Here is a 121,896-nt window from a genome sequence, read left to right as displayed (position 1 = left end):
CTCGCTCCCAGGATTCACTTAGGAACTAGAAAAGGCCTGGGAGCCAGGTTGCATATCTATTTGTTAGTTTTGAGAGTTAAGTGATAAATCAAGACAATATTACGTAGCTAGTAGCGCAGATATTTTTTATATCTCATCTCCTGTTCCCTTAGCGTTGTATAGATATTGTGAAGAGAAAACAGATTTTGATCGGAATTTTTGTCAAACCCGGCACCTGTCCTTCAACAGGTGGCAAACCGTGATTTGTGATGATCGTAAGTTATTCCATCAGGCAGAAATAGAGAAAATAAAACACACGAATTACTTCCAATATTTCCATCAGTTGAAGCTTATTTTGCTCAATGATAATATTTTTACGGGTCATTTTAATTAGTTTCTCGGGAACCAGCAGGTTGCACTTTGAATAGGCCATGTGACACCTGAGCGAAGCGAGACAAAACATTTCGTCAGTCACTCAAAGAGTTTGTGACTACGGCGCGAAAATCACGATCACTGCACCAAAATTACTTCCACACGAATGATCTTACAAAAGCCACACCCAAGTCAACCGGATTTGCATGAAGATGATTTCGGCTGCTCATGCGATTCAACTTAAGCATCTTGTTGAGGAAAATTATGCAAGGAATTAATCGGGAATACCTCCTTGGGCGAATGTGCAGTCAAGGATTGGTTTTCCGATGCGAGGACTGCGGTTGTTGAGTCGATCTTTGGTTGACATTTATGTTGAAGTTGCCGTCGTGGTTAAAGTCAACTGTAAATAAGACTCGGGGTTTCCGCAGACGTGCGCTGCTGCTTGGCTTGATTGTCGTAGCTGGTAAGTGTAAATTCGATGCAATTTGCTGAAATGGCTGACAACCGTTGTTGCTAGAGAGTGTTGCCATTTTTAGCTAGGATAAACGAAGGTAGTAAAGTTTATGTTAGCTTGGTGTCTGTATTGTGCGATTGACGAACAGGTAAATCTTACGAAGTTTGGCTCTCTTAAAGTTCCTTAAGCACTTTTAAAATATAATCTGTTTTCTTAGTTACGTGTACTTGTCTTTTATTGGTTTTGGCGCGTATTTTAGGTGTATTTAATAACATAATTTAAAATGTATTCTACTGGTTTGAAACGTTAATAATTATCCTTTCACAAGAATGTGTATTTTAGTGCTACCCTCTTTAAATAAAGTTTTTACTTACTTACTTACTCACTAATGTGCCGTGAGATCACTAACGGCTCGTGCCAAACTCGCGGGCCAATACTTTTTAAATCCTGCATCCAGTTTGCAGTATTTGCCCGTCACTTTCAAACGGTCAACAAACATGGCGCAGAGTTATGACAAGTTAACCGCATAACATTAAGTAATTTGATTTAAAAACAACAACAAAGGATTTACACGTATTATCTCTAAGGCCGCAATGAAGTCCTTAGCAAGATGTTCTGGGAATGACTACGGCTTCCTTTTAGGATTTTAAAAGAAAGGAATATGTCTTCGAATTTGCATGCAGCAAACCTCTTTTTGGTACTATGCTGCAGCTCTGTCAAAGTGGCTGGAGACGAAAGCAAACGAAAACATGCAGTGACCTCAAAATAATAAGATTTTTTCGTTCGTTAATGCTCTTGCCTTTGCATTTTCCAAAAGCCTCAACTGAAAAAAAAAAAGGACGTTCTAGCAAAAGAGGAACTTATTTGAGAGGGGTCTTTAAAACGAGTAAAAACTTAATTAAGGTTTCAACCGATTATTTGTTTTAACCCAACTGGCGCAGTGATGCACTACAGTTGAAATAAAACTTCCATAAGAGTTTGAGAATTGCATTGAGTGTGTGAAAGAAAGCCACACTTAGAACTTTTAATCGTTCTAGTTTCATGTTGCGTTGGCGTGAGCCTAAAACTATTAATATTTGAACAGGAATCGTTTATTACGACTTGAATCAAGATCATGACAACGACGATATTCCTCTTGGAAAGCGCATGACGCGTCACGTGTTCACAGTAGAGGAGATTCTACAATTCCCGGGTGATTACCACACCAAAGGCGTGCTTTCGCTTCCTTATGGAGACATTGTGGAGCCTTTTGAGGCTTGGTACTCCAAAACGAAAAAGATGAGCAGGATTGATTACTATAATGGTAAGTTGAACTGTGCAATATTTTACAAGCGTTGGAGAAATTGTGTTTCGGCTGCAATGGACTTGGGGGCACATGGATAGTAGGGATGGTCGGAACGTTTATGTAACCCCTCCCCCACCTCCGTCACACACCTTTGTTGCACGAGTAACATTCAGACCCGGGCTGGCTTAAGTGGGTCAAGTTTTCTCTTTGCTTTCATTGGTACGGCGGATTTTCTCCCTCCATGCCTGAAAATGCTAGATTGCAGAATACCGGGCCACTCATTTGCATCTCATTGAATTTGAATGGTTCCTTTTGTTTCTGTATGCCTCGCTCTTAGAAGCTTTAGGAGATATATTAACAAGTGGCCCGGTATAGCAAAACCGCTCCGCTTTTTTTTTCTCTCCTCTATATAATCTCATGTTTAAATAGACCATATTCGTATTCCCGGTATTGAACTGGAACTAGCTTGCAGTCGAGGCTTATGCAGGGCAATATCATTAAAAAGAGATATATGTCATTTGCATTTGAAAAGATTCCCTGGATTAGCCTCAGTTGCAAGCTAGTTCCAGTCCAATACCGGGAATACAAATATGGCCAATTGTTTGCGTCAGGGATGGACAGGACATTTCAGCGTGAGGATCTTGGTAGGCACGGGTTTGCCTGCAAAATAGTTCCTGAATACTCTGAGGCGAAACAGAAAACATTCACGGGATGCATGCACAGAAGAGGAACAAAAAAATTCCCAATAAAAGCTCAAAGCATCATACCAGCACCGTCATATTTTAAGGTAAGAAACAAGGAGAGATTGACTTCTCTTGAACCTTTCCACTTTTTTCCACCATTCCACCAATTAATAGGGAAACATTTCGTGCTAAGAAGTACACATCAATCATTCAATGACACACTGTCCATCCAATAAAATAAGGCCCTCAAAGCAAAAAGGTGTGTCATGTACAAGTTTCGGCACGAAGACATCGTGAATTCAGTGCTACGTCAGACCACGCACCGGAGCACAGGAACGAAAAACGCGCGCAAAACAAATTATAATTCATTGGTTTTGTTTTTTATGCCGGCCCCAATTGGTTGAAAAACTGCACGTTTCCTCGGATCCGATGAATGATGTGAGCACACTACACAGATTAACGCTGAAAGTCGCGGCCCTGCCATTATGCCACTACCAGTCACTTAGCAACTTGTTCCACCAGAAACGGCATGCATAGTAATGTATAGTTACTTTTGTTTTGTCTCAGTACGCTGGCTATACAGAACTAAACGGTGAAGAGTGCGCCAAATGGGAACATTCGTTCACAATTTACGATAAAGTCAACACGTACACATTATACACAACTAAAACCCGACCGCCAAGACCTTTGCGATACGAAATGATGGGATATGATACGTTACTGTCATCTTACTATGATCACTACATCCTGGATTACCATGAATTTGAAGCTTGGAAATTCAGTTATAAAGTATTTGATATTCCAACAGGTATGTTGCCAGCCTGACTTCTAAGGCGCTCGGAAGTCGCTCGCTCTTTGAGGAGGGGGTGAAAGCCAGGGACCTCGGGCCAACCAAGAATTAGATTAGTATCTTTAGGTGGGTTTTAATCTCGTCCCAGGGCTTGCGCGTTTTCGGTCAGTAAAGGCCGAACGTCCGATGCCCTTCAGACAAAATCAAAAACCGGAAGCAGAACTTACTGGTTTCAGTTTAATTGCACGAGGCTTCTAGGTTTGAGTAATGGTTACTAAAAATGTGACCGGAACCTCCGCCGTAGGTCTCGAATAGCTCTTGCTTAACTTTCATCAATTGTATTTAATAACTATTCGCCGTAGGCGAAGTGAATATTGATGAATATTCACCAAGACGAAGTCGGGGTGAATATTCACCTATGTCCACTGAGCCTGAGGCGAATAATTGTTTTAGTATAATTTTCAGAGGCGAATATCAAAGACTACAAAATAACGGACTAAAACATAAAAACACAGACGCAATTGTTCGTGTGCATACACGTATGCAGCCGTGGTTTTAATAATAAGCTTACATGTACATCGATTGTGAATCAATTTACTCATCGAGTTCGGCAGTAAAACAAACGAGAGAAACACCACGCAAAATAAATTCATCCAGTACCTTTGTTTTATCGCTGTTCAGTTCATTCACAATTGACATCATCGTCTAAAAATGAGTAGCTTTAGTTTGAGTGCTTTAGTTTGAATGAGTAGTTTTAGTTTAGTTTGCTGGCGATCAACGTAACCACTGCGTTAACGATTCTTAAATGCCTTGAATACGAGTGCTTGAAAAGATTGTGGGTTCAAGGGTGAAAGCAGTCAATTTGAAAATACTCCATCCTCTCAAATATCCAGGACTTGGAGTGATGTCTTTCAAATAAATGAAAATTTCATGCGGCAACTGTCCGCTATGTTTACTTGCCGAGGTGGACAAAGGTTACGAGCTTAGTAAGCTCTAGTGAGGTGAATATGGCGTCATATAACGCCGGAGCTTTTCGACCAATCAGAATGTCCAATTCTTATGTTTACCTCTGGAAATTATATTAACACAATATAATCCAAGACGGGTGCGAACCAATTTCGAGCAGAAACTACAGGACTACAGAACTTTTCTTATTGCTTCGCATTCATGCTAGAGTACAATGCAAATGAAAATTGTTAACCGGGAAAAGAGCTATTGTAACGTGCAAATGATGTGCTTTGCAAGCATGCGTAATATTATGTTTATTACTCTGGAACGTCTAGGATGAAACATGCCAAAAATAGGAAAAATTTAAGATAAGATTAGTACTCTGCGAATAGCCTTTCGGGCATCTGCCTACTGCCTTGTAAACCCAAGAGTGAGTTATTCCCACATTTCTAAACCCGCGCATATCTAAACGAGAAATTTCTGTGTTACAGAAACATTACAGGGATTTAATGTCTATGTGCAAACATAATTCTTGACGTGGCTTTTTAATATTTTACTTAATATATTAAACACAAGAGTGTTTCATCGGGATATCCAAACACCGAGAAGAGGAGTCGAAAATATGATGCGCAGCGGAGTATTTTTGACGAAATTCGAGGTGTTTGAAACACTGTCTCGGGTGTTTGATATACATGTATCTTCTCAATCGAGGCAAAAACTTAAATGGTAAACGGAGAAGTAAAATCATCAAAATCTATTCTAATTAAGACCGGGTATCCAAACCTCCTTCACGGTTGTGATTTTCCTTGTTTTAACTTGATAAATTATTAATGAGTTTGGAAATAGTACTTCAGTTTCAGTATCATTTATCAGTTCGATAATATATTTTTTTCTGTTCTCTTCCTCGCTGCATTCCGTTTCTTAATTACTTATTTTACACAAGCTCTTGGTGAGTTTCGCAGTCCCCTGGAATAATTGTAACATTTTTTTTCTCTTTCAGATCTCCAATGTTTCGATTTTTCGCACGAGAAACTGGAGAAATCTCTTGGTGAAATAAATCCAATGGTAGAATTTATGCCTCACAGTACATCCGGGTCTCCATATACTTTGTCACACTCGTCAAATCACGTCACGACCACTCCGTCCCCGGCTGAGACCGATCCTCTGCAATATCTGCTGCAGTCCTTAAACAAAATGCCAGTAGTTAATGCTGGCATTGTTGATCCGTCACAGTCCGCAACGAGTGCTCAGCGGTCTCTCGAGAAAGAGAATGAGACTCGGCCGTCACCAGTCCCCAAGAGTACAGGCGGGATGAGAAATGGTGACCTGAACTCGAATTACCAGGTTGCTATGCGTCACTATGAAGACGTGGTTAACACTTTGTTTCAGTCGTTCAAGACGAAGTATAGAAAGAATTATATCTCAAAGAGAGAACACGAGACACGGAAAGACATCTACAGACACAATTTAAGGTTAGAGTTGCCATGTGGTCATTTGTTTGTCATATTTGACTCTCCAATCATCAAGCAATTTAAGCTAATTTATAACCAAGCAAGTTGCAGGAGGAGGGAATTGTATCACTGAGAAGAACGCCTGAGACAAAATAGGCCAAAAGTACTTTGTCTGTCTGCGTCAGCAATATTTTAAAATGTCTTTGAGGGGAGGGGACAGGTTAGGGATGGAATCGAAACAACACAGTCGAACAGAGACGCGTGATTCAGTCTTAATACGGTTACTGGCGATAAGGTATGACATCAACATTTTACATGTAACAGTTAACTAATAAACGGCAAAAACAGAAAACTGATAAAACTTAACAAGCTACAAAATGTTTCACTCTCGGACTAACAAATGACTCAGAACGTCAACTGGCAAATTCTGCGTGGATCCCATTATCCTGTATGAGAACCAGTGAACGAACAAACGTTTGATTGGCAGCTGTCATGTATACCACACCCCTACACACTCTAGTGAAGAGAGAGATGTGTGTAAACAATAGCCTCCAATTTTGCGAGAAAATATGCTCAAATATTCAGTTGTCTGCGGACATATTCTGCTCAGAGAAGTGAATAGTTCTCCGAGAGCGTAGCTTGGGGAAAACTGTGAGCAGTTTTGAAAATTGGGGAATATCACTTGGATGTTCCCGAGTTTTAGCTGGGGAATATTCGGTCACGTGATGCGTCTGGACCAATCGAGCGTGGGAGAAAATAATTAATGGACTATGCTAACTTAACAGATACATCAAGTCAAGAAATCGCCAACACCTGGGATACAGGTTGAAGACTAATCACATGGCAGACATGACGGAGGAAGAGATGGAACAGAAGAAGGGACTGTTAACAAATAACCAACCTGATGCATTAAATGGCGGGAAGAGATTTGAAATACCCAAGGGAACTAACATCAAGTCTTTACCAGATGCTGTTGACTGGGCAAAATCGGGTGAGATGGGGAAGTATTTACATTTAAAACATAGAGTAAAATAATGGTTTGTTTGTAGGTAAAGTCTACTTACGAGGCGAGGGGCCCATCAGGCCGGTGCATTACAAATTATTTATTTACCTTTCTCCAAACACGTAAAATAATGCACATTCTGCATCTATTGGTCACGCCATGACGTAAGAGATCGTCTCGTTCTGAAAATGACCTTTCGATTATACAGAAATTTTCGAAAATTTTTAACGGGAATTTTCGTTCCATATGACTTTCCTCCGAAAATTTCCTACTGAATGGTTCACTTTTCGGAAATTCAACAATTTCCGGATTTTCCGGAAACTTTCCCAGGAAATTTTCGTGCCACTTGTCTCCGTCTCAAAATTTTCGGAATATTTGGTTGAATGGAAAGCGCCCGACACCTTTAAAAATACCGGAAATTAATGGAATGACCGTCGAAAAGAAAAAAAGAACGCAAGTTTTTAGAATACTGATATGTGAGACTTGAAAAACAATTACAATTTCTCAAATAAAAATGAGATAATTTGCCTACTTCTTATCAATCTTCATTGACTTAAAATCTAGACTCAGACGTGGATTGAATTAATTGAATTGTGACTTTTAATCGATAATTTTGTTTTACAAAGTTGTTGGAATTTGTTTTCACCAGGTGCCGTGAATCCTGTCAAAAGTCAAGGAATCTGTGGTTCTTGTTACGCTTATTCCGTCACAGGTGCCATGGAAGGAGCTTATTTCATAAAGGTTTGTGAATTTGTCCTCAAATATAAATTTAAGCCCACAAAGATGGTCGTTAAGGGTTCCACCACGACATACTTGCGAAAATACAACATGCATACAGTCTTGTAAACAATTGTTTCACTTGTGAATGCTCGAGGAGCAAACCATGTCTGTTGCTTTGTTTTTAAATTTTAAGAAAATGTGTTTTAATGTGATTAAACCCTAAAATTCTAAACAGAGAAGACACAGTTGGACCTACGCATTTTGTTTTTGTTGCAAGAATGTCTAGTTTCGGACGTTCTTAGTTTTTTGCTTGCTATCTGAGCCTGAAACGATCTCAGCTAATTTTGCCAGAAATTTTCAATGATCTTGAATGAAAAAATACATATCGCCATATATTCGAAGATGTTCTCGGCTTTGAACCAGATAATAAGAAAAGCTCGTCGTTTATATATGTCGCTTAAGTATCTGGCTGTTTTGCTTCGTCCAATGACACAACTCTCAGCCTGGGGTGTGATTTCAGTATCTGGTTTAATCTTAACCTCAACCTACATATGAAAAACTTTAAAAGGTTCTCACAGTAACAACATATTACTTGGCTGATAATATTCCTACGTGTTTTATTTATAGACTGGAACTCTCCTGAACTTGTCAGAACAGCAACTTATTGACTGCTCGTGGGGGTTTGGTAACCGGGGCTGTAAAGGAGGATATCCTCATCGAGCCATGCAGTGGGTCATTAAACATGGCGGACTGGCCACTGAAGAGAGTTATGGAAGATATCTAGCTCAGGTAAAGAGAAAGAAAACTAAACCGAACTTTTCTCAAACGGTCTGGGACAGGTGCAAAAAAATATGTAAATGTAAATATGTAATTTGTTTACCCATGCACGGAGCACGAGCTTACAAGAACTCGTTCAGAAATGCCTGTGCCATTTCGTCATTTCGTGTTCATTTGGCGCTTAGCTTATTCGATGATTTTAACTGGCAACACTCGCGTAAATTTGTCTGGAATACCGATACACTGGGCACTGGTAGAGAAGGTATACTCCTTATAACATCAATCAGAAACCAGAGCTAAAGCATCGGTAGTTTTTAGGCGCTAGGGCCTGAGTGGCTAAACTCATGAACAATTCAGTTGTTATGTAAAAGTAAATTTCTAGATACCAATCGCGATGCCAATTTTGTGTTTCAGGAGGGATTCTGTCATTTTAAAAACACCACAACAGGAGCAAAGCTCGACTTTTTCATGAATATCACAAAAGGGGATACAAGCGAGCTGAAGCAAGCAATTGCTTTCTATGGTCCTGTCAGTATACTCATCAACACACAACCAAAATCATTTAAATTTTATGGATCGGGAATTTATTATGACCCAGCATGCAGTAAGTACATAAGTATTTAAATTCTCTCGATGAGACGTACCTGCAGGGAATCATGGCAGTTGTATTTATCATCATGGTCTGGATATTTGTTTTGATGAATTCAAGTAACGCGATTTCCTGCAGGCGCTAATCATAGAGGACGATAGATCAACCGCGTTCCCTCGTTAATTCTTCAGAAAGTTCTACAAGTATCGAGAAATAAAGAACGTGCCAGAGAAGCTTAATTATTAATTTTAGTATTTATTTATTATATATGCTTCGTGGGTTGCGTTGTGGGCTGCATTTAGTGATGGGCAAATTTACAGCTGTGACAGACGAATTGAACGAAACAAAATGTACACGAGCTGCATAATGAAAACACCTTTAGTTATGTAATTAATGGCAAAAGAACGGACCAAAGCTAACAGGACCAAATCACTTGAAGTCAACACCTGATAGTGATAACTACGGCATTACTTAATTTCTTTCATCCGTAGAAATGAACGCGCGCATGGCTAATGTTTCCGTAATTGATTTTTCTCATCCCCAGCTCATGCATTGGACCACGCGGCCTTAGCTGTTGGCTATGGAGTGGAAAACAGCGAGCCTTATTGGCTGATAAAGAACTCCTGGTCGAAAGCTTGGGGTGATCAGGGATACATCAAGATCGCTATGAAGAATGACAACTGTGGTGTTGTACAAAAGGCTGTTGTAGTGAAGATCAGAGATTGAATCAAAGTCATGTTAGTAGATGTTAGCAGGGATTTTTTACGTTTTTATAAGTTGGGTTATGAACAATTTTACCGACAACATAAAATTAAATGATGTACCCTACCACATTTCTATACTGGACCGATCTTTGCGCAGTCGCAGCAAAGTCGCACCTCAGCCCTAGTGAGTCAGAAAACAATCGTAACGCATTCGTAAAGTAGTCGTGCAACAATCGTGTCCCACTCGTGCCACAGTCGTTGCGCAATCGTAGTTTAATTAGTATGGTCGTGTCGTAGCCGTAAAGATTAATATTATAGTTGTTCCACAGGCAAACTATATTTAAGTTGTGGACGTAAATTAATTAAACGCTTCTTTGTAGACAACATGCAGCCCCTATTTCTTCTGCGTGGGTCGAGTGACGCGAGACAAATTTACACGCGAATAGAAAACTCGCTATTTTCCCTGCAGAAACTTCGTCACTATCGTAGTCCAACATACACTAACTAAACAATATCTTACAAAGTCACTTCCGAGTTCCAATTTCTATTATAGATCCCCGGGTAATATAAAGAACCGTGTTCTACACTGGCCACTTTTCCGGTAAATTATACCTCATTCTAGACCAAAAATGTCTGATTTCTATACCCCAGATCCCAGACTAAACTGCCTGAAAACTACACCCTTCACAGCGACAAATACCCCGATAGCTTATATAAGGGAGTACCCCCTCCCCGGGCCCCGGGGACTTCATGAGGGCCTTGATTTTTAATTCCTAGGGCTCAGTTCGAAGATTTTAGGCGTTAGGTCTTTAGTGCAGAGTGCACTATTGGGATGGTTATGGGAGCTGCCTGCCGCTAAGGAACTAAGGCGCTATGACGCTATGGCCCTATGGCGCTAAGGTGTAAACTTTAATGTTTGTTTAATTAATTAATTTCAATTAATTAATTTCAATTAATTAATTAGTCTAGAGGCAAGGAAGTAGTGGGGGTGGGGTGGCAAAGATACATGTGTACTCTACGTACAACACATTCCATCGCCGTCACTTAGTTTTGAATATCGCAAAGCTATATATTTGTTTCAGGTAACCCCTTGCTCTCCTTGTAGTACCATTCTCCTTAGAACAAAACTAATTTGCTCTAAACGCATGCGTAGATTAGTTAGCGTTCATGGCTTCTATATTAGGTGAAGGATACATTGCATACGGAATCACGCACAAATGTTGAGTAGCTTTCCTTATGGTAGAACTCAACATGTAAGACGCATGCGTTCTAGCATCGTTGGTGTTAGACACTATCTTTCCATGATTTATTTTATGCCATGTCATGTGACCAAGGACGGCAGTTGTTTTTCAGGTAGCGCTAATTGTCCCTTTTTATTGCAAAAGTGAAACATTACTGTGGCTGCGTAGCTTTTAGAATTACACAAAGGTCGGTTCAACAAATATCATCAGCTGTTTTCAATCTACAATAGTGTGCTTGTCAGGGTTCAAATGTATTGCTTCTCCTTAGCGGCTTGTTTATTTCTTGCCTTAATTATGTCTGTAAGAGAGACCAAAAAGTTCCCAAGTTAGTGGTTTTAATACTACCCAAATTGTAAATTTGTAACAAAAGAAACCAGGAAAATGCTCAAATATTGCTGCAGACTCCGTGGCACCTAATGAAAGTGCAAATTAATTTAGTCAGTCTCTGAGGAGACTCATTCATATCGGCCAAGTATTTTGCTTAGCGAAATATTCAAAGATCCCCCTATCGTACAATACAAAAGGGGCAGATCCTCAAAGATATACTAGTTCGAGCAAAACTCTCAAAGCGGCTATTACACGTGGATAGGAGTTGTGTAGGCCTGTCAACCCATTGTTATCACTGTTGATTTTTACCAGGCAGGCCCCGTCCTATCACGTGCGAGTACAAACTTAATCCAATCACAGCATGTGAGTCCAAGGTGTACATTAGCTACACTAAAAACAAAGGATAAACATACGAAATGCGTGCAAAATACTCTACGCAGCCCTCCAAAACTTGGAGATATGCCGTATAAATGCAACGCATAACTGTCTTACGTTTTATCCTTCAATTCAAATCACACATGCTGGAGAAAATAAGCGTTATAGCCATCATAGAAAACACAGTGTCAAGCTGTGTACAATAGGATCGAAGACTTTATGCCCACCATTCGCTAGTGGCAAAACTACCAATCACAATCAAGAATTCTCGATCCGCCGAACGAGTATATAATACCAAAAAAATATGCCAGGTGCGGAGTGTTACCGAGTATTGGTCTCTACCACTCCATTCTATCGGCAACTGATGAGATCCAGAAGGATCGAAACCGCGGTCTTGCCTGATCTACAAGGCTACGAGCCTCCTAACAAAAGAGGGACTATTAACAGTCTCCAGAAAACCTGACAACATCGCAAATAAAAGCAATGACAACCACAACGTGGAGCTGGATGAACAATCATAGGAAGAACTCCTAAATTCAGAGCTTTTGCCTGAACAAAACCACACAATATCATAAGCAACACGCTAAACGGTCCACAGACTTGCGCGTGAACACCTACTTTTGCAGTTCCAGAACGAACAAACTGGAAGGACAAAAAGCTCGATGAAAAATGATGCAAGAAGCATAAGAACGTCTCTCTAAGACAGACTCATAGCTTTCAACAAGGAAAGCTACAGCTATCTCTGGCGAAGCCGGACAAAGATAAATATGACACCCGTGATAACAAGCAGCATAACTTGCAACAGTAAATCAAACAGCCGGGCCCGGCGAAATAATACAAAATGCAAGTAACCAACATGCTCACGGAATATTTCAAACTTTGTCCCTCCAGAGCTAATATTTAGAGAGCTTAAAACATATCTTGCAATCAAATGAGCTAAAAAAATAGCACGTGGCCAAAAACAGAGGTGTCAAACTCAACAAATTACACGCGGATAGCAGCGGAAACCACGCAGACCTATGACCTCTAACGGCTCTACTCTGGTGAAATGTCCTCCTAAAAACAGGATTATTGCTTAGCGAAATATTCAAAGATCCCCCTATCGTACAATACAAAAGGGGCAGATCCTCAAAGATATACTAGTTCGAGCAAAACTCTCAAAGCGGCTATTACACGTGGATAGGAGTTGTGTAGGCCTGTCAACCCATTGTTATCACTCCAAAAAACACAGGACATCTTCCGTATGTTTTGGAGAAAACAAGGGTTTCATATTACATGCCTTTGCGAGGAAAACAAAAGCATCAACTTACAAAGTTGGCGTGAAGAGCTAAATTGTCACGTTTACTGCTTCAACGTATTATTGAATTTAAAATGAACGAAAATCAACGTAAACCACTAGTAGTAATTAATTTGTGCGTAATTTTTGGACCTTGAATGAAAATACAACCTCGAGACATACACACTGCAAAGGGGAAAAGCCCTAGCAGACTACCATGGTAGACACAAACCGGAAGTGAACCGAGCAGGGGTGAGTACTTATGGGACTACCGTGCCAGAGCTATCAATTGCGCTCTGCACTATCTGAGATTGTCTCACTAGTTGACTGTGTAAGTACTCGTTTTATACAGATCCGGGTGTGTACTAGACCCTGTGAAATCTCTATTTGATTCTTTCTTGTTAATCTGCAATCTCTTAAACCTAGGCACAGTTTTGGGGTTCTTTATCTATTGTTTCGTTTGGCCAATTACTTTGAAATTAAAGCTCTTCCTGCCGTTCTTGAAAACTTTCGTAGCTTCAGATTAACTTTTCCCGGTCTTCTTTCCGCGTCAACCAACTGCCACTGAGCCTCCGAAGATGAAACAAGGTTCAGGTTTGGAGCTGTTTGGAGGATATCTCTCGCAAAAGGGAACCTGGGCAGCGTGCATGATCACCGGTTTTGGTCAACTTTTAGGTCAACTCTGTATTGTGACCCGCACGTGAAGCGACGAGCGACAAATAAAAGTTCTCAGACTTACTCCCGCCGAGGATGACCGTTTCCTGACCGTTACATGATGGGGAAACCCACGGCTTGGTAGCCGTGTTTGAAATGACGTGCAGTATTTCTCGTCATAGAAAACATCATAAACATGGCCGAAGAAAGGTATGAAAATGATATATTTTGAGCTCATAAATTCCATTTACTGTACGTTTATGAACATGACTTTGCTCAAATCATATGCTTGTCTCTTGTTTTAGCGGCGGAGCGAGTTGGTGGGGGACGTGGGGCTCAGAATTCATCTCGAGTGTTCGCGAAAAGGTGAGCTGAAATGTCGCACAAATTTAAGCTTAAGCGTTTTATTTGGAGGACAGTTTGCGCATGTAAAGTTCTGTAAAGCCTATCCACGCTTGAAGGATTTATTTCCAATCTGTAAATATAAAAAGTGACTTGTAAAATGTCAGTTTCGTGAGCCTCATTACATATTTTCCAGTAGCACTGACTGGGTCAAAATAATTAAGCTTAAACGTGTCCAAAAGCTACATATCCTGTCAGATACGAGTTAATGAATAATAACTTGTTAGATACTAATCAGTTCAATTTACAATTATATGCTTCAGTGCGTGGTATTGCTGTATTTACATATTATTTTTAACTTGTTCCCTTTTGTATTAAGCTTGATACAGTCACCGTGGTACCTCGATTCAACGAAGGGCCAGAGAACTGGCAAAATATGTTCGCCAGTCATGTCGTTGTATCGAGGTTCTTTTCCATATATTTCACTGTTACTGTGGTGAAGAATATCGTTCGTTATACCGAAGACTTCGTTATGTAGAGGTTCGTTAAATCGAGGTTTCACACGTCATGTAAAGTGGAAAACATGTCAGCAAAAACATATTTCCTTCTCATTTTGTGACCAACAATTTTCTAAGAGCTGAATAAGATGATACAGCTCTATCACATATTTGAAAAACTTTTAATGTGATAAGCCTAGGACATATCCTGTTTCAAATAAATCAAGACTACAGCTTGCTTACACGTACATTTTGAACACGAACGGTTGTACAATTTAGATTGGGAAATGAATTAAAACCTTACAACAGGTATAGTCTCAATGATACATGACCTGCCCCTCATGAAAGTATAAAAGCTGCATGCAACAAATTTGTAGCGCAGTCTAAATCAGCACTAAGGCACATCTAAGAACCTTCTGTTTCAGTCCAGGGTGTAACAATTTTGTAAACTGCAGTTAACTTTGTATTTCCACACAATATTTATTCTCAGGGCTGCCAGGGTACAATTCAAAGATTGACACCTTTAATTTTCTTAATTTTACCAGTCTTCAGAGGCTATGTCCATGGTAAAACAAGATCTTGCTGAGTTTGTGAGTACCATTCAGCAAGACACGTCAACTGTGGTAGCTGATACTGCTACTGCTGTCAAGGAAAGCCTTAAGGTACATGTATAGTACAACACCTTTTAATTTTCTGTCTTGTCAACTAGTTAGTGCAAGAGCAATATGCAAAGCATGACGTGATTTGTTTCTTTATAAATTTGTCACATCCTCTTAGGCAGCTAAACAAAATGAAATGTTTAGTTGGATAATAAATCCCTTATTTGATGGTTTTGCTTCCAGGCATTTCAGTAACATCTTTTTTCTTGCATTTTTCCTCTTCCATACAATGCTTGGTGAGGAATGCCAAACATGCATGCATGCAAATTTTACTTGTATATGTGTAAAGCCATCAATATTTAACAATTAGATTATGAGCTTGAGATGTCTATTGTATGATACATGTAGTTGATGAGGGTGCAGCATGAGTCAACTATCATGCATAGAAATCGAGAGTGAATAATCTTATTGTTTTACATGTAGTATCAACCTACTAGTCATTCAAAACTGAAGCGGAAGCAAGCGTACTCTGCTATGCTACATGTACTCACTATCTACAACAGAAGAGAAAGTGAGTAGCATAGCCAATCAGAGAACTGTATTTGTGATAGAATACTATTAGATTTATACTAATTAACAATTAGATTATGAGCTCAAGATTTCTATGAAATAAGAAATTGAGAAATCATAGAAGTTGAGAGTGAATAATCTAATTGTTTTTGGTAGAATTCTAACTGAAATTTCCATCAAATGATGATTCCAATTATTTCTGGTCTCAGTATTAAATAAACTTCACGCTAAATAGGGAATTGGCACAGACTGAATTAATTGTCAATTTGACATTTGCAGCTGTGTACGCACACTTACCATTTTCTTTCAAAAATTTTGAGTTTTTTTAATTCAAGAAACTGTAAACACCCTCCTTTTAGTCTTCTCAGGAATTTTGTTTCTAAATTCATCTTTCAAAACTTTGGAGAAATGAGGAAACGTTGCAATTTTGTTGACCACACCAAGCCACTGCAAACTAATTGCTGATAGTGTGCAATGGCTCAGCCAATCAGATTACAGCATTTGCATTAGTATACTAGTAGAATTCTACTAATATCAGATATAATTTGTTTGTAAAACTACCGATAAAGCTTGGCGAGAAATATCATGCAAATTTATGTAAATATTATCTGAAAATGATTCTTTTGAAGAAAACTTCAGTTGACAGAGATCCCAGATTTCCATAACTCTTACATGTAGCTTAAGTGACTGATATTTGTGGTTAGGTTTGATATGCAATGTGTGGTTAGCGTTATTGGTCTTGCTTACCAGGTAGAGGAGGAGGAGGAACAGGAAGGGACCTCGGCATATTTTAAACAAGGTATAAGTATTATTCTGAAATCCTTTTCAACCACAGTTGTATAGCAAGCAGCTATTTAATATGTAAGCAGTTGCCCCAGGTGATTAGATTGCTTTATCTCCAGGAACTGTATGTGTCTAAGTTTTTATATATTGATATGCTGATAACTACTAGAACTGACAGATTAATAACACTGTCTTCTTCTTTTTCACCCTTAAGGTGTGTCCAAATTTCTTGGGACTCTGTCAACCAGCTTAAGAGAGAACATCTCCCATGTAGCCACTGCTGCTGCAGGTGTCACCTCTGATGGTCCTGAGCTGGTCTTTGACAGAATGCAGGTACTTGTTCATACCAGTATTCTCTATTTGTCATTGAATTTTTTATTATGAGCTTAAGTCAACTTCCTCCAAGGTGGGCATGCACAGGACTGCTGGTGTATTATCTAAGTGTCTAACTTAGTGCCAGGCAGAACAGGCAATTAACAAACAAGTAAAGTTGTAACATATCCCTTGCCCTATATCTTATTTCAGTGATTTAATGCTGCTTTCAAATTCTTTTGAAAGGCACGTCTTCATGAAATTCAGACAGACCCAGCCACATTTTGTTCAGAACCAGATGGTACGTATTACTATTTTTTTTAAATACCTTTTAATTAACACTTTTAATGTGTATAAAGGCTTGCGCTTGTACTGAAAAATCAATTCACTTAATAGTTAATATCACTCATAAGACAAACACACAATTGGCTCTACATATAAGTAATGTTCATCTTGTTGACACTACTTTTCTTTCTTGGAGCTCTGTTTATCTCTTACCTTAAAAATGTACCTCTTTTCCCAGATATGTCTTTTGATCAGAAAGAAGCCTCTAGAGGCAAATGTAAAACCATTAGTTTCATTGATCTGTAAATTAGTCATAAGGGTTTGCATTACTGGCTTAACATCGTAAACCGATTTAGAAACAGAGAATAAGACGCAATGGGTGATAGGAATAATCTTTTAAAACGTCAACTAAACAGTTAGATGTACTACAGAGAGAAAATTTGATGGATATGTTTAAATTTCTATTGATGAGTTTTCACTGAATTCAATTTTGCACTGCACTCTTGTTAGGTCATCTAGCTATGTATGAAGAATGGTGTAAAACTTTTGACCCTGAACAACACAAGGGAGAAATATCTGAGTTGCTGGTTAATGTACCAGAGATCAGGGCTCTCTATGCAAAACTGGTGGGTATATGTGCATTGTTTTTCTACAATGATACATTGTTGTGTGTTAGTGTTATTCTTTTGGAAAATTTGTCCTGCTTCCTATGCACTGGTGTTTGTATTGAGAGAGGTGCATTGAAGGCCAAGACAGACTCACTGTGTTATATTCATGGGCAAGTCACTTTGCTCTCACAGTACCTACCTTCCAAAGTTCCAAACTGTCACCAAGTTTAACCTGATATCCTGTGAAATGAAGTCACTGACCTGGTATGGCAGGATTTCTGGCCAAATGTGTGCATGGTAAATAGCTACAACCCTGGCCAAAACATCATGTGACAGTCATGAAAATTAAGAGAGAAAATGCACTTCATTAAATAAATTCTGAATCCACCTCTTAAAAAAGGTTGGCAATGTTGTTTCAGTAAACCATTCTTTTGTTCCCCCTTCCCCAAGCAATGTTGAGTCTGACAAAACTGACTTCAATGCCTGACATTGACATTGCATCAGGGGGGAGGGGGAGGGGGAAAATACATCATTTTTACAGGTTATTAACTTTATGTCCTAAGAGTTCTGGCCAGGGTTGCAACCCTGGTCAAAACATCGTGGGACAGACTCATCAAAATCTGCCTGGTATGCTGCCAAAGTGTATCAGAAAGGTACAATTATAATATTATTAGGTACATGTATAAATACTAGTGATAACTTGAGGTTGTGACATTGATGGGTTTACACTTTTTGTGCAATTCCAGAAAATATCCATACTCTTCCCACAGAAGGCATTGGAATTTTCTGGGGGTGGCGGGGGGGGGGGTGGGGGAAGGGGGGGTTAGGGGGTTCTGTAAGACCAAAAAAATTAAATTAAAGAAATGTAAACAGCTTAATTGGAATTTCCAGAGGGGTGGGGGTTCTTGGAAAAAATCCCTTGCATGGAGGAGGTATGGAAGATGTTTTCTGCAATTGCACATTGTGTATTGACTGGTATTGGTATTAACAATTTGCAATAATTACTTCAGCTGATTGATCTGTCATAATTAATTTTCTGCAGGTTCCTAGTGCTGTTACCCATGTTCTATTTTGGCAGAGATATTTCTACAAAGTACATCAACTTCAACAGGTATATATTCTCTAGTTAATTTCTAGTGCAACAGTCAATTCATGCATGTAAGAGACACCTGCCAGTGCATTTTACTTTTGTTTCACTTAATAACATCATTTGTCCAACAGGAAGAAAAGAAGAGAGCAGCACTTGTTGCAAGGGCAAACCAAGCCCAAGACGAGGATCTAGGATGGGGTGATGAAGGTTGGTGCACTCAGAAAGAATCTTTCCTTATTATTTGGGTAAATAGGTTTAATCCTTTCTGTTAATACATTTAGTTAAATTTTGTCTTGATTTAAAGCACTTCTTCTTTGATAACAAGTTTTACATGTATGTCATGTAGTTTTACTGCAACCATTATCACACCTCATTATTGAGGACAGTGCAGTGTAATATTTGTGCTTCCTGCTGGAAATGCATTGGTCCACCAGGCAGGGCTCGAAATTGCGACTCACTGGTTGCCAATGCGACCAAAAATTGAGCACTGGCGACTAAATTTTCAGAACTGGTCGCCAGCTGGCAACTCGCATTTTGTCTGATAACTAAAGAAAACCACGACACAACTTTTGTTTTTAAATAAATCTTTATATTAGGAAATCAATCGGATATGGTGGCTGGTATACAACTCACCCTTCCGTCCCCAGTAAAATAATGTCTGAATATTGCAAGATAATCGAAAAAATTGAATGTATTTTGACACGTTGATACTGCGTTCACGGTGCGCCATATTGTTTCAGCAGCTTCTTCCGAAACTGGGATCGCAGGCGCACTTGAACACCATGTGCTTTTCATTTGCTGCGAAAATGGCGACAGATACCAATCACTTGAAGGAATTACGTGAGATTTTACGAGCGGGAAATGAAGATTCAGCCAAAAGGTGAATCCAAAAGCAAGTCGAAAATAAAGAACGGCATTTCAAAGAAGTAGCAAAGGGAAAATACACAAGGACCCTTGTTTGTCTCGCAATGAAAACCACAGACTTAAAACGTTTTATGCTTCACTTCATTTAAAATGACTATGGAGACAACCTTCGGACCAGAGACATATCACCTGAGAACAACGGTAGCTTTATAACTAAGTGTTACTCGTGTTGTTTCTAATTGTTTTCGCTCTTCAATTGTGACTTTTCTTGCATGCAAAGTAACGTATAAAATCATGTTCTTGTGTAAGTTATATATAAAATAAGTTGGCGACCAAAATTTACGATCTGGCGACCAAAATTTTTCCGTTAGTCACCAGCTGGCTCCCGAACGAAAAATTTAATTTCGAGCCCTGCCAGGTAACAGTAATTTTCATTGTCCTCTTGAATGTATAATTTCATACAAAGATGGGCACAAAATAATCGCTAGTTTCTAAAGAGACTGTTGTGCTTAAATATTATTGGTAACAAGTGTACATGTAGTTCTCACCTTGAAACCAGAATGTCAAGCTGATATGCTTGCCTGTTCTCAAAACGGTGAGATAGATTATGTCTGGGCTTTTCACGCACTAAGCTCTTACATTTGGTGCTTCTGTGTGTAGTAAACACCAGAGACATGATACCCAACTTGCTGAAAATTTTCATAATAAGCCAGGTGGCTTCAGGTACGTGGCATGTGATCACATGCTTACATCAGTCATGGGGGGAATTGGATAGTCAGCAGGAGGGTGGGGGAGTGACCTTTCCTATTTACAGCTTTTTAACCCCACCCACACTCTCTCATCTGCTTTTTGACCTATTCAAGTTCACTTTACTACTTTATCCTACATGCTTAGTACCTTGTTTGTGAGACAAAGTTTTGTCAGGTAATGAATTAGCTTGTTTGGTTCTTAGATTTGTGGGATATTGAAGAGATAGACGTGGACAGTCAACTGATGAGTAAACATGCCACAAATGAAGACAGCAAGGATCCCATTACTAATAAGACTCAAGTGACAAAGACTGGGCAACAAGAACCAGGGAAAGAAAAATCTAATGAAGTCACGGCAGCGATAAAGGAGCAAGGTATTCAGCCAGCTGTCTCTTTTGAGAAACAAGAGAAACAAGAAAAGCCAGTTATCATGGCACCAGTTAGTAGTCACCTGAGTATAAGTGAGAAGGCGAGCAAAGGGGAAAGCTCAGAGGTGAAAGAGCAGCAACCATCACAGGAGACTTTTATTCAGGAACCAGCTGAGTTACCAACGAAGAAAACGGAACAAGCCTCACAACATCAACCAAATAATAAAGAAATGGAAAAATCTGGTGACCACCAGGACCCTTCACTAGCTGAGCAATCAAAAGAATTAGCAGAAGATTCAGCAGGTGACAAAACAGCTATTGCAGAGCTTCAAACTTCACACAAGCGTGAAAACAGCAGTGGCTCTGTGGACAGTTCATGGTCTAAACTAAGTGAAGAAGAACTCAAGGCTAATGGAGATAAAGAAGGTACATTGTTTATAATGTTGCATAGGCATGATGGACCTTTCAGTTTATATTGATTGCAGTGCACATCCAATAAATGGGGGTGCTCAACAACAAGGCAATTAGAAATACAATATTTACTTGCTATTTCTGTGGTGTACATGTATATGATGGAAGAACAACATTTACACAGCACAACTACCAAAATTTACATAGGTCTGCACTTCACAACTCAGTCAGGGCTCGAGGCTAGCTTTTAAGATCTTTTAAAACACTGGTCTTCTGGCTAGTTACATGACAGATTTTATTAGCTAATTAAAATAATTTTTGACGAGCCAATAATTATTTTGTTTTTTTTGGCATGCCTCCTACAGCCTGGGATTGAAACTCTTAAGAAGTATGGGTTATTGATCAAGTGTGAGGTCAAGATGGCTGGATATTGGCCAAGTTCTTTTTTTTCGTGTTTATGGACCGAGACGGAGTCGAGGTCCATAAACACGCAAAAAATGAACGAGGTCAATATCCAGCCATCTTGACTGAACAAGCTTGGTCAATAAAGGATTTATTATATGGCTTTCAGGGAAATTTTTTGCGGGACACGGTGGGTAGTCCTGAGTGGGCAAGATAGCTCCATCTTGCCCACTCAGGTAGCCAATCACAGTGCAGGATTTGACTCACCTTGCCCGCTCACGGAGCTAGCCATATAATAACTCGTTATTGGAGAGCTTGAATTTTATAAATTTTAGATTACCACCCTTTCTGCCTATGTTCAGATTTCTAGTTGCTTTTGAAACTGCAGTCAACAACTATGCCAAGCCTGAATTTTGTCAAACACAGTAGGAAAAGCTGTTTTTCACTAACCAAAGAAGCTAGTAGGGAGACAAAACCTGTCAAGCAAATCTGAATATTTACTAGTCTTTGACTAGTTTGTTACATGTACTTTTAGACTTGAGCCCTGTTGATCTTGCAGATTTTGGAGCTTTTCCGTGACATTACTTCTCCTCTGTAATTAATCTGAGAATGTGAAACATGCCTAATCACAGGAAAAAATTCAACAAAAGTTAGATATTTCTTGGCAACAAAACCTGCAAAGAACACTTTTCATGTTGCTTGTGATAGACGTGTGCAAAATGTGCGCTACATTTAAATTAAAATATTTTATTTTATTTTATTTTCATCAAAACTTGAGTATATGAATAGTGTTATTTCTCTTATTATTATCATTATTGTTGTTGTTGTTGTTGTTGTTGTTATTATTGTCATATTATGATAATAATGAAAGTCTGCCGTTTAAACTCTAACCGGGCGTGTGTCCACTAATTTTAGAAAGTCGATGATGGCATGAGCTTGTGAATTAGTATTTTAGGATCTCGTGATATTTTTATTTTCATCAAAATTTTAGTCTACGATAGTGGAATGTGTGAAGATCTGTAAATAGGTTTTCTGAGGAGATTTTAATAAAGTTCTTGTTATTATTAATATAAGTTGACAATCCGTTTTCTTGTAGCCGGTTCAAAAGAGATTCGCACTGGGTCTGGTAACAGCTCTACTTCATCTGGCAGTGGTGTACTGGTACCTAGCGTGGACGACAAAGACGTGGACTGGGATGATGACGATGATGATTTAGACTTAAACGAGGACATGGACGAGGAGGAGGTCAAGAAAATCATGCAAAGTATGGCGGCGAAAAAACAGAGTGGAGATGATGGCACTGGAGATGCGGATGTGAGTCACTGAATTCAAAATGTTGAATTTGTAATTTTTATGGGTGCACCGATGCGCACATGTTCGTTCGATTAACTGGGCCTTGTCGTTATACTGTATCTATAACCTTTACTAAACTCAATAAAAAGGTGAATTTTGCGAATTTCCAAACGCAAACGCTTCCCCCAGAAGTTCCGATTAACAAATAGATTCCATGTTTGCGTACGTCTGTTCAGTAATAGATCACAGAAGACAGATGACAGATGCTCGTTACTACATTTTGACGTGATCTGTGATCTGTTACCGAACAGACGCACGACAACATGGAATCTACTTGGTTTATATAAGAAAACAACAACAACAACAACAACAAAAACGTTGTTAATGACGCCATCTATGCCGTCGTCTGTCCTCCAATAGATCATAAGTAGGAACCAATCAAAATACAAGAATAATTCGTCATATTATATAATTAAGAATAAATATTAATTTCAGGACTAATTATTGACCTAACTTTTATTTTTTTAAACAGGACGATGACTGGGAAAACTGGGACTAGCCAAGGATAAGAACAAAACAGAAGTTAGAGAATAGTTGACAGGGGAAATATGGCCTGACCATTGTGGAATAGAAAATACACATTTAAATCTTTACTGAAATTTTTTCAACAACGTTTCTGAAACAATATTTTATATGCAACTGAAGATTATTTAATAGACAAAGTTAAGACAGGGTTTGCTGTGGTTATACATGTGCTCGAGAATGCTTGCCTTTGTTTCATTTAATCTATTTTTTTGCGATAGGGGAGTGGGGGGAGGGTGGGAGGGTGAGGGAGGAAAATTAGACCCCCCCCCCCCAAAAAAAAATACATATCGTGAAATTGTTACGGCAAAAAAGATACGTAAAAATTAGTCTTTAACTGTAAGGAGTTATGAATTATTAAACGTTATTTCCTGCAAAATGCTTTCAGTGGATGCTGCTTGATCTCTCATGTTGTTCGCCAAACATCGCATATATACCACTTCCCAGTCTACTTTCAAGGTGTCTTGGTAGTGACCAGACCTGTGTGTGGGAACCCGCCTAAAAGACCACTGATAGCGGGCAGGTTTTTGTCCAGTCCTGATCGAGAACACCTGAAAAATCCCTTACGTTAGAACAGCAACAACAAATTATAAAAGCAACAGCAAAAACCTTTAAAGGCACCCTGCAGAAGCGATGACGGATTATAATCGGGTACAACTGTAAAGTATTCCGTTCTTTAAACCCTGGTCAAACGGCGCACGACAGTCGATGATCGTCGTTGCACGCGCTTCCGTTTGACATCAGCTATATAGACAATAGCCTCCATTTGGCGCGAAAATATGCCAGGATATTTGTCCGTGGACATTATCTGTTCCGAGAAGCGAACAGTTTTCCGAGAGCGTAGCTCGAGGAAATCTGTGAGCTTTGAGGAACAGAAATGTCCAAGGACAAATATCCGAGCATATTTTTGCGCCAAATGGAGGCCATTGTGTTCATTATCCTTCAAATCTTTTTCGCAACACCGGCAGTTTTGAAAATTGGGGAATATTCTCGATTATTCCCCAGTTTTAGCTGGGGAATATTCGGTCACGTGACGTGTTTAGACCAATCGCGCGCGAGCGAAAATATTTCATGGATTATAACATGTACTACACATCACGTGGCTGAATATTCCCCAGCTAAAATTCTAATTTTAAAACAACATCAAATCTTCAAAATTTCCTATTTCCATAAATTTTACTAATCCTTTGAGAAAAACTATTTATCCCCAAATATACCCAAAAATCACCAAAAAATTTACAAAACAGCCCAAAACGTAGCTATGTGAAATGAGTAGAGAGATTTTTCACTCCTTGAAACGTGAACGAGATATTTGCATTCAAACCATAATACCCAGCAAAAATATGGCCTTCATGTTAACCCCCGCCTTAATTATTAGTTAGTTTAGCTAGGCAGTCTTATATATTATACGTTAATTGCGCTGAAGGAATTTTTACCGTTTATAGATAAAGTTTGAATCAATCAATTAATCAATCAATCAATTAGAAGGATAAACACAGTAACCTCCATTTGAATAGCCCGCGAGCAGGCTCAGGTTGGAGCACAAGCGCGCGCGGCGTAGCCGCAAGCGCGAAATCGAGCAGCGAAACCGCGAGACGAGAAAGTGGCCCCTCTTCACCAGACTCTTGGCACCTCTTCACCAGACTCCTTCCCGCCAGATCGCTTTGCTCTTCGCCGCTCGCGCGTGTGACTCAAAGGTGAGCCTGCTCGCAGGCCACCATTTGAACGATTTTCATCCTACTTTTTGGGGGTTTTCCCTACTTTTTTTCCTTCCAAAGTTTTCCGAGCATTTTATCCCTGACTTTTCTTGATTTGATTTAAAATCATTATAGGAATACTCGAGAAAGCCACGTAAAACTTTTGTCCATGCATCAAAGGCGTAATAAGCCTATAAGAACAAATCTCACCGATACTTTAATTTTGTGTTTTTCACCAAATGATTTTCAGAAACTTTTGAGAACCCGAAAATAGAGTAATGAAGTAACTATTTATCACTTAATGGGAAACGGACAAGGCTATAAAGGTTTTACGAACGTTGTTGGCAACTGACTGTGGGTGTAGGCCCAGTTCTTCCGATTCTGAATACTGTAGTTGTTGCCCTCCCATCCCCTCCCTCGCAGGTCTATTGTCGCTTAGATGACGTCATTAGTAGAAACGTGCTTGCCAACAAAACACAACATGGCGGACAAGGAGTGTGATTGTCCGAATGACGCTTGCGAAAGACAAGTCAAAAACAGTGAGAGCAAGCTAAAAGGCCCCGAGAAAGATCTACAGACGATTTTCAAGAAACTCAGGGTCGACAATGGACCGTAAGTATTTACTGTAGACTTTCCGTTGTTCCCAAAATTCACCTTTCAAAATTCACCTTTCAAAAATCGTGATGATATTGAGAAACAAGCTTATATAAAAGTAGGTTTTGTTTATGATATTGAATGCTTTTCACTTCATCTAATTTGGCAAAAATAAGGTTAATATTTTAATTCAACCTCTGTTATGTGGTGTGAAAATCTTCTACCAAGTAAATTGCAATTGTCACGTCGATTGCATCAACACTTTCGGTTAAGTTTCAGTAGGATAGCCTTATTTATTTTTCTGTCGAATATAAAACGAAACAGCAGTTGATTGTGTTTTCAGAGTGACTTCTATAAGCTTTAAACTACGTTGCAGATTCTATCGCCACTTCGATACAAATCATCCATGTATTTTCCTGTTGCAGCTATAATTGCAAATATACTTTATATTATTAGTGGCATTTCAGGAAGTAATTACAGTATACATGTAAGCTTCACTGCTTTTGCCCTTCGTTGTTTTGAAGCCTTGCAAGTCTTTTCATCATGATGGTGTTATTCCAGGATAAAAGAAGAAATAAATTTGTTTTCACTTTCCAATAGTGCTAACTTAATTCAATTTCAGTCTGTTTATTCAAAACTCAGTTGTCCGATCATATTTTAATACTTAGTTCACCCTCTAAATTTAAACCCTTTTTTGCTGTGTCATCAACATATATGATTTTGTAAAGTCAGATAAGAAACCCTGTGGCTACCAATGGTTGTATCAAAAATGGTTATCTTTTAAATGAAGATGCAATGACCCAAAACCTTAAAATAGGAAAGCTTCGAAAACAAATTAAGACTGGCTAAAATTCTTAGTAGATTAATTATATTAATAATTTTTATCAATGTTTATTTTAAAGTGGTACCATGATCAAAGTTTTACCCCTTGAATTTTGGTTAATCACATAGAATTCCAAAAAAGATTAAAAATGCTGTTTACCGTTTGCAAATATCTGCATTGGTGCCGGAGATATTTAGTTTGAAAAATGTGTGATACATGCAAATGAGAGGACTGATGACGTCAAACACTCAACCAAATATTACATACATACATACATACTTTATCGACTTTCCCCTAATTATAAGAGGCTTTTCAAAGACAATAACTTAAATTTAAATAAGTACAACAATAAAAATAAGATGACAACAATAAAAATCTACTTTAAGGACCCTAAAAAATTATTTACACTAATATTTAAGAATCTATAAATTACATCAAATAAATAGAGCTATCTTGGTCAATTTGCAGCAGAAACCATTGGTACTTGGCAGGCTATTAGTTCTGCGTGCAACACATCTACGGCTGTTACAATTTCAGTTCCCATGGCAACCCACTCTTTTCCAGTCCCTTCGAACCTGATTTCAATATTTTAGTGATTTTCAGTCCAAAAAACATTAAACAAGGGCATGAACTTGACCTAACATATTTGTATGCTTGCTGGATGATGCAGATCAGGTGCCATTGGTAATATCAATATAGAACGCTAAAGGTGGCCAGAAAAGCCTTTAATATCAGGAGGTCTGGAACCCAGAATGTTGCCATGGTAACAAAAATGTTAGGTTCATATTGTGGAGTACCTCTAATAGAATTGTACTGCCAAGAATCAAACATTTCTCATTCAAATCGGGTGAGATATTTCTGTTCATCATATTTGATCAAAATGCAGTTGAGTTTTTGATGTCATCTCTTAGCCAATTTGCATACTTAAAAAACTTGAATATCTCTGGAACAAAAAGAGACATTTGAAAATAGTAAACAGCATTTTTCTTCTCGTACAGACTACTTGTCTGTGTTTTAAAAGGGCTTAGATAGGAAAGATCCGATTTTTGTCATAGTACCACTTTAATGACTTTCTTCTTTCTCTTGTTCAGTGCACATATGTTTATCCTGTACCAGTGTTAATGGAAGGATCATTTGAGATTCATTTGCCAATTGGGCAAGTGAGTCTCAGAATTCACGCACCCAAAAATAATCAGTTTTCACTCATAAAAAGGATAACTATGCATTTAGTAGTCACGATAATGCTCACTAGTAAAAAGTCTCAAAACATTGTTTGTTTTGTTAGCCAAACAAATTTGTTACACATTCATGCTAACATATATAACTACTGAGCCGCAGTAATACAAAATTACACAAAGAATTGAAATATTGAAATCTATACAAGGTTTTCTTACAATAGATAGCCTCACTATGGAAAACCTTTCAGTAGCAATGTGGAAATGTCCGTTCTCCTTACTGGTGAGCATATCTTTCTTCAGTGCCAGTTTGGAGAATTTTGGAGTACATGTATCTGAAGATAAATCTCAGAATTGACAGTTTTCTCTTTATCTACAGCCTACGTGAGGTTATTGTTTTTTTTTTTCTTCATAGCAAAAGGCTTCATAGGAAAGCACGACTTGGAGTTCTCAACAACTTAAGAAACAGAGACAAAGGAAGCAAACAGATCGCAAGACAAATCCTCAGGGAGCCAATGTTTATCTACAAGAATCAACAAGCTTCAACAATGGTCAACAAGAATCAAGCTCGTGGTATCAGACGAAGGAGACGCAAAATGAGCCTTGAATTAAGAAATGAAGGAACTTTAAAAGACCAAAGAGACTCGCTAAGTGACAGTGAATTGGAATGCAATAAATCACCTTCAGCTAAGAGCACCAGCCTATGTAATGCCAATAAAGAGAGTAAAGTTGAGCAAAAGCCTTACTTTCAATCCAGGGAGATGGCAGCTGATTGTAGCAGGCAGCATAGACGATTAGAGTGTGCAAATGTACAGAGACATGCAGGAATGAAATTTGATGACACAACACCTGAAGAGTTGGCAGCATATTTTGATCAGCTTCTGTATTTTCCAAAGCCTATGTCAGCTATGGCTGAAATGATGTATACATAGCTTTGCGTAATCTGAATTCAGCTATACTCTTGTATGTAAGATCTTTTTCTATTGCATGTGTTTTTGCCCATTGATTCTTAAGGTAGCAAAAGAGTTCAAAGTAGACTAACTGTTTTGACAATAATGTGTGCCTTAACATTCATAATTAGTTATTTCATTAATAAAATAATTTAAAAGTTGAGAAACAACTTTGCAATAAATATAAACTGTAGATTAATTATCGTTTTCTGCTCCTTGTTGTTAAGTTTTGAACCACGTATCAAATTAAAAATCTTTGTAGGTGGTGATACCTCTACGAAACATTGTTAGAGCCAGCAACAGGCTAGATGAGGCACTTGCCTTGTCTAGGTTTTATCCCGAAATTGAAAAAGTACTGTTAGTTGGAAAAATAATTTCCGTTGAATGTTTACCATAATTTGGGACATGAAAATATTAAGCCAGGTAATTAAAGTGAGTGAATTAAAGGAAAGAGACAAAAAATAATGTTTTTTGATAAGGTAAATGTTACAAAAATTATTTGAATGTTGCAAAGAAGTTTTTGTGGTGAGTTCATTAATAGCCATACCCGACTCTCTTTAATTTGTAATTTCATACTCATGTATCTGACCCAACAAACACAAGCTTTTTAGGCACAAATATTAATTTGATAAACAAGGTGGGGATATTGTCATGTCTACCTATTAAAAGACTAGTCAAGCTCATTCGTACCATCAAGCAGGAGTGGTTTAAGGAGGAGCTGAAAACTAGCATCGCCATTAACTTTTCTCATGGCCCCAGTAGCGGCAAGTATGAACATGTGATAAGCATTTTGTACACTCCATGTCTATTTTGATGCATTTTTATTTTTGTTTTATGTTAGTTGGCAATATTTTGGGGGTGTTATTAGTTACGAATTATTCCAGTCATAACCAACTTGGCACTATGTGCCTTTTGGCTGTCTATCATCTCGCCATCCAATGCATGCTTGTGGAATAATTGTTAAATTACAGCTCTCCAGTGGGCCTCTAGGTAGAGGTTTGTACCTTTAGCTCTCACAAGACCTGTGTTATCTATGTTGAAAGTCTTGCGACAGACCTGCGGTGTAAAGATGGAGGTTGGTACAAAAATGAGGAAACAGTCTCTTGATTTAATAATTTTTGAAAAATATTTGTGTAGAGCATAGGTTCCATGGGCTTGTGATCCCATTTCACACTCAAATTTTAACAAAATTCATCCCTTACACAAATTACTACCTTGTTCCCAGGATCCTCTCTCTACCTCAGAGAGAGGACCCTGGGAACAAGGTTGCCAAAATTATTCCCATTAATAATAAATATTAATAAGTTACCAGGACTTTGGAGAAAGGGGCCTGGTCATGTTTGGAAATGTGTCAGCTTAGTAATCAAACATGTATGAATTCACTGATTCAGTGCACTGATTTTCTGGTTTAAGAGATGTGTCAGAAATCACAAAGTAAAGCACTGCAGTAACTCAGACCATTTTGAAAAATATGTAAAAAAGTATTATTAAAAGATATTACACTTTTGCATACAATAATACAATGAAGCAAAATGTTGTCTTTAAAATAGCAATGAGAAATTTTAAATAGCAAAATCCCTGCATTAATTCCATTTCTGCTTCCATTTCCATTCCATTTCTATTCCCTGCATTACTTCCATTTCCATTTGTCCCCTAGGAGCTTTTATTGTTTGTTTGTTTGTTTTTTGCAGAAGTTACAAGTGTCCACTGTTTTCTACATTGATCAAGACAGACTTTTCAGTAACAGGCCAGTCAATAATACCTAAACACAAATGCCTTGTTCCTTCTTAGAAAGGACACAAGTCGAAGAGGGCAGGTCGTGTTAGCCATTACTTCCACCAAAGAACTAGTAATCGGGTCACAGCCCTTGATGCTGGGATGTAGTTCTGCATGGCTTTCAAGTGGCCACAAATTGCAATAACAACAGACCACTCGTACGATCGCGCGTAATCTGCATAATCCAAAACGACTGCATTTTCTCTGTCTCCAATGCGACAAACTGGGATTCCTTCCTGAATCATGTAGGGAGAGAGATCTTCGATCCACCCTGGAGCAGCCACCAGGATAGCGATTTTACGATACAAGAATCCATCCTCTTTCTTTGCCCATTCATTGATCTCGTTCTTGATGATCTTGGAACAGTCGACGAATCGTTCTTCACGTGATCCATAACCTATTTTCCCCTCCACAATCACTTGGGGTCCACAAACGTGGTGTCCAAGATGAACTGGATGATGCCAGTACCGCTGGGCGATTCCAGATCCGCCTGGCTGTTCACCAAATGAAAACTTCAGGAAACGCTGTAGAAAATCGTAAACTTCTGAGGTGCATCTCATAACGGTCATGAGGCTCGATGCATGAATAAAGTTTTGCCTTTCACAGAGCTCGGTGAGAAAGCTTGAAATATTCACTTTGGTTCGTTTCATTCCAAACACCTCATTCACCAATAACAACTGATTGACGTCATAAGTAATCCACTGATAGAAGAGACTGCTTTGATAACGGACCAAGAATTCTCTGAACGAGCCCAGTAAGGTTTCATTCGTGTTAAGCAGTATTTGAAATTCATCAGCAAAGATATGGAACAGATTAATTGGTACTTCCGGGGCCATAGAGAGAAAATCACTTAGGTTGTCATATGTTACGATTGTAATAATTCCGTTGGTAATCTCGTTTCTTGTGAAGAATTCATTGTAGAGCTTATCAAGTGGTGGCGGCACAAGTATAAGCACCTTTTCATTCTTCTTCGCACATTCCAACGCTTTGTGTTGGAGTAAAATCGTTTTCCCACTTCCTGGGGCGCCGCAAAAGAACTGGTGTAACGGTCCCTCCCAAATCCCTAGTTGCTCTATGTTTAAGAACATAAACTGTTTCGCCAGAATGCTCAGACCGGTCGTATCAGTTGGCCTTACCACCACAGGAGATCCACAAGCTCCCTTTCTTGTCATTTTTTTGTAGCTTTTGTCAAGAAAACTTTGCTCATCAATGGTTTTAAACACTGCACTAAGTATTTGGGTTGTGGCGCTTATTGCAGCTCTCTGACCCACAAATATGGAAATCAGGCTCAAGAGCTTTTCCGCGTCTTGCTCGAAAGACATCTTGGTGAAATGATCTTTCCACCACAGCTCGAAATGTTGTAAATTGTCATCCTCACCATCATCTTTTGTACCTAGATGAATCTTTCGGAGATCAATGTAATCTTTAACACTGCGACCCTCGTCGATTACATTTGGCATTGCAACGACTTTGTAAACAGGGACGTCTATTCCCTTTGCTTTCATGAGCGCTTGAACGAATTTTTCTCCAACTTGAAGTTGTCTCTTCGCATCAAGATATCGATTGGTTTTGAACTTCTCTGTTGCTTTTACTTCAATGAGAATGACACCAATACGCCGGTGAAAAACGAGAAAATCGATTTCTCGAGAGAGATCCGTTTGGCTGAGATCGGCAAACAAAGATTGAACATAATCGCCTGGGAGGTTTTGTAGGAGAACTTCGTCAATGAATTCTTGAAATTCAAATTTTGTGATAACGACCATTGGCTGATTCGTTTCTCTCCCATACTTATCGAGGGACCGAAAGATCAGCAACTCGGCAGAATCGCCCTTGATGTCGAGTTCCTCAGACTTGCTTATTCCAACAGCACCAGATGCGGCACCAGTCGGAGCTGTGTAGCGAAAGGGGAAAGCTGGAGGGAACATGTATGTTCGATCACTTGTCTTCCAGTCAGGCCAGAGTCTGTTCAGGTATGCTTCACAAGCTTGTTCAAAAATACAAAAGTACTCGCCCGCTGAATCCTTCACTACACACGGAGAAGCCATTGCTATTCCAAACGCGGAAGTGATGTCTTTGCTTTGTTACCGCGCCTTTAATTGTTTTTCTTTTCAACGGAAGGTCGCGGTTCCATCCAGCAATTTAAATTCTCTGTCCCGGAATAACTTACGGTGTCTGTAGTGTCCTTTCATCCGGAAAGAAAAAATTGATAACGCTTCCTTCATCAAAAGTTAGACCTTGGACACCTGCAATTTCATCGTCATTCCATGTTCTCTTTCCCAAACCCCACGCCTAATTTTGAGTGGGAATAGCTACTGAGGGATTGGTGTGAAAGTGCCCTCCCTACCCTTACCCGTTTACGCCTGCCACGCAGGCCACTATATTACAGCAAAGGTACATATTTTTAAAGGCACGTAGAAACTGGATTGAATTTCCAAACAAAACAACCTGAGTACAACAAGGTACACAGTTTAACTGTTTGGCAAGTAGTAAATTTCAACAAATTTAGTAATAACATGTAGTTTACTCTAATATTTTCAATTCTGGGTTCATACGCGTCTTTAAAGACCATTTAAATTCAGCAGTCCTATTTCAAGGGCCTTGAAAGTACTTGAAATTGGTTGTCCTTGAAAGTACTTCATTTTTTATTGGACGGGATCGAAAATGTAAACACTTACAAGTTTTAAAGTAAATGAAAGGCAGTGAAAACAAATGGTATACAGTTCTCGAAGTGCTTACAAAATGTGCAAAAACACTCGTTTTGTGTTCCTTGTGCTCTCTCCTTACTCTCACGCATGTCCATTGCGCCACAAATGCACAGCGAATGTCTGGTTTGCACGTGTTTTCAAGCTCTCGTTGTCTGGCGTTTCTGCATGTCCACGTGTTTATTCTCAAAACATAGCTTTCAACACAAATGAAAAGCCCTTGAAATTTCAAAGTAGGGTCCTGGAAAGTCCTTGAATTTTTGGCCTGAAAACGTGTACGAACCCTGTCACTTACTTCTCAGGCAAACAGTATTGCTGCTAACCATTTGTACACCAAAGGCAATATATAAGAGTTTCAATGCTGATTTTTTTTATTTTTTTTTTTTATTGACCATCATATTGAAAAGTGTTCATCTCTAGAAAGGTATTGTAACTCCATACTTCCCCTCTGAGCGCGCGATATCCAGACAGTTACTTCTTCCAATGTCCAGAATTAAGTTTTCAATGTAAGTTATGGTAAATTTAATCCAAATAGACTACTTATTACCTACTTCCAGCTCATATTTTTCCCTTCAGTTTAACTTCCATTAGATGTTGCAAGTGGACTCGTAAGCCACACATGTACGCATTTCGGACCTATTTTTTTTGTCCCCTTGAAGACCGCTCTCGTTCCTAGATCTCTTGCGGACGAACTGCTCACTGAGAAGCCTGCGATATTTTGAGAACAGCTGATTCAGAGTCAGTATGGAATGCATATACGACTTATTGTAATGTCTTTTTATTGTTCACGACACAATAAAAGATGCCAGGACACTATAATACAGCGTATATCAAGGGCACACTGATCAACGAGTGAACAGTTTCCAATAGTTAGGGTGAATAAGGCTGAATATGTATCGTTGTTGCCGAGCTGGAATAGCAGATATATCTTGTGCATTGCGGTGGTTTAAGCGAGCTTCCATGACAGCGCCATGTCGAAGGATATACCGGGGTAAAGGCGGCGGTATAAGTGTGTTTACGACACCTCTTTGTGCGGATGTTTTCGTGGCTTCTTTACACGAAGAGGAGCGCTTCCTGCTTCGAGAAGCGCTGAGAATTCATGATCAAGATATAGGTAAGTGACAGGGTCTAAAACAGAAAAAAAAATTCGGAGAGTTTATTAGCCATGCCCACGAGTTTGGCCCCCTTATCCCGGGGTGTCTAATCGATAATTGAGGACAATCGATATCAATCAATACCAATCGATATCAATTAATCGATGGATATTGATAATCTATGACCAATCGATGGCGAAGATTCATGTGGTTATCAATTGGTATTGATTTTCAATAACAATAAATAGATAAATTGATATCGATTGGTATCGATTGTTGCAGATTGACGGAATATATTGGCACATAAATATCACATCTTTGAATGCAGTAATTGTAAACACATTTCATTTTAATGCTTTGAACGTTAACAGGAGAACAATACTATCTTTAACCCCCCCGTCCACAGGTGTCCATTTTCCTGTAACAACTCAAAAGTTTGTTCCCGTTCTTGCCTCCTATCCACACGTATCCCATGGAAACGTTACAAAAGCAGAAAAGTTAGAAGTTTGAAAACCTTATCCAATAGTGGAAAACTATTTAAAAGGTGCAGACATGGAAAGTGGTTACATCGTGCCTTCACAGAAAAATTCTGGTAACAGAAATTGTACTTTTGCAAACAGTAAAATTGCCAACAACAGTAAAATGAGTTGCTGCAAAAAAAATGAATAAAGGAACAATGCCTAGCCCGACAATAATGAACCTAATCATGCTTAAAACAAAGATTACATGTACATACAAACTAAAAAATCTATGAAGGTGTCAATTGTGTCTAAAAGAAATAAAATATGCAGCAAAGGATAATAAAGATGTTCCTTTTTTTCATCATAGTAGTAAGTGATGGGCCATTGGGGCATATCCTATGTGTTGAGAAGACTGGATCCGAATAGGCTATTTTATAGTTGTCTGCTCAGTGACCTGACCTTTGGATGGCTGCGAGGCTGGAGTTGACCTTGTTTTGTTACAGACCTTACTGCTTTTGTTGTGTAAAACAAGTTGCTCTGATGCTAACTAGGTGCATTTGCATGACAACAGCAGTGAGGTCTGTATCAAAACAAGGTCAACTCCAGCCTCACTGCCATCCAAAGGCCAGGTCACTGAGCAGACAACTGTAAAATGGTCTATTGTTTTACCAATTTCGTCTCTAGGGCTTTCTACAAATGGTTGATGATCGGACAGGTAGTATGCGTGATGTCTGACAGTTCAAGGTTGCTGTGCCAATCGATAGCAATCAGTGAACGGTTTTTGTGTGGTTATTGATTGATCATCAATTTACCGATACCAATCGGTACCAATTAACTAATTTTATCGATTGATATTGATCGATCGATTGGTTTTCTGATCATCGATTTCCATCGATTGGATTCCCCTGGTCTTGTTCAAATGTGTTAATTTACACTGTACATGTAATACATGTAATTCATGTAGGTCTGTATTTGACTAGGCTATTGATAGATAGACTAGCTTGATTGCCGTATTTTGGCTGATGAATTTTACTACCTTTCTTGGATCAAATAGGAAACAAAAGCACAGCTCCTCCTTCAGTGAAACAATTGAGACTAGGTAACTTAGTTCAGGTCAATCAATATTTATATTAGTTTAATTATTTAAAATTATAACTCGGGCCTGGGGGTGGAACAACATACTGTAAGGTTATTTCATGCTGAACATACTGCCAGGCCTATATCAATTATTTATGCAAATTGTCCAGAGAAAACACAAGTTTGTCTTCACACTCTCTCAAAGCTTGCAAATTAAAGCAAGTCGTATCTGATAGCCCAGAGATTCTGTGGTGGGGTATCAGTGAAGGATAAAATCCACTTGCCTGACTTAGAATCCACTAACTCCTGGGGCCACTCTCTCTGCACATTGTGATAGCGTGTACACGTAAATTTAAGATAGAGATAAGGAAAGTGCTATCAGTGATCTAATAATTATAATTCATAATTTTAACCTTGGACGTAGTCATGTACATGCAAACTTGTAACCCTATCGCAGTACATGGAGGGGTGGATGGATCCAAGCCCTGGGTTTTCACTGTAATTTTGTTTTTTGCATTATTGAGTGTTTCTTGCTCTACAAGGTGACATACATGTACATTTTTGGGTATGATGTCATCTGACTTCATAAGATGCCATTAAGTCCACCTTCTTGGATATACCATCTTGTATAATACAAGATGAAAGATCTTGGTTCCCTTCCCCAATCCTTCTGGAAATTCCTGTTTTAACTGTTTAGCTTCACAGTTTCCTTTGAAAACTGATTGGCTTGTGAAACTCTCCTCTCCCTTTCCAATGACCCTCCTGGGGATGGGTACATGTATGGATATTTTCCTGCAGCTGCACAAGGTATGCATGACTAGCTGAGTGTAGCCATCAGAGTGTGTGGCTCCTCTGATACATGTATCTCTGACATATTCTTGGGTTTTCTCTCATCAGTTGCCTTCCATAATGCGATTCCATTTGTTGGGTTTGGATTCTTAGATAACGCCATCATGATCATAGCAGTGAGTATTGATTAAAGCAGTTTGTTCTCATTCATCTGTGTATTCTTTTCTTGTGCTGTATTCTTGTGCAGAGTGCACTGTTGTGATGTTAAAGTGAGCAGAGCTGGTGCAATACAACAAAGCCTCATGCAGATTATGGTGTTGGAAAGGGAAGCTTTTTAACTTGTCAAAGTGTTAGCAGGGTGTGGCAGCCTGGGTTGGGGGGGGGGGGGTGAGGCTTATTAAAGAGAGGGCTTAAAAGAGACAGGAAGTGCACATGTATGTGGTGTATAATCTGAAAAGATGTCTAGATAAGATAAGCTCAAGTTTAAGAAAACTGCAATCCTTCTCATTTTTAGGGAGAATACATAGATTTAACAATTGGAATGACTCTAGGGATTTCAACAATGGCAGGTTTGATGGCTCTGTTTGCCATTTTAATTCATTGTGTAGCGTTAACATAAAGGCTAATCATAGAATGATGATAATCCATTAAGAAGGGAAGGTTTTATTTGCCAGTCTTCAGTGGATATGATAATACAGCTGCCATACAGTGTATCTCCAAATTAGCTGTTAAAAAATTTGGACTTCTTGTTTTTTAGTCATACAGTGTGTTGTTCCAGAAAATATTCATACCCCTTCCAAGGAACCTTGGGTTTTTTTTAGTTTGAACCCACCCACCCCTACCCTAAGTTCAAGTTTTAGTGAAGTGATGACATCATAAACTCAACCAACTTTTTGATCAAATAATTATATGAAGAAAGAGATACATGACTGTACCTCAACCAATATGTAAAAGAAATGCTTGATTCATTGCCACAAGACTCTACTAGAAGTGTTCCACAATGTGACGTAAGTAAGCAATGTGAGGGTTTACAGAAGTTCAAACTTCAACATGCAAACCTAGAAGGTGTTAAAGATAGGAAAAAGTAAACCCCATTTTATAGTGTATCTGCAATTTACAGTAATAAGCCAACTTGGTGGGATCCTTGTTACAAACCTTGAGTTATTTCTAGAGTACACGTAAATGAATCTGATTTCCAATTTTGGTTTCAGCTGCTGCTCTTGGGAACATTGTGTCTGATGTCTCTGGAATAGGGTAAAAATTATTTGTAATCATACATGTATGTTATTTTTGAGCATTATACTTTTCATATGGTGGGAAGAAGGGGGCAAAGTGGAATAGTCATGCTTAGATCAGGTTGATGAGTTAGGGTTCTGTCTTTGGTCAGGATCACTATTACTTAAGACACTGTACCCTAACAAAGGTTGTAACAAAATGAAATACAACTACAAACTAAAACAGCAGCAAGAAACCAAATGTGTCATATTTTTAAATGTGGTTTTGTAAGGTTACTTTAGCAAGGGTTTAGGAGAGATTTATGATAACAGTGTTTTATTTTAATGCAGCCTCGCTCATTATGTTGAAGCAGCAACAAATAGACTGGGATACGAAAGCCCTAACCTCAGTTCAAAACAAACAGAAATGCCACGGACGAGATTTGTAACAAACATGGTAAGTCAAATACGTGATACCAGTAATTATTTAACTCACTTTAACCCTCTTCCAGGTAATTGAATTATAGCTGAGGAGTGCTGCGAAGGAAAAATTGACAAGGAGATTAAGAGAGGCATTCTCCAAGTTGTCCACCAGCTAATGGTTGCCTCTACTAAGACGATCAGCTACAAGAAACCATTGTGGAAGCTCTCTTAAAAGACAATCCTGTAAGAGGACAGCGCTACTTACTAACGCCTTCTTAAAACTCTGTTTGAAAATGTAACACAGTATATAGCGCCATTATCCTGGCATGGCATAAGGCAATGAAGCAAAACTTACAAAATCTTTTTACAGAACAACAGTGGTTTTTGCATTCCCAGTGTTTATTGTTATCTTGGAATGCTCTAGTAAGCAGCCATCTTATTACTCCACTAGTGTCTGCTTTCTATATCCTCCTCCTCCTCCTTCTCCTTCTCTAGTTAGCGGTCATCTAATTACTCCGCTAGTGTCTACTTTCTAGATCATAATTGTCATTGTCATTCATGCTTCTTTGTTGCTGGGGAAGAGAATGGGACAATTTTGCAGGCATTAAAGGTGATTTTTTGTGTGCTCTTGTATCTTGTAGGGAAGAGCTTTGGGAATTGTTGTAGGATGTTTCATTGGTATGTTTCCACTGCTCTTTTATAGAAGCAAAGAAGAACATGAAGAAATACCTGTTAGCAGTAAAAGCTAGCAGTGAAATAACTGTCAATCATGATTATTATGCTGTCGTTATTTTTAAAACTCCCATAATATATGCCAGTACCGGTAATTAATGGCTGCTTCTCCATGATGGCTCTTACTACCAACTAAATTTTCTTAAATTATGACCCCATGCAGCTGTTCGGTAGTGGCATTTTTTACCATTCAAAATAAAACCCATATCTTCGTGTCACCATGCAATATCCTCTATATATTATTTTTTACATGTAAGGTGGCACGCATAGAAATAATTTTAAGTGGCATAAGTCTATTTGTTAAATAAGCCACTTAATTTTAAAATATTTTAGAACAACAGTCAAAGAACTTGTATTAAAATCACTCGCCTGTGAGTTTTTTTTTTTTTTTGTACAATCTTCATTATCCAGCATGGCTTATTCTTTCTCGTTGTACTTTGCATACCAATGTAAAATATCTTTTTATCCTGTGATATTTTCAAGTGGGATTATTTGAGCTCTGTAGGGAAATGTCTCCTTTTATTTGTGTCAAATTGCATTTATCATTTTGGCGACTGTTTTACATGTTTTATCTTGTACAAGCAATGTTGGTTGTGGCACAAGTCCTGTAACTTTCTTCTCCCCTGTCCGTTTCGTATCGCGTGAAATGAATCCAGCAATGTCAGAATATTCTAGAACTGTCCAGAACAGCTGGAAAGAGGCTGAACCGAGCCTTGAAAATGCTGAGCAATTACCACTGGTCCTTATTCTTAGAGAGCCTGATGTAGTGAGCGTCTTGCATGTTCAACTGCAAAATGCATAATTATGCAAAGTTTCACTAGGTTCGATTTCTACATTCCTCACCGAAAAGAGTTCCGGGGGAAGAAGTGCGGGCTACTTTCGTGAACAGCGGCTGGCAATGGAGTCTAACAATTCAAAATTACTTTTACGTGGTGAGGGAAAAACGTAATGATAATAAATTATTATACAACCGTAAATATACTTGTTTGGTTCTGTATAGTATTCATGTACAGTGGAACACCGTTAAAGGGACATGATAACCTAATGTTACTGCATTTTTTATCAAAACGGTAGTGAATTATGACTGACTACCTTCGCTCGTACTTGACTTTGACTTGTATCCATGATCCCCCGGTTGGAGGGGGGGGAGGTGGGGGGTAATAGGCGGAAATTCTTCTGCGCCATGTCACTCGGTCACGCGCACTGAACCACTGCTTCCTCGCTCCATGACGTAGAACCCAGGACCTTCGCTCGTACACGAAGCCAAAGCGAGAACAAACTGTGATTGGATTTTTGCGATTATTTTGATAGCCGTCGACAAAAGTTGCAAAGTTCTGACACAACCTTGTGGGTGCTGTGTAAGTGAATTTGACCCATGATATTTATATTGCCCTTTTATAGCTCTGGTACACATATAGTAATTTTTGGCAAAACTACATCATTACATTTAGGTTTCTGTCAATGAAATTCGTCTTGTTAGGTTTCAACTTTTTGACTTCATTAAACTCTTTAGTTCCTTGTCTTCGTGTGGAGACTAGGGCCGGAAATAGGCCATTTCCGAGTTACCTTGTGCCTCTGTTTCAAAACGAGTCTTCGTGCAAAACCTTTCACACGAAGATTAGTTTGATTTGCATGAAAAAAAAAACCTGTATTCTGTAGTAAACACTTTTTGTTATGAAATGTTTCGTTCAAAGACTCGTCCTTCTGCGCGTTTCCCGGGCCTGTGTTCTCTGTCGTCTCCCTTCAGCTGCCTATGCCAGAGCAACTCGTAGGGAGGCAAACGTTGTTGGATTTGCTCTGTATAGGCAACACGCAGCGTCCCCAGTATTATCATCCAGTATTCACTGGAAATAATTATAGGAAAAGTTCAACTTAGCTCAAGTAAGCTTATTCTTGATACATGTCGATACAGTGATGCTGATAATTTATATAAGGGTAACCCTATAGCACAGAATCCCGAAACAAAAATCTTGACTAATTCAAAATCAGAATCCGGGTCCGAAAGCTGACATCTGGAATCCGGAAGGGTCGATGGAATACGCGACACCGGAGTCCCGGGATACGGGGTCCCGGGCCTCTGTGGAAAACACGAGGTATGGGTGGAAAACACGGGATCTGCGTGGAAAACGCGTGATCTGGGTGGATATACATTTTGGTTTTGGTTGAGGAGTCTATTTTATCGTTCGCAGTAACTTGCGTGTATATTTTACTTCTGGAAAAGAAATCATGAATGATGAATGAACCTCCATTGGTTAGAAAAAACCTTCCTTTGAGCAATCAAACAAAGATGTACTGGATGTGAACCCTTGGATTCCCCAGCCTTTCAACGGGCGGCTAGTATACAAGAGCTACAGAAAGAAGACTATAATGTACTTATTGACTGAGTGGAGGGCCAGAAAGGAAAATTTTTGGCTCGAGGTCAGGACCCAGAACCAAATGGTCCGGCCCGACCTCACTCAGTCAATAAGCATTTTATCATTTGACCAGTTTTCCTCTACATACATTTGTGCTTTCGCAGTAGGTTGGCACCTGAAGTAGTTGTGCATCGGGCAGTTCAGCAGAATAGTAAAATTCGCAGTCAGAATGTTCATTTCTCATTTTTTTGTTTTTTGACAATTGCAGAAACTAATTTTTTTCTGCTCTTTATTTTAACTGGCATTGATAGTAGTACTAGTACTAGGGCCGAATGCATTTTCCGGCCCAAACAATTTGATGCGCACGGCTCTCAAACGGGACCTTTTTTCTTATGGTTTTCTAAGGAAACAGTGTGCTGGACTACGGATCATATGATGAAAAGCACTGATAAACCTGGAGTCCGATCAGCTATGAAACGAGAGCGGTATAAGGTGCTAAGCGGTAGATGGTTTGAAGGGTAAAACATTTTGACTTCACTCGGCGAGCACCAATGTTTTTTTCAACCTGTATGAAGACACCAAACAAGAAATCCGTAGACATAAGTAAGAGTGGAGATTATTTTTGCTAAAATTAAGGGGACCAACTATACTGCGCCGGCTTCTGTTTTATTTGAAAGAACACCAGAATCCCCCTGGCGTTTATTTCAAATTTGACCCGGCTGGCAAGGGCTTATTTTATTTCTACAGTTTAGACAAGCCCCACCCGTCTTTTATTGGGGCCCGTTGATTTACACTGTACATATTATAAAAAATTTTTTTGCAGAATACCGGACAAATGTTAGCCATGTTGCTTTGTGCTTTTTTTTTAAATTTCATTTTAAAGCGAAGGTTCTGAATCAAGTTATGTTCAGTTAGAATGTTTTTCATTTGAAACAGAATAGTAAAGAAGTGCTGTGTTTATATGCATAGGTTATCATGTAAATGGGAGTGCAATTAAAGATTTACGCCACGAGTGATACTTGAAAATTCTCTCAAAATTGCCGGAGCAACTATCATACGCGTGTTTTAACGGGTAAAAACTATCATAGAATACCAGGGAGAATTTGAACAAGCTCAAAGTGAATGATAGTGGATAATAGTCGATGGTAAGTAAGTAAGTAAGTAAGTAAGTAACTTTATTTAACCAGGGTAGCCCATTCAGCAACGAGGCTGGTATCCATAGGGGCCCTGGGGAATAAAGATATGTACAATCTATAAGATCTAAAAAGTTAAATACAATTTAGAAATTTTTAATTTTTAATTGGTAGTGCATGATAGTTGGTGGTCAAACAAAAGAGCGTGCTACAGCTATCATCAGCTACCATGCGCCGTTTGATCAGGGCTTAATTGCTCGAGTTTTCATACGATTACTAATTTATTTTATGACTGAGAAAATTGCGAACGCGCTCGCGTTAATTTGCACTGCAGTGCAAAATAAGACAGTTTATGATAAATTGGCCTGCTCTCAGCCAATCACAATGAAGTAATTTTCTCAGTCATATAATAAAATAAGTAATAAATTAAACACCAGAGATTTTGGTTTTTCAGTTTAGACAATCCAATGTCGAACGTTCCACTTGAAACTTCTAATAGATTAACGATTTTCAGGAAGTAGGTAAAATTAAATTGATTAGCAATTCTAACCTTGAATGTTTGTCGGGAAGAGTTTTCCTAACCTGGGGGTTACCAGATGTTGCGTTGTAATAGACCTTCGTTGCTTTCATAGCTTTCGCCTTTTCTTTTTGCTCCATTACAGACCATGTGATGATACTGTTGAGAATTCTTGCTTTCGAATTTTCAGTGGCGTGTATACGAATGAACAGTTTTTTTTAGATGGAGAAAAGAACAATTCTCTAAAGAATATCATGTGGTCTTGAATGAGAAAACAAACCAGCCAAGATTTTTTTCGTTTTCCGTTACATTTAATTACACTTCAAATTAAGCGACATCTTTTATTCCTTACCTCTGCAAGCAGTGGCGAGTATTTTAATTGGAGGGGGTTTGCGTTAAAAGGTCACGTAGCATTGCATTTTCATTGCGATTTAAACTAACAAAATTTGGACTTAACATTTTAGTGAGGAAACTTCATATTTTGGCGAAAAAAGCGGGATCCTGTGTTTTCTATGCAGACCCGGTGTTTTCCACTGAGACCCCATGTCTTCTACTGAGCCCGGAACCCGTACACCGGGACCCGAGTTCCCAGCCCCGCGTTTTCCATCTAGCCAATCCGGAAGCCGAAATCTGGAAACCGCAATCCAGAAATCAAAGAAAACAAGTTCGTCAAATACACAAACATTACGTTGCGTAGTTTTTACTAGTAAGAACAGAGAGTTCAATAAACAACGAAACAAAGAAAATGCCAACGAAACAAGGATTCCTTTGAGCCAACGTGTAATGTTTTTTTTAATTTTATTATATGGACAAAAACTACAGAAGCAAATCGAAAGCACAAACCGTATGTGAACTGCAGCTCGGCGGCTGGAATATCTTGAATATCTCTTCATTAGTTTACTGTGAAGAAACTCCTTGAACAGTTTAACGCCACAGAAAGTTTCTTTCCTCACTTTGGCGTTTTTGGCATTTTCTTGCGTGCCTTTCAATACAATGCCACGAAATGACGTCATCGATACCCTCACCCGGTGAGGATATACCGATACGCCACTACGGTCCCGGATGTAAATTCGAATAAATCACACGAGTAGTGCATTTTCCACTAAAACACTCTCGTCTATATAATAATAATAAAAAAACGTTTACCGTATACAATTGGTGTAACCCGTGAAAACATCCCTAGCCCTTCCTTCCAAAGAACTATTCAGTACCTTTTCCTGTTCTTGTTTCCAGGTTAGATCGATTTGATTGTTTGTATGGATCGGAAGTTTACGAAAAGCTCCGAGAACAAATCTCACATTTGGATGTTTCTGTTTGTTGCTGGTTTTTGCCACAAAATAGACCATAATAGAACCGAAAATGTGTCCGCCGTGGACGAAGGGGTTTGGAATTGACAGAGCCAATATACATATCTTATTAGATGGTTTGGTGTGTAGTATCGCTGGCACAAAATACGGCACAAGTCAAAATACAACAACAACTGCTGTAGTCAATAAATTTATCAGTGAAAGAGGGAGAGTGCGACTGTTTTGCGTGCGCGCGCCGCAAATATAGCTGTACGATATCGCTGTCAGTACATTTGTACTGTTACTCGGTATTCGCTGCAGTTGGATAATAACGATCAATTTTATTGACATAATGCTGTGGATATGCAAAACATTAGCGCTCAAACAATCTGTTCCCCGCAAACCCTGAAAGTCTGATACAAAAGGTAAGTTTCATTGTAATTTTACTCGACTGTGATTGTGTAGCTCATCTGGGCCGGGTTGTTCAGTAAAAGCCCGATTAAGGTAAACCAGTATTTGTGCTTTCTTCGGTGAGGTTTTCTGTTTATATTGTCTGCCCTTCAGTTTTGAGCTTGAGTAATCTCAAACTACACAAAACATAAGAAGTGAAAAACATTTTTACGCATGAAACATTGACTCTTCGTTAACTTTTGATCCTAGGATAGTTCGAACAATCCGGCCCCGGGGCCTGTTTCTCGAAGGTCCCGAAAAGTTTTCGCACTGAAATAACATAATATGTGCAATACGAAGATTAGCATATAATCGTATACGTCTTTATTCCAGGGGGTCGTCTGTAGTCTCCTGAGCTTTCGGCGTTGAGGGAAATAATTGCAGGCTAGGAGCGCTTATTTGCTCTTGATACCTCAAGGGAGAGCGCTTATTCGACACAGTGCGCTTAGTTTTTTTGGGGGGGAAACAATCGAATGTTCAAAACAAAACTTTAGTACGACCGCTATTTATTAAAAAAGGAACAATAACAGAAACTGTCTTGGCAGTAACAAATAGACGGTGAATATATTCAGTTAAAGTGAGATCCGCGAGGGAATTTTAATCTTATGCCTCAGTATTCAAACATGAACACGTTTCATACTTCGCATGCGTCTCGTGTTCCAGTCGAACACCGCAGAACTCTTGAAGTATGTCGTTTAGAATACCTTAAAACCTCACATATGCCTCAGTATTCAAACATGAACACGTTTCATACTTCGCATGAGTCTTGTGTCCCAGTCGAACACCACAGAACACTTGAAGTGTGTCGTTTAGAATACCTTAAAACCTCACATATGCCTCAGTATTCAAACATTGACACGTTTCATACTTCGCATGAGTCTCGTGTTCCAGTCGCACGCTTCGGACCACTAGCGTGTTGTCTGACTGAACTACGCGGTAACGTATATTGCCTGCATAAAACCCGTTCTTGACGACGCAAGATATCTTTGGCTGTGAAAAATGTGACACAACTTTCGTATTCATAGCGTGCGATTCTCGAAAATTAGAGCATACTTGACGTATTCATTAGTATTCGAAGACGTTCACGTCAGAAGTGGCGTCGTGCATCTCGTGTTCCAGTCGCAAACTCTCGAACAACTGAGAGTATTCGAAAATGTTCGAGTCATAAATGATCGCTATATCTTCGAAGAACATCTAATGCAACATTAATCTACCAAAACGTGGCCCGTATGATTTCTCGAACACTTCGAGTCATTCACAAGTATTAAATTTGAATACGGAAAAACAGGCCGGATTCCTATAGAATATTATAATAAAGTTTCCATATAACGCGCGCTCTGATTGGCTGAACAGCGTGCTTTATCAGAGAACAGAGCACGGGTAGATGACAGTAAGTTGGCTTCCAAATTTTTGCTTCGGAATTTTGACAAATTTGACCCAAATTAAACATCCCCTGTGACTCAGACAAACGCACTGGAAGCGAGCTATTTTTCTGCAGTAAATATGGCTCACAGAGACCATTGTTAGCAACAGTAGTGTTAAAACTGTACTAAGATAACAAGTTTTGCTAGATTCCCGCCGACAAAACATATACAGCTGTAGCGAAATACACAAATTCTCAACCTAAACAGTGCTTCGATAAAGACATTAATTTGGTTACGAAGGCAGAAATTATACTATGAAGTAAAACAACGACAGAAAACAATTGAACTGTCTCTGTTTATGATGAGAAGCTTTATTTTTGTAAATTTACAATTAAAAATGCTCATTTGCTCAAACAACACTTACTTGCAGTGTAGTAACGCTCGTTCTCCGGTCATCTCGGCGAAGTAAACCGACGAGTGGTCAGTGCAAAACTTGCTCTGATATTCTCTTCTGCGCTCGAAGTAGAACCAGTGGGAGCCGTTAAGTCTTTCTAACTTTTACGCTAGTTCGGGCAATCTTGCTGCATGCGGCTAAAAGCCGTAAATAACTGTAGCTCCTTTCAAATTCAACCCGGCATTTCGCATTTTCATCCACAAGCTTTGAGCTCCGCGTTTCGTAATTTCCACTGGAAAAGTGCTTGTTTTCATGGGCCACAATACGGCCGGATTCCTCTGGACCATAAACCTTTACCTGCCTTGAGATCCGTATTTAAAAATTAACTTAAAAGCGAACTTTGAAGGTATCGTTCTTCTCTCGAAAGCCGCTCAAACTTCTCGAAACTGAAAGCTTAGCTGAAGTCCAGTTTGTGATTGACACCTGTCGCTTCGTTAGCCAATCAAACTATTTGAACAATTCTAACAAGGATTGTGATTGGCTTATTTTAGCGTGCTTTATCAGAGAACAGTGCACGGCTGACGCCACTTTTGCTCGTTTGGAAAATAAAGTTTGGTTTGAAAACTCAGCCGAATGCGTGGGGAAATTATCTGATTCTTTATCATAAAACAAATAAAGAAGCCTCGACTGTGCTCTGTTCTGTTGTAAAGCACTTAGGAAGCGGTAGAGCACTCAAGAAGTAGGGAAAAACACTCGACTACGTCTCGTGTTTTCCTCTACACTTCTTTCGTGCTCTACCGCTTCCTGCGTGCTTTACAACAGAACAGAGCACAGTCGGGGCTTCTTTATTTGTTAATTCCAGGTGTATTTCGAGTCAGCCGTGATCGAATACGTCAGAACATTGCGGCATACGGGGCGTGCGTCGATCCGTGTTCGAGCGAATTCGGGCCCGAATATTTGGCTTTTCGCGCAGTGTCAGATTTCGACGCCGATAGAGACCATTCGTTTAAAGGAATTATGCACTCACATGGACATAATAGTTGAGAAACTCAGACGAAGACCAAGGTTTTGGTAATGCAGCATTGCATGAGTGAACAATTAAGGTTACTTCAAACCTTCGCGGGTGTCCTTCAGAAAAAAATTCGTACGCGCACTGTTTTGCAGGAAACCCCCACAAACTATATATCAATAGAAAGGTTATAAAATGTAGAATTCGATAATATTATGCTCTTTTTTGCCGACTGCTTTCCTAAGGCGGTAGAAGCTGTTAACGCCAAAACGACCGACTGAAATTGCGGCGAATTAATCAGGTATCAAATGCGATCGTTGATGCAAAATAACTATGCAGTGTTAATCACAAAGCATCAATCTCTCAAAGCGTGTCAGCATTTTCTTTCATTTCCATTGGTTAACTTTTTATAGATCTGTCAAGTTCCACTAGCCAAAAATTCGCGTAACGTGTCCCCTCCACTAACTATGGTTGCGTTAGAGACCGCCACCCGATGAAGCCCCGCATTTTACATGAGTATGTAAAATCGACGGTTTTCCTTGAAATTTGGCCAGAACATTCACTGATAGATATGGAACAAAAACGTGTCGGCGAATTATTTTATTTCAAATACTTAAAAGCAGAAGCCACGGAATCCAGACAAGTGTGAAAGCACACCATGGCTTCATCGCGAGAGCGCGGAATAAATGATGACCTCACGTACGCAGTGATATATAAGCCTAAACGAGATGCATCATGGGATACTATTCGATCGTCGCCTGCAACGCCATGTAAGGTTGAGATTTATTTAAAGACGATTTGCAAATTGACTGATATTGCAAAAATTTGAAGGTTTCGTATGGAAGCAAGAAAGCTTTGTTAGCCCTCCAGAAACCTTTTCCATTGTTAATCACTACAGAAGGAAGCTTTTGGCATATAACTATTAGAGATATTCCTGTGCTCATTCATATGTTCTTCTCCGTTGCAGTTCAAGAACTTCAATCAATTCTAAGAATGCGTTGCAGATTTATGAGCAGGTCTGTTATAAAGTTTGCCTTTATGCTCTTGACGGTTTTCGCCATCGGGACTCTCTTTGTAAACAAGCACACTCCATGTCGACTGGATCATCCGAGTCAAGTGGATGGACTGCCAATTATCGTGACGGAAACATCGAAAAGGAATCGGTCTCTGGGTGAGTAAACTAAAAGTTCCATACAATATACTCCTCTCTTTGGAACTTGGCAATAATTCGGGTTTTGTTTTTGTTAAAATGTTTAAATCCCAGCGTTTCATAACAGGCCATTTCCGAATTGCCTTTTGCCTCTGCGTCAAAACAAGTCTTCGTGCGAAACCCTTTACCACCGACCGGTTAGCTCAGTTGGTAGAGCGTTGGACTACCGTGCGGGAGGTCGCGGGTTCGAGCCCCAGACCGGACCAACACTCAGGGTCTTTAAATAACTGAGGAGAATATGCTGCCTTTGCAATGACATCTGTAAATGGTTAGATATTTTAGTCTTCTCGGATAAGGACGATAAACCGTAGGCCCTGTCTCCTGCATCTTCACTGTTATGGTCAGCAGAGGACGTTAAAGAACCCATACACTCATCGTAAAGAGCAGGGCACGAAATTCCCGGTATTGTGGTCTGGTTTTTGCTCATTGTGCTGTTGAAATGCTCGGAGACATTAGCTGTTAAAGCTACTCTACAATCCGAGGGTAAATAAAGTATACTACTACTATTACTATTCATATGAAAATATGTTTCGCCTGGAGGTTCATTTTGATGCAAATCAGACTCATTTTAACCATCTAACCATCAAAGCACTGAAAGACAAACTTGCTAAAAGGAATCTATCAAAAAAGGGAAACAAACAAACTCTGGTTTCCCGATTGAAGTCATCTCTTCAAAGTACCCGCCAGAAAACGAGTGCAGTCTCTGACCAAACTGATACTTCGCTACTGTGCACTGCAAGAGACGAAACCAACAACGTAGAGAACTGCCCATGCTTACCCCTTTTATTCGATTTACAGAATGAAAAGAAAGCGATCAAGGCTAATTCGTCGCGGCAAACATTGCCTAACCTGAATTCTGACTTTGAGCTGTCAAAGCTTCAAGATGAAAACAACGCCTTAAAACAGACTTCGCGACGTGAAAGACAGCTACGATTCTTTAAAGCGTGAAGCAACATCTATTCAAGATGAAAATAAAAGTTTAATGACCGCTCTATAACTTCTAAACAACGAAATTGGCAAAGAAAGTAAATATCAAGATGGTAGATATGATAATTTCAAGGACCAAAATTTGCATGATGATGAAACCCCTTGGGTGATGGTACGTGATAACAAGTCAATGCTCAGAAACAATAAAAGAGAGCAACAAATACCAGTTGGAAGAAAGTTGCCTGCCCGTAATTCTACTGGCTTCGCGTCCCAAACAATAAACAACGAGCGGACCACAGTCATCGTTGGAGACTCCATAATAAAGAATATTCAGGGAATAAAACTAGCCAAGTGTGTGGGACATCGGGTTGTTGTCAAGCCATTCCCTGGAGCCACAATTCGCGACATGTGTTCGCATGTTGTTCCTACAATTGATAAGTCTCCTGATCAAATTTGTTTACTTGTGGGTGCCAACGATCTGAAATCATCTACACCGAGCGATGTGGCTGATTCTATTGTCGACTTGGCCAGAGAGGTTGAGAATGCTTCCGGGTCTGAAATAGTTATATCTGAACTAACTGCAAGGAATGATGATTACAGTGACGCCTTCAAAGCGGTAAACAAACGTCTAAAACAATTTTGCCAACAAAATAACTGGAAAATTATCAGCCATGCTAACTCAGTTCAAAAGGACTTAACAAAGGTGGTCTGCACCTCAACAGGGAAGGTAACGAGGTAGTGCAAAAGAACTTTGTAAATTTTATTCTCTAGTTTCACAAACGTTGCCAGAATCAGTTGACAACGAAGTTCATTCAGGTAGTTCGGGTCCTTTCAATATGTCTAATTCTTTACCAGCTAAACGTGGTTTCAAAATGGCCTGTTTGAACATTAACAGTCTCGTCAAACATGTTGACGAACTTAAAGTTCTTCTTGCTCAGTTTTCATTTGATATTCTGGCAAATAATGAAACCAAACTTGACGAATCCATAAAAAGTTCCGAACTCCATATACCAGGCTACGAATTAATCCGTCGTGATAGAAATAAACGTGGTGGAGGGGAGGGATTTTACATAAAGTCTTCTATTGTAATTCTTTCATAGTGCGCTCCGATCTAAACGTAATTAATTTTGAAAATTGAACTATAGAAATTCGTAAGCCGAGCTCTAAGCCTTTTCTTGTAACGACGTGGTACAGACTATCCTGTTCTCCAACCGATCTTTTTTCGAGTTATGAGTCATTTAAAGGTAACTTAGATTCTCTCGACCTAGAGTACTATTTGTTAGGTGACTCAAACAGGGCGAGTCATTTGATCTAAACAACTACCGACCCATCTCAGTGATTTCCGTGGTCGCCAAAGTGTTCGAGGGGATTGTGTACGATCAGTTATACAACTTCTTAAATAGCGAAGAAATCATCTCTAGACAACAATCTGGTTTCAGGTCTTTACACTCAACTGTTACTGCTCTTCGTGAAGTCGCTGACAGTTGGGCGTTTAATATCGATCGTGGCTACGTCAATGGTGTAGTGTTCCTCGACTTAAAAAAGGCATTCGACACTGTTGATCATGAGATATTACCAACTAAAATGAATCGGTATGGCATTCAAGGGAAAACTCTTGTTTGGTTCAAATCGTACACAACGGTGCTCAGTTAAAGTGCACCTAACCCCCCAAATTTTTTTCTCTAAAACGAATCTACCTGTTATTTGAAATAGTTCTGCGAAAAAATTTTTGGATTCCGTTAAATCCTCGATTTTCTGTGCTCCGGCGAAATCTCGAAAATAGCTCCAAAACACCGCCATTTTGTTTCACGACCGAGTTGGAGGAGAATGGGTCCAGCGGCTCTTGTGACGTCTACCCAGGAAGATTGGATATCTCACGTCCTCTCATTTCCTTCGGGATGGTGCAGTACACATTCGAAAAGTGCGCTGAAACGCCTTCCAGAGGTGCTATCGGCTGTTGCAGCAATATTCCAGATTTAAAGAAAGATATGCTGTACAATTTACTGGCGATGATCGGCTAATGGTGCAATAAAGACGTAAACTATGGTTGATTTTGTCGAACCGAAACAAGCGAACTGAATCTGTGAGAACCATTGAAGAACTCTCAGTAGAATTTGTTCCGCAGACTTTCGAACGCTATTCTCATAAATTTTCTGCTTAGAGCTAACCAGCAATTTGTACAAATACTATTGACAAGCTATATCTTCCAATCCCGCAGTATTTATAACATAACCGGCAAAGTTGTGTGATCTGATCATGATAAAGAAGCGTTATACTGATATGTAAATAGATCGCAACTGTACGCCGCTAACCAACACTTATTTCTCTTTCGATTTAGATGAAAGTCGAAGATTAATCCTTTAGAATTACATGATAACAAAATTTTTAGACTCACAGAGTTTTTCGAAGGTTTGGAAATCAGCAGTGCGACAAAGATTCTGTGCAATAGCGTCGAAAATATGACCGCGTAACATGATCTGCGGACCGCTTAGGGAACACATCCTTTTCGCTTATCCGACGAATTTCACTGCAAACTTTAAGAACAATTTACATTGGTTATTTGGAGTTACGAGTTAAAACGTGTGACAATGTGAAATCGGTAATTGTATGAAATGTTTCCTTCCGCCTTGCTTCCCGCAGCTTCAAAAATACAGGTCCAAACAATACGATTTTCAATCGATCGAAGCCAATGTTTTGGAGGTCATCAAGTCTCCAAAACTGCAACACGTACGTCGCTCTTATAAACATAAAGCATTCAACTGAAAGTAAAACACAAACTGGATTTAACAGAACAATCACACCTTGACAAAATACATTCTCGCTAAGGACAAATGTAAACGGGCTATAAACACGCGTGGGAATCTTATGTTTAGTTGACGAAATTACCATCCAAAGCAGTCCTCGAGTTTTCTTTCCTGCTTTTCGTTTGCCTGCTCCTCCACTTCGTATCTAGCTTTCCATTCCTAATATACAAGCAGCTCGTCCGCAAAGAAGTCTTCCCCTTCGTCGCTTGAAATATTGTAAATTGCTCTCAAAGCTCTAAGCAGTGAGTTCACAGTTGTCGAACGTGCTCGATCGAAGTTTATTTCGGAGTCTTCCGAATAGAAACTTAACTCTGACTCCAGTGACGAAAAAGAAATGATTCTGAGACAAAACTTGGACGTTTTAGTGCCAAAATACATCGGAACGATCAGTTTTGTGTTCCATTTTCTCGAGCAAATACAGAGAGTTGACTGAGGCGCTATTGTGTTTGGTTCCTGGGTAGACGTCATCAGGTACCGCCGCCCCAGACCCCCTAAAACGCGGTCGTGAAACACTTCAAGCGCGACTTTGAAAGGGCATAGAAAATCGAGGATTCAACCAAATTCAAAAATTTCTTCGCCCAAATGCTTCAAATAAAGTCTAGATTCGTTTTAGCGAAAAAAAATTTTGGGGTTAGGTGCACTTTAACGGTTATCTCTCTGACTTCACCACTCTTAAATGTGGTGTGCCACAGGGAGCGATCCTTGGCCCTCTTTTATCTCTAATTTATATTAATGATTTGCCTAACTGTTTATCGTTCAGCGTACCTAGAATGTATGCTGATGACACCCACATTACTAATGCTGGTTCTGATTTACATTTGATCCTGTCTAATCTATCTCACGACCTTGAAAAGCTAAGCAAATGGCTATTTTCTAACAAACTCATACCTTGAACGCTACAAAAACTGAATTTATGCTGATCGGCTCCAGGCAAAGATTAAGTACTCTATCTGATAAACTCGAACTTTCCATTGATAATGTTCCCATTAAACAAGTTTCCTCTGTGAAATCCCTTGGAATACATATCGATGAAAATTTAACGTGGCATTCCCACATTAAAAACTGTTTAAAAAGATCGCTTCCGCTGTTGGAGCCATAAAGCGAGTTAAGCCATTTGTGCCTCAATCCACCCTACTCAATATTTACAACTTACTAGTTCAACCTCACTTTGATTACTGCAGCCTTGTCTGGGGTAATTGTGGCAAAACATTATCAAAAAAGCTACAAAAAACTACAGAACCGTGCTGCACGTGTTATAACTTCATCAAACTACGACGTAGATGTCGATTCCTTATTTCACAAACTCAGCTGGAAAGACTTGAAATCTCAACGTCAAGTTCAGAACGCTTGATGGTTTTCAAGTCTTTAAACGGTCTTGTTCCGGAATGTCTCACGTCTAAATTTATAAAGCGAAATGAATCAAGCTATTCTCTGAGGGACTCGGTAAACAAACTTGTTGTCCCCTTTCTAAGAACTAACTACATGAAAAATAGTTTTAATTACAGCGGCGCTACCCTTTGGAACAGCTTACCCTGTAACATTAGAGAGTCTGGTTCATTAAACAAATTTAAACGTCTTCTCTACCATAATTTTTAAACACGGCATTCATGGAAACCAGGATTTTTCTTAAGTGGCATATTAATGTAAGTTAATATAATGTTAGGATTTGGAGTTTTAGTCATTATTATGAAATTTTTTCTACCTGATGTTTTTACCGTGTATAAATAATGATTAAAGATTAAAGATTAAAGGTTAAAGATTTTCATATGAAAGGTTTTGCCAGAAACATATCACGAGGACTTGTTTTGAAGCTGAGGTACATAGTAACTCGGAAATGGCCTATTTACGACAGCTCAGTTCACATGTATAGAGCGTTTGCACATGACGTCACGGCAGCCACATTTGATGTCCCAAAACAATGAAACGGCGGCCATTTTGGTGTCCCAAACCAAAACTCTTTTCTTATGTAAACACTTTCTTTTGTTCCAAGAAATTTCCATGGCTGCTAACCACGTGAGCTAGTGAATACACTCGACACTGTAAACATTGACCGGGACATAAGAGTAACGAAGTTGTCATTCACAGAAATCTGTCATTCAAGTCAGTTCCAAAACTGAGTCCAGGTACACGAAAGCAACTTCATTAATTATCTTTATCTTCACAGGCGAACAGCCTTCTATTTGCCTGAACAAAAAGATCATAAAAAATTCCACGATAACTAGACTGGGGAGCTACCCTGAAGGAAAAGGTAAGAATAGAACATTACTTTTCAAATGTCTTGTAGTCATGGTGCTGCGCAAGCAATAGGGACTTAAGATACGAGGACGGGAAGGCCAGGACGGCAACGTCAGTGGACGCGGAAAACTCTCGCGGGTCCCGCCGTGTCGCCAAAAACAAAATGCTTAAGATGTGCATTTTCGCAAAGGACTGCAACGTCAATAATTCGAACCTCGTACAAGCTATTCACAGAAGCAATGGCATCCATTAGACTATAAAAGAGATGGTAGAAATCTTATCCTATTAGGCTTAAACAATAGTGAACAGCGATACTGAATTTCTTTTTCTTTATAAGCGAAGCAAACATCTGTCAATATTTTAATAGAGAAACCATAATTTCCGTATAAAAAAATTAAACGAACAATCTGATCGACCTGCTTCAGATGGCTTTTTACCATTAAAGCGTTTGGGAATTCTGTCGGCGAAGAATCCTGACTTTTGGTGAACGTTTCAATTTCCATATGTAATTGTAACAAGCATTAAAAAAATCAAACAAATGTTGCATCAAGTTCCGGGTAGTATATAAAAAACAACTCGATATCAGTTTGAAAATGTGTATTTTATTTGCTCGATAGACGCTCCATGACATTCATGCTTACAACATTTTATCGACTGTACTTACACTGATGTATTCTCAATGCATACAGTTTGCATTGAGCTTGCACACTCGTGATGGCGTCTGAACAGTGACTGCAGAAACACAAACGAACAGACGAGGAATATTTTATTCACATTTTCGTATCTCAGCGTAGTATTCTACACTACAATCACGAAAACTGTGAACCTTACAAACATTCCTATCAATGAAACTGAAAATAAAGTCGATTAGAACAGTTATCGGGGCAAAACAAGTGCAAAATACTCACGTTTTCGATACGACGGCTAGTCGGGCGAAATGGCGTCCTCGACGAGATGAGGACGGCAGAGAGATGAGTCGAGAGTTTTCGTGCGCATGCCCGGTTGAGTTAATTTACTTCCGGTAGCCGTCCTAGCTCGTCCCGTCCTGGTATCTTAAGGTGCCTAATATTAGGCAAGAGAAGATGAGAAGTGAGAGAGTTGATCACCTAAAATGCTCTAGTCGGATCCAGTCTTCCCTTGGATAATCTTGCTGCTCAAACTTCGTAGCTGTTTTCGTCGATCTTGAAAATGCGTGTAGAGACTCTTTGGCTGTCCACGTGCTTGTTTTTGGCCGTCAATCTCTAAAGCTATACTTCTCTCTAAATACATCCCTTCCATACAAGTCTTGGAAGTGTAAATGTAGCTTATTCTGTTTCCACTTTAGGCTTTCTTACTATTGGAATCTCATCAATTGCTCGTCCTCGTGGAGATAACTACCTTATTAGAACGATGCAAGGCTTGATAAACCGTACGAGTGACGAGGACAGGCGCGAAATCTTCGTAGTGATATTCCTTGCAGACTTTGATGAAGCAGCTAAATCTGCTACTTTGATGGACTTGTCGAATCGTTTCAGGAAATACATTGACCAAGGTTTTATTCGTGTAATCTTTGCACCAAATGATTTTTACCCGGCGCTCTCGAATATAAAAACGAAATTTCGTGATAATCCGCAGAGGATCTTTTGGCGCTCAAAGCAGAACGTAGACTTTGCGTTTTTAATGTGCTATTGCCATGGTCTCTCGCAGTACTATCTTCATTTAGAAGACGATGTGCTTCCAGCGCCAAGCTTTTATCCCAAGCTCCGTGATTTCATCTCATCGGTTAAGACACCTTGGCCCATTCTAGACGCTTCCACCATGGGACACGTAGCCAAAATTTATCACGCCAACGACCTGGAGAATCTTGCCACGTATTTCTACCTCATGTACGACGAAATGCCCGTTGACTGGTTGATTACGCTTTGGCGACAGATTAAATATGACCGACCTTACCACCATCAAGAGTTTATTTTTCCTCCAGCCTCCCTTTTTCAACATATTGGAAGTTATTCTTCTTTTGCGGAAAACAAGGGCCGTGATACCAATTTATCGAGAGAAAAATATTTTGACCAGTACGACCTCAAATACAAGGGTTTGAATCCCTCGGCGACCGTCAGCAGCCAAATGACGTCTAGTTACGGACAACCACAAGATGCTTACAACAGAGGTTATGGCTATTTCAGGACCAAGGAAGTCAGAAAAGATGACTTTATTATCATCCAGTTTACTCCAGCAGTGTCGATAAGTAAAGTGTTCGTTGATACAGGTTCCTGTATTGCTCCTAATGATCACCTTCAGTCGGCTGTTTTGCAAGTAAGTTTTAACAATGAAAAAGAACAACAGACAAATGGAATTAAAACTTGTACAGTGTTTGAGACAATTGGAAATTTCCAACACGGGAAAGTAGAAGTCACTTTGAATGAAGGTAAAAACATATCGTGTTTACGGGTGTTGGTGACACAAAACCAGAATTACTGGGTTTTCTTCAGGGAGATTGATGTTTGGCAAGTTTAAACTCAAGTCTTTGTACTCGGGCCTTAATTCAGTTTCAAGTTTGCAGAGAGGACTCTCCAGTATAGGCAAGAGACTATCTCGTTTTCCTAATTTTTTTGGTCAGTACCAAAATGACCGTTGTGTTGACGGACTCCATGGCGAGTTAATGGCCAACAACAACAACAACAGCAGCAGCAGCAACAACAACAACAACGACAGCCACAATAATAACAATAACACCCACAAGACTACAGTAACGACCGTACGATAGCAAAAAAAATATAGCAACACTAATAGCACCAACAGCAGGAGCAATAACAACAACAGCTGATGCAGAACAGCAAAAACTAATAAAATCATAGCAATGGTGATAACAATAACAATAACAACATCAACGACAGCGATAGTAGCAACAATCAAACATAATAATTATTGCTATCAATATCATATACGCGGCCATATAGGCAATCAGTCTCTTAAAAACGCGCGCTTTGCGGCCCTACAGCTGATTGGTTCACGGCCCCGTCCGATGAATTTAAACCAGTCAGGTTACTTTGCGGACGAACTACACGCAACTGTGACAAGAACAACAATAGCAATAGTAATGACATTAACAACAAGAGTATCATCATCATGATCATCATCACCAAAAGTAACAACAACAGCAACAAGAACAGCAGTGACAAGAAAAACAATAGCAACAAGAACAGCAGTGACAAGAAAAACAATAGCAACAAGAACAGCAGTGACAAGAAAAACAATAGCAACAAGAACAGCAGTGACAAGAAAAACAATAGCAACAAGAACAGCAGTGACAAGAAAAACAATAGCAACAAGAACAGCAGTGACAAGAAAAACAATAGCAACAAGAACAGCAGTGACAAGAAAAACAATAGCAACAAGAACAGCAGTGACAAGAAAAACAATAGCAACAAGAACAGCAGTGACAAGAAAAACAATAACAACAAGAACAGCAGTGACAAGAAAAACAATAGCAACAAGAACAGCAGTGACAAGAAAAACAATAGCAACAAGAACAGCAGTGACAAGAAAAACAATAACAACAAGAACAGCAGTGACAAGAAAAACAATAACAACAAGAACAGCAGTGACAAGAAAAACAATAGCAACAAGAACAGCAGTGACAAGAAAAACAATAGCAACAAGAACAGCAGTGACAAGAAAAACAATAGCAACAAGAACAGCAGTGACAAGAAAAACAATAGCAACAAGAACAGCAGTGACAAGAAAAACAATAGCAACAAGAACAGCAGTGACAAGAAAAACAATAGCAATAAGAACAGCAGTGACAAGAAAAACAATAACAACAAGAACAGCAGTGACAAGAAAAACAATAGCAACAAGAACAGCAGTGACAAGAAAAACAATAGCAACAAGAACAGCAGTGACAAGAAAAACAATAACAACAAGAACAGCAGTGACAAGAAAAACAATAGCAACAAGAACAGCAGTGACAAGAAAAACAATAGCAATAAGAACAGCAGTGACAAGAAAAACAATAGCAATAAGAACAGCAGTGACAAGAAAAACAATAGCAACAAGAACAGCAGTGACAAGAAAAACAATAACAACAAGAACAGCAGTGACAAGAAAAACAATAACAACAAGAACAGCAGTGACAAGAAAAACAATAGCAACAAGAACAGCAGTGACAAGAAAAACAATAGCAACAAGAACAGCAGTGACAAGAAAAACAATAGCAATAAGAACAGCAGTGACAAGAAAAACAATAACAACAAGAACAGCAGTGACAAGAAAAACAATAGCAACAAGAACAGCAGTGACAAGAAAAACAATAGCAACAAGAACAGCAGTGACAAGAAAAACAATAGCAACAAGAACAGCAGTGACAAGAAAAACAATAACAACAAGAACAGCAGTGACAAGAAAAACAATAGCAACAAGAACAGCAGTCACAAGAAAAACAATAGCAATAAGAACAGCAGTGACAAGAAAAACAATAGCAATAAGAACAGCAGTGACAAGAAAAACAATAGCAACAAGAACAGCAGTGACAAGAAAAACAATAACAACAAGAACAGCAGTGACAAGAAAAACAATAACAACAAGAACAGCAGTGACAAGAAAAACAATAGCAACAAGAACAGCAGTGACAAGAAAAACAATAGCAACAAGAACAGCAGTGACAAGAAAAACAATAGCAATAAGAACAGCAGTGACAAGAAAAACAATAACAACAAGAACAGCAGTGACAAGAAAAACAATAGCAACAAGAACAGCAGTGACAAGAAAAACAATAGCAACAAGAACAGCAGTGACAAGAAAAACAATAGCAATAAGAACAGCAGTGACAAGAAAAACAATAACAACAAGAACAGCAGTGACAAGAAAAACAATAACAATAAGAACAGCAGTGACAAGAAAAACAATAGCAACAAGAACAGCAGTGACAAGAAAAACAATAGCAACAAGAACAGCAGTGACAAGAAAAACAATAGCAATAAGAACAGCAGTGACAAGAAAAACAATAGCAATAAGAACAGCAGTGACAAGAAAAACAATAACAACAAGAACAGCAGTGACAAGAAAAACAATAACAACAAGAACAGCAGTGACAAGAAAAACAATAGCAACAAGAACAGCAGTGACAAGAAAAACAATAGCAACAAGAACAGCAGTGACAAGAAAAACAATAGCAACAAGAACAGCAGTGACAAGAAAAACAATAGCAACAAGAACAGCAGTGACAAGAAAAACAATAGCAACAAGAACAGCAGTGACAAGAAAAACAATAACAACAAGAACAGCAGTGACAAGAAAAACAATAGCAACAAGAACAGCAGTGACAAGAAAAACAATAGCAATAAGAACAGCAGTGACAAGAAAAACAATAGCAATAAGAACAGCAGTGACAAGAAAAACAATAACAACAAGAACAGCAGTGACAAGAAAAACAATAACAACAAGAACAGCAGTGACAAGAAAAACAATAGCAACAAGAACAGCAGTGACAAGAAAAACAATAGCAACAAGAACAGCAGTGACAAGAAAAACAATAGCAACAAGAACAGCAGTGACAAGAAAAACAATAGCAACAAGAATAGCAGTGACAAGAAAAACAATAGCAACAGTAACAACATTGACAACAGTAACAACAGTGACAATAGCAACAGCCAGTAATAACATTAACATCGTCATCATCATCATCATCATCAACAGGGACAAGAATAACAGTAGCAGCAGTTACAACATTGACAACAATAACAACAGTGACAAAAACAACAATAACAACAGTCAGTAATAACATTAACATCATCATCATCATCATCAACAGTGACAAGAGTAACAGTAGAAACAGTTACAACATTGACAACAATAACAACAGTGACAAGAACAACAATAACAACAGCCAGTAATAACATTAACATCATCATCATCATCATCATCAACAGGGACAAGAATAACAGTAGCAACAGTTACAACATTGACAACAATAACAACAGTGACAAAAACAACAATAACAACAGTGACAATAGCAACAGCCAGTAATAACATTAACATCATCATCATCATCATCGTCATCATCAGCTGGGACAAGAATAACAGTAGCAACAGTTACAACTTTGACAACAATAACAACAGTGAGAAAAACAAAAGTAGCAACTGCTAGTAATAACTTTAACACCACCACCACCATCATCATCATTATCATCAACAACAGTGACGAGAATAACAATAACACCAGTTACAACATTAACAACAACAGCGACAAGAACAACAACAAGAACAACAACATCAACAATCACAGCAACAACAGCGGCAAGAACAACAATAGCAACAACGAAATACCAACGGAAGTGGTATTTTAGTTTAAGAATAGAATTCTGTTATAAAACTTTACCATAGCCATAATTTGCTTGTAAGATGTTTAGACTACCGTCTTTGTCTATTAAATCTTCTTGAAATAGAAAGGACCTTTCAAGAATAGACACCCTAAGAATAGAATGAGAGCCATTACCAATGAAGAGAAATTTTAAGAGCAATAAATGAATGGTATGTGAGCGTTCGTCATTGAAACCTTGGCCATTGTAAAGAAATGGCTGTTACGGGAATGTGGTGTATTAGTGGAAGTTCGACTTTGCTTTCAAAAATTGGTTTCTTTGCTACGAAATAGTTGTTCTTCCATTCGCGTGCGATCATAAATGTAATGTAGTTCAATAGGCACTTAATGACTGGCCCTAAGGGAAACAGTGAGTTTTGTTTCCCCAAGACCCTCAATATTCCCGAGTCGAGGCCGAGGGGAACATTGAGGGTCGAGGGGAAACAAAACTCACTATTTCCCGCGGGACCAGTCATTGAGTGTTTTGTTATACCTCCTAACTCAAAAATAGAAACAAAACCGCGACAAATCCTTTGCTTGACGTCGACTGGCACACAAATTTGCCGCAGTTTCAAGGAGCACGACCTGATCACGTGCGAGTCGAAAGTTCAAGTTGCTCTTTCCCCAGGGCGTTAGTGAGTTTTGACCATCGGCACGTGACACGTTCCCCTCCAATCGGAAAACGTATTTGAGTTGGGAGGTATAACAATGGTATTTGATTCACTTTTCCCATCCCAGTTGCTCAAGGGCTAGATAATGCTATGCCATCTACTGAGTAGATCGCCATCGGGTTAATTCCAGTTCGGAATGGGGGCTTATGCAAACCACAACGGTATACCAATGGTATTGCTCGTGCGTTGAAAAACTTTGTAGATTTCATAGCAGTCCTATGCATGCACAACAACAACGTGAATTGACCAGGTTGAGAAAGTTTTTAAACCAGCGTACTGAACAGATCAAGATCATTGCGAAATTGGACGGTAAAATATAAATCTATTTTTCAACGAGACGTCGTCCTTGGCGTCGCCGTCGTTATTGGTTGAAAAACTAGTTTCACGGCTGAACGCATGATGTAGTCCACGCAATCCATTGTTTCTAAACCAATCATGCGAGTAGATAACTCGTGCTATCGGTAGAATAAATCCGTCGGGCCAAATAAATTCGATGTTCAAAACGAAATGACCCGTATTTTGTGTAAATCGGTTTTCATCTTCCATGAATCAATTCTGGGCATCATGTGTAACCGTATGGGTTACTCAAAGGCTGTCATTCTGCTTTAACAAAATTACAGTCTGTGATGTGGTTGAAGCGACAAGGAAAATGCATAGAACATACGAAAAGAAGATTAATAAGAAATCTCACCTATATCGTCATCAACACGCTTCGGATTGTTTTATCAACAATGATAGATAGATAGATAGATAGCTTGCACATGCGCCGAGCCGTGAAATCCCCTCTTTAAGCTTCCTAGCCTATATATTAAGTGTTAACAAAACGTACGACACTGATCCACTGGCAGGCCGTGATATTTATCCTGCGGATGTTGTGATCTATCCTAGACAGTGACAACCTCTGTTGTGTTGTGTTTCATATTGGCTTTTTGCTTTTTGTCTAGATAAACTAATGTCTAATTCGTACCCTTTTCTTTCGATTCCCGTCGTTTCCCGCCTTTCCTCGCTACTGGTCTAGGAAACCACAATCTCTTATCTAAATCTAAAATAAATTACGGCTGCTCGACTAAAGCGACACTGAGAGGTAGCTCATGGACTTTTGTCACAAACGAACTTCTTAAGAACTACGGGTTAGTTAGCTTGTGTCACACCACCCCTCCCCGAAAGAAAAAAATCTCAGATTTTTTCTGTCTGGGATGGGCGGCTCTGACACAGGTTAGGGCAGCGGATGTGTCTGATATGAATGTGATAATAAGGCAAATTTTTCTGCGGACCATGCTATCTTATTTGTACATTGCCGTTCGTAGCGCGCCTGCTGTAACCTGGCGGGGCAAAAAATCACTACACTACAGGTACCAGCCACCAGACACACCGGATATGATGGCTAAACGAGACTTTTTTACAGTGTCTAAAATAATTTGAAACTTTTCCAGCAGGTACGAGAAACGAAACAGTCGTTCTTGTCAAATAAACTCTCTTCTTTTCCACGCAGTTATCAATATTTTATTCCCAGTGTACGTTTTGGCATTTGCTAGTTTATTAACGCGATATTTGAGTTTTGCGTCGACTTGCGTCGAATGTTCCGACGAAGGTTTGAAGGTAGATTGAGTGATGACTGTAGATGGTGCCTTTAGAGGGCTGGAAGGAAGGAGATTCAGTTATAAGCTTCGGAGAGCAAAGTGAATGGCCGATAGATGAACCGTCTTGAAGTCAACTTTGTATTAACTAGCAGGTAAATCGGAGTTACTGTGAAGGTTCGTCGAAGGATTCAGCCGCCATGAGAAGGATACAACGGAAAAAAAGAGTGTGAAATGAGCCAATCTGGATATAATTAGTCACTTAAATTATCTATACAGGTGTACTAACGGAAATAACAAAACACTTACTTCAACATGTAAAATTCCCTTGTTCTAAAGCAAGCGTAAGATCAAGGAAATTACTACGAAAGCAATGGGGAAACCTATATTTACTATTTTATCATCGGTGATGGTCGTAGCTGGGCTTGTAGGAGTTATCGTTGAAGTGTACAAGATGTCACAGGACACTATCCTTCGTCTTGTAAAGCGTGATATCGTCGGGGATTATGATGCACTTTATGATGAGTACTTTCCTCGATATTACCATGCCACAGGGATCTTATCGCTTCCGTTTGATGGTATTGTTGAACCATTTGAAGCTTGGTTCGCAGGAGACAGAAACACGAGTCGAATCGATTATTATTACGGTACGTATGAATATTAATATTCTTACAATAATGAAACGCAGCGCTAGACAGGAACGCCGCCTATTCTTGTTTATATTTGTTAAACGGACTGTTACCAGTCTACGATTGAAGCACATTGTTTTATTATGAACATTGCCTTTGAGAATTCCATTGCTATTCGGATATGGTAAATAAGACCTTCGAAAAAAAAAAGGTTTCTAACTCTCAAGAAAAGTCATTGCATGTCTTTGCTAACGCAAACAGAATTTATAAAATCAAAAATTTCAAAATTCTTAGCGCCTGTGTTCATGTGGAGAAGAATTCTCCCAGGTAAGAGGATACCTCCTTTTGTGAACCATCTCAGTTACCCAGCATTTTTTACAAAAACGTTTTTTTTTTTCTGCTGACCGAGTCAAACAGTCGCCCTAACAATTTCGCGCATCCTCCATAGTGCCCTGACTTGCTCCTGGTTGGATAAAAGTTGGTTCGTCTCGAGAGCCCTATCTAAACAGAGTGACCCTTCGTTAGTCCTGGAGAAACCATTTTTTAGTTTCTCATATCTAGTTGTTTTAATAAAGGTTGCCCCACAGATGCGTGCACGACAGCGGCGAAGATTGTTATAGGAAGTGCTCTTCGAGGAAATGTCCTCTCGCTCGAGCTGACTCAAGAGACAACTTTTCTTCATATAAACAGGTCCTCATTAATCTCCCTTTCAAAACGCTTGCCGCACAAAATATAACTATCTGTAGAATACAAAGTATGTCTTGCTTGATTTTTTGTAATAGGCATGGACAAGACTATACAGCGAGGAGACCTAGGCAAGCACGGTATCCTGTTTAAAATCGTGCCCATGCACTCGGAGATGAAGCCTTCAGATAATGATTTCATGAGCTGCTGGTATAAACCACTTCCTAAATGGCTGCCGCGTGCAGGACAGAGTGTCATTCCTACTAACCTGTCCGAGTTTAAGGTCTGTTTACTTGATGACAGTTTGCTTCCCTTTTAAGTGTAGCAGAACTCTTACCATCTCCTACAGTATCGGTAAAATGTAGATTAACAGCAACTCAAAAATCGACGACTCGACTCGATCCTCAATCCTCGAGTTCCGAGTCGAGTCCGGATCGAGTTTCAAGCCAAGTCGTTCGAGTTTCGAGTTAAGAAAACACAGAAACAATAATAATGAATGTACTTACCCGTTGTTCGTTGCTATTGTTTCTATTCTTCGTTGCTGTTATCTATTCGAAAAATAAAAACTTCTTCGGTTTTCTCGAAACTCCCAACTGCAAACTCCATACTCCAAACTCCACGGATTGAATCTGTCTATAGCTTGTGCCTTTTAGTCAGTTGTCAGCCGGTCAGTGTAAAACGAAGACTGTGGACTGCAACTGCAGATTGCGGACCAGTGGTAAAATACAGACTGCAGACCAAGGCGGGTTAAATGCAGACTGCAGACTATAGAATTTTCAACTGTCAACGTGTTAGCATTTCCGTAAACAGGCTACCTGAGGCGTAATTTACGCTAATCCTGAGTGAATAATCCTGTTTATATAGATGGTTTTCACTGTCACGCAACAAAAAAATAAATCGAAAACTATTCAGTGGATAAAGTCAAGAAATTTTGATATTATAGGAGACAGGTAAAGGAGACACTTCTCCAATTTTTGGGTCTCTGCGTTTTCCCAAACTTCAGATATTCGTCGAAATGTTTTGCGCAAATTTACAGAGCCCAGTATGGAGCCGCCATGTTGGTGGAGCTCTGTGCTCCACCAACATGGCGGTCGGAAAATAGTGCAAACATCTGGAACTTACTTTGGCTATCTAGGTGACTAATTATCTGAACTGAACCAACAAACATTTACACAAGCACTTTTCCAAACACTTTAACTCCTAAAAAGGCTAAAAATCATTAAATAAGTGTACATTTCTCCACAAACGCGATCGGAGTGGTATGTCACGCACCGACATAACTCTGAACTTCTAACGGCACTGGTTTCTAAACCAAGCACACTATTGAGCTGAAAAGTTGTAAACAGATTTAAGTTTAGATCCCCTTATGCCTTATGAGGATAAAAATTTTCGTGGCTCTTTAGTTTTGGATTTTGGAATTTGATGATGTCACGTGAAAACGATCTATAGCACTCGCGATCGATCGATCATGGAACTAACACGATATTTACTGAAAAGTCTGTAGTCTCCAGTCTACAAACGTCATTTTACCCCTGGTTTGCAGTCTGCATTTTACCCTCAATCTACATCTTTTACCCGCGGTCAGCAGTCTGCAGTCTGCGTTTTACACTGACCTGTTATCAGCAGAGAATCATGTATTCAACAAAGACGAAACCCCTAGCAGCTACTAGTGTTTGTTTTTTTAATTTTAAACAGATACTATAATGTGAAAATCGTTATTAGTATTGAGTTCAAACAGGAGTCTATGTAATGGACAGTAAGGTAGGGTCATGTAGGCTGTAAAATATGTATGCAGATCATTGTCAGACAGCCTATGCTGGATAAAATGATGAAATCACATTATGTGTACGCATCATTCACATTTCTTACAATACAGGTTTATAGAATACACGATTATGTTCTATGATCCTTTCTGTCAGTCAATATCTGTGGACTTTCATGGCTGATGCTATAGTTTTGGTACAACACTCAACGTCCTTTATGTCAAGACTTCACCTATCTTCGCATACTTTCCTCAGTCTAAGTGCCAAATACACGACACGTTCGTTATGTCAAATTCTAAACTGACAAGGCATAATTGCAAAATAGGACCCGCAAAAGTTGGAAAAAACAGCTGCTTTGACACATGAAGTTTTAAAAACCTATTGAGCAGCAAGTGTAACTTTGTAAAATGTCGTTACAGCCATCAATAAGAAAAGAAGATTGTAATTTTACAATTCTGGTAAGGGTGAATTTCACGGTTGTATAAAGTTATTTGAAATTCAGTTTGTGGAGATTTCCCTACATCTCTACTGACTTTCGTGTTTTAAATTTCTGAATTACCTATTTCTTTCCATCGTATCTTGTTTAACTGATCGTCAGAGTTCAAATATTGTTTGAGAGCAAACTTTTTTTGCTTTAACGGTTGTTTAGCGAGCGCTATAGAGGTCGAGGTTCTTTCAATTAATAGAAAGTGATTTACCTTCGTTCTGAATTTCAAATTACTGCCACTCTAGGATTTTGTGGCTATAAAATATTTGTTATTGCCACTTATCATAACTTATTCTTGCTTGATGAATATGTTGCATTGTAACAAGCACGGGCAGCTACCTGTTTTATGATCACGTGACAAATTTGAGCCAATTACAACAACAATGAACAAACCATAACACAGACTTATGTTTTCTCCATCTGTATAAATGAGCGGCTTGCGTTCTTGTAGTGAAAGCCCTTACGTAGATATCATTTACTATTTCTGTGGACGTATTAGGCTGTTACTTCCATTGCGTTCAAGGCAAGAGGTGTCGATTGTTTGGTGCCTCTCCTTTGTTCTCTGTAAACTACTTTAGTGACCTATTCTCATTTTGGGATCAGTTAGTTTGAAAAACAGCAAAACTGCCTGATTGTGTCCTTCAGTGCTTGTCGTACCTCCTTTATCTTCCAACAGTACAGAAATGGATTTAAGGATGAGTTTAACAAAAGCAGAGATATTGTTACAAACCAAGTGAGTTTTAAAGCTGGCATATCTAATCCAGTGATCGCAACAATAGGTGTTACTATACCAAATGGAAGATAACAAGCCCGCAATGCTATGAATATCCAGAGTACACAAGACACTGTCTTTCTGTATCGTGCTATCTTCTGGGAAATTCCTCCTCCTTGCTGAATGTTATCTTGTAGCACTTCAGTTTGGTGATGGCGAAGCGTCACAAAAATTATCATGTAACAAAAGGTTGATACTGCTATGTTTAAAATCCGTTCTATGGAGCCGATGGCCATAGCAATACTTAAGTTGTAAAGGCGCACGATTGCAATAGCAGTGCTAATGAGCCAAAAAGTAACGAGAAAGAGCTAGACTCTTCTGAAAGTTACTACATGTCGATACCTTAGCCCCAACAACAGGGCAAGAAGTCTGTCTACACTTATTGCAGTCACTGTGTGCAAAGATACTCCAGCAAAGATTGAACCCATGGTCCGCAAAAGGATCTTAGAATAGTAACAAAGTTTGGAGTGTTCTGGAGACATTAAATAGCTGTAGAGAATAGGATGTGTTATAACACCTACGCCAAGATCGGTGGTTGCAAGGCAACTTAACAACAGTTTCGATGCTGGATGAAGGGACTTTTTTGAAGAGCAACAATGATGAAAACATTCCCAAAAATTGCAGTGATGGAAAAGGGAATATTTAAAGATAGAATAATTATCTTGTGTTGGGGTTGGAGACGTGCTGGGCAGAAGTATTCTTGGATAATTGTGTTGTTTCCAGGCGCACTTAGATTTGCCACCATTTTCAGTCTTGAATTTTTTTTGTCAAAAGTTAATGTTCCTTACGTCTGCTGTCAGTCAGTTCTCTTTCTTTTGATTGTCCAGGGTCTTTTACAAAGACACTCTTCTGCTCGTTCCCCTGTATTTCCTGGTGATTTGAAAGTGTAATTTTAGTGCATAAAATCGCAACCATGAACGGGCTATTTCGAGATTTTTCTATTAGGTGGACATAAGAATCATTCACATAACTTGAAAGTTGGCATCATCTTTTATCCACCCAACTTTCTGTAGCCTTACTTTCCTTCCTGTCCATTTTAAACTAACACAATAACTTTGAAAATGAATTTCAGTGCGGCAATGGCAAGAGTAAAAACTGCACTGCGTAAGTAAAGAAACGGTTAAGAGATCACCACTTTTCCATCATTGAGTTTGTAATAAAATTTTTAAATCGTTAAAAGGGACTTTAAAACTTCTTAAAACAGGAGAGCATACGCTTTAAGTACGTGGCCCATCAAATGCTGTAATGGCCTTGTAATGATGGTGCACTCACTCAGTCGACAGTTTTAAGGTCAGGCATATGTACATTGATTAAACAGCTTGCGGCAGCTGCTGGATGTACGAAACTGTAAACTATTGCGTTCGATGGACTTTAATCTGATCATTCTGAGCCATCTGGCGCTATTTTTGACGTATTAGCAGAGTGAAGTACAGCGTCCGAGTTCCAGGAGACCGAAATTAAATATCAACAGATCACTAATTGTCTTTCGTCTTCATGACAGCGAATAATCTAAATATTAATTCTAATTCGAGATGAAGCTATAACTTTTTTATTTTTGCCGACGGCTTTTGCAGCCATTTCATCGCACAATGGCTCTCCCACTCTTTCCAAAAACTTGCGAGGAGTATTGCACACTGCTACTTTGTTTCTGAAGTCGTCGGACCTCGTTTTAAGTCTGTGATTTGTAATACCGTCACTATGGTATTACAGACGAACAGACAGACTAAAATGGGCTTGAAAAATTAATTTCCTAAGGTGTCAAGTTTTGCTGGCCAAGGGACTCCGTTATGAGTTGTGGTATGAGATGTTTGTCAGCAGCGCTTGATTCATGACCTAGATTCGTCAAGCGTTTCTTAATTTGGCGTTACAACTGGAATCTGTTGGTAATCCTGGGTTTCTCCTCGTTTTTTTTTTTTTTTTTGCCCTCAAAATAAGCACAGAGCTAGATGGACTGACCTCAGTACTCAGACAGTAACCCTAAAATTTGTCCAAAAGTGGAGACGTAAAGTGCCTTAACTATATCATTTCCAGCTTTGAGAAACACTTTATAGAATTGTAACTGGTTAGAGCTGCCTCATCGTAACAGAAAAACAGAGTGCGGCCCTTGAGGCGAATCCTATTTCCTGCTCTGAAAACACGATGTTGCCGTTTTTATGAGAATCATTTCGTTTAACCCAATTTCGTTTCAAGATTTGAAAGCTGAAGTTGAAACGATTGAATCTCTCCGAAACTTGCCCCAACATTTCAATATTATATCGAGTCCGTCGGTATACAAAATGCATCAGAAAGAGGTCCGATAACTGAAAAAGCGTGTACATTTCCAAACGGCTTCATTCTAGTTCCCTAACAGAAAAGTGTAATTTTTTAAGTCGCAAACTATACTTAAAGACTGCTTGTAAGATATTTACCTTTTCCTAAGCCATTGTTATAGCAGAGTCGTTGCTGTCAGCATTAATGCGTGTTATTCCACCCAGAGAACATTGAACCCCTCGCGCCCAGCTGCTGCTTACTTTTCAGGTTGGAGTTTCAGCTTTGTTTTTCCGAGGTGTCAGTTTACCGTCGTAGTTTTGAATAAAGCATTTCCTTTTAGCTATGGATTGATTTCAGTGACCACCCTGTCAAAATTCATGTCTGTTACGTGATATTGTCATGGTAACACGCGACGTGTCAAGAACGTTTTATCTGAAAGGATTTTGCAAAATATCGGGACAGTTAAGAAAATGTCTTTCGGCGATTTTCAATCAGTAGAAAGTCCCTAGAAATTAAATTCGTGGCTGATTCCTAAATATATTCGTTATTTTGAGAACGTGCTCGCTATTTATATGTAGATGTAGGTTGCTTTTAGCTCCTACACAATTGGCACGTTCTTTTCGCATCCATCTTGGTCTATTATTCTTGGAAATTAAAAAAAAAAGGAAAATTTGAAAGAATCCTACACTTCATCGAGCAATTTTACTGAATGGAGTCATAGCCAATAAGAGTTGTTAAGAAAGATTTGCTGCCTCAATTTATTCCACATTCATGGTTGAAACTTAAATTTGCACCGATAAGAGTTAATTTTCAAATGCAACCGCTATTTAAGCAAAAGAGTGACTGTTTACATAGCGTTATCTAAACATTCGAGGGGCTGGGAGAATTAGAGACAGTTATGCAATCCGACACGGGTTTGCATAACTCTTGAGAATTACCAAAGTGTTTACATGAGGCTATGTAAACACGGTAAAAGTCCTCAATTGCTTTACTCAAAAAGCGAGGTTTACATGTTCTCGCGTTAACACCCCTATCGACCAATGAGTGCGCTCATTATATCTTAAATATTCTATAACAATTTGCACACGTCAGTCATATTTAAATTGCTTTTCAAACCTGGCCAAACGCACGCAAAATTTCCAAGCAACACATCACAACATTGTTGGATTTCTAGAAGGATCTTGCCAAACACACGCAACATTACAATATAGTGTTAAAACCTGTCTGGAGCAACAAGCTGGCTAAACGTGTACAATGTTGCAATACTTGTCTTGAAATGTTGCGCGCGTTTGATCACATCTTTATAATTTATAAATTATAATTCTCGGGCTAACCATTATCGATTATGGCAGTTTAAAAATTATAGACGACGATTTTAGTAGGTAGGATGCATGTAACATTTGAACCAACTGTAAAGGTTCTAAGCTGTTCTGGCTCATTAATCTTTTATCAATCGGGACCTTTAGATTGGACTACGAGCACAAGATTGACCACGTGTACGATTTTCGAATTTCAAACCAGTGACGTTCCCAGAGCCCTCTCTCTTCATGTTGCCCAGCTCATGGGATGAGATGGGCATGTGATGTGATAATGTGAAGCCTGCAAACTAGAATTGAAAAGTCGTTCTCGTACTCGACCTCGCACTCATACTCAAATCTGAATTCCCCTAAATGTCTAGGGCGCCCGATCGATATCTGGAAGGTCATATCAAGGGTTGGAATCCCTTCAGGGACTCAGATTTTTTCTCCAATTTGTCTCGCGCTTCCGAAACGCTGAAAAATTTATCAACAATTGTATGGTAATCCCAAAACATATTCCTTAGGTTATAACGACGGAGGAAATTACATGTTTACCTCAATTAAACAATTTTTATGGTAAAAGAAGTAACATTTAACTTTCTACTTTCAGTTTGTTTCTGAAGAAATGCACCGGGGAATGCCATGCCTCAAGTACGAAAGGAAAAACAGACGATACAACAAAACTAACACTTACAGCTTTTTCATTTCTAAAACCAAACCTCATAGACCTCTGAGATACGAGATGATGGGCTATGACGACATGCTGACGTCACATTATGACCACTACGTGCTCGACTACATATCATTTGAGCCTTGGAAGTTTAACAGGTCCTTGTTCGGCTTGCCGAAAAGTAAGTGATGTTTAGAAAAGTAAGAAGCAAGGAAAAGGCTGTTTCAGTTCTAAAGTTTGAATGAACCATGTGACTAGTGCCAATAACCGAGACACTTAACTGACCTTCGGTTTGCTTGGCATGAAACGGCGCAACTAGGAGAATCGCTCGTGATCCCCCAGAGGAGGAACAACAAAAACAACAAACAACAACCTTTATTTGTGTTCGCTCTTGCAAATTATGCATTTGAAAGAAAGACAATTACGGATGGAACGTTAGGGGTTAAGGGAGGAATTGTGATGGTCAGTTGCCTTGTTTCCAAAGAAGGAACCTGAAAAAACCAGGAATTAATTGAACCAGGACCACCCTGTTCAGAATTCAACGTTGTAGCCATTGAGCTTTCGCGTCTTTCTGGCTTTTATTATATTTCTACCAACCGTACCACACTGATAGAATGTCAAGTCGCTGGCACACCTCTATTGGTAAAATACCCTGCGTGCCGGCAGCATTTTTGTTTCCGTGCAGTCTGGACTAATGAAAATCACTGGAATTAAATAATTGAATCTGAAAGCGTCTTTGTTATGCATGATTTGGTACATCAAAGAGTGCACATGACATTTCTAATGGGTTTTTTTGTTCTTTCATTTATAGACTCAAGTTGCGACAAGAAGGCAAAGAAGCTCCGCTTCCATTATTTGGCAAATCCTATGGCGGAATACATGCACTTTTCACATCACAAAGATCGCGAGCTCGACAAAACTTACGAAGAATACCAAGCCAAACATGGCAAGAATTATTCTTCACTGACAGAACACGAGCGACGGAAACACATCTTTAAACACAACCTCAGGTGCTCAATGTATTTTATCAGGGTTATTTTATTGGCGGCATTTTCTACCTAAGATTATTTCCGTTTTTCACCTTACCCCCATTTCAATTTTATTGTTTACACTTTTCTATTGGCATTACAGTTGCACCTATACTTGGAGACGGATCCAGTATAGCAGTGGGAGCTATATCCGACTAGGGACACGTACTGTTGGGGGGCGGGGGGGGGGGGGGGGGGGGACAGAACATGATTTGCTGCAATTTTCATTTACTAAGGCTAGAATTTTCTTATTAAAATGAAGTCACACTCTATAGAGAGTGCTTTAAAAAGACTATGACATCCACTCAATTGGTTTCTTTACTGTCTCATTAGATACATTCGCTCGAAGAACCGTGCAAACCTGAAGTATAAATTAACTCCAAACAACATGGCGGACATGACAGAAAAGGAGGTAGACTTACACAAAGGATTACTCCAAGAAAAGAAATCCAAGAAATCCAAGAAATTCAAATCATCAACTCTGCCTTTCAACCAATCAGTAATGCATACAGATCTTGTTCCCGAGCAGTTGGACTGGAGGGACTACGGTACTCAAACAAACATTATTGATCATTTTTGTGTCAGCCTTTTTTTGCCCAACAGGCTCTCGTTTCCCCCGGGGAAAATTCCCACGTAAAAAGGACGCGGGTGCTCGTCGTACCCTTGAGGGGTTAAAAAGCGGTGTTGGTACCTCTAAGGGTGTTCAGCCTTGATAGGTCCACAGTGGTAGCTTTTGCGGCACCATTTAGGGCATTGAGCCGAAAAACGTCAGTTAATTTGTAGTTTTAGAATCGGTACCTCTTCCATGTTTAAGTGTGAAAAAAAATTCGGGCCACGCCCACAAAACATTACCTTAGTACGCACCTCTTAGGGATTCTTTTCGAAATTTCCGACAAGCACCCCCGTCCTTCTTATGTGGGAGTTCTCCCCCGGGAAGTTTTCACGTTTGCTAGCAATTTGCAATTTCTATCCTTCATTTTTTCATGTTCCTGACAAGTTTGCCATGTTAGTCACCGTCCTCGCCATCAGTCATTCAAAAGTATTCTTCTTTTATATACCAAATTAAACTACATCACAAACTCAGTGGAATCTGGATTTTCACTTGGAATTGGAAAACAAGCACTTTTGTAAGGCAACCTACACCAGGGAGGAGTAAAGCTCGCTTTTCAAAATCTTTTGCGACCAGGGAAGCAAAATTTGCTAATGAGGCAGGAAGAAAACAAAGTTAACAGTTCGGATACACTCTTTAGGTCCGTTACAGAGGTGTGTAAGCCGTTGCTGTTTGTTATTATGGTGTAAGGATGTCGGCAAGAATCAGTTCGAGTTTCTGGCGGTAAAACTAAACGCTAGGACTTTGTTACCTTTTAATTAGTGAAGTTGAAGAGTTGTAACATACTAATTACAGCAGATTTTTAAGACTACTGACATGAAAACAAAACCAAAGTAATTACATCACAACAAACCCAAATAAAGCGATGAAGAACCAATCAGAATTCAAAGCAGAAATATGTAATCGGCGCCAAGCGCGGGAATTCACGTTTGGTTTCGGATTTGCTCCTGATTAGGTGACAAAAAGAATCTTTTTTTTTCTGATTGGCTACAGTCATTTGAGGTTTTGTTTTCTCTACAATAACAAAATCCAAGCTACTTTGTAGTTTTCCCTAAAAAAATGACGGCTCACTGCCGTACAATGACTCCATCCACAAGTGTCTCACTAATTGATAAATAATTCTAAATAAATTATTCTATTTTTTTTCATTTACTTCTGTATCCATCAGGTGGAGTTACTCGTATTCATAGTCAAGGTTTATGTGGTTCATGCTGGACATTCTCTGCTCTTGGAGCTGTAGAAGGAGCGTATTTTTTGAAGGTACAACTTTGTTATTTTGCAGGTTGAATCGTTGCAACTTATGTCGTTCTTAGGAAAATATAAGTGTTAGTGTAACAACATTTCCTCCACTGAAAAAGACGTCAACTGTAGAATAATTTATAAAATAGCCAATGAAAGTGAAGAATGATCATCGCAGTTAAACTGCGATGATCATTCTTCACTTTCATCTACAACCGCAGTTCATATATGAATTATTTCATATAAACTTCACAAAATAACCAATGATTTCTCACTTTCTGCAACCTTTAATTTTAAACAGTGTTTACATAAATCAGTTTCTTTACCCTCCCCTTTACCTTCTTTGACCAGACTGGAGAACTTGTCGAACTGTCAAACCAGCAGTTAATTGATTGTTCGTGGCCCGTAGGGAATCACGGGTGTCGTGGGGGATTCCAAGACAGAACTCTGAGATGGGTGAAACGCAATGGCGTGGCTTTGAGGCGAGATTATGGACCTTATCTTGCTCAAGTGAGTGGGTTTTTCAATCGTTGGTAATTATGTTGAATGTGACCAATACTAGCCACTTAGTCACGCGAATTTTCGCTCGCTTATAGCTCCACTTATAGACATTTTCTTGACTTCTCATTGGCTCGTTGGTCGTTAGTGACGTGATAATCATTGTAACTGGTCTGTTTTCATTTAATCTTAAACTCATTAATAATTTATCAAGTTTAAACAAAGGAAATCATGACCGTGACGGTGTTTGGATATCTGATCTTAATTAGCGTAGATTTTTACGATTTTACCTCTCCGTTTTCCCCTTAGTTTTGGTTTCGATTGAGAAGATATATCAAACACTCAAGACAGTGTTTGACCACATTTCCAAACACCTCGAAGTTCGTCAAAAATACTCCGCGACGCGTCGTATTTTCAACCCTCCTCTCGGTGTTTGGAAATGTAGTTAAACACTGTCTTTCGTGTTTAATCAGGAGCCACAATCGGGGACGGAGACCGTAAGTCTTGGGATCCGCGCGCACCTATGATATGGGACAATTTTTAGAACAAATTGCGCCATCCTGACGTCATATATCCGCTTGGATCCACGCAGATGTCTATGGCGTACGATCCCCGCCAAAATTCGTTGTTTGAATTTTAACTTCATTATTTAAATTTTCAACTTCAACGATTGAATTTCACAGCTCCATTTATAATTTTACACTCTTCAGTTTTAGATTTCACATCAGTGGGAGACGTTTTTACACTTATCTTTCCGTTTTTTGAACTCAACGTTTGTATTTGACATTCCTCGATGTACATTTTCAACTCGCTTCGTCAAAATTACGGTCGACCCATTCATTTTTGACTCGACGCCGGGAATTATACTAAACACTGAAGTAATCAAAGTCATACGCTGCTACTTTTTATTAGTATTGATACCTGAACCAGTACTCTATGCGTAGTAAGTCAAAAAATTGCGATTGAATGAAAATTGTACTCTCGGAAATACGCCTATTTCTCGAGAACCACTAATTAAAATTTCACGAAATTTGGCACGAAAATACTTTAGGAGATAAGTAAATGGAGTATTGAAAATAATTGAATTTTAACAAAGGAAATTCTAGATATTCCAGTGAACCTTCAACAAGGTATAATTAAAGATCTCTCTGTTAAATTATTAGCAAAATGGTGTTAACGTGTAAGAATCGTCACAAGCTTGTTGCATGCAAATTATAAAGAAAATCTAATGACTAGATTTTCTGCAAATAAACAAAACCGATTTTAAAGGCCTGTTTATATTTATTCATGTTGCCATGGCAACGGCACATACGTCAGCTTAACCATCAAAAAACCAAAGTTTGTGTTGTTAACTAGCTTGCTGCCATTTTTGACGACCGAGGGATCAAGGGTTTTAGAGAAAAAGGTGAATGAACCACAGGTATCAAAAGCTGTGTTCAGCCACCTTAACTGATATAGCAAGAAAACTCTATACTCTGGTATCTAGTTAATTTGTGAGTTTCTCAGACAATGGTTAATCATGACCAAAACCTGTTTTGATGGTTTCTTATTGTTTCTGCTTGTTTGGTGAGTTTGCAAAAGTTTTTGAAAGGAAAGTCTGACGCGTACAATTAGCTCATTTGCATAGTGCAGCTCGCGCACTTTCAAGTCCGAGTTGGTGTTTTCAATTGTCAACAAATCTTGACAAAGATTTCTTTCGTTATCTTTTGTGCTGAGATGCTGCAACAAATTTCAGGAACGCAAAAAAGGCTACTAACATCATGTGTGTTTCTTCAACATAAGCATAGTGAAGTTTTACACTGCGAAAATGAAAATAGACAAGGAGCTTTGATAACTCGATCAACAAAATCGACATCGTTATTCGAAGTGGATTAAAGAAAGCGTCATTGTAACTTTGCTGATTATTTCTGCGTTATTCACATATTTCCAGCTTAGCTTTTAATATGTTCTCAAACATTTATCAATCTTAAACATATTTGAAAACTATAGAGTTATTGTTTGAGTTCGATGTACGCTTTCACACGAAAGTGCGGCGCGGCGGAAGTCCAATTTGTCATGTTTACTGACTGTACAAAACACGCATCGGCGGGCGTTCTCATTCATCGACAACAGAGAATTTACTAGATTTTTACACAAATAAAACTGAGCAGTATCCACAGACGTAAAGTTGTTGGGCCATGATGAAACATCAAGCGTTGTTTACAATTCAGGCGAAACCCAAACTAGCAATTATTTTGTTTTACTTTTCGGTCGTGATAGACTGGCAAATTCCTCGCAAGCGTGTGGTAAGAGGAGCTAGGAAACCATGAAGTCCTGAAGCTCTGCTATATCTAAATATATCCAGCTAGTTTTTCGCTGTGTAATGGAAAAGCTGCTAATCTTCAACATATGTGAAATTTAAAGTGGGGTAATGTACAGCTCATGTAAAAGAAGCATCCGTCGGAACACAACTTGGTCAGCGATATATATAACCTTAAACCGGAACATACCTAAATTCGACACGGTCTTACTTCACTCAAACTGGAGCAGCTTACTTAATTATAAAATACTTAATTAAGCAAAATTCCAACAGACGTAAACGCGTTGAGTTGTGGGCCAGAAACATGAAAAATTTCGGGAATTTCGGACGCCGTTTCCTCCCCGCGACATCCGCAGAAATCCTCGCAGCATGTACGCGCGTGTGCCGCAGGCGATGGCGCAATTTGTTCTAAAAATATAATTATTATATGGCTAGCTCCGTGAGCGGGCAAGATGAATCAAATCCTGCGCTGTGATTGGCTACCCGAGCGGGCAAGATGGAGCTGTCTTGCCCACTCGGGACTACCCGCCGTGTCCCGCAAAAATTTCCCCGAAAGCCATATAATAAATCCTTTTATTTGTGTAAAAATCTAACCCATACTTATTGTCCCACATCATGGGGACAACCCCAATACTTGAAATGGCGCGCGCTTACGGTCTCCGTCCCCGATTATGGCTCCTGGTTTAAGTTATTACTTGACACACTTGAAAACCACTCTTTTGATCCTCCTTTAACCAATTGTACTATGCTTTTTCCAGGAAGGATTCTGTCATTGCGGCAAGTCTGATAACTGCACCTTCGCTCACATTAGTGGTTTCGTCAAAGTTAAGAAAAATAATTCGGACGCGCTGCGACTCGCCCTAGTCACACACGGTCCGATCGCGTCCTCCGTAAACTCGGACAGAAAGACATTCAGGTTTTACAGCCACGGAATTTACGATGATCCAAAATGCGGTAAGTTACAGTATCAAGTTAGTTGAAAATTTCTATTAGCGAGGTTTGTTACTTTCGAGTTCAGTTGTTCCCGTGGCCGTAATATTCTTTGCATCGAGTCAGTCACACAACCTGGCTCCCAGGGCCCCTTCCAATCTCTAAGGTAAAATACCTGGGAATGAGGTTGACAGTCAGAGTAAATGAATATTACAGTTGGATTGTAGTGAACTAGTAAATTGTAGGAGAGAAAAAATTGCAACAATATGGGACACAGTAGATCTACTGAGTAGCAATTCTTAAGGGATATTTAAAAAGATATATATTTTTAATGTTGCCAGGGAAAAAAACAGATCATGCTGTATTAACTGTGGGTTATGGTGTGGACAAAGAAGTTCCTTACTGGATCATCAAAAACTCGTGGGGACACCTGTGGGGAGATGACGGTTACATTAAGGTTGCAATGAATAATGACCGGTGTGGCGTCACTAATGGGCCTTTGTTAGCCGTCAAAAAGGATCCCTCAACTGCCGAGTTCCCGTTGAAGGAACTAAATAAGGTTCCCAGACAGAGCATTAAGTATTTTTCTGAGGAAGAATTGTCCATTATTCCTTTCTAAGAGATGAGAGCAAATTTTCAATTGGAGTGTTTTTGCTTTGGAGTGATTCTGATATTTCATTATCGGAAACAACAACTAGAACTGTCCATGGTTCGGACTGGTTAATAACCTACCGGCGCGTTCTCGTAATATTAGTAAGGGAGAAAGATGACCATAATGCTTAGGACGATGACGGTGATGACGGTGACGATGATCGCCAGTTAATACCAGTGATCCAGTAATCACTGATTGGCCTTTCAGGTTAAATAAAGTCTTTTATTTTTATAATGGCGTCCTTAATTTCTCTGTGATAAAGCGCGCCTTCCATTCTTGTTTGAAGATTCGGATAATTTACTTAGCTTCGTTCAGTTCAATTTGCAAATGAGTTTTAGCGAGTTTGATATTCCCAAGGAGCATGAGGGAGGAGGTTTGTTGTGATAAACCCAGCCACCCTAGTCAACCTTACGTGTTTTAATTGAAACGGAGCTAGTCAGCGGAGCGGAGCCAGTCCTTAGGCTCAACTGGGGGATCTGGATTCTATCACAGCTCCGTCCTCGGCTTTTCACGGTCATCGAAACAGGTCACGAGGCTTGGCGCCAGCCAGCTAAAGTTCTTTCCACAGGTTAAGATAAGATAAATACCTGGTGTTAAAACATTCTCACTTTAATAATAGCAGCGCACTATAAATAGATATAGGAATAAAATTTAGTTAAACCTTCTCTAGAATTTTGCAAATAATATATTTTTTGGTCTCTTTTTCAAGTGTATTGCGTTATAAAAATATCATTTTACTTTTTAGAGAGTTAACTACGCTTGAGATCAACAACACATAACAGAAAAGAGACGAGTCAAGTCTATTGAGGCGTTTAAACTTTTTGTCCTCCAATTAACGAACCTGATCGAATTCAAAATTGCTGGAAGCCAATAAAAGGCGTGGAAAGCCGGACTGCAAAAAATGTTAATCTGTTAAAACAAAGCTAAAATTAACAGCTTACAATAAAGTGACAAATCCAGGAGAAACTCAGTATAGCAATAACCGGGGTATTCGTCATAGCTGCTATACCTTAAACTCGTGTTTTGGTGACGCTGAGTATTTTTCATGTCAACGTGAACTGAACTTTCACAAAATGCTACATAATATGTTCAAGTTCGTCAATAGTTACTAGATGTCAAGTAATACAATTTACAGAAACCTAATCACTAAATTTGCTTCTACGTACTTTCGTACAATATTAAGCTATTTCCAAAGTGAACACAAGCCCGTTTCAAGTCTTTTCCAGTAGATGTAAATGCTGGCAAAAAGTATTTGGGAGTCAAAACAAGTTGGTGACTTCCCACATGTGCACGTCACACAACAGAACCTGGTTCATCAAAAAACACACACTTACAAAGGAGAAAGATGCGTGGACATTTTTGAGGTCTACGATGAATAGTTGTTAGCCAGTTTAGCTCACTGGTCTAACTTTCTAAACCATATTGAACCCCGTTGCTCCAGTTACCAATGGGGCCACAAACATCTGGTCGTACTAACGGGGCGGTCGTATTAAAGGGGGGTTCTTTAAATAAGAAAATGACTGACTGAGCTTTTGTTCGGGCCAGAATAAAGTGGTCGTAATAACGAGGTGACCGTATTAACTCGGTGGCCGTAAGGCGAGGTTCCACTGTTCATGGGCGACTCAACTCAACGTATCTTTAGTTAAAAAAAAAATAATAAAAAAGACTAGATTTAAAAATTTTAAAAACAAGCAATTAACATTAATTTTTTACAGAAGTTCTATCATCTTGCTTGTTGAGCTCTTCAAATCGCGTTTTAGACCTCTTGTAATCAAACGGAGACAGTTTTAAAGTTGTAACATTAAGTCGTCTTTCCACATCAAAAAAGCTCTGTTTTTTCATCCTCCTGAATGGATAAATTTCATTAGAGTCACCAGTATCCGTCTCGTTCATGGATACAAATATTGGCTCGTTGCTAAGGACTCCACACAAGTTATCTTTCCTTGCAATTTTAACAAATCCTTCTTCACCCCAGAATTTCCCCCAGGAATTCTTCACTATCCAGTATGGAGTGCCATTTTCTTCTCCAAATCCAACCGCAACGACTCCGTGATTTGTCTTTGTGCCTTAATTAAAGATGAGAGGAAAAACTTTAGGTGAACGAAGGAATAGAGTTTATATACCAGTTATAAAGCCATTTCAATTCCAAAAATTTGCCCTGGTTGTATTTAAAGTTGGATAAAACTTCACAACGAATAAGCGACAATCCACCGGACATATAGCGCAGTTGTTTTTCTAAAACTTAACTGATATCTCTGGTTAGCTATTAGACCCAATTAATCTGTTATGTCGAGGTCAACTTTTTAACAAGCTGGCCTTTTATATCGTAACATAATATCAGAGAATTCAATTTGATGTTACCCCCTCCAGGCAGTCCCCCGAACTAAAAAGCTCCACGCTACTGTCATCGGAGTTTTACGGTATTTAATTAGATAGAAGATATTGATCGAATTTCGCTTACTACATTCAGGGTCATCATAAACGCCTGAGTTATAAAACTTCAAAGTCTTTCTACCGACGTCGATTGCTATGGATGCCGGACCAAACTTTGCCAGGCCTTGTTTTAAGGCTTCCACGTCATTTTTCTTGACGGTCACTACTCGCTTGAAGTTCACGACATCACAACCATCTTCCTTGGCACAATGGCAGTATCCTTCCTATTTAACAGAGAAAATCTTTAAGGGAGCTTCGTAAAACATATAGTGTCAACTGAAGCCACGTCCACACTATGCAGAGGAATTTAAAAACGTCACGACCACACGTCATTTTGGATTTGAGTTTGAGGAAAACTTGGTGTAGGGAAATTACATGATTAACGTGACTACATCGTTTTCAAAAAGCTCCGTTTTCAAAATGTTTTCCGCCCACACGAAAACGCAAAGCCGGCGCCCGTGTTTTCAATTTCCTCCGGTTTGAAGAGAGTTTTCTAAAAGCTCCGTTTTCGTGACGAATTATTTGTGGACGGTAGGCCTAACCGTAGAAATAAACTGCTGAGTTTTCAAATTTCTCCGGCGTAGTCTGGACGCTGTCTGAGTTCGTACAGGCCCAGAACATAAAACGAAAGGGACACCGTGCACTTAAGAGACACTGTCCATTTTGGTTAAAATTCAATCTAATAAAATAAACTAATGTTCTGATTTGCAGGGCATGTGTATCTTATAGAGTCTGGGGGCATTTATCTTTTTTTTTTAAAGGTAGATTTGATTATTTGGAATTAGGATGTCCTATTTAGTACAGATACTTCTAATATAGGGACGTTTTACGAAGAGTGATGGAAACTAGTTTGTCATCTGAAGACCTGAAGATTTTCCTGGTCTGATAGCAGTAATGTTAACATGGCAGCCGCATACCTGCGCAAGATACCTGCCATAGCTGTGACTGGACGCAACTCCGTGTTTCTTGGCCCAGACAAGGGCTTTCCACGAGTAACCCCCGCGACAACCGCTGTTACCAAACCCCCAGCTACAGTCCATAAGTTGCTGTTCTGATATGTCCATTAGTTTTCCTGTCTACTGAGAAATAAGGAAAATCGCCCCAGTTGTAATCACGTTGAACTTTCAGCAAATCAATAATAAAAGAGTTATGAACTTAATGATCGTAAATTTGCAGGAAAAAACCGTTTGCTTTCTTGTATAGATATCAAGTGAAGCTACATTAGGGCTAAGATAAAATTCCGTGAAGATGCAAAAAATTATCTTCTCGTGTTTGAGTTGTAATCACTTAAAGCTAAAATTGAGGGGGTTTTGATATATGAAAAGGAAATAGGATGTCCACAAGGTTGCTTACCGATGATTGGGCATTTTTGTGATACCATTTAATATTGTAGTATCATTTGACATACAGAGACTTGTAGTACTGATCCATCGAAACATGAGTAATGAAAAGGGCTGGCAACTGTTCACGGTGGGAACCACAAGTTTACCTATCTCCCCCTGTCCCGTTGCTCGGGAATTTCACGCAGAGATGCCGGGAAGTCTGGGGAAGAAATAGTTTCGACCTCTCTCCAGGCTCCTCTCGCCCAAATATTCAATATGGCGGTTTCGGGAGGATCAAATCAGGGAAGGTTAGAGGTTTGTTTGCAGTCTCTGCGTTAATTTAACGGCGTAAAATCTTTATTTAAGATGCCTTAATTTACTTCCCAGTTAGCGCCAGAACAATAGCTGAATTAATGTAATTTTCAACCAGCTATAGGGCGTTTTGTTGAAAATGAGTTCTTTTCTAATAAAAGCAAAAGTTTCCTCTTGTTTCAAACAAGAGGAAACTTTTGCTTTTACTAGAAAAGAACTCATTTCCCGAAGGAGAAATATTCCATTGTTTGGGAAAACCGTGACCGTCCTGACGTCTTATCAAAATGCTAGAATTATTTTAATATTCTGGCAAGATGAAACATGGTTCTGTCTCAGTGTACCAGTCACACGTACAACGAAACCAATTCAGGAGTCACTGAATAGCTGTAGTGTATTTGGTCTTTGGTACAGTGGAACCCCGCCTTCGGCCACTTTATTCTAGCCCAAAGAAAAGTTCAGTCAGTCATTTTCTTATTTAAAGAACCCCTTAAATATTGCCACTCTTTTAATACGGCTAGATTTTTGTGGCTTGCTCGTTGGTGTCCGGATTAACAGGGTTCAAGTGTATCAGTTCCTTGTGTACCAGTGCATGAGCTCAGAACCTGAAACATCTTGGATTTTTTTAAAAATATCCTGTTGTACTTTTAAAAGTAACCTGGATGGCATAAGCTCCTTCTATTGGTCCAGTGGAAGAAAAGGTCCAACATGAGCCACAAAGACCTTGAGCCTTAGCAGGGGTCACCACACCTAAAATAAGACATTCTGAGTGTAAAGTCCAAGGGGTCCATCTTGTACAGGTCCTAAGATATTTTTTGGTTCCAGAAAATACCCATCCCATGGAAGATTGTTGAAAGTTTAATTTCCAGAGGGTGGAGAGTCTTAAAGCCAAAATTTTAAAAGGAAAGTATGAAGCTAAACTGGATTTTTTAAAGGGTTTGGAGGACGCAAACCGAAAAACCTTCCGTGGGATGGGGCAGAGGTATGGATAGTGTTGGGAACAGCACATCTGCAAATTCATGGTTGCATTTTGGACCATTTAGTAAATAAATTAGAACTCTGAACATAATTATCTTGAAAATTCGCATTTCATGAACAAGCAAATTCTTTTAAGTTACCAAGATGCATTTCCTGTAATGAGATAAACTGCCCCCACAGGGCCTTAATCAGTGATGTTAAAAAGTGGTTTAGAGAACTGTTATTCAAAATGACACTTTCCAAAGAACTTTCTCCTCTCACCGCAAACTCTTTAATGCCTGGTTATTTGTGTAGCTAGCAAAGTTTGAGAACTGGGGCAAATGAATGTGGGGGTGTTGCACGGGGGAAGGGGGGTACTCCCTTATAGGGGCTAAATAGGTATGTGCAGCCCTAAAGGGTAGGGTTTTTCAGCCGTTTTGGTCATAAATAGGGTATTGATTTTGGCCATTTTGGTCTTGAATGGGGTATGGGTTTAGCACTCTAGTCTTGAATTGGGTATGTTTCTTAGAAGAAACTACTTTTTCATTATTATCAATAAGACCGTCAACAAAAGCCCTGCATAACTTATGTTTAGGGCAACTGTGCTAGCCACAACGGTCATAAAAAGGCATAGAATTTTTGGCCTGGTCATAAATAGGGTAGCAAAAATCACAGATTTTGGTCATAAATGGGGTAAGGGTTTTAGGAAGTGGGCTGCACACCCCACCCAACTTTTCTGGGAGTTCCCCCGCCAGGGGATGTTGAGGGAGTTACATTAACCCAATTATGCAAACATTTGAATTGTGTACAGCCCTGTTAGTGATTGCTCCCATAGAAACTACACTGTGAATATGGACTAGATCGCTCCTGCCTCTGTGTAGATCTTGTGTGGTGGGCTAAAAACTGGCACACAATCTTAGTAAAATCCTGTACAATGCAAGTCCTCGCTTTGAAGGAAATTCTTTTTTAGACAATCGCTTGTCACTAATGTGGGCATGTGTAGGGAAACAAAAGTGAAAAGTGCTACAAGGTGACTAAATACGAGACACCTAAGGCATGTACAGTATGACCATATGTTTGGCCATGAGTTTTCTTGAGACTATGATTTCAATGTTCTATGGTTTTGTTTTAAGAATAGTAAATTAGTTTCCGTGCATAGATGCAATCTTTGTATTCAAGAATGCAGTATAGAAGGCGTTTGAGTTTTAAATTGGTTTCTTGTTGTCATTTTCATCTTTTCCGGATATCACACCTCTTTGACTTTTCAAAATCCATCTATTTATGAAACCTACCGTATTCCCGCCAGTCCAGAGAGTCAGGGAGTGGTGTCTCAGGAATGGTTAATCTAGCCTCCGGTATTTCCTGTTTCTTGAGCCCCTCGTCCCCACCGCTGGGATCAATCAATAATCCTTTGTACATTTCAAACTCGTTTTCTGTTACGTCACTAAGCTCATTCGGCGCCAACGTGAAGTTCAGAGCGGCTCGGTTCTTAGAACTTATGAATCTGTAATGTTAGTTTAGAAAAAAATAAATTTAAAGAGCTTCTGTTTTGCGCATTAAATATTTCTCATCAAATTGTCGAATGGAGTACACACCCACATAAAGCAGCCAGACATGAAACTATGAACAGATAGGAAAATTTAAGTCATTTGGCTGATGTTCAAAATTGAAGGAGGTCTCAAAAAGAAGTAAACAACTAGGAAGTCAGAAATCGAAATAAAGATAACTGAGGAAGATTTAGTTTTCCGCAGGCTCTCGGTCAATGGGGACGATCGAAAAAGCCGGCGCGGTCCTGGGATTGGGGTCTTAGACCTCGCTCATTTTGTTTTCGCCTACCGCTCTTTCGATTGTTCCAGCTGACCGAGAACCTAAAACAGGCTGGGGAAGATTAAGACAGTTTACGAACGAGTTAAAAATTTAAAAAACAAAACAAAACCAAACAAATGGCCAATTGTTTCAAGATGCGCCCTCGGGGAAGTATTGTCTTTTGTAAGAATAAGAAAATCTGTTTTTTGCCTGGTCAAAACAAAATCGCTGTAGCAAGGGCGTACCTTTATAACTGAACTAGATGTTGTGAGGCGAGGTTCTACTATAACACTGCACTGCAAAATTAGCCAAGGACTCGATACGATTGAGTGATAGTACTAATAAATCACCATGACAACCAACCAAAGAATAAATATGTGTTCGTGTCATTGTGTCGTTGTGTTAAGAAGGGCAAAATTATCTTCACGTATAGAAACAAACTTTTTAGTAAAAGTTTTCTAACAAGGAAGGTGGCAGACCTCATGTTATGACGAAAGATGTGTTTCCTCTGTTCATGTTCTGTCGGATCGTTGTAAGCTTTGCCGTGATTTTTCTTAAATTCCTCAAACATTTCTTCCACTTCACTATCTTCAAAGTTTTCATGCATAAACTCTGCCATTGGATTAAAGTGGAACTTTGACTTCATCTTTTCAATCTTCTTTTTGCAGGAGGTTCCTTTAAACGAAAAAGAAAAGAACCTCATACAATTCCAATAGTTGGTGGAAACATTCATTAGCTGCAATGTGTTTCTTACAGAGTATGCCAAGTGAAGCCGAGTTTGAAGCTGAGAGCAGAGATCTTTTTTGGACAGAAGGTGCCTTTTCCTATGCGACAGAAAAGTCGTTCCTTTTCTTTCGCAAAAAGACCTCTAGCTCGCGTCTTTGTGTGTTGTTCCTCGGACTGAACACAATTTATGCGAACTATCTTTAACCTTGGTAATTGATAAGTAGTTTATTATTTTAATATTAGGGGAGTTTAGATTTGAGTATAAATATGAGATCGAGTACGAGAACGACTTATATTATCAATTTTAGTTTCCAGGCTCCACATGATCTCGTCCCATGAGCTGAAAACCAACATGAAGAGCGAGGGCTGTGGAAATATCACTGGTTTGAAATTCGAAAATCGTACTCGGACTCAATGTAGAATTCGTAGTCCAATCTAAATGTCCCTAGTTGTTTGAAAGCTTATTAGAAAATTGATGTTCTAGATGGAAGGCTAAAAATTTAAGTTTAAAATTGATTTTACTACTATCGCTATATATGATTATTTTCAACATAGTTTTGCTTACCGTTGGGGATTTTCATAACATTGAAGTCAAAGTCCCATTCGTGAAATGAAAGGTAATCCACAATGTAATGATCATAAAACGAGTGTAAGAGCGTGTCGTAGCCATGCATGACGTAACGCACGGGTTTATGGGGCTCCTCCTTTGTCACGTAAAGAATGTAGGTGTTGTTTTTGTTGTACACAATTGCTGTGCGTCTTAACTTGTAAACAGGCATTCCACTGCGAACCTCTTCGCCAACAAACTAAAACGCAATAAGAATGCAAATTAATGTGTTTGTTGACCTCAGGTACACAGCCGTTTTTAAGAGCTTTCCCATATCATATGCAAGGTAACGAGTATCGTTGCTATGGCCCTTGGTGAAGAAAATTAGATTCCTTTGGATCTCATTTCCCGGTTGTTAATTTTCATGCTGGTAACTGTTTTCTACTTTGTTGCAGTGTTTCGTTCCCAGTGCCTAGTTCATACGACATGGTGTCGTGCCAAAGGGAAAGAGGAGGCGGCTTCCGTGACGACATTCAAAACAAACATCTAGAGTGCAAGGTAAGCAGGTTGGGCTGATGTGTACTTTCCTTAACAAAACTGTAAATATGTTAGAACTTGAAAGTTTCTTCGTAAAATTTACCAAAAGCAACTGAAAATAAATCTAATTGAAATGATCATGAATAATGATTCTGGACCCGAAACAGATTGAGAGCACAGCAATCCCGCATCTCGCGATTCCTCGTTCCCGCCTGCGCAACGTAGACAAAACGAGCGACACTCGAGGGTTCTGTTACAAGACCGATTCGAAATTGGTTTAAAGAAACAATACAGATAATCGAAGGAGCTCGACTGATATGTGTTCCTTAGTTAGGCAGGCATTCGCAATTAAATCGGAAGACCGATATTTTCGAACTTCCATTCGGGACTTTCCATGGTCACTCTAATCAAGGGGAGTGAGGACTTTGAGAGTTGAGGTCTGGTAACTAGACAAATGACCTCGTCGCAGTACCCGCCTTTTCCTGATCGAGAGAGTCCTGGGACGACGTTTCTAGGCAAGATCTGTACCAAACAATCATCATTTGTTTTCAAGAGTTGTCTAATTTGTTCGTCTTTTGGAACTTGAGAACAGTTACCTCGAATTTCTTCACGTCCTCGGGGAGAACGCTCTGCCCCCTCTCTGGGGACCATCGAAATCCGGGCCTGTACCAGCAGCTCCGAGCGTTTTTATTTAGGTCGTCTCCCTTGCTCCAGTGAGCGGGCACCAACTTTATCAGGGCCCCATAAGGCATAAGGTCCCCTCTCTGATATGTCTTGTCCATTCCTGTAAATAAACATGTAACAGTGTATAAGGTGAGTACATGTACTATTTTCAGAGAGAAATTTTGCATTGAGACCTGTTCTTAGTTGACAATCTTTTTTTTATGACTGCGTTGCTAAACAACGCCCGAATATTCTACGAGCAGATGGTCAACTCGATCGGCTGCGCCTCGTTGACTGTCGCTCGTAGAAAACTCGGCCTCGTAGTCTAATTGCTCTAATTTAAATTTGTTGTACTCTCATTGGATGAAAAATGTAAGGTAGTGCGTAGAAAAGATCTGTTTGATTGTGCTACATCAAGCAATTCAAAGGGATTCAAACATTACGCGCGAAGGCCACCGATGCATGTAGAGAAAAATCACGTATACAAGAAGCAGATCATACAACTGTTTTCTTTCTCGCTGCGCTCGGCTTGTACCTCCACGACCTCGGGCCAATATTCCCCCGTGCGGCCCTTGTGCTCGGTTAATTAGAGGTTAATTCTACCTTCCAAATGGAGGTTATTGTTTTATTATTTATTTCAAATTCAGCCAAGACAACTGCACGTGTTTACAAAGGAAAAGTTAAAAGTATTTTAATTCAGTTTGTGATCCTATGTGGATTTAGAATTGCATTCAACATCTCTCGGCGCAATCCAAATTCGTTATTTTATGTTTTTCCACATAGATTTCTTAAAACAGATTCATCCTGGGGCCCGTTTCTCGAAAGCTCCGGGAACTTTTCAGGCTCGTAAAGCCATTTTTAGTTCATCTATATCTAAAAATGGATAAGTGTATACGCCTGAAACTTCTGTGAATAAAACAGCTCTGTAATCGTAAGGTTCGAGATTTTGCTATGGCTTTCCGGGCCCGAAAAGTTTCCGGGGCTTTCGAGAAACGGGCCCCAGGGCAGAATTAGTCCGTTAACTGACTCTCTTAGAATGCTGGCGAGAACGCGTGCGAAACTGAACCAGCGCGAACGCAAATAGATGGTGTAATTAATAACATCGACGTTTTCGTAAAAACCCTTGCGAAGTGTGAACAGCATATGTTGTAGAATATTGCCTTCACCATGGGGTATTTTCAAAGAACGGCGATTATTGTTTTCAAGGACAACAGTCCTACAATCAACTCAAAATTGCTTAATGCTTACTTGACATATCAGCGACAGAACACAAGTCTTTTTATGTCTCCATAACAAGTTAAATGTCAATATACTTAAGTACAAATAAGATCAAGTCAGACACCAGGACAATATGTTACCTGTCCACCCTTGCTGTGAAATAAAATCACTTATCTTACCGTAGTAATAGTCAATGCGACTCATTTTATGTCGTCCGCCGTACCACGCTTCAAACGGCTCGATAATTCCATCGTAAGGTAAAGATATAATTCCCTGCGCGTGATAAAACTCAGGAAACTTGATCTTTTCTGGGATGGACTGTTTCGAATCATCGTCCTGTAGAAGAGTTGCATTTTCAAACGTGATGACAGGTTCCAGCTCGTCGGAGTTATCTGAGCCAGTTTCGTTTTGTTCCGGGTCGAAAGTGCTTTTCAACTGATTTATTTCTTCAAAGAAATAGTGCTGTCCCCTGCAGTGATGGTTGAAAATGAGCACAGTCATTGTAATCCAGAGAACTGCTTCAGGAACAAAAGTTCCTTCATGCATCGTTATAGGTTTTTTTTTGGAAGCTAATGCAAGTACACTTCTGAGAACGATGTCATCCTATTTGGCACTGTACAACCTGTCTGGGAAAAGAAGGTTTTTTCTTTTTTATCCAGTCCTTAAGAGAAATAAGGAGTAGTCTTAGGAACCTGCGGGTAGTAGCTACCGTGACTAACTGGTACCAGTAACAATAACAGAGGCAGATCAGAAAGTCATGACAGAGGTCACTTTGAGGTGTTCGCACATGAAGGCACGGGAGTGTAAGGGTGTCATTTCGTACAAGGAATTGTGTACGAATTTGTATGAATTTTAGTAAGATGCTCTTGTTATCTTGATTAAAAGCCTCGGGGTTTCTAGTTCTTATATTTTCGGGGACATTAGGTGGGAGGGGATGAAGGGGCGATGGGGGGGAAGGGGGCTATTTTTAGTAGGGTGGCTTATTTATAGAAGAAACCCCTACACCTAGAAAAGAGTTGGCCATTTAGTTGGCTGGGATTTTGCGCCAAAAAGAAAATTCACTGGGTAAATTCAGCGATTACGTGCCATCAAACGAAAATCGTCAGGCTTTGAACATGAAGGTTGAACACAAAAAAGCTCGACACACTGTCGCCAATTGAAACTTTCTGCATTGTAACGACTCCAATGATACAGAAAAAACAAAACAAAAAACAAAAAACAAATCACTAACAATAACACAACTGGGAAACTTAGCGCATTCGTCGTCTTGTTTCCAAGATCAGATCAGTTTGGACATGAACATTGATTTCAAAATTAAAAATTAAACTTCGTATCTTCAATTCCATTTCCGCGTTTTACGGATTGTGGAATCGTGTTATCTCTTTGACGTTGCTGTCAAATGGAGCCTTTTACTGTTTAGTTCTTTTCTCGGCGATTTTGAAGACGCTTCCTCTTCTTGTGGTGTGCGGCTAAATGCTTTCAAGTGAAGCACATGTAATAACCGGAAACAACTGTGGTGTACATGATGGCCAAGTGACTAAATATTTCTACTTGCTCAAAAATTCCTGTTTAAACGGCGCTCTTTAAATCTACCGTGAGCCAATTTCATCAATATGTTTGTTTTTCCGAGTTTCGAGTTTTCCTCGATGATTAGAGTAGAAAAATTCCTTTGATCTGTTCAACGTACAGAGAGAAATAATGTTATGAGGCGAAAACATTTTGAGGATGATTGCAGGTAACCTCTTTGTCTTGATGGTTCCCACTTTCCCTTTTTTTTTCTTCCGCATTTTATGGGGATATGACTGTGGTTCAACAGATAAACTGAAGATAAATACACAATTTCGTCAGCAACGCGCTAAACGCCGAGCTGTTTCATATTACAAGTAGCGCCGTTTTACAAGACGAAATACTCTTGTGTTTAGGCCGAATTTAGGTTCAAAGCATGCAGCGACATCAATCAATTGAAACGAAATAAGAAATTTTTTTGAACCGGTGACATGATTAATCTATGATTCATATACTCCAGCTAAAGTTACATCGTTACGACAATAAAATTAAAAAATAAATAAAAATAGTACCGCTTGCACTTTTTATGTGTAAAGGATCCTGAATTGATGAAGCGTTATAATTGTGACATTTTCAAGTATTAAATCCTACCACATATCGGACATACAAACGGAGGATTGTTCAATACTCATCACTTGTTTAAGTCGTGAAGGTTAGGATTCAAGTGGTCAAGCGTTATGACCCGTGCGAGTCGTGAAATAAGACTAACCAATTGTATGATTGGTTCAGGTAGTGAATGTGGTACTTTTCAGTGAATTAAAATAAAGTAATACTTGTGGTACTTTGCATCTCATGATATTCTTGTTCTATGGAATCACTCTTAACCTATGTGTTTCTTTTTTCCTTGTAAACAGTGTAAAGAGCACTGCATTTTTATTGCACAGTCAGTTGTTCTCTTAAAAAAGCTTCTTCACATGTTTCTTTCATATGATCACCCATTTGGGTGGTTTTGTGCACCAATTACGTATCAATTAATTTGCAGATCAGCATCGCGATTCGGCATTATCTGCTTTTTGGTATCCAGTTTATACTGCAAATGTTTCACGAGGATCTGCGTGCAGACGCTTTTATCTCGTTTTGAGATTTTCAGCGCTTCCTCAGCTGTCAGTTAGAACTGATTTCAGCCCATTTCACAATCAGTATCAGTAGACTTAGATCAGTAGATCTCAACTACCAGTTAAAAAAAAAACGCCTTATTTCTAAGCTGGAAGTTAAAATTTTGACCAATTATCAGCGATAAGATGAATCCCATCCAGATAGCCTTTCACGACCCGTTGCCAGGCTTTTTGCCGTTTTCACCTTCCTTCTTCCTCGCGGACATTAACAGCTGGTGCCCGCTATGTCGCATGCCCATATATGGAATGTTTTGGCAGATGGCGTTCGGTCACTGCACCGTTGTTACTCAATGATGTAATACAGTGTGTGAATCACGTATAAACATGCTCGTTTCTCTTCCAAACGGCCTTGTAATGACTCAGGGTAACTCCCATGCCACGGTCGAACGGTATCGCAGAAATACCGCATGACATGATGAATGGAGCGTGAAATAAGCACTTTAAATACTCCAAGTGGGTGGTGGTCTCATAAGAATCGCAACTTCGACCTGTCGATTCGGTGAATTGTGAGGGAAGACCCGGTCTGTGATATGCCTTATGGAAGAGCGATTTTGGCCGGTTTTATAATCCTTGGACACTGGCTGTTTGTTCGGAGCACACCTGTCGACAAAGGCGTTAGCGAATCGGAACGAGAAGACAAGCGCGGCGGAGATTTAAGGAGTTTGCATTTTCCCAGTGAATACCATGCAACTGGTGTTCTGTCGCTTCCCACAAGCAACATCAACGAGCCGTTTGAAGTTTGGCATAGTCAAACTTATGACAAGAGTCGCATTGATTACTACCAGGGTAAGAGCAACATACTCACATCCCATCTTGATTCTCACTCTAGATCAAGATTATTATCATGAGATATCCTCCTCTAAAACTAAAATGTTTTCCCACAGGATTCTGTGCTAAATGGTTTTTTTTTTTTTTTTTTTAAAGCTTTGAGTTAAAAACCGTCGGTACCAGCAGAATTCGCAAAAACATTCAAAGATCAAGTGTTGTTTACCAGCTATTATAGTGCCTCGGTTATTAAATGACTTGAATGACAACCACGACATATAAATCACGTTCTTCGTTTGAAGTGTTTTTAAAGGTATAAATACAACACAGCTACCTATTGTAGTATAACGCAGTTTTCACGGGGTTACGCGAAATTTTCAGCAATCATAACGTATTCTACTATTTCTTTTTCCAAACTACAGATCAAAGCCGTATGCTATTCAATGTATCCTCAGGACGTTTGGATTGTCATAAATAAAATGTTATATATTTTTCGTTTCATTCTGCTATCAGGGAATGCCTCAGTTTATTAGCCGTGGATGAACTTGAGGTTTTTCGAGGGCGTTGTCTTATTCGGAATTAGACGGTCATTGAATATTTCTCGAAAACGTTTATTGAGTTACTTTATTGCTTGAGATATGCTGCCACCCACTTCAAGATTATGGGTGAACTGACAAATGTGGACCTTGTGGAAGCCATTTATTTCGCGTTCAAGAGTCAAGAGGAGATAATACATATTTGGTGTTTAGCGTTTTCATGTGCTCTCAATCAGAAATTTAGGAGTGAACTGAGTGGGTTAAAACACAGCCTTGTTTCAGTCCCCAAGGTTTTCTGTTTGCTCCGATCGCGATGTGTGGAATTGGGAAAAAATGCGTTCATGGTAAAATGCTTTAATTTTGCTCTCTTTTCCTGGAGGGGGTAAGGAGGGAAGGGGAGGAGTTGTGGAATGAGAGGGAGAGGAAAATTGTCGTCTAGGCTCTCATGCTTCTTCTGTTTTCTTTCGATGCTTGTATTAGGTGAAGTGAAAACCTTTCAGAGAGGGGATTTAGGAAGACATGGAATGTTTTTCAAAGTCATCCCAAAGTTCTCTTACAAGCGACACAAGAATCACCGCCATTTTACGGGATGCTGGAAGAGGTATGGGACCAAGACCAGAAAGGCTAAGGCCCAGTCCATTCTACCGTGTAACGCGGCCTGGCCATTTAAGTCTCGTCTGGAAGACTTTAAGGTAACTAACTAATTTGACTGGTTTTCCAACAGCTCAGAACATGTCTTATGATGTACACCTGAATTCTGAGTGAACGTAGCTCTAAAATCGAACGCAGTCAATCCTTTTTGCGTGATTTCAGAATAATTGTAACTGGTCACGAGTTGTAGGGTTAAGACGGCAAACAATTACTGTGTGGTTTTGTTTTCAGAAAGCGGAGCTCCCATTTAAATGCTAATCCTTTACTCCACACAATAACCTTTAAAGAAATTCATAAATAAACATCTCACCAAACCGAATGAATTTTACAAAACGAGGAAATGTACATAAACACAATATGCATATCTTTACATCCGAATATCAAATAGCAAATCCTGTCTCAACGAAGGATGACCGATTGAAAGAAATGTTAAAGAAAATTCCTTTAAGATTGATTATCATTCAAGGTAAATCCGAGAAATGCATTTAGAAGCCAAAGTCCAAATAACTCTGTGATTTTGATTTCAGTATGAAGGCGATGCCACTATGAATGGCATTACGTGCACCAAATGGAGCTACAATATCACCGTGTTCGACCGAAATAACTCGTACGTGTTTTACGCGACCAAGACCAACCCACCGAAACCTGTGTTTTTTGAAATGAACGGCTACGATACACTGCTGGTGTCTTACTACGACAAGTACGTTATTCGTTATCACAGCTTTGAAGAGTGGGATTATGATCCTGATAACGATCCCGATGTGTTTGAGGTTCCACATCGTAAGTGCTGAAATGTTCTCTGTTGGGGATGGAAACTTAGTTGTTGTGGTAATTTCCTTAAAATATAAGTTGACACGGACATTTTCTTTGTTGATAAACGTGAGATGCGTTACACGAGATTTGAACAGTTTAGACAGCTTAAAAGTCGCAATACGAAAACAACACATTATATATCGATTAAGGATGTTCTCGCGACAATTTTCCAGTCGATAGATTTTTTTTAAAATTTTACTGCAGTCAGATAATGAGTTACTTGTGTCAGAAATGTCGAAAAAAAAAATTGGGGGTCACCGACTTCGTTTCAAAAGTAAAGCGTGTGGAAAAGTACCCTGGTTTTGAAAAGTTGGAGAACGTAATTCAGCATGGTCTACAGGGGTTTATAGTTAAAAATATCGAAGATGAGTCCACTCTAAGTCATATTTTGTAGAAGTGGGTCTGCTGCGTAACTAATTCCAATTTTTACCAACGTTTGGTCAAACATAGAGGACATAGACAGTCCAGTGAACCAGTCAAAACTGGAAACAACTGTCTGTAGCCAGTGCGACACGCGGTGAAATGGGTCTGGCCTTATTTCTGACTGGATGGAAAAGCGGGCGGAATTTTCTTAACCATAATGTAGTAATGCAAGAGCAAAACATTGTAAGAGCAAACAGTATAATTAACCATGTTTCTTTTTATGGCAGTAAGCCATGATAAATGGTGTTGGAACATCGATAAGAGGTCTCAAGGCAGTGATGGCGCGTCAATGTCCCTGAACCCTATGGGAGAATTCGCCATGCTCCACCACGAAAAGGACCCTGTTGATGAAGACTTCCACGATTTCCGTAAGAAACACAACAGGGTATACAAGGACAAAATGGAGCACCAGAAAAGGAAGCACATTTTCAGGCACAATTTAAGGTTTGTAACATTGTCCACTGCCATTTAGCCAATCACAAAACGCCACAGACAATCTTAACCAATCAAAACTCGAAGAAGATACGTGTAGCCGGCGCAAAGAGCGGGAAAAAGCTTGTGAGCGAGTCGCTGTTGGTTATATTTCTGATTGGCAGACAATATGGCCCAAGTATTTTAAACCAATCACTAAGCGTGGTAGTGCAGAACCAAGGCAAACGCAAATTAATTTCGACGCTCGAGTGAAAAGTGCTTTTGAAGTTCTGTAGCTTGCTTTTAAATAACCGCGTTTTTGTCCATCGTTAGGTTTATTCGTTCTATGAACATGAAAGGCAACGCCTATCATTTAACTGTCAATCACTTCGCCGACATGACGGATGAAGAATTTCAAAGCCACAAAGGACTCATGCCCGGAGATGGAGGCCACGGGTCACGTGATTTTGATGACGATGACGATGACCCGGGAACTGGTTATGATATAGATAACTACAGCAATGAAGAAAAGCGAGAGAAAATAAAAAGAAAAAGTAGATATGGTCATGTCCCTGATGAATTAGACTGGAGAAAATACGGTAAGATTTTCCCATGATTCGACCATTTTCTTTTTATTTATAACACGACCGTTTGGGCCTTTACATTAGGATTTTCTTTTCTAGCTCTTTCACACCCAGACACAACCCTCAACTAGCTCGGTTCTTCAAATTCCTCGAAGTGGGACCGTGTAGGGTTTTTTGCCCACATTTATCTATTCATTTTGCTGACTCTACTCCCTTCTAGCGTTTGAACAATTATTCTCAAACTCATTAGTAATTCGTCAAGTTTAAACAAAGGAAATCATGACCATGAGGGTGTTTGTATATCTGATCTTAATAAGCATAGATTTGAACGATGTTGTTTCTCCGTTTTCTCCTTAGTTTTAGTTTCGATTGAGAGGATATATCAAACACTCAAGGCAGTGTTTCACCACATTACGAAACACCTCGAAGCTCGTCAAAAATACTCCACACGTCGTATTTTCAATTCTGTTCTCGGTGTTTGGAAATGTGGTCAAACACGGTCTTTCATGTTTGATATCTTACTTCTAGAGACTGTTTACGATTTTAAGACCAGTTCTACTTTATGAGATTATTTTTGTCTCTTAGGTGCTGTGATTCCTCCTAAGGGCCAAGGCACGTGTGGCTCATGCTGGGCTTTCGCTGCCGCTGGAGCAGTTGAAGGCGCGAATTTCATTCAGGTTTGTCATGATCTTGTAAATTCAGTACCTTAAGTCTTTATGCATAACTATCATGTTTTTTGATTTAATATCCTTTTTATTAGCATGAAAGCCAGATTCTTCAGGTTTTATGTTGTCGATAGCTCGAAGAAAGTTGTTACAACGGTATGCATTCCCACCAACCAAACTTTGTAAAGTTGATTTTTGCTTAAAACTTCGTAGTAGAGCCGTATGGACTTCAAATATATGGTAAATCAAGTTACATACTGCTTTCTAGCAGATCACGGTTCTCGGAGAAAGCACGTTTCACTCCAAATGCGTCAAATCCCGACTCACGAAAACATTATTTACCGCCCTTGCCTCAGAAGTTTCTTCTTCTTCTCCAGTTGCTAATAGAACCTTTTCCTAAATGGCTACCAATTATAAATTATTTTGTTAGTATTAAAATTAGTCTGACTAACCTCGTTTTTGAGTTGATAATTCAAAATAATTTTTACTCCCAAACGAGGTTAGTGAGGCTGATTTAAATGCATACAAAAGAATTTTAAATTGGCGGCAGAAGGATCTATAATCTTGTTCAACTTAGTTTTAAATTAGTAGGATAGAGCGGTTTTCAATTGAAAGTCGTAAAACCCAAACCAAAGTAATCGCTCTAACCAATCACAAAGGACGCAGAAAATCCCGTGAACCAATCAAATCTCGAAGTAATTACAGGTAGGTGACGTAAAGGGCGGGAAAACGTACGCGAACGAGTTGCGATTGGTTCTGATTGAATGAAAACTGACGCGAGTTTTTTAAGCCAATCGTGTAGGGCAGCGATGCAAAACCAATACCTTAGTTCCAACCTGCTAACTGGAAGTGTTGCTAATTTCTTGTTAGACTGGTAAACTAGTTGACGTATCCGAGCAACAACTCCTGGACTGTACATGGGTCACTCCAGGAGTCAAGCATGGCAATAACGGATGCCTTGGCGGCTGGACGTGGAAAGCCTTCGCTTGGATAAAAAAGTTTGGTATAGCCACCGATAAGAGCTACGGTCCGTACCGGGGACAGGTTAGTTTTTTTTTCCGTGGCTTTCGCTGAGGGGTAGGGTAGGGATAGCAGCCTGGGGCGAGCTATAGGCGAATCTTTGTTTACACTTTTTGCCCCATTAACATTTGCTTATCACTATCTGATGACGCTAATGAAGGAAAAACTCTGAATATTGAAAGGGATTAACACTTTCAGTTACCTCTGAAAATTTGAGCCCAATACACGGAATGGTTTCGGAGAAATTCTCTTCTAAAACCTCGAAATTTTACAGAGAAATGTATGGCTCATTAACTTTTTTTGCCACACAGCAATTTGGCAGTTTTTGATGGCTGATATTTCCTTCAATTTTGCTTGTGAAGAGCTGAAAATTGCACAAATTGCTCGTCAACTTAATCAGCTTTATCAACTTTTGCGTTTAGTTCATATATACGGCCACGGCTTCTATGAGTCAAGTCGTATGCTAATGAAGAAAAATGTAAACAATGACGTCAGCAAAGATTCGCCTTTTCAAATGCTTGCTTTACAAATACCAATACCAATTCCATCTCATTAATTATCGCTGGGTCGGAACTGCATTTGACTGAGAGACCCTGTTTACGATTAAAGGCACATCTTGAGATGACTTCTACGATGTCGGATTTGCTACTTCTATTTATACATAAGGTGTGGATATAAATAGAGAATATTGGACAACATTTTGCGAATGTGAAAGTTTAAGAGAGCTCGAAAAATTTATCGTTCTTCCACACTTTCACTCGTGTTCATATTTGACGATAAGATCATAGACTCGAGATTTCTATCGCATGATAGTTGACGGGGACGCAACCCGAGCCAACTGTTGTGCATAGAAATAGAGAGCGAATAATCAAATTGTTTTATTATAAATCTACTGTACTAGTCGTTCAAAACTTTATCTAAACCTCTCCACAGACACAGACTTCAAAAATTCAAAGAAACCGGTGCCATTTTGTTAACAAGCGCTCACTAGGCTACTCACTATCTCAACAACAGAATAGATAGTGAGTAGCGTAGCCAATAAGAGAATGCCATTTGTAATAGAACGCTAGCTAGTAGAATAATACTACAACTCGATAGAAACATAAGTTCTTTTCTGTTTTGTTTATGAAGTATGGTTGGCCATTCGTTTCAAAATTACGACAGGGTATAGGCGGGTTTTTCTGCCGCGTATACTTGTTTACATGCGTTACGTATGGGCTTTAAGCTCATATATACGACCATTTAGATCGCGTATATACGCATTTTTAAAGGGCCACATATTTGCGTAAATTCAAGCGCGGGGATATGCGAAATAAATGCGCAAATATACGCGTCCTACAAGGACCCATATATACGCGTGCTAAAATGCACGTATATGCGGGTCTCGTAAATTACGTTGTATATGCCAGCACGAAATGTGCCTTTTAAGAGTATGGCTGTTCGTGTATGAAAGCAATGAAAATTACTTTATCTAGAAATCGTCAATATGGCGGCAGTGGTGAAATGCCTTATCTTGGTCTATCTGCTATTTAATGTTTGTTACTGCAGCTCCCCCAGTGACTGAACTTCTAGAAACAGTTATGCGTCCTTTGAATGACTGTTCAAGATTTTATCCTCACGGTAATCGTAACATGGCAGAGAACTTGATCGTTCGTCGTGAAGTTGCTTTGGATTCTGTTCACCGTTTAGGACAGAGGTGCCCAAGCGAATGCTGAGAGAATTCTGCCTCTTGAATTGCTGGTGAGACAAATTCTATACTTACTGCATAGACGGGAAATGTTTGCAGCTCAGTTTTGAACTTGAGTAATCTCAAACTACACAAAGCATAAGCAGTGGAAAACATTCTTATAGAGAAAAATTTATATTTGGGTTAACTTTTAATCCTGGGTTAGCGTTAACTGGCTTTCGAACAACCCGGCCCTGATGATTCGAGAAATAAGACTAAAGTGGGTTTTCCAATTCTGGTATCAGTATCATGCTGGGTCATTTGCGAAGTACAAATATCAATGTTCAGCGTCAGCGTGTAAGGGAAAGTTTTTTTTCCAAACTGACCCAGCAGGGTCTGATTTGAGGTGGTTCAATACCATCACAAGGCGTGTTTATAGCGTCAGGGGACCTAATTCCCTCTGGCACATTGATGGACTACACTGCCTTATCAGTTGGAGGTTCGTAATACATGGTAATTTTGACAGGGCTTTAGACTTTAAGTTGTGCAACAAACAATTCTGCTGCGACTGGGCTCGCTCTATTCTTAGCTGCTCTGCAAAGTTATGGATTGCCCCCTAGAGTGTGTTCAGGTGAAGGGGATGAAAATTTAGAGGTAGGAAGAGCTATGCTATGGCACAGGGGATTTAATAGGGGAAGCAAAATTGCTGGGTTGTCTGTACACAACCAGTGAATTGAGCTTCTCTGGAGAGAAGTCTTTATTGAAGTCGGTCAGTTCTACTACACTCTGTTCTACCAGATGGAAGAAAATGGCATCCTGGAATCGACAAGCATAATCGATCTGTTCTGTTTGTATTACATATTTCTTTCCAGAATTAACAACCAGTTAAACCTCCTAGTTGAGGCATGGAATAACCATGCTGTACGCACAACCAATATGGGTGAACGCAGTGATTTTACAAGATATATGTAATACTGGAAATACTAGATGTCAGGGACACATTTGATGATAACACCCAACCAGATGAATTCTCTGGTGAAGACCCAAAAGGACTTACACTAAAATCACAGTCTGTTTCCTAAAACTTCCCTTGAGGTATTGATATATCATAAGCTGTAGGACCCACTCTTCCATTAGAAGCTGATGCAGTTGGCAAAGCCCTAATGGGAATACACTGAGGTGCATGAACTGCTCTTAATTCAAACATTTCCCATCTAAGTAGTAAATATTGCATTTGTCTCACCAGCGATTCTAGAGCCCGTATCTTCTCAGCATTTGCCTTGGTACCTCTGTCCAATGAGTCAACAACTAAAGGATTAGCCTGGTAGCTTGGCGGTTTAGCAATTTTTTAAGCAATTTGAGCGCGAGCGCACAAAGCGACAAAACCGCGAAAACCAGCAAGAACCCCCCAGGCTCCTCGTGGCTACGCCGCATTTGGCGCTTGTTATCACGGCTTCGTCGTTTTCTTAGCGTTAGGATAAAATCTTGAACAGTAATTCAAAAGACGCATAACTGTTTCTAGAAGTTCATTCACGGGAGAGCTGCAGTAACAAACATTAAATAGCAGATAGACCAAGACAAGGCATTTTGCCACTGCCGCCACATTGACGATTTCTAGTTAAAGTAATTTTCATTACTATCATACACGAACAGTCATTCTCTTAAAAGGCACATTTCGTGCTGACAGATACAACGTAATTTACGAGACCCGCATATACGCGCATTTTAGCACGCGTATATATGGGTCCTTGTAGGACGCGTATATTTGGGCATTTATTTCGCATATCCCCGCGCTTGAATTTACGCAAATATGTGGCCCTTTAAAAATGCGTATATACGCGATCTAAATGGTCGTATATATGAGCTTAAAGCCCATACGTAACGTATGTAAACAAGTATACGCGGCAGAAAAACCCGCCTATACCCTGTCGTAATTTTGAAACGAATGGCCAACCATAATGAAGAGATATATGTTCTGCATCTCTCTCTGTCTTGACAGGAAGGTTATTGCAAGACCGAAGGATTAAAAGTGGGTGCAAGAATCCACAGTTACAGAAGAGTGAAACGCTACAACAAGGAAGCTGTAAAGAAAGCGTTAGCTTATCATGGACCAGCAACCATCTCCATCAACGCCAACCCTAAAACATTAAAATTCTACAGTCATGGCATCTTGGACGATATTTCATGTAGTGAGTATAGGTTTATTTATGCGTATTTATAGAGATGGTGTTTTGTGAACCTAGGGGAAATAATGCTGCTTAAAAAGAGGATTGTTTTGCTTAAGGATTGGGCTTCATTTATTGAACTGTATGGTTATTGAAATCCATGCCTCCTCTTTCCGTTGTCTGCTACCGTTAGCTCACAGAAAATGAGAAGAATTATTGTTTGTGTACTAAAAAAGGCTTATTCCTACCTATGTGTTGAGGGGCCAACTAAAATTTTTCCTGTCTGTTGTAGGTGTAAAAAAACGTTAGATTAATTTAAAAAAAGTAAAAGGCGGCTGGTTGGCGCAGTCGTTTAAAGTGCGCATCCCCCCTCCCTTCTTGATCGTAGTGCGTAACTTTATTACGTGGTTATTAATTATAACCGCACGAAAAACCCGTTAAGGAATTGTAAATGCCGACGCCTTAAGGTTGTCCCTCTAACCTTCTCAATTGTCGATTTTATTCAGTATCTATTGATAACGGGCACTGAATGGTTCTTTTTCAGATAACAAAACTGACCACGCCGTGTTGTTGGTCGGTTACGGCACTGAAAACGGTGTGCCTTACTGGTTAATAAAAAACTCCTGGTCTCATAACTGGGGAGATAACGGATTTATCAAAATCAGACATGGCCTGTGCGGCGTGGAAAAGAGACCATTTGTTGTTCTAAACAAAGAACGAAAACCACTGCCATGGCAACTTGAAGAAAAAGCTAAAAAAGAGAAGGAGAAGCAACTAAAGGAAAAGTTACGAGAACAAATGAAAGCTGAGTTAGCGAAACAAGATTCAAGCAGTGACAGTAAAATAGTTCGCAAGGACGCAATAGAAGATCCTGACTTTAGGGACATAGAAGATGATGACTATTTGGACGATGTGGACTTTTGGTGACGATTACACAGAGCAGTAACAGAGCCATCATCACAGAGTAGTGTGCCCATATTACACTGGTGAATGAGTGAAATGCGAACTTGTTCTATTTTTAGACGCTCCTCTCTGTGTAAGATGAGGTGTATAAAACTGGTATAACTCGCAAAAATTGCATGCAGCAATTTTTAGTCCCTTGTACAATTCAGATTCCACATATTAATCTAACCGGCGGACGTAAGGAACTAAGCACACAGTCTAGCATGTTGATCATTTACCTTATGACACTACTTTTGATACAAAAATTTCAGTGTAAAAAGCTACCTTTCTCTCACACTTCGACAGAAAAGAAACTATATATCGCCTGTAAATTACATAAAAAGAAATATTCATTGTCTCTCAAGCTTTCGTAATGGAAAATGGAGAGACATTCACTGACATTGCAAGGTGCTGTTAGGGCTTGCCTTATTTTTTATAATGAATATGCTGTAGTTTTAGTACATTAAATTATTTTATACTTCTATTTCTGAACTAATTGAAGTTTCCTGTTGCGTTCTTCACTCTTTCCCGTGAGTTTCATCATGTGTGGCGTGAATTCCCTGAGCGTTTCCTATGCGTTCCCTTGTTCATTCCTGAAAGTTTTGTGTCGGCCCAGGGTTGGTTGTCAGCCAAAGTTTAGTGGTGACAAAGTTGGGAATAGTACATACTGTGTTTTGGGCCCAGGCTTAGTGAAAAGTGGGTTATCAGGTGAGTTCCCTTGCGCTTGCCGTTCGTTCTATATGAATTCCCCAACATGTCTATGCGTCCGTTACCTCGTGCGTTCATTTCATGTGTTCCTCGTCGTTCTCAGTGCGTTGCCTTTGCGTTTTGCCGTTCATCTCTAGCCTTACCGACCCCTGACCCAACAGGTGCAATGTATACTTCGTATGGTACCGGTGGGATGTATGCAACCCACTTAATTACTAAGAGAGAAGGAAGACGACTTCTGGAGAGACTGGTTGGCATATATCTTACTTTCTTGGAGATGCATTACATCTGGCGTTTAGTAAGGGATGAGGTAAAAATATGATAATGAGGTGGGGGGGGGGGGGGTGGGGGCTGGAAAAACTTCCTTTCTAACCTTGCTTGAGTGTCGTCTACCCTCCCCCTACCTTGGCTAATTTCTGTCAGAAAATCGACAAGTCGGACACGTAAAGTGAAGTTGATTACCAAGAGCTCACAGGGAAAAATATAGCATTTGGTGTCAGCTAAGGGAGAGTGATGGTATTGTTGACTGTACTGTAACGCTAGGGGTATACTCCATGAAATAACACAAAAAAATAAAAAGAATAAGACTAAATAACCTTTTCTTACCCTCGGCAATGTTTATAGCACAAGTGCTAGTGGGGCCGAGCAAACAACTGAAACAAATAATTCAAACTGAACATAACATTGTTAAGAATCCCAACTGGCCGGAGACAAACCAGTTGGCAAATAACAAATATCAGGAGTGTTAATGAGCTCGTATACACTACGATTACGGAGAGATATACTTACATTTAAGGACATCGATTACGAATAAGGCCTGAGTGATGTTCGACTGGAAGCTACTTATTCCCAAGTGTACTAGATATTACACATAATTGTATGTTATAGTGTTAGAACATCGTATACTCATTACTTCACCAACAGTTATGAAGCTGTGTATTTGCATAATTTACTTGCCTGCAACTAGTGAGGATATTATACTAAAAGTCCTAAAACTTTACTGAGAGTCAAAATTTCTGTACCCCTTCCCGACAATTTTAATTTGTCAGAACACAAGTGTACACAAACTTAATTTAAGATGTGTCGGTTGCTTACAGTCACTATGTTACTGCACCAGTAAAGAAAAGGACTAACCTCGATCTTTGGATGGCTGTTCTGTACGCAACTTCATCTACGAAATTTAGTTATTGTCCAAGTCTGAAAGCCAATGCAACGGCTTAGTCTGTCCTTATAGTCTGTCCCCATTACTACTGTCCCCAAAAAAGAAATTTTCATAGTTTTACCTTATCTAGTAATTCAAAGTAAAATTGTCGTACAACAATTCAAATCATGTATCCACAGGTTCTATGGTTGTTTTGGTCTTAAAATTATTTTCTGAAACATTAGTCGAATTAAGTCTCTTTTCTCCTAGTAAGGACAGACTCAGCCGTTCCCTTATGTCGAAGGCTGTGTACAAGGCTGGTTGTTGGGATTATAATGCCATTTACATTGGAAAAACAAAGCGTCGGGTGCATGACAGGAAAACGGAGCATTTTAAAATGCTGACGAGTACTAACCACGCTTCTGCCGTGGCAGACCATAAGACCCTGACAGGCCACAGGATAAAATGGAATCTCTTTGACATTTTAGCCACCGGACTATCTGATGTGCATTGTAAAATTACAGAAACATGATTGATTCGTGATTTGCAACCAGCACTTAATGAAAATGTTGGCAGTGAGAAACGTCTTCTCTACTAGCCAGTTACGTGTTTTTGTTTTTTTTTTTCAGCAGATTTTAAGTCTGTTTATTTTCATTTATATCCCATGATTGTCATTTCTTTCCTTCTTAGTTACAGGTTTTCCTTATTAGGTACTAGTCTTCTCATTTAAATTTATTGTAATGCAGCTAACCGTTTTATACTTCTGATGATGTATGTAGAAGCATACGAAACGTTAAGTTCTCGAATCAAGGTTTTTACAACATGCGTTGTTTTGTTATGTTTGTCACTGCAGTTTGCTTTTTATTTTTACTCAAGCTGAAATGGCCGAAGGATAAGAGTTTCTACGAGTTGATGTTCAGTTCCCACTAATGTTTAGACAACATTAAAGATTTAATTTGTAAAAATCGTGAAACTTGTACCGTTCGTCTTATTAGATAGTTTAACAGAGTGATACTCTACATAAATACTTTGGAAAGCTTATCAAATATTTTTGTGGCCACTAAAAGTTATTACATGGTTTAGATGCCCGTTGGCGCATGGGGTAAGTCTCCGCAGTTACCATATGTGCAGTTTTTTTTCAAAACTTTGCCAAAAGTTGCGTCTTATCATGCTTCTTAAAATTTGAATTAAAAAATTCACCTTGCCGTTTTTTTAATTATAAGCCCCTAAAGGGATGGACGGAGGCGCGGTGGCCTCATGGTTAGTGCGCTCGTCTCCGGATCGAGCGGTCCGGGTTCGAGCCCTGGCCGGGGACATTGTGTTGTGTTCTTGGGCAAGACACTTTACTCTCACAGTGCCTCTCTCCACCCAGGTGTATAAATGGGTACCGGCGAACTTAATGCTGGGGGTAACCCTGCGATGGACTAGCATCCCATCCAGGGAAAAAGAAATACTCCTAGTCGCTTCATGCTACAGAAACCGGGATAAGCTCCGGCCTGATGGGCCACTTGGCTCGCATGCAGACTTTACCTAAAGCTGTAATTGAGGGTGTTTTTAGCAGGTCATACGGCTGCTATGGTAACCTATTGTGTCGCAAAAATGATAACAACGTGTTCACCAATGATTGGGAAGTTTTTGATACCATGATAGTAGGATCAAGTGATGAAGAGTGGTTATAATGACCTATCAAAATCTAACAGCTAGAAACTGTTTTGAGCCACCTTAATACTATTTTAAACGCCCTACAAACTTCTTTCGTATTACATATAGAACGGAGACCACACAAGCAGCTTCTTCTGTTTCAAATGATTTATTAATTTAAGAAAAAAAGTGTGTTATACAACATTGAAAAAATAAAGAATTGAAAAGACGATTTAATTTCAAGATTGATGTACTTGCCATCTCATCAGTTCTTGATTTACACACTTGAATATTTCACTTAAATTAAACAAGTTAAATTAAACGTCGATATGAGTCACCTAAACTTTAATAACAAAGGAGAATACTCTATAAAATATGACTTCAGAAACAGATTTCAGCTTTAATAATAAATAATCCAACCTATTTCACAATCAAGAGGGCAAAAGGCTGTGTTTTTATAAAATCACTAGTTTATTTAGGAAGTTGAAGAAACGAAGCTGAATTCCTTAGTTACATGTAATAGTTAATTTCCTAAGACATGAGACATTACAGTGAATGGCTGTATTCTTAGATAAATTTCATAGATTACAGTTTTTTTTTTTGATCACATGGGGTGACAACTTTAATAAGTTCTGTTTCCGACGAACAAAATATTTTGGCCAAGAATCAAAGGAATCGTACTGGATTAGAATTCTGCTCAGAAATTTTGATGCGACCTTACCAATAGATATTACTTTTCAAGCAGCATTTATTAGAATTGTCACACCCCGTGCTCATGTTTTCACTATTCTAGCTTTACGTTAAGGATTCAACTCAGAAACCAAGTACACTCTAAAATATTACTGCTAAAACTAAGTTGGTTTTTATTTTGTACTTTTACTTTACTTGAATAAGAATTTTACATGTCATTGCGTCGTGTGATTTTTATTATTTTTACAATTTAAATTAATTACAGGCCAAGAAGTTACACTTTAATTTGTCCGGGAAAACCTGAAAGTAGAATAAACAGCAAAACCTGAATAGAATGTTATATAATACATAATTCATCAAATAATTTCGCTCGCGCGTGATTGGTCTAAACTTGTCACGTGAACGAATATTACCCAGCTAATACTGGGGAATATCCTAGAATATTCGGCAATTTTCAAAAGTGCGCGTGTTGCGAAAAATATTTAAAAGATAATAAACACAGTAGCCTCCATTTGACTTTGAAAATATGCTTGGATATTTGTCCTTGGACATCATCTGTTCCTCAAAGCTCACAGTTTTCCTCGAGCTACGCTCTTGGTAAACTGTTCGCTTCTCAGAACAGATAATGTCCGCGGACAAATATCCGAGCATACTTTCGCGTCAAATGGAGGCTATTGTTTATATATACTACAAAATTTATAATTCATTGAATTAAAGTACCTGATAACCTATCACTTTAATTATCGTTTTATCCATAAACTAAAAAAGTTTTTGCTGGTATGAGAAAACTGGCATGAACACAGTTACTGTTACCAGACAGGAAAAGAAACATTGATGATTGAAAAAATCTGTGAAATAATGGTTACCTGTCAGTTTGGCGAGTTCAACCGGATTCTGCGTGAATATAAACTTCTCCATCGCTGCCACGCTGAAATGAAAAGAAAACAAATAAAAAAGGTTGATTAGTTTCATTTGCACTTCAGAGTTTAGTTTGAACAATTAATGCCAGGTTTCACCAAACAAAATGTGCAAAAACGACATGATTGACGAAAACGCAGCCTTTTGTTTCGACTAAAGTTCAATATCAACGTACTATATAAGGCACAACACGTTCACACGAATGAAGATGTGTTAGTAAAATGAACAGCAATTTGACTTCGTTCATGTCAATAAGTCAGATATTTGAAACTTTTCAATTACATATAAATTGTAATCATATCTGCATAGAAAGTGTATGCCTTGCCCGACGCGTTCCCTGGTACATTTCTTGCTACTTATAGCTACTTTTGCTCGTTTCGTGTACTCAGGCGGGTGTGGTGCCAACCTCAGGAGTATAAGAAGGCCTTGAACTTAATTAGACACTCACCTAAAAAAGTGTTGACTTCTCCTGCTTTGTAGGTCAAGGCAGACCTGAACATACCAAGAGGGATTGTAGAATACAATACGCAATAGTTGCTCGCCAAGCCTGAGTAAAATAGATATGAAAAGAACATAACAAAGTTAATAAGATATTAAAGCCATTTTTTGGCGGGTTTCTTGAAGTAGTTAGTCTCTTGGACACATGACCAATACATTCACTGAGCTCACTATTAAAATATATAAAATACATGCATGTCCCTGAAAAAATTAGTTCTTTAAGCCACTTATTTATAATTGGTCTATGAAAGGAAACTTGAGGAACATGATCACAGAGGTAACTATGCTAGGATTATATTCTTCGTTTAAAAGTGGCATAAAATCAATGACAATTTTTACATTACAAAGATCACCCTTGAGGGTGGAAAGGTTTTGAGTGAAGATATTTATTTCATGGAAAATAACTGAAAAGTTCACATAATAACTGAAAACTTACCGAGTACAAAGAGTGTCAAAAAGATCCCTGGCATAGGCTGACTGATCGGGCAGGTATGCAGTGTAACCAAATTTTTGTTTGTATACAACAACAAACCTGCCCTGACCAATCAGGCAACTTATTGCCTCTGGTATGTAGCTGTGGAATGGAGAAAAAAGATCAACATTACATTATGGTGGGAAATAGCTTTGGAACTCTTAAAAAATCGATTTTGTTTTTGTCATTGGTTGTTTGTTAACAAATAGGGAACTTAAGCAAACCAAGACGGTAACGACAACGAGAACGTCACCAAACAACAGATTTATTGAGAAAAACAATGACTGTGCACGTGCGTTACAAATCTTTGTACATTTCGTTTCCGTCCTATGCACAACAACAACGCGAAATGCCGTGAAAGCTCTGCGTATTTTGGAGAACGCAAACGACAGCGACTAATTTTTCGTATTTTTATTTGGAATTCAGCGCTGGCATTACATTTTTAGCTTGAGGAAGTTCTGAGACCAGTAAGCGTCCTGAATAGATCTAGACAATTGCGAAATTCAAAGATAACATATAAATTCATTTTTTACAAGGCGTTGTCCTCGGGGTCGCCATCGTCATTGCTTAAGCTCTGACTAACGCAACGACGATTACAATTTCGTTGGGCTATCAAATATAATTGATATCTCCATTATCATCTAGCAAGGCCAGAAAACAAAAAATAAAAAGGAAGTACTTACTCTGAGCTCTCGACGGTGGTGCAATATTTGTCAGAATCGAGCGTAAAAAGGTGGAAGCCATATTCATGAAGACCTATTTAGGCAAATAAAATGATTAGAAATTACTTATGAAAATAAATAGGTATTTATCTCGCAGCATCTCACGAATGCAAATCAGATACTGATGATGGCCCTGTGATGGACTAACACCGCATTCAGGGGGGAGGGGGTGGGAGCGCAGATAAGCACCGGCCTGATGGATCACTAGATTCGAATGCATTTTTTCTTTTTACTTATATTTACCTTCATAGGTAAGACAATCTGGTAGCTTCACAGAGGCTGGGATTGTCTCAGGAACTTCATGAATGGCTGGAATGGATAAAAAAGGAGTAAAATTACACGATAAGTATGAGTACTCTGACAGCAAGAAATAGTTCTACATGTACACTTAGAAAAATCAACGCTATTACTTACAAGGACATAAAAATGCGTAGTTAAGGCTTAATACAATGAAAAAAGATAACCAAGAGCTAAATTTCTACAGCTAACTGATAAGTTCGGCGCGATTTTATTAATCAGTGTCAAAAAATGATTATAGATATTTTGTATGTGATATTGTTTACCTTCCTGGCTCGTACAATCACCAAATGCAGTGTTGGGTGTATCAATTGGCTGAGGAAGAACTTCAGGAATTGCTAAAAGAAGTATCAAACATAACAACATTAATGTCGATTAATCGAACAAGAAATATTACAGCAGATAGACTTAACAGCTGTCTGTAACTAATGAAATAATTTTAGGCCTTACGACCGGTGTGCTTCAAACAGACACAGCCTCAACACCTGTTGGTGTATTTTGTGGAAAAAGTAACAGTTTGTAACGAAGACTTGTATAAATGCATGGACAATTACGGACTTAACCTGTCACAAGCGTACCTTCGGCGCTAAGTCGATTGAGCTACGACGGCTCAACTTTAAAATATTAAAAACAAACAAACAAACAAACAAACATTGGAAAATATCTTATAGAAAACCTAGGCTCCATCAGACATCCGATTCAGTTATAGTTCTCAGTAATAGCTCCTGGTAGATAAGATAAATTATTTTTAAGTAAAGGGGATACCTTTCAATGTGGATGTTGGTTTGTTGAAAACCAATTCCTCGTCCGGGAAGTTCTTCCCCCCCGTCAAAAAACCAAGTAATGAATATTCCTGGTGAATATTCTCATAAATATGCTTGATGTCCGTGACACCCTTAGATGGTGTGGGGTGATTTTCGGTTGGTTTAGGGGGTATGGGATAATTTTGTATTGGCTTTTTGACGAGGTGAACGCCATATGAAGATGTTGTAAGGCGTTCACGGCCATGGTGTATCTTTGGTATCTAAGGATCGAGAAACAAATTTGCAAACGTCAGCACTTTTAATGGACGGAGGAGCGTTTTATAGCCTTGTATTATGAGCTGGAAATTTACATTTAAAATAACATTAACGCAGTCATAAGATTAAAAGATTTTCTCTGAGGGCTACTAGGCACTGGTGCCTGTATTTTTTCGCCTGAATATGAAAACTTTGAATTCAAATAGGCGCTTTCTAAATCAAAATCATATGACCTTAAAAATATTACGAATGTGCTCAAACATAAAGGAATGAGAAGTGAACAATATGATTGGTTTATCGGCCGGAGGTGCAGGCCTGCGGGTTTTGTTTGGTTATGCGGTCTCTCCCTTCAGTATAATTCAGATACGCCAATCGGGCAAAGCTCTCTCCATATTACCAATTAGGGATGTTATCGGGAAGAAAACGTTCAATTAAGGATTGTTTTGATCCTTTCAACAGGGCGTTTTTCACGTGACGTCTCCGTGTTTCGGCGCCGTTCCCAGCAAAGATTAATGAAATGTTTCCTACTGGTCGAGGACAACAATATGGCAGTTGTGAGAGTGCTATATTACTGGCGGTTGAATCAAATCTTGACCACTCAGGAAAAATAGAAAGATCTGCCGTCAAGAACCGCCTTGTGACCGGTAATTAGCAATTGTGTTTTTTAACGTATTTTATACAAATGACAGGGCGAACTTTTTCAAAGTTTAACATCTCCTTCTGCTACTTTCAAGTTCGTGTTTACGCTAGAACGCGGAACAACAATGTCAAATTGTTTGATTTTAAACAAAGGTTTCAACACTAACATTTAAGAGAGAAAATTCCTCCATCTTAGCACTCGTGGTTTTTTCTGAACTGCCAGTAGCCTGTGAACAGGCTCCCGAGTGGGTTATAGGACGAAGAAAAAAAGACGGGCAGAGCTAAAGGAGAGCTTTGCTCTGTTTTTCGTCTTCGCCGGGAACCTGTTCACAGGCTATGATTCCCGAGGACTTATAATACAAACAAATATTGCATGGAGCGTTCCTTAAATTACAGCGAATTTGTGAAAATCGCTCACTGTCTGGGTGCAAAACCAGGTGTGTCTTTTATTGGTCAAAGATTGCTTTAACGCGCTTCTTAAGTTGTGGCATCATATCTTAAGCAACGTTTCGAGTACCGTGTCTGAAAATATTCCCGGACTAAGACTACAGACAAGTTGAATTGAACCTTGGGCGTGTTAAAGTGTTTCGTGTACTCGACAACCCTTCTCTGTCCCAGTTGCCTAACGAAAACGCTGAGAAAAAACGATCGTGTGAAAGAAAACCGGAGTTTTGAAGGATGGCGATGTCTGAGAAGCCGCGTTGTAAGTTACGATCCTTAAAATTCTGGTCATCCTGATTTATGTTCGACACGAAGGTCTACATCGTTTTTTTCTTTCTTTTTAAAGCCCGCGTAGGTTTGACGCATTTTCAACAATCCTTAAGACTAACGAAAACTGAACTAAAACTCATGAAAATACCACGAGTGTGACGTAAACAACTAAGAAGAGTAACGTCCTAGAAAATTGCAACCTCTCGAGATGTTCAAAGCCTTTCTAAATACAGTTCATGATGTTTGAACAATGTTACTACGGAAGGCAGACGCAATAAATATTATGTATATTCGTTGTGATCAAAATGCAGACGGTTTTTTTTTATGCAGTGGACATATCTTTTATTTTCTGTGTTCAACAGAAGTTGCACGCGGATGTGGCCGTTGGGTTTGAATTTATTTTAGTCACCAGGTTGCCAGCAAAACAGTTTCGTCCCAGATCTCGCGCAAATTTCAAATTTGGATGGCGTGTGCATTGACGTCACAAAGCCTAACGGTTTTTTTTTTTAAAATAAAAACCGTTTGAGCAAACAGCGCAGAGAAGGCCTACTTCTTCACGAATTCTGAGAAAAGTTCAGATTTATTTGAACTTTGCTCACCTTTCTCCTTTTCCGGGAGCTCAAAGCTTCATTTCTACTAAATACGCAGCCCATAATCTCTAAATTGCCAAGCGAACGTCGTAAAGTTAACACTGCAAGAGACAACGAGAAAATGACGATTCTTGTCAACGCGCGTCCTTTTATACCTGAATCCACTGTGACGTAATAGAGCGCGTTAAGCTGACGACAACTCAGGTTCAAACTGACACAACAGGCGGCGATTGGTCGAGAAATGCGTCCATATGACCATCACGTGAGACTGTGCAAGCGAACGTTTTCACGGCGTTTCACCATGGATGCTAACCATAGTTTCCCTTTGAATCCTATTTTTAGTTTTATTGCTTTAATTTTGTAATAGTATGAGTGTTTTCCAGAATGAAACACATTGCAGACAACTCTGTGTTGTGAAGCGAGTCCTCGATAACTTACGGAACATGTGCTCTACTGGCATTCATTTTGGAGACTTGAAACTGTGCTTGAGACGTGCATTTTGTATTGGTACGTACTCCATAAAAGCAGAAGTTTGACTAAATAATTGACACGAGAGTCCTGTTTTTAGTTCTGTTTTAGTGTACTTTGCCTCCTTTCTAGATATTCTCCGACATGTTTTAAGACCAAAGTCACTCTTAAAGAACACTCTCGTAAGCGGACAGCTCTGCTTACGACCATCTTCACAAAATCCCGTTTGAACTCCCTATTTCTCATTCCCGTAAGCGGACATCTTTGTGAGCGGCCGCGGACACTTGGAGGGCTTACGATCTAGACTTTTCCTTTGTTTTTAAGCTCCCGTAAACTGACACTTGAAAGGAATTGGGCGGATTTGGGCCTGACTTTGAAAGATAGTTATAAACATTTGTAAACTGTACGTATCACTGCTTTTTGTTGCAGCGAAACTATTAATGTTAATGTTAATGCTGGCTGCAACTAACGGCCAGTCCTAGTACTGCAGAGCACAGAACTGTATGCGGTCGAACCTCCGTTTGAGACCACCTCTCCTCAACGACCAGTTTTGCAAACTGCCAAAAGTTTCTAAGCCAAATCACTATATTTGGAACCTCCTGTAAGCGACCATCTCTCGTAAGCGACGTTCACTGTACTTTTAGAGCAAAATGTTTGAACTGATTTTCTTCTGTTTTAAACCTCCCGTAAGCGATCACCTGACAGGTAATAGAGCGTAAATTGGATGATAAGGTGTTGTAACATTATTGCATTTGTGGGTAGTACAAGAGATGGAAATTTCCCAATTGATAGTACCGAATTTTTTCTCGGAATTGACTTTTCACATGAATAAAACATTTAAAACACGAGGTAAGTCTTTGCAGTTGCCATATGCTAACGAGGTACAATTTGACCCAATATGGTCCAAGCTCTCGTAAGCGACTCGCGTAAGCCACCACGTAGACTTGACATTTTGGGTGGTAGCTCACGGGAGGTTCGATTGTATTCACTTGTAAACGTCAATTTCTCTTACATTTACCTCAAATGTCTCAGCGTAATTATTTCTTTCAGCACAGTAGTTTATAGTCCGGAATTGCGCTTACAACGTCCATTTCTGGCTTTAACATTTTCTTTTGATCGATGGTGAGAATTTTTCGACATACGAACTGTGCTCTTCTAGACATACACCAAGAAACGTTAAGGCAGAAAACTGGCGTAGTCAATCAATAGAAATCGATATCGGAAATCAATCGATTCAATCGATATCAATCAATATCAATCGCCGGTTGCTATCGATTGATATCGACAATTGATAACAATCGATAACTCAGAAAAATTTCTTTATCGATTGTTATCGATTGGCAAATTTCGATAACAGTCTATAATTCCTATCTTCAGGAATATCGATTGTTATCGATTTCAAAAGAATTCCACGATAACTACCCGGACTATTCAAAGATGGTTTTGTTATTGTGTAAAATAATACCTGGAACAACACGAGACGTTCATCTTCAGCATGCTAGCTAGATTATACTTCCTTTTGGCCTACTCCAGAGATCTATTCTTACGTTGATTTCCTAATGCAAATAATTGAAATCACTAGAACACTGACTCTGTCGTTTATTTCGCTTCAATGAGACTAAAACTCGGGGGTTTTACACTGCTACTCTGGGCTGAGCTTCTTCCGGTGACGTAAACTAGCAAGAAAGATGTAAAGCTCAAAATGTTTCTCCCAGTGTAGGCTATGATAAATTGACTCAATAAAACCGTTATAGACAAATTTTGTCAAACATTTTATCAGTGTAACTTGTAAAAGGACAAAAATGATTCCGATAACAATTGATAATAATCCATACCAATCAATGAATCAATTGCTATCGACTACTATCGGCAATCGATAACAATCGATAACTCACAACTTTTTTTCTTTATCGATTTTCAATCGGCAATCGATATATCGATTATCGGTTTATCGATTGACTACGCCTGGAATAAAACCAGATCCACTTTTTCTCAAAATAATTCATCCAACGAGAAAAAAGTTGTAAGCGTTTAGTAACGTATTTTAGTGCTTTGTTGCGTGCTTGAAAATGTCCAATCACAGTAATCTTTTGCATTCATTAATTTTAATGACATGTAATTTATTCAACCTCGAAGCATGTGTGACATCTTCTGTGGTGTTGAGCCACGTTTTCCTGTGGCTGGAAACGTTATAAGCTTCAACGGTTTGTATTTCACTAATACGGAGGAAACACTCAGCAGAGAGCGTACGTGGAACCAAGTGGGAGGCATTTCACAAGAAAAAGTGTTGAACACTCGGCATTCTGAACACTTCTAATCTTCTCGTAGCGGCGAACTGTAATTCAACGAGGATGAGGTGTCGATAGCCGCGCTTCTTGTCAAGGTACCACCTAATCTCTTTTAAACTGTGTTGAACTTCAGAATCCAAAACTTAGTTGTACGATTATCATTTGACTCCTAGTTTAAGATTTTACGAGAGCAAATCTTAAATATCGAATCAGGAATAATTACTGACAAAGTTTGTTTCGAGGGCTATACTAGCGAATTTCATGAAACGTCCACGCTTGAACTTTAACGGCTTGCGACTCACCTAGAGTAATAAATGATACATTGGTCTCAAGTGTTTTTTTTTTCTTTAAACTATTTCCTAAATTGACCCACAGTTTGTATTTCACGACGCAAACCTTTCTCGTTATTAACATAGTTGCATTGAACTAAACTGAACTTTTTATTTTTATTTTTGTTTTCTTACATATAGTTACAATTGAGCCTAAATAAGGCTGTCTGACTAAAAAATAAACCTGTATCAGCGGAAAATACGCTACCAACGATATTTTTTAAAACCTTTTAGCCCTGACAGTGCTCAGTATGCATGTATTGTGTTTCGTTAATATCACCACTGTCATTAAGCCCTAAGATCACGAGAACAGTGCATGATCAACAGGGCTAAATTTAAAATGTCTTGATTTACAAGCAAATTCTCCTCACCAGCACTCGAAGAAATGTATGAAGAAGATTGATGAGAATGTGATATTAATGGAATCATACATGTAGTTAAAGTCTTATTGATAGTAAGAAACGTAATAGGAAGTAGACCCGTTCATTTGACGTCACTTGAACAATTTTTTTTTTATCATTATTACTTTGTCATTCCGAGACGAGAATACAACATGACGTTGCCATGGTGTCAACGATGACAGAGAGCTTAAGGTGGTTCAGTATAGTTTATTCTGGACCGTACCTAGCATATTCAATTGGCGTTTTACCAACCTTCCCTTGATCTGATCGATGCGAAAATTACAGCAGTTTTTGGAAAAGGAGTGAAGTTTGGTTGAACGTGTTTTTTAAGGTAATCGATATTTCCATGGAAACGATAAACCAAAAAAAAAAAATTAAAATTGGTAAAGCAGGAATTTTGTACAAATCAGATCTGTTATGGAAAAGCTGATGCCAATTTCTGAAAATACCATGTATGGCAAGGGGAATATGCAAGAATGAAAAAATTCTGTATGTAAAAGACGCCAAAATGTGTCTAGAAGCCATGAAAGTTTTGTTGGTTTGTGTTTCCTTGATCTTGAGAACAAGACTTTTTCTCAACTTTACTTCCATAATAAATTTAGAACAATTTTCAACGAAGTACGTTAATTAATGAAGGTTATTTCTTCAACAGAGAGAATCGTGGAAAGAATTATGCATTGACAATGGATTGGTAAGTACATCATTTTGTATAAAATACCCGTTTCCTTGAAAACTAACTCTAAGTGACTGTCAACATTAGTTGTTTACAGATCTTGTTGTAGTTCTGTTAGACCAACAAATACCGAAATCAAAATGGTATTATTTCCTCTTCCTCAGTCTCCTGTGATCAGATCTAATGACAACATCTATTGGGACTCTTCTAAAACTTTCCGTACAAGCGATCAACTGCAATGCTTGGTAATATTTAAAAGAATGATACAAAGTTTTCTGATTAGATTAGTACATTTGTTGTATTAATAACTAACCTAGGGCAGTTTATGTTTGCTGTTTATGTCTGATCAATAAACGAGACATCCCCTCCTACATGACTGGTGTTTTCTTACTTGTACTTTGTCAGAAACTATTTTGTTTCCGTTTCAATGCAGAGTGATTAGACAACAAAGTAACCTCTGTTGCTTGGGAACCAGCGAAAAGTAAAACCCTGGACATATGTCATCAGTATGGTACACTAAGTATTGTAAACTCTAAGATTACTTCCTGTACGAATTTTCGTTTTCAAAAGTTTTCTCTCATGGTTAAAAATAACTGCTACGACTCTGCAAGCCTCAAGTTAAATCTCATCAATTCTTGTGGTATTTCAGGCTACTGATACTGCTCCAATACGCGAAAAGACTGGATCAGGACAGCAAGACAAGGACAAGGCTCATGAAAACTATGAACTATACTTCTGAACGCATTTAGGAATAAGAAGGATAACGAGGTGACCTATTTTATTTATCGAAGCCTTGTTTAAGAATTTTAGGAATGGAGAGAGGGTAAGACAGATTGTAAGCAAACAACGATACAACGGCAACGAGAACGTCGGTTATAAAATCGATAAGAATAATGGTCTAGAATGTAAGTTATAAATCTTGGTTTCGTCGCGCCATCGTAAAATCAGGATTGTGCGCACGTTTTAGGGGTTGGATCATTCTTGTTTCAATTGAAATTGAATGTTATATTTACAAAATCAGTTATACGATTGTCTGATATCGATAGACAAAGTGAATTGTTATTATCGTGAGATGGTCATTCAGAGTTTAAATTTGTTTGTCATTGCCGTTGTCTTCGTGTTTTTCACCCGCTAAATATCTTGAATTTCAAAAACTAGGTTCCGGTTGCTCAGCCTATTCATCAATTCTCTAATCCAGAATTAAATTATTACTCGAGATATTAATTTTTCTTTTATGAAAGTATCATTCATCATTCATATTTAGTAGAGTTAAGACCAGTCAAATTCAAAACTGAACATATAACGAAGATTGGAGATCTAGACGGAAAACATAACTGAAAATTTACAAATATTTAATTAAGATTCATGGTTGTCGACCATTAGTTTTTCATGTGGTTTGAGCAACCGGGTCCTGCGTTACTGCAAGGTTTTCGAGATTAAAAACCATAGCAAGAGTTGAAGAAGTCTTTGCGTCGGAAAATATAAGCTTTATAAGACACCGTGTGAGAGATATGAAATAAAGTTAACGTGCGTGGAATTTCGTTCAGAAAAAAATCACCGGCCTTGACCGACTTAGTTCGGTATTTATAAAGGAAATATTCAAGTGTTTTCGCTCAAAATATACGTTCTTAGAATTAAAAAGTGCAATCACTGTAGTGGAACTCGTTATATTGCGTAACATATTCCAACCTTTTGGCTTGAAAAAATATTGTTTTGATAATGCAGTATGACTTATGGCTTGAAAAAAATAACCAAGTCTTTTGGCGGGAAAAATATTTTCAGTTTAAAAGAAACTAAGTCTTTTGGCGGGAAAACTGTTTCGAAGAAAAAGTGTGCGCTTTTAAAGGTAGTCTGGTATTTAGTAAAAAAAATAATCTTAAGTCTTTTGGCAGGAAAACTTTTGCCTTGGAAAAAAAGGTCTGCGCTTTTGAATGGGGTCTGATTTCAAGTCGAAAAATAATTTAAGTCTTTTGGCGGGAAAAATCTGTGCAGCTACGCCAGTTAGCTTACGTATTTGTCTCATCAAAAGAAAGACTATGCTTTGACTTGTCATCAGCCCTCTGCTTAAAAGCGCAGAAATTTTTTTCTTCTCGGCAACCCTACATAGTCAAAAAATAGTAAAAGAGATAGCCTACATTTCTTCTAGTTACCAGGCCCCTTTAAAAGCGCGCATTCTTTTTATTCTTGATGTAAACAATACAAGAAAGAAAACAGTTATATTTTGTAGTCTTTTTATTTCTTTATTGTATACTTGACTAATTACAAGTTGTAGTGGCAATTAACAAGACAATAAAAGACTATTTACAAGAAAATTGTATAACCGCATATTAAGTCTGAGTAAATCTTTGGTCAAACTGAAAATAAAGACTAAGATAAACAAATCGAACTATCCATAAAAGAGTACAAGATATCTCGAGCATGCAAATGATAGCACTAAATAAACACTGGCAGCGAAAAATTAACAAGTGTGCTTTGAGGCTGGCAACATAACAAATTAAGCTAAAATATAAAACTTACATTTGGATTATCTCGGCAGAGAAATTTTTGCAAGCCTGAGCTTTTTTACAAACTCCGTGAATTTAAAAATAACAGCTCAAAAACATTTGGCAGTTTCCCCGTCATTTTGAGCGAGGTACAAACATGGAGCCAAATACAGAGTTTATATTAAAAAAAAAACTCGATATCAACAGGAGCCCGTTACCCGGAGCGTTCCATACCAATTGGGTAATGGGCTCCTGATATCAAGTAATTTCCGTCGAGTAAACCGAGTCAAAAGTTTGCGGGAAAATTTGCAAAAAAAAAAAAAAGAATGAAAACGCTACTGCACGCTTGGTAACAAATCTACATAACTGAAATTTAACCAGTAAAGTATTCTGCAAAATATCTCAAGCTTCCAAAATGTAAAAATTTAAGACACCAAGACTTACGGAATTTTCCCAAAGAAACACTGTGTTTAACGCCATGTTTGTACCTCGCTCATAATAGCAAAGAAACCACGCATTAATTTTTTCCGCCGATTAAATTTTGAATATTAATTTTTTTTTAACGGGTTTTGAGAAATCGCTCTAACAAATTGCTACAAAAACCCTTCGGTTATTCCTATCCTTAACGCCAAAAAATATAAATAAATCACTTGGTTTTCAATGCGGTGATTGTTGTTAAATTGAATTGCTAATCTATTTCGAGCTTAGGGAAGTCCGGGGCCGGATGGTTTTTTTTTTTTTTTCGGTAAAAAAGACATTTGGTCAATAACGGTAGCCAACTCACGAAAACAAGCGAGTGCTCTTGTTTAAGGACGAAATAAGGTACTGGAATTTTTTTTTTTTTTTGACAGGTCTTCTTACAAAACTCGATCAGTTATCGACCTGTTGTTACTGAGAAAGACTGAGTTTCCCATGTGACCGCTGGCTACACAATAGCGAAAAAACCTCAAAAATCGCGCACGGACTAAATATTATTTCTACACATGGTTTTGGAGAACGAAACCAATTCTACACCGAGAGAAATTTGGTCTGCGTAAAGCAACTGGAATCGAGCGAGTTCTACGTCACCAGCAATCATAATGGGAAGCAGCCGCTCAAAAAATCTGAAAGAAACCTACGCATGCGTATCCAGGTTGTTTTTAAATCCTTCTCTTGACGAATAGCTCATTCATTAGTGTGCTAAACACATGACATCTTGGTTGAGTTCATCAAGGTTCTTGTCCTCTCGAACTTGACCAGTAGCACTAAAATTGAAACACATAAGAGCGGGTACGTATTACTTACAAAAACACGTATTTTATGGCACATTGTACTGAAAATAGGCGCAGCTGATCTAAATCTATTACGTAATCCCTGGGGAATTACAAATTTCCTCATCAACGTTCTTAAACGATTAGTACAGTGATTCGTTTAGATGGGAGGAACCAAAGCAGTGATTCAAAATACAAACGAAATTTATGAAAAAAATTTAAGAATATTCTCTTCTGAAATTTCTGTCATCCTATTACCTACCCCCCAGTCTTGCCCATTCCAAACTTAAATATACTGACCCCTCCCCCCTGCCTGCCTCTTGCAAATAAGTTACTTAAAATACGCGCGCGTATTAATATTCCACTATAGCAGAAATGTCGTTTCGTTATTTTTTGTAAAATTCTCTATATTATGCATTTTTGTATTAATTGAATTAATAAAGGTTCACGCTATATATCACCCACCATTTTTACAAAACATTTCAGGTCTGATTTAAGAAGCTCTACTTTCATCCCTTTCCGTGTGCATTGCATTCAGTCCCCACATTTGACTTTAACTCGGCCAAACTTGAATTTTTCATTCCTTTACAGGCTACCTTTATGACAAAAGTAAAACAATGTTATCAAAATGTTCACTGAATGATGGAGTTTCATACATCTTTGGAGACTTTGTGCCAAAGTTTGGTTGAGCAATGAATTGTGACCGTTATTAAACACGTTAAAAACAAGTAGAAATTGGTAATTTCTGAAGTTAAAATTTTGTCTCTTGGTCGTTTGGTTTGGCTCTGGAGTAAGTCCAGAGACAATTCCGGCGAATTCAACTCTCTGCTACCAAAGCAACTTTCTAGCTTGGGTTTAATTTTCTTGTAAAACTGAAATGTAATGTTCTTACCTTTGTTCATTCAAATCAGTTTGAACAGCCAACCTGAAGTTCAACTGACTCCTTCGCCCTTCCATGCTTGTCACAAATTTTCTGCTTTTCTTGCTGAAAACAAGTTAAGCGTAACGTTACAACCACTAGAAGTGTCCAAGGAATGACCCAAATGAACTTTGCTGTCGTTCGGCGAAGAAGACCGTTTGCCACGAGGGAGGAAACTGAATGCAAATTTTCTCCTTCGACAAAATTAAAAATTCAGCACGTGCAAATTTTTAAG

The 121,896-nt window shown here is 39.0% G+C and overlaps 9 protein-coding genes, 2 long non-coding RNA genes and 2 pseudogenes across 14 annotated transcripts; 9 read left to right on the top strand and 4 right to left on the bottom strand.

The window, feature by feature from the left end:
• The first annotated feature begins 470 nt into the window (after positions 1-470).
• LOC110058374 (counting factor associated protein D-like) lies at positions 471-9,884 on the top strand. The gene is made up of 10 exons (XM_089280385.1): positions 471-814; positions 1,890-2,108; positions 2,702-2,877; positions 3,341-3,581; positions 5,512-5,983; positions 6,748-6,953; positions 7,615-7,706; positions 8,313-8,474; positions 8,877-9,066; positions 9,596-9,884. The coding sequence occupies exons 1-10, from the start codon at positions 721-723 to the stop codon at positions 9,775-9,777; spliced, it is 2,034 nt and encodes a 677-aa protein (XP_089136511.1). The 5' UTR covers positions 471-720; the 3' UTR covers positions 9,778-9,884.
• Positions 9,885-13,744: 3,860 nt separating this feature from the next.
• Positions 13,745-23,762, top strand: LOC110058371 (uncharacterized). The gene is made up of 12 exons (XM_020765018.2): positions 13,745-13,838; positions 13,934-13,994; positions 15,013-15,129; positions 16,387-16,435; positions 16,634-16,752; positions 16,978-17,032; positions 17,527-17,642; positions 18,667-18,735; positions 18,846-18,921; positions 20,531-21,121; positions 22,605-22,822; positions 23,334-23,762. Exons 1-12 carry the CDS (start codon positions 13,825-13,827, stop codon positions 23,358-23,360), a joined length of 1,512 nt encoding a protein of 503 aa, XP_020620677.2. The 5' UTR covers positions 13,745-13,824; the 3' UTR covers positions 23,361-23,762.
• Positions 23,763-25,504: 1,742 nt separating this feature from the next.
• On the top strand, positions 25,505-28,821 carry LOC110058378 (uncharacterized). Its single transcript, XM_020765026.2, has 2 exons — positions 25,505-25,692; positions 28,088-28,821. The coding sequence occupies exons 1-2, from the start codon at positions 25,520-25,522 to the stop codon at positions 28,602-28,604; spliced, it is 690 nt and encodes a 229-aa protein (XP_020620685.2). The 5' UTR covers positions 25,505-25,519; the 3' UTR covers positions 28,605-28,821.
• A 605-nt stretch (positions 28,822-29,426) lies between these two features.
• Positions 29,427-32,485, bottom strand: LOC110058369 (uncharacterized). Its single transcript, XM_020765014.2, has one exon. It carries the CDS (start codon positions 32,441-32,443, stop codon positions 30,452-30,454), a length of 1,992 nt encoding a protein of 663 aa, XP_020620673.2. The 5' UTR covers positions 32,444-32,485; the 3' UTR covers positions 29,427-30,451.
• A 944-nt stretch (positions 32,486-33,429) lies between these two features.
• Positions 33,430-39,867, top strand: LOC110058379 (transmembrane protein 65-like). The gene is made up of 7 exons (XM_020765027.2): positions 33,430-34,214; positions 35,710-35,754; positions 36,630-36,697; positions 37,036-37,090; positions 37,733-37,775; positions 38,087-38,192; positions 38,800-39,867. The coding sequence occupies exons 1-7, from the start codon at positions 33,992-33,994 to the stop codon at positions 38,905-38,907; spliced, it is 648 nt and encodes a 215-aa protein (XP_020620686.1). The 5' UTR covers positions 33,430-33,991; the 3' UTR covers positions 38,908-39,867.
• Positions 39,868-44,477: 4,610 nt separating this feature from the next.
• Positions 44,478-57,685, top strand: LOC110058372 (alpha-1,6-mannosyl-glycoprotein 4-beta-N-acetylglucosaminyltransferase-like). 2 transcript variants are annotated; one of them, XM_020765019.2, is made up of 4 exons: positions 44,478-44,605; positions 48,365-48,568; positions 54,503-54,586; positions 55,898-57,685. In XM_020765019.2, the coding sequence occupies exons 2-4, from the start codon at positions 48,391-48,393 to the stop codon at positions 57,064-57,066; spliced, it is 1,431 nt and encodes a 476-aa protein (XP_020620678.2). In that variant the 5' UTR covers positions 44,478-44,605; positions 48,365-48,390; the 3' UTR covers positions 57,067-57,685. The 2 variants fall into 2 exon arrangements, with proteins under 2 accessions (XP_020620678.2, XP_089135321.1); XM_089279195.1 differs by lacking the exon at positions 44,478-44,605 and adding an exon at positions 48,129-48,167.
• On the top strand, positions 48,914-50,602 carry LOC149097183 (uncharacterized; annotated as a pseudogene).
• A 4,653-nt stretch (positions 57,686-62,338) lies between the features above and the next one.
• Positions 62,339-80,603, top strand: LOC110058373 (uncharacterized). Its single transcript, XM_020765020.2, has 9 exons — positions 62,339-63,802; positions 64,567-64,751; positions 71,649-71,889; positions 72,520-72,718; positions 73,070-73,284; positions 74,515-74,606; positions 74,937-75,095; positions 78,141-78,336; positions 78,654-80,603. Exons 1-9 carry the CDS (start codon positions 63,529-63,531, stop codon positions 78,929-78,931), a joined length of 1,839 nt encoding a protein of 612 aa, XP_020620679.2. The 5' UTR covers positions 62,339-63,528; the 3' UTR covers positions 78,932-80,603.
• Positions 66,130-70,122, bottom strand: LOC149097182 (adenosine receptor A3-like; annotated as a pseudogene). Its single transcript, XR_016204081.1, has 2 exons — positions 69,899-70,122; positions 66,130-68,360 (listed from the first exon to the last, which is right to left on the bottom strand). The product of XR_016204081.1 is annotated as an adenosine receptor A3-like (transcript).
• On the bottom strand, positions 79,554-90,295 carry LOC110058375 (counting factor associated protein D-like). Its single transcript, XM_020765024.2, has 9 exons — positions 89,662-90,295; positions 88,198-88,385; positions 87,083-87,323; positions 86,271-86,466; positions 85,278-85,489; positions 83,687-83,778; positions 82,315-82,473; positions 81,426-81,621; positions 79,554-81,030 (listed from the first exon to the last, which is right to left on the bottom strand). The coding sequence occupies exons 1-9, from the start codon at positions 90,026-90,028 to the stop codon at positions 80,666-80,668; spliced, it is 2,016 nt and encodes a 671-aa protein (XP_020620683.2). The 5' UTR covers positions 90,029-90,295; the 3' UTR covers positions 79,554-80,665.
• LOC110058370 (cathepsin K-like) lies at positions 87,314-103,288 on the top strand. Of its 2 annotated transcripts, none has more exons than XM_020765017.2 (9): positions 87,314-87,622; positions 93,945-94,156; positions 94,643-94,895; positions 95,579-95,795; positions 96,096-96,361; positions 96,932-97,023; positions 97,882-98,055; positions 101,697-101,886; positions 102,407-103,288. In XM_020765017.2, exons 2-9 carry the CDS (start codon positions 93,989-93,991, stop codon positions 102,787-102,789), a joined length of 1,743 nt encoding a protein of 580 aa, XP_020620676.2. In that variant the 5' UTR covers positions 87,314-87,622; positions 93,945-93,988; the 3' UTR covers positions 102,790-103,288. The 2 variants fall into 2 exon arrangements, with proteins under 2 accessions (XP_020620676.2, XP_020620675.2); XM_020765016.2 differs by lacking the exon at positions 87,314-87,622 and adding an exon at positions 92,488-92,949.
• An 11,542-nt stretch (positions 103,289-114,830) lies between these two features.
• LOC149097181 (uncharacterized) lies at positions 114,831-119,334 on the top strand. Its single transcript, XR_016204389.1, has 3 exons — positions 114,831-115,701; positions 116,989-117,027; positions 117,659-119,334. It is a non-coding gene; the product is annotated as an uncharacterized LOC149097181 (long non-coding RNA).
• Positions 119,335-119,985: 651 nt separating this feature from the next.
• LOC149097180 (uncharacterized) lies at positions 119,986-121,850 on the bottom strand. The gene is made up of 3 exons (XR_016204388.1): positions 121,668-121,850; positions 121,208-121,338; positions 119,986-120,736 (listed from the first exon to the last, which is right to left on the bottom strand). It is a non-coding gene; the product is annotated as an uncharacterized LOC149097180 (long non-coding RNA).
• Positions 121,851-121,896: the final 46 nt, after the last annotated feature.

Source organism: Orbicella faveolata, unplaced genomic scaffold (genome assembly GCF_042242905.1).
Source record: "Orbicella faveolata isolate gen_17 unplaced genomic scaffold, um_ofav_v1 contig_47, whole genome shotgun sequence".
NCBI classification, from domain to species: Eukaryota; Metazoa; Cnidaria; class Anthozoa; order Scleractinia; family Merulinidae; genus Orbicella; species Orbicella faveolata.
The sequence above is the reverse complement of the archived record's forward strand: the minus strand, read 5'-3'. Positions and strand labels throughout refer to the sequence as shown.

Excerpts from the sequence above, each read along its gene's own strand:
- LOC110058378 (XM_020765026.2), top strand. The coding sequence starts at position 25,520 with ATGACGTCATTAGTAGAAACGTGCTTGCCAACAAAACACAACATGGCG. Across the intron at positions 25,693-28,087 it reads CTCAGGGTCGACAATGGACC|CAAAAGGCTTCATAGGAAAG; the intron begins GTAAGTATTTAC and ends TTTTCTTCATAG.
- LOC110058373 (XM_020765020.2), top strand. The coding sequence starts at position 63,529 with ATGGGGAAACCTATATTTACTATTTTATCATCGGTGATGGTCGTAGCT. Across the intron at positions 64,752-71,648 it reads CTAACCTGTCCGAGTTTAAG|TTTGTTTCTGAAGAAATGCA; the intron begins GTCTGTTTACTT and ends TTCTACTTTCAG. Across the intron at positions 78,337-78,653 it reads TTACGATGATCCAAAATGCG|GGAAAAAAACAGATCATGCT; the intron begins GTAAGTTACAGT and ends TAATGTTGCCAG.
- LOC110058371 (XM_020765018.2), top strand. Across the intron at positions 15,130-16,386 it reads CTGTCAAGGAAAGCCTTAAG|GTAGAGGAGGAGGAGGAACA; the intron begins GTACATGTATAG and ends CTTGCTTACCAG. Across the intron at positions 18,736-18,845 it reads AAGTACATCAACTTCAACAG|GAAGAAAAGAAGAGAGCAGC; the intron begins GTATATATTCTC and ends TTTGTCCAACAG.
- LOC110058374 (XM_089280385.1), top strand. The coding sequence starts at position 721 with ATGTTGAAGTTGCCGTCGTGGTTAAAGTCAACTGTAAATAAGACTCGG. Across the intron at positions 815-1,889 it reads TGGCTTGATTGTCGTAGCTG|GAATCGTTTATTACGACTTG; the intron begins GTAAGTGTAAAT and ends ATATTTGAACAG. Across the intron at positions 8,475-8,876 it reads ATGGAAGATATCTAGCTCAG|GAGGGATTCTGTCATTTTAA; the intron begins GTAAAGAGAAAG and ends TTTGTGTTTCAG.
- LOC110058370 (XM_020765016.2), top strand. The coding sequence starts at position 92,694 with ATGCCTTATGGAAGAGCGATTTTGGCCGGTTTTATAATCCTTGGACAC. Across the intron at positions 94,896-95,578 it reads TGTGTTTGAGGTTCCACATC|TAAGCCATGATAAATGGTGT; the intron begins GTAAGTGCTGAA and ends TTTTTATGGCAG. Across the intron at positions 95,796-96,095 it reads ATTTTCAGGCACAATTTAAG|GTTTATTCGTTCTATGAACA; the intron begins GTTTGTAACATT and ends GTCCATCGTTAG.
- LOC110058379 (XM_020765027.2), top strand. The coding sequence starts at position 33,992 with ATGTATCGTTGTTGCCGAGCTGGAATAGCAGATATATCTTGTGCATTG. Across the intron at positions 34,215-35,709 it reads AATTCATGATCAAGATATAG|GAAACAAAAGCACAGCTCCT; the intron begins GTAAGTGACAGG and ends TGGATCAAATAG. Across the intron at positions 38,193-38,799 it reads CGAGATTTGTAACAAACATG|GGAAGAGCTTTGGGAATTGT; the intron begins GTAAGTCAAATA and ends TGTATCTTGTAG.
- LOC110058372 (XM_020765019.2), top strand. The coding sequence starts at position 48,391 with ATGCGTTGCAGATTTATGAGCAGGTCTGTTATAAAGTTTGCCTTTATG. Across the intron at positions 48,569-54,502 it reads GAAAAGGAATCGGTCTCTGG|GCGAACAGCCTTCTATTTGC; the intron begins GTGAGTAAACTA and ends TTATCTTCACAG. Across the intron at positions 54,587-55,897 it reads GAGCTACCCTGAAGGAAAAG|GCTTTCTTACTATTGGAATC; the intron begins GTAAGAATAGAA and ends TTTCCACTTTAG.
- LOC110058369 (XM_020765014.2), bottom strand. The coding sequence starts at position 32,443 with ATGGCTTCTCCGTGTGTAGTGAAGGATTCAGCGGGCGAGTACTTTTGT.
- LOC110058375 (XM_020765024.2), bottom strand. The coding sequence starts at position 90,028 with ATGCATGAAGGAACTTTTGTTCCTGAAGCAGTTCTCTGGATTACAATG. Across the intron at positions 85,490-86,270 it reads ATCTTTCGTCATAACATGAG|ATTCATAAGTTCTAAGAACC; the intron begins GTCTGCCACCTT and ends CTAACATTACAG. Across the intron at positions 81,031-81,425 it reads TTATGATGACCCTGAATGTA|GCACAAAGACAAATCACGGA; the intron begins GTAAGCGAAATT and ends TCTTTAATTAAG.